Source organism: Cavia porcellus, unplaced genomic scaffold, assembly GCF_034190915.1.
Source record: "Cavia porcellus strain 051 isolate PalLab524CR breed Dunkin Hartley unplaced genomic scaffold, mCavPor4.1 scaffold_30, whole genome shotgun sequence".
NCBI classification, from domain to species: domain Eukaryota; kingdom Metazoa; phylum Chordata; class Mammalia; order Rodentia; family Caviidae; genus Cavia; species Cavia porcellus.
The window spans coordinates 25,390,144-25,534,322 of record NW_026947513.1 but is presented as its reverse complement, the minus strand read 5'-3'; the positions used below and the strand labels follow the sequence as shown (position 1 = coordinate 25,534,322).

The following is a 144,179-nucleotide window of genomic DNA, read 5'->3' as shown; positions in this document are numbered from 1 at the left end:
TTAGGAAAAACCTTTTCTAGTAGAGTAAGTTTATAGAAAAGCAATGTATTTGTATTCGTGTGTACATTATCATTTGCATATATTTTAAATATATTTCTCAGTTCTCAGCCTAAATGTTTAATTACAGGTGTTTTATTTCATGGATCAGTCCCAGACTTTCACTTCACCTGAATGTTTCCCAACACCTAGATTGCCATTATCATGTTACCTTCCATTGCACTGAGTGCTTTTGCATATACAGGCTTAGCTGTTCTCATTTAATCTCAGGTCAGTTTTTCACTTGTTATGTTTATAGTTTTGCCATATTGGTATTATCTAGAAAAAGAAAGTTATTTTCTCTTGTAGTTTAGTGATACTACCATTTTTTCCCTTGAACTGCATTAACTACTCAGAATATTTCCTTGTTTTAAGAAATTTTTCTATGTTAAAAATGCTATCAAATGTATTGCTGTCCACATTTAACTTCTTTCTATGTGTGTTGAATATTGTCTGCGTCCATAAGTCGAAGCCCCTCCCCCCAACATTTCTCCGATCCGTGCATGCGTGCTATATTTGACATTCTTTCTGTTATGTTAGCTGATTTCTCACTATTAGCATAGCTTGGGATTTAATTACCTGTAATTTCCTTCCTGAAGTCTCCTTTCCTTTTTGTGACTTCACTTGCAAAGAATATTAGTAAACCTGAAATTATTTTTGGCTGCTATAAATTGTAAAAAGAAAAAAACAAACAAACAAAAAAAAACAAGCTGAGTGTCATTTAAATTCACAGGTGCATCTTTTATTTCCTTTGAGAGCACTGTATATAAAGTTATTTATTTGGTGCATTTTTATTTTCCAAGCCAATATTGTTTAAAAATTCTTTAGCTTCTTAAATATTCTGCTACTGATGCATTTGAGATTAAGGTTTAATGTTTAAAATTAATTTGAAAAGAACTTACATCTTATAAAGACGTCCAACTCAGAACATACAGTAGTCTAAATGTATTTTTATTTCCTATGTACTTTTATTTAAAGTGCCAGAATTTTTATATACATTATATAATTATAAGTTTTATTTCTAGGTTTTCTTAAGGTTTGTTTTCATAAATTTGCTATTTTAATTCTTTAATTTTATCTATGTCATGTAGAAGTTATTGATTTTGTATCATTTTGTCTGGTCACTTTTTTTTTTTTTTTTCCTTTTTCTCTTTTTATCGGTACTGGGGATTGAACTCATGACTGCCTGCTTGCAAGGCAGGTGCTTATGCTACTGAGCTAAATCCCCAGCCCCCCCTTTTTTATTTCAATTTTTTTCTTGTCTGGTCACTTTTTATATATATATACTCTATGTAATACATTGCCCAATCTCTGAAAATATATCAGCAACTCTTGTTTTTAGAGTATACATATAAGAGTGCTTTTAATAAGCATTGCAATTATTTCCTTTCATGAGTTGTAGTATGTATATGTATGTGTATGCATTCACATATAGGTGTTTATCAAAGTATTTCTAAGAAAGTACTGAATGAAAAGATCAATCTTATCCACATTTTGATGCTAATTAAAGTGAATGTAACATATCACCACTAAGACTGAAATTTTTCATAAGGTTTTGATTGATATTTTTAACTAGACAAATTTTAAATATCTAAGTTCACTATTCACTGTAATCAAAATACGTGTTAGATTTTGCTGAATGATTGTCCAATTTCTAGACTAAGCATGTATCTTTTTTAAACTTTATTTATAAAGATAATTAAATGGTCACTATAGTCCAGCTACAAACTATATTTACATAATATATTAGTTATCAATTTCAAATTTTATTATGTAGTCATCTCTTCTACAATGCATTGTAATTGATAGTTTAATGTCTACCACTATACATATAAATAATTCCAATATTGATATTGTTTTATTTTAAAGCTATCAATTCTTATAATTCATACCCATCATTATTTAATATTATAAAATTTTGCCTTTCGTTCTCAAAGAATTCTTTCAAAGCTCTCTAAACTATGAACTAAGAAATAAAAACTGATATTTGATTATATTTCTTAATGAAAATATCTATATTTTTTGTCTCATATTTAAAGTAATAATATAAATGCAGTTCTGGATTGAAAGTAAATGCCATTCAAAAATGAAAAGGTATAATTTTATTTCAAATATTTGTTGTTGCAAGATAAAGAATTTTAGTAGAAAAACTTTATTTATTTAAGTTCCTGCTTTCTTGATCTTTTGAAGCTTCCAAGCTTCTTTTTATCTTAAAATCTCTATAATTTTATCAGTCAGTAAATGAAAGTTAAAGGAAAGAATGAAGCAATTTCCTTAGAATTTGGTAGGTTCTTTCAACCTGAGAACTATTTCCAGGAAAATTATAACTTTGAAGCAAAAACAAAACAGCAATAGAAAATAGCAATAACAGTGGCATGTTCTGCATTTATTTTTATTTTTTTTCTGGATAGCCCATCAGATATCCAAAATCTCCTTTAGATACAACCTTTCTAATTTTGGTCACATTATACATTTAAATTTAAGTTAAAATCAGTCTAGTGAGTATATGTACTTTATATTTTAAAATATGAACATATTGTACTGCTTAATATACTGTTGTTTCACAAAATTTCATTCTTTTTATGAATTAAAATCTCGGAAACTTTTGTGAGACTAAAATTGTTTCTTTTCCTTTTCTTTCCCTTCCTTTCCTTTTTTTTTTTTTTTTTTTTTTTTGCCATTTTTCTTTCTTCCAGATTTAGTTGTTACCTCATTTTGATCCTCATTAAGTCTATTAATTATCCTCGAAAATCACCTAAATTAATTATATTAATGAATGAACTTCAGGTTGATTGGAATAGATATCTAAAGTAGTTTTTCATGACAGTATTGTCAGTTGATTTCTCAAATGAGCCCGCATCCTGCTGTTGAGGTGATGGAGAGGGGAAAATAATTCATACCATTGTTTTGGTGTAAGCAAAGTGTTATTTGACAGATCTCTTTTAGAAAGGAGTTCTGGAAGCCTAGATAAGTGTCCCAGAGTTTCCAAAATAAATCAGCTTTTTATCTTAGAATACTTACTATCTGGAAAATTCCAAATTTCTGAAAGCTCTATTCTCCATACCATTTAATGCCAGCACACCCCACCACACTTTAGAAAGCTATGCTGTTGTAATAAATTTAAGTTCATGCTAATTTGCATAATTAAATAAATTATTCTGCTGATTGGTCATAGGTCTTTTGTCTGACATTCATTTTTGTTTTCCTCTGATTATGGAAGTTCATGAAATTATAGCAAATATTGTAGTAATTCAATTTATTTTTGTTTATATTTTGCATTGTTGTGAGTTTCTTTAACCTTGTTTATTTATGTCCTGATTCTAAAGATCGCATATTCCTGAGAACTTTTCCAAATATCTGCCCTACTTATGATTTATATTTTTCCCCCAGGGCTATCAAATATTCCTTTAACCAGAATAGCATTTGTTCCCATTTATGAACAGGCGTGGAGAAAAGATACAGGTTTCTTCAGCCTTCTTTTTAACCCAATCTTTAAAATATCCATTTTCAAAGAAGAATTGTACCCAACTGTGTACAAATATCACATTTTTTTTATCCATTCAGCAATTGTAAGATTCAGGTATCTTGAAATTTACTGCTAGAAGAAGGTACACACATATCACTGTGTTATGATGTCACTTTCAGAAAGATACGTAGAAGAGGAATCACTGAGTGAAATGAAGATTTTCTAGGAATTTAGTAATAGATAAATAAATAAATTTTGTCTCACTCTACTGTGATAAAACTACATTTCCAAGCTATCTTTGGACCTAGGATCCTGGATTAATCTTATCAACTGGTGAATAAAGGTGAAATTTAAAATCAGAAATAATCTAATTGAAGTAAGACTTGTATGAATTATTTCTTTCATAATTTTTGTTCAGTAATTAGTAGTGTGGCTCTGAGTCTCACATTTGGGAGGAGGTCTGTTGGTTCCTAGAATCCCTAAAAGGCAGTCGACCAAGAACTGTGGTGCTGCCTTTGTGATCCTACATTTTTGACTGTGACAAAAGTTAGGATGTCATTGTCAGTAGCTTCATCTTAAGTCTATTTCTATACTACTTCCTGTTTAATACCCTTAAAAATATAAGAACAATGTCTGACTCAAATGAAGCATTTAGAAGATTTAAGATACATTCCTTAATCAAATTTTTGGTTTCTGCTTATACAGCCTCTAGCAAAGGAAGAACTACATCTGGTTTTATATTACACAGAAATGATTTTAGTGAATTTATATGCACAGAAGAAATATATAAAATTTTCTCTATCAAACTAGTTAGATTTATTCACAAATACGTATGACAATATTTGTGTTAAGGTTGAATTACTAACTAAGAAAAGAAACAAATGTTTTATTCTATTTTTTGTTAGTGTTTAACTTTGGAAGATTGGTCATTTTATATTTTCACAAAAATAAACAATAGTCATTGTTTATTATATAGTCATTAAGCCATACGGTTAATGTAAAGTGTATGAGAAAAACAATATATGTTTGACTATTTTCGTGCAGAAATAACAACACAAGTATGAAGCAAAACAATCACATTTTTAGTTATGAAAACCCTATTGCAGAAAATTTTAAATTATTCATTAATATTTTAAAGATTTTTCACAAGAAATATTTATGTACAATTTTTCCTTGCCCTCATTAATTCATTACTTTTGGTATGAGTGTGGTCATATTATATTAGATTAAGAAAGTTGTCTTTTCAAAACAACTGATGAGTAAAATACAGAATTCAGAATAAAACACACAAGACAGATTCCTTCACCTTTAATTAACTTTCTCCTTTCATATACTTTATTCATAATTACAATTACATTAGTCATTAAAAGGAAGGCACTTTAAAAGAAGTAGGACAGGATTGTAGTAAGAGAAAATTTTCTTTAAAAGTTCTGAGACTTTCCCAAATAAGACTTTTTTCAATATTTTATTGAGTACTTTATTTGTTTTAAATATACACAGACCCATATGAAAAAGCCTGTCAATAGCTCAATCATAACAGAAGGGGCAGGCCAGGAGCAAGGCGCTGTGAAGGCACGTTAATTATAAAGTATCTGGTAATTTACGCATGTAGTATATGTGTGTGTGTGCGCATAGTTATTTACAAGTCATTGCTTGTGTTAGTTTCTCTCACTGAAGCATGTTATCTGACATGCACAATTTACATTTATTTTCAGTCACAGTATTCAAACGATTTAGTTTGTGGCAGGTTGGCTCCAAGGCAGAAACTGCATGACAGAAGAGGTCGGCAGAGGTGGGATGTTCACTCCACAGCATCAAGGAGGCAAAGAGAGAAGGGAAGAATTAAGGACACATCTTTCCAGCTCACACCCTGAGGAACCAGGTCCAACCAGGAGCCAGGTCCAACCTCCTAGCAACACATTCAGCTATGAACAGGTAAGTATAGTATCCCATGATCTAATCACCTTATAAAATCCTCACCTTTCAAACATAGACATTTTAGGTCATTCTAGATCTAAACCACACTGTTCTGCCCATGGTTACTAAAGCATTCAGATCCATCTGATTATGAAAATGCATGTGTGATGCATCTTATACTGCAATAATGCCTAAGCGTCACCAAAGTCTTAATAATCCAGTTCCAGTGATATTAAAAAGTATAAGTCCAATGCCCTGTCTGAGACACAGACAAACTCTTAGCTGTGATTGAACCTCAGTAAAAACAAAAAAGTAAATTGTGTACTTCCAACATACAATGCTACAAGATAAATACTCCAATTCCAAAATGGAGGAATATGGGTCAGAAAAGAATTGGACCAAATCAAAATATAAACCCACCAGGGAAATCATTAAATTTGAAAGCATCATGTGAAATTCCTGGGATACATGACAGTGACATGCTAGCTCCCAACCCTGGCTTTGTGGCAGTGTGGTTGCAGCCCTCATTGCTCCCCCTTAGGCAGGTCCTCTTAGTGCCTGCAGCCTTCCTTAGCCCACATTGCGTATTTTGGAATCTCTAACTTTGTGAGCTCAGAATACCACTTTCAACTTCACTCTTTCTACACTGACCTCTCAGGAACATGTTTTCTGACCTTCCAGGTCTTCCTCTGATATCTGATTGGAGGCGTTCATTACCCTATAATATTTCCATCCTACATGCTGGAATACCAGCACCAAGAGTACGGGGCCAAGGTCTGTTGCAAATTGACCGGTAGTTTCTCCTCTTTGTAGCATGGCAATGGCTGCCTCTGAGTGTCTGCTTGCCTGGCCTTGTGGAAACAGTTAATTAGGAGACTACAAATGAACCAGGTGCCCTGGGCCTTTTTTCCCATAGCAATGTTTTTGAGAGGAATTTAGCCATTTGCACCTTTGAACCTGTGAAATGTGGAGTCAGGTCAGTTCTTCTGATACCTTCGAACCATCTTTCCCATTATTTTGATTCAAAATACTTAGCTTCTATTTAGCACTCATGTTTCTGTCAGCTGTGTTCTCATGGCAGCTGTCTAGGTGCTTGTTTTCCAGTCAAGGTGTAAGTTTCCCAAATTGTTCAGCTGTGTTTTTTCTTCTGATTCTTACTGCAAGTCTGGCAAAAAGCAGCCAGTAGTACCCATGCCACACCCTGAACACAGGCTGCCTTGACATTTTCTGCAGATCAGTTAGTCCTCCACTTTTAAATTTAGCCCCATATCAACTCTTAGGTCATGGTTAAAATATAAGGAAGTTCTTCACCAATTAAAACTGCATGGCGCCCAGTCCAGTTTCCAATACAGTCTCCATTCCTATATGAAGCCTGATGAGCCTGGCCTTTACTGTCTGACTTTCTCTCAGCATTCTGATCGTCTGAGCTCTAATTAGAATCACACATCAAGATGGTCTGAGGTTTCTCTAACTGGTGTGTCCACGTCTTACTAAACTTTTCCTCAAACCAAATCTAAAGTCTTGTAAACCACATGATCAGGTGCAGTTAAAGACGCCCACTTGTGATTCTAAAACCTGTAGTAGTCACCTTCATATTACTGAGACACAATACTTAACAAATGTAATTTAAAAGTTTATGTAGAGATTTATTTTGGCTCAAATTTCTCAGAGATTCACTGTATAATTCGTTAGCCCCAAGGCAGAAATGGCACATGGAAACCAGGAAGCAGAGAGAAAAGGGAGGATCCAGAGAAAAGAATAAATCCACTAATAAGTGTAGTGTTCTCATTGTCTAATCAATTTTTTTTTTTTTTGTCTTTTTGAGACATGTCTCACTATGCAGTTCAGACTGGCCTTAAGCTCACTTTGTAGCCCTGGCTGGTCTTGAACTCGCAAGGATTCTCCTGCCTCAGCCTTGCAATCAACTTTTTTTTTTTTTTTTTTGTACTGGAGATTGAACTCATAGCCTTGTGCTTGCCAGGCAGGCACTTAGGCCACTGAGCTAAATCCACAGCTTCCAATTAAATTTTAAAAGCTCTACTTTGGACAGGAGATTTTTGGGAAGCATTTTATTTATTTTATTTTAAAGAGGGTAAAACTAAACATAACAAGGCTGATCAGAAGAAAACAGTGTAAATGACACAGATTTCAAAGCAAGACAACAGGAGATCATCACTGGCTATCATAATGTCTCTTGTTTTCTTCTAAATAGTTGTGTATATCTTCATACACAATGAATTCATACAGAACAAAGTAGTATTAAACTGATCAGAATAGCATGATGCAGGCATTATAGGCCTTCAAACCAGACAATAGGGAAATCAACAATGGCTGCCATAATGTATCTTGTTCTCTTCAAAATAGCTGCCCATACCTTCATGTATGTTGAAATTAACAATAAAAAAAGAAACTTAAAATCATTCTGAATGAACAAAGAATAATGGCATTACTGAATTTCACAACATGATGATATGGAATCAGTAATGGATACCCTAATATCTATTTTTCTTAAAAGTAGCTATTCATTTCACCATGCGTTATATCATCAATTCTCATAAACTGTTTAGGAGAAGTTCTACGCATGTGTAAGTCTCCATATGTGTACCTATCGTTTCTGTATTAGAGGGAAAAACAAAACAAAACAAATTACTATAAAAACCTGAAACAAAAAAGACAAATAACAATAGCAAAGAGCCAAAACACTGACAATATAGGCCTTCAAAACAAGGTGCTAGGATCATAACTAGGGTTGTTGTTTTACATAATGATCTTCAAGAGTTCCTCAGATCACCAGATATTAACATGCACAATTGTTGCAATCCTATGAACGTTAACTGTTTTGTTCCAAGACCTTATAGAATTTCTAGCACAATCATATTAGCCATCTTAAGTGTGTTGATATTTTTCTTTTTCTCTTCCTTTTTCATTTTCCTCCTTCACCTTGAGATATTATTTTTCCCCTTTGAGCAGATTTTTATCCTTTCACTATATTTACTGAGGTTATTGTATCTTGTGAGCTTTTACCATTTCTTACACCAGGGAGACTATAAGGTATTTATATATGTGAGTTTGATTTATTTCACTTATAAGTATGGTCTCAAGTTGCATTAATTTCTTTATAAATATTTCAATGTGATCATCATAATAGCTGAGTAGTACTCCACTGTATAAAAATACCTCATCTTTTTTATTCATACCTCAGTTGATGGGCATTTAAGTTATTCCCAAGATCTGGCTATCACAAATTGTGGTGCTATAAACATGGGTGTACTAAACTAAAGTCTAATGGATCAAAGAGCTAAATATTAAAATAGAAATACTAAATCTGTTGAAAGACAAAGTAGATAAAGTCTTGAAGACATAGGAGTAGGTAGAGAATTAATGAACAAGAATTAAACTGTGTGGGAAATACTTCATAGAATCAATAAGTGGGATCACATCTAATTAAAGAGTTTCTACATGTTGAAAGTAAATCTCCAGCATAGTGAAAAGAAAACCCAAATTTGGGAAAAAATCTTAATAAACTGTCCCCTCAAACAAAGGACTTCTGTCTAGATCATATAAAGAATTAAAAAAAAAAATATGATCTCCAAAACTCAAAGACCCAATCCAAAAATGGCCATCTCTGATGAATACACAGTTCTCAGATGAAGAAATACAAATGGAAAATAAATACATGAAAAAATGTTCAGCATCTAATGAGCTCTAATGAGCACTGGCTCATTAGAGAAATGCAAATTGAAACAACACTAAGGTTCCATTTCACTCCAGAAAGAATGGCCATGATCAAGAAAACTACCAACAACAAATGCTGGAGAGGCTGCTGGGAAAAAGGAACTCTCCTGCACTGTTGGTGGGAGTGTAGACTTGTGCAACCACTATGAAAGTCAGTTTGGAGCTTCCTCAAAAAGTTGGTATTGAAGGTCCCATTTGACTCAGCTAATCCACTTCTGGGCATATTCCCAGAAGAATTGTGAAGCATTGTAGAAGTAAATTATAACATTGCTTGGTGATCATATGTTAGAATGGTAGTTCTCAGAAAACTATGCTTTTTGGAAATCTCTTGGAAGATTCACTAAGAATTGTTTTTGCTAAATGGTGTGGGATAACAAAATTAAAGTGTATGGGACAAGTTGGGCTTTATAACATGCCTTTGATTCAGCCAAGTCAGATTTAATTCTATTATTTTGTATATTGAGATTCACGGTAAGTTTCTTTGGATAAAAGTCTCTATACTAAAGAAAAACAGCAAAAAATTCTTTAATAAACCAAACATATAAAAATTACTTGGTTCAAGCTCTGCATTTTGAAATTAGGTAAGTCAGTCCTAAAACATTTTTTAATATCAAAGTCAAAATTTAATATCAATCTTCTTTCTTGATTTACTCCTCTGAATGAAATCCATGTTGTCTTCCTTTGTTTTTGTCTTTATTTCATCATACTATCCTCAATTTATTTTAGCAAATACGTTGAGTTCCTCCTGTATTCTAGGCTTAATGGTAAGCACTGGGGATAGGAAAATGAATAAAACAGATATTCTAAATTCTCAGCATAATTAGCAGACAAGTAGTAAATGTGAATTCCAGAATACATAAGCAGATGCCAAGATGATGTTCAGAATGTCCCAAAAAAATAAGGCTTTTAAAGACAGGAAATTTCTGAGGAAGGTTTGCCATTCATGGTTTTGATCACTGTGAACATTAGAATCTTGATTATACTTTCAGAAATTTCCACACGGTTTGTATCCTCATATGAAACAGTACTTGAGTGGTTTGTTTTAATTCAGAAATTTCCCAACTTGAAAAAGTGTTTGAACATTAAAAATATATATTAATTAATGAAAACTGTAAGGAATTTATTATACAAATATAATAAACTGAAGAGTTGTCACTTTTGTCATCAGTTTCTAGTTCATCTTGGTTTATTAACAAACTATAATACATCCTTTTTTAAAAAAAGAAGTATGGCCCACACTATTATTCTTTTTCTTGATGATAAATAAAATATTGTTCTTTTCTACTTTTTTCTGGAAGATTCTAGAATGTTCATGTTTCATTTCAAGGTCCCTATTATTTTATGTTTGTATTCATTTGTTTCTTACTATAGTAGTTGATCTGTTTCAATGCAAACAATTATGTGTTTGGTATCTTTATCAGAGCCATGTGTTCCCCCAAGAACCAATTTCAGACAAGTATCTGGACATGGATATTTCAAGTGTCTTTCGCTAAAAGATTTTCTATTTAATTTAGAATGAAGTTTCCTCGTTGGCAAATGATATGTCTGGAAATTGTCACCAACAATAGCACAGGACCTAACCATTTAATAATATACTACTAAATATCATGTGAATCATGTACTAGAGGAAGTTGAATGCATATTTAAATTATCAGAATTCATAGCAAGTTCCCATGGAAACAGTGTCCCACCACAATATCTTACAACTTGACAGAATTTCTCTATTTTATGTTATATAATGGTAGTTTGAAATAACTTTGACATATTACCAACCATTTATTTTACTACTAGAAATTGACTTACAGCTTCAGTGATCCTGGCTTAATATTTGCTTATATGATGGATTTTTTTCTTTAGAGTGTTTCTCTGTGGAAGTCTTTGCTACCAGTACTTCTATGCCTGATAAATTGCATTCATGTCTAAAACCGAGTAATCATTTAATCTTGTCTTTGAGTAAGCCTACAGCTTTTTAAATTAAAGGTTGTAATAAAACACTTGGTCTGGTGGCTTTTTTTATTTTAAAGGGGGCAAAATCAAACACGACAAAATAGAATAAAATATGACATAAGAAAGCAATGTAAGAGATATAAATTTCAAAGCTAGACAACCTGAGATCTTCACTATATATCATATTATCTCTTGCTTTCTTCCAAACAGCTGTCCATGTCTTCACATACTGAGAATTCATACAATACAACATAGTATAAACTGATCCAAACCAAACAAGGAAGGCATTTTAGATCTTCCCTACTCCAGGCAATAGGGAAGTCACTAATGGGTGTTGTAGACTCTCTCATTCTTTTCAAAATAGCTGTCCATACTTTCATGTATATTGAAGTTCATCAAAACAAAACTGACTAAAATAACACCATTAATTAGAACAAAGCAAAACAGTGATAAAAGTATTTGCCTTCAAAGACATGGTAGAAGGAACTCCCCCCTATTTGCTACATTGCCTATGGTCAACCTCTCAAGAGATGTCCAGATCACTGGCTCCCATTTGCTAACAGGGGTAGGGGGGTGGTGTATGGGTGAAGTTTGATTGTCAGCCCAAGCACACCAGGGCGGGAGGAGTTGCTTGGTTTTCAGGCACTCCAGATCCCAGCATGGGGCGGGTCCCAGTAAACACTTGGTAGTTTCTGCCATGGGCTGCTTACTGTAGCCTGCCATGCTCACGCCTGCTCAGTTCTGGTGATTTTGGACTAGGGCTTTTTTAAAGTAAGTTCTGTTACATTGAATTTAAGTAATAATCATAAAGTTCTGTCAATGAACTTATACAACTAATAAAATAATTAGAACAAAAAATACTGAGATGATATAATTAAATGTAGATGGGGAAAGTTATTCAGTTATTTGGCTATTCTAGTTCCAATTTTCTTTTATAATTCAAGAAATCAGTGCTTTCTAGCCATGATATGCAGTGTGCAGTGTCCTTTGATGTTTAGCAGGATCATGTTACCTAAATGCAGCAAACGAGCTCTTAGCATTAAGCAAATCTTGAAACTTTTGAAGGGTAGTAGAAATCAGTGGGCATTAGAACTAAGATGGTATTTAAATATCACCTCTACCATTTAATCTTGTGTAACTTTGAACATTATTCAGCTTCTCTAAATCTCCATCACTACATGTATAGAAGAGGAATAACAATACTTAATGCAACACTTTTTAAGGAATTAAATAATAATCAGCAAAAAGTCAAAATAGTTCCTATTAAAAATAAATTGTTCATTTAATGGAGGCTATAACTGATTTACTGAAATATTTACAATTTTTACAGTTTATTTTTGTACTCAAATATTTTAGAATATTATATTTAACATTAAATATTATCTAATCTAGTATAAAATATTTCAAAGATTCTTTTAGATATAATTGCTTTGCTATGTCTCAATCTTTTTTTCACTTGTGAAGTCTAGTCCTTCATCTGCCCATGAAAAGATACTGTGATAAAAAGTCAAAACATGGATGCTGAATCAGCATCCCCAAACTACAATGTAGTTGCAAAGAAGATACTGTAAAATAGCCACTACTTATTTTAATAAATATATATTTCCCGATATATATTCCACAAAATTTTAAGTTGTACAGTAATGTGAGGAAGCAAAATAAATGAAACATAACAAAATGAAGATATTGATTCAGTAATTAACACTGAGTATTAACTCACTTCATAATTCACTGACCAAATAAGGCTTTGTGAATTCCTACAGAACAAGAAAACTAACTCTTCTTGGCCCAGAATTTTTACATTTTTAAAAAACATAATGATTATTTTTAGGAAAAAAAAAAGCATTCAAAGAGCTAGTGGAATTAGCAGGCCTTTGTTTAAATAAATGAAAATTGATGCTTATGTCACCAAGAATCTATACATTCATTTTCTATGGTCTTTATTAAATGCATGATTTTTTGGCTCCTTTTTCATGGATTCACAGTTTTTATTTTAATTTTCCTGATCTTACTATCAAGAAGAATAAGATAATGATAAACTTTACAAAGGAGACTGGTATCAAAAGTTTTTGATCTGGGAATTAAACAATAAATTTATATTTATGTAGATGGAGCAACTGAATGGAGAAAAATGGCTGGGCTCTAATTTTGTAGGGAGGTAGAGATGGGAAATTTAAGAAAATAAATACCAGAAATTGTTAAAACAGACATTTTATAAAATTATCATAAGTGACTTTAGTCTTCTTGAAATAAATAATTGCCAAAGAGGCCAACATTACACTGGAGAAAATAGCCTCTTTAACAAATAATACTAATAATGCTGGATAACTTTTGTAGGAGATTGAAAATAAATCTTATCACTCATTCTTTACAAAAATCAATCCAGGGTGCACCAAAGTCCTAAGCATAGGAATTGAAACTTTGAATCTCCTAGTAGAAAATATAAACAGTAAAAATCACTAACATAGACAAAGACTTCTTGAATAGGGTTCCAATAGAAAGTATATTATAGACTAATGAGTTATGAGCAAATGGGACATCAAATTCAGAAGTTCCTATTCAGCAAAGAAAACAGTGACAAGATAGCCTACAGAACGGGGGAGAAATCTTTGCTAACTATTCTTGCAATGACTAATATTCAGAATATGTAAATAATTTACACACCAAAAAGCCAACCAACCAAGCAACAAAACAAGAAATTGACTAAATTGGAAAATTAAATAAATAGACACATCTCAAAGAAGTCTGAATGGCCAAAAATGTAGGAAAAAATGTTTAACGTCTTCATCTACCAGGGGATGTCAATAAAAGCTACAGCGAGATTCCATCTCACTTCAATAAAAATGGCTATAATCAAGAATACAAATAATAAATTGACCCCGCTATTCCCCTTCCAGATATGTTCCTAAAAGAGTTAAAGACCTCATATTACAGAGATGCATATATGCCCATACATATAGCAACAATCTTCATAGTATTTAAATCTTATAAGTGACCTATATGTTCATCAGCAGGTGAATAGAGAAAATATTTTATTTACACACTATAGAGTACTTGTTTACCATGAAGAAAGATAAACTTTGTAGAAAAATAGATGCACCTTAAGAACATAATTTTAAGTGAAATAAATCAACACACAAGCTTAATTTTCACATTTTTCTCTTATATGAGATGCCTAGAATGAAAATTTAAAAAATACAATGAAAGGCAGATAATAGGAAGTAGGGAGATAGACTATTATCAGAGGTACGGGGGATCAAGAATCAAGTGAGGGAAGGAGAGAATAAAGCATGAAAAAAGGAATTTGGATATCTTCTGTATCTATATCAACTCCATACAAGAAACGTAAAGTTTATACAATGCAAGCTTGTACAGAGAGTTGGGGGGAGGGGTAATCAAGGGATGGGTCAAAGAACAAGGGAGCAGAAGGAAAGGGGATGAAAAAAGAATTAAGATGTGTTATGTACAGGTACCAACTTCACACAAGAAATGTAAACATTATGTACTACACAGACGCACTAATAAACTAAAATATTGAAAAAAATGATAAAATAACAATTCTGGTAAGATGCAGAGAAAAAAGAAATGTTCTACCCCATTGGTGGGACTATGAGTTCACAAAGCTATATGAAATATCAATATGGAGACTCCTCAAAAAAACTTAAAAATAGCCATTGTTTGATCTATCTTGAACACTCGTGTAGTCACAAAATAATTAAGTCAGCCTACTACAGAGATAATTGGTTACCCACATTTATTGCAGCACAATTTACAAAAGCTTAGTTATGGAAATAGCCTAGGTGCCTATCAACAGTGTAGTATATTTTTAAAATCTGAGCACATATACGATCAAAGTGTATTCTGTACATGTATGATCATGCCAAAATGAAAAAAAGTCCAAAGTTTCTTACAAAAAATAAAGCATATTACATGTTGCAAATATTTACATGTCATTTGAACTGTATATAATATTATTTTGGTCTTCATTTTACAAATTTTGGTACTGAATACAAATGGCTTCCTGAAGTTATATAAATGATTTATACTCATATGTCTAAACAGGGACAAGAACAGAGAATCTAAAACATGTTTCCAGGAACATTTTTTTCTTTTTATTAATTCTTTTAAAAGAACAAAATTTATTTTTCTAACTATTAGTCCCAGTTTTTCTCTCCATAGGGAGATTTGTAGAGATAGATACAATATTGTATGGGTTAATTTCATTGCTCAATTGCTCAATGAAGCTATTTGTCTCAATAACTTTAGTTTCCTAAATGGATTTACCTAGTATTGTAGATGGTTCTCCACCATCATAGATTTTCATTTGTCAATGGCTCTTTGTAAAGTAGAATTTATAGAATTAAAATAGTCTAATATAATTTTTATCTCAGCATGGAGTATAGACTTTGCTTGTAGTCAGATTTAGAAAATGATTTTATTAATTGTAATTTATTAAATTTAAAATAAATGGATGCTCTTTGATTTCAGATTACTCCATTAGATAATGTCAACACACGCTGAATGTGTAATTGTATAAAACCTGTAGTGTTTTAACATGGATTTTGGTCCTTTCAATTCCTACCTTTCTACAATTTTTGAATCATTTTTTTTTTGAAGTGTAGTTTTTTTTTCTACCTAAGATTTAGAAAGTTGCACAGAATATCACTCCCTGCTTATTAACAAAGAAAAGGTGAAGAATTTGCAAAATCAGTGATTTTCTTGAGCTCATCACAGAGTTAAAGTTACAAGATTAATGAGTAATGTTTAACTTTTAAAGAGGACAAATAAGGCACAAGGATCACTTTACTTTTACCACAGAACAGAAGAGGAAGAAAATCACCATAAAACTGCATAAGAAAAATTCAATTAGAAGTTTAAGAAATAATTGCCAGCTAAATTCAGGTTAGTGTGTCAGTAACCTGCAGACCAAATGGGAGTTCACATTATTCGTCTGTGTTGTATGAAAGTAAAGAACACACATCTAATTTACTGGGAAGTTCTGCCCAACTGAGATTCAGATTGTTCTCACAGGAAAGATGAATTGCAGGGCCAAACTTGGATCAAAACTGCATTTGGTAGTGCATGCAAACAGGAGGTATTCGATGGAGGAGGAATCGTAAGTTCTGTGTTCTTCCTGCTTCCTTGGGGTCATCTCTCATAAAGAGAACACTTAAACAGGGAAGAAGTAACAGATATTCACACTGAGATAAAAGGAAAGATTCATTGCTGCCAGGAGTTATTCCAAAATTCTACATATACATCAGGCAGATGTCTCCTGTCACTGTGAGTCAGGGAATTCTTAACCACAGCCAACCCATAATCTGAGGGAAGTTTGTCATCCATAAGGAGGCAGAGCAGGGAGGGCTCTTCTCCAAAGTGCAGTCACCTAAACGGGGTCTGAAGACAGAGGCTGTTGTGGACGACAGCAACCCCTTGTCACCACGCCCCATTCACAAAGTACAAATCATAAAAGATAAGCAAACTGATAGCAAACTTCATCAACATCAAAACATTTTGGTCTTTAAAAGGCACTTTGAAAGAAAATTTTAAAAATGAGACACAGCCCTGGAGAAAACATTTGGCTTATCTATTAAAAGAGTTGTTTCCAGAGTATATAAAGAACTCAATTCAGTAATAATGATACTATTAAAAAAGGAAAAGCTTTGATGAGATTGCTTACCATTAAATATGAATGAAAAATGAGTACGCCTAAGAAATTTAATAGCATTACTAGCATTACAATGCAAATAAAAGTGAAATAAGGATTTTATTACATACACATGAGCATGGTTAAGAAATGGGAATGCCAAGTGTTAGTGAGGATTTAGAAACTATTTTACATTGCTGTCAGGATGCACAGTAGAACAATAGCTTTGGAAAGCAGTTTAATTGTTCATACATATTATGTAATGTATATCTGTATGTAATATTATATGAAAACCAGCCATGGTCCTTCTTGGAATCTACTTAGAAGAAATAATGAAGATGTCCTCAAGAAGAACTGTAAACACACAGTTACACGAGCAACGGAAAAGAGGGTAAGGGTGGATCCTCTTTTGAACCCTAAGTAAATTAGGAACATTCGTCCAATAGAATGCTGTTTAATTGCACTTAAAAACTTATAAATACTTAATAATTATAAATATATAATGAAATAGAGGCTCACATCTAAAGTTAGAGACTTATAAGATGACACACTTCTATTTAAATGACAAAAGGCAAGATTATAGGGACCAAAATTAGACCACTAATTTCTAGAAATGTAATCATTTCAAATCTCAAAGTTGCAGTGGTTATGCAACTGTATACATTTGTCAAAACCAACAGAATTGCAAACCAGAATAAGTTTTACCATTTGTAGACCATGCCTCAATAGTTACAAATTAATCCAATTTAATGATATGAAATGATGTTCTTTACACCCATCCCCATCAAATTTTAACTACAATAAGATATATTCTCCCTGTTCTCTACACTCATCAACCTAAATGATGTTCTTTGCACTCATTCTTATCGTATGTCAACCACAAGATTTTCAAAATGTGAATCTTGTAGAAGTCTCAGGCTCATGCTTTTGACTTGAAAAGAATATCTTTTAATCAATTCAAACTGTATTCTAATTATTTTTACCATATTTAAATCCATGCAGACAATAGCTGCCGTAAAGGGTGAGGCAATGTGAAACACATCAAAAGCACCACTCTGTGCTCTGCCAGCCAGCAATAAGTGGTCAGGATTTTACCATGTCAGCAATGTTACTGACTCAGAGAAACAGCTGATAGAATTATATAAAGTTAATAATCTCTTCTTAAATTCCATCATGAAAACTAAGGAAACCTTTGAGGCTATTTCATATGTAAATTAATATGGAAAACTAGAACATTTGGCCTTGTTGCATTACCACACGGCATCTTTTTTATTTTAGGGTCATATAATTTTACATTAACCGCTTGGATTTGTATTTAAGTGATGTTTACGGTGGATTTAGAGTAAAAGCCAGTAAATATGCAAATCAACGACTATGTGCATACTTAGAATGTTGATTCTTAGCCTATGAGGGAACTGCTTATATATAATCAAATATTTTCTGAATTAATGAGAAATATATGGAAGCTATTCTTTGAACACTAAAATGCATGTGTGTGTATGTGTGTGTATGTATCTTGTATAAAAATTAAAAGGCTATGTATCATATCTATCTTTAAGAGGTCAAGGAATTCTATCAGGAAGCTCACCGATGTATGAATAATTGTACTGTCATATTAATACTTGCTAAAATCTAGAAAATATCTTCCCTAAAAATGTGACTATTTAAAGGAATAATAATTAATTCACTCATGTATTCTTTGATAAAATATATATTCACTGAATTTCACCATCACATTTGATATTAGTGGTTTCAAATTCAAGTCTAAAGAAACTTCATATAAGAATTTCCTAAGATCCTTTAACATACATTTCAGAATTTCAGCTACTGAAACTCTAAATCAGATTGTAGAGTGTAGTGCAATTTATATACTTAAAGGCTTCGTTATGTTTTTCTGTTAAAAATTCATGTTTGGAAATATTTCTCAAAAGCAAATAATATTTAGGCTCTCAAAGTTTATAAAGACATATAGACATATAAAATATTCTTAAAGTTAAACTTCTTTTAAATGAGGAAATTGATAACAGTAAATTTGTTGTTGAAGACTACAGAAGATGACTCCAGGACTCTACAACCATTCCAAGTGATTTGGGCAGAATAATTCATGGTTACCTTTAGGAAAAATGAAAGAACCTTCTAAATGAACTACTTGCTTCATGGAAATACCAATTTATTCCAAAATAAAATTTCATTCCCAAAGTATAACCCATGCATTTATAATTTCTTTGATGGTTTAGAGTATTTTTTTCTCCATCTATTTTACCTGCAAAATTTTTACATAGAATTTACATCATTTTATTCTGTTATCATGGTTTATGTGCCTCATACTTCAGGGATTGTCTATGCTCCAATTCTTTGTCACTAGCTTACATATACAGACAAATATATCCCATGGTGATTTTTCAAGTCTAGCTTTGGTCAACCCGCCAACAAGCAACCAACCTGAAGATCTTTCTTTGTAGCAAAATTTTTAATCATCTGTTTCTAATGATCAATCTTTCCCAACATTGGTCTTTGCATATCTACCTTTTCCATTTAAATCTGTTTCCAAGTTTCTAATTCTAGATTGTGTCTTCATGAGTTAAATTTTATTATTTATCATAGGTAAGTAGATAAGTATAAATAGTTCAGCAAAAATTACTTTCAATAGTATTAGTTTTCTAACTTTTGCTTTATTAAGAATATTAAGTCAAAAGGGAATGTCTCATCCATAGACTTATTCCCATGTATTACAAGCACCACAATATAAAATGTCAATTGCTATAAATTAACTGCATACGTAGTGCACTCATAGTTCAGAAAAAGAGACGTCTAAATCTAATGTTAATTACTGCATTGATATGGGATGTGTCAAATATTTAATGTAAAATATTCTTATACTACATATACTGAGAATAATTTATTCTCAAATTTTGAAGTGTTAATATTCTTGGAGAAATTGTAATTTGGATTTTTCTCAGAGAACCTTTCACTTTTTGCTCAAAAGAAGTCACCCTTATTAGGAAGTCCAAAATGACCATGGTCATCAAGAAAAAGAGTTGGAAGTGAAGAAATAGAGAAAAAGGAATCTCGGGTGTTTCTTATGAACTGCTCTTGAGAAGTCAAGTAGCTTGCACAATAAAGTTACATCCTTGGAAGTGGTCACATTAATCATCCTTCTACCATTGGCCAGTTGATAGCCTTCAGTAGTGGTGCTATTTTGTGGGTTAAATATTAGATTCTGGGACAGACATGTTAGACACCATGTCACTTCATATTTTGAGAATCTGAATCTTTGTTATTGAATTAATGTGTAACATTTGTCTCTGCTGTCACGTCTGATTTGTCAGCTACCCAAGAGTGCATGATGTAAGAACAGGGGTGGGTAAGTAAAGAAACTGGTTGATACCATGATAGCAGAGTATTGTTTGGAAGATCTACATTATATATATGTTTGATTCTATGAATCAAACTCAGGACCTTGTGCTTGACAGGTGCTGTGTCACGGAACTACATCTTCTGCCCGAGATTCTATTATGGTAACTCAAACTATACCTTTATCATACCTATATCTTTTGTTCCTGTAAACATCAATGAAACTAAATATTGATCATCTACTTCAGTTCTAAGGACATATGACCAACTAGAAAATAGTCTCATTTTTGATCACAGAATACAATAGACCTGATCAATACTTTCAAGTTCCAAAGATATTTCAACTTTATCATTATAGGTTACTTTTAACAAAGGTTTAGTCAACCAGAAAAGCAAAACTGCTAGAGACACACTTTTATCTCCATGACTGAGCAAATCATACTCAGAATAGCTTAGTGCTTTGACTCACATCAAGTGTTTTGACAGTGGAATATTATAACCTGATAAAACACACTTAGAAGACTGTCTCAGACAGGTTCTGCAGATTTCTGTCGGTAAGGAGAGAAGTGAGTCTTCTGGTGACTCTTTTGGCTAAGAGGAGCGCTGAGAAATGTAAATGGCTTCCTGGTATGTATACATACTTGCTATGTTATTTGGTGGATCAAAAGCTGCAGTGAGACAAGTGAAGGAAGAAATATGTAAACAGAAGAAAATTTGCTGTCTCTCTGTGTCTCTGTCTCTTGCTGTTTTTTTCAACTGGAATTAATAAAGGAAACTGTATTATTCTTTAGCAGTTAGTCAAAACAACATAAGTAGAAATTTTACAGCCTATAGACTGGATGGGTAGGGAGTTAGATACCAGACAGTACCCACTGAAAGAAGCCCTGGGGGCTACTATTTCAATGCCAGTCTGACTAGCAAGGCATTTTAAAAATAAAATGTATTAGGCTATACATGAAGTGAGTGAGTAATTTACATAATAAACCTCCATCAAAACCTTGAGGGTTTTCATTAAATGTCAGGCTACAATAAATTTTTAAGTACTGGACCTCTTTTGTGTAAGTATCTCATATTTTAAACAGAACTATATACCTTTGAAGTAGTCATTCTTCAAAAATTCTTTCCCATTTTTGACATTTTAATGGGACGGACATTTAATGTGAAATATGGAAGGTTTTCAGGAGAGTGATGTCCTGGTAGATACTCTGTGAAATAACTCTGTTGGTTAAGCTGAGAGGGACCATAGCAGCCTTGGGAGAAATATAAACAATATCCTTCAGAGAAAATGCCATACTTCATCTGCCGTACTAAGGATACTGTTATGCAACAGTTCCAAGCACAGGCACTGAAACTGACTAAGTTCAAATACTGCTCTGCCCCTTATTTACTGTGTGTCCTGAGAAAGCTACTAAGTCTGACTCTTCATTTTCATCACTTGAAAAGTAATTATAATAACCACTGTCAATCAAGGCCATTGAATGATTTAAAATGCTAAGCTATCCACATCAATGAAGATAGCCAATGTTTAACAAGTAATGAGAAGTATATAATGGCTACCACTTAATTTATCATGAGTTCTTTGTTAGCTGTCATTTTGCACAGATAATCAATAGTAATAACAATAATAACTAATATTGCTGTCAATAATTTAAAAATATGCTAACTAATTAATATGCTGAGCACTTAATATGAAAAATGTATTTTGTTTATTTTTTACACTAATTCTGTTGATAAGCATAATTTTGATAAGCATAACACAATGTAATGTGTCTCCACTTTACAACTGAGAATTTGAGGTGCCAGAGAGATGTTATGGTTTGTTAAAGATCACAGAAATGATTAATGTAGGCAAAATTTAAACTTATGTTAACTGTCTCTACATGCTTTTTTAAATCTAAGTTTAAATTAAGTATATAACTCATGATGCTTATACGGGTTTACTCTCCTGAATTCAGATCCTCACCAGTTATAAAGGTAAACTATATGGTAGGCATTTTGATTACGTTTTCTAATAATGCTATCTCAGTCTTCCTGTTGCAGTTTCCATTTGGATGTCCACCCAAAGCCACATACACTCAGAGTGGGGCCTTTTGGGAGATGAGATGTGGGGTCTTTTAGGGTTGTGGCAATCATCAGCAGATGAGCGCACTAAGATTTGTTTGAGGAAGTGAGTCCCTGGGGACATAGCCGGAAAGAACACCTCTTCTTCCTGCTTCTCCATTGGCTCACTCTCTGCTTCTGCTTCATCACTACACATAATATTAGCAACTTCTCCTCTGCTGTTGCCCTCCTTGGCTTGGAGTAAGCGGGCTACGACTGAAACTCCATAAACTGTGAAAAAGCATAAATATTTTCTTCTTTAAAATGTGGGTGTCAAGTTCTGTGTCTAGGACGGAGGAAAATGACTAATACACCTGCAAATTTCATCTCAATGTCTTATTTTTGTAAAGACAATATTTAAGCAAAAATAAATGTAGTATAGCAGGGCACAGAGGCACATGTATATAATGCCAGCACTTGGGAGGCTGAGGCAGGAGGATTGCCATGAGTATGAGGCCAGCCTGGGCTACATAATGAACTCAAGTCTAGCCTGAACTACATAGGGAGACACTGACAAAAAAGGAGTATAATACTTAGAATTATAGAAATAATAATATGGAAATATTGAAGATAATTCATCCTTTATCAGCAATGGTAACAAAGCTTGTGTAAATAAGGGGGTACAGAAAGGTAGAGTTCAGGGAGGCCTGGGGAATGAGGAACACAAAGAATCACAATATAGACTGTATAAGTTCAAATTTCCTAATGATGAATGTAATCATTATGTATACCTAAAATGTACCAATAAACTTAATTAATTAAAGAATAATGATCATCATTTAAAAAAAGTAAAAAGCAGTATGATGATCTTATGGTAGATACTGAGAAAATAGTGACATTCCATAGAAGAGGCAGATATTGTGGTTGCGGATGCCTGTGATTCCAGCACTCAGGAGGCTGAAGCAGGAGGATCAACATGAGTTTGAAGCCAGCCTGAGCTACATACTGAGTTTAATTCCAGTCTGAACTGCATAGCAAGATCCTGTCTCAAATAGGAAACAAACAAACACAAAAAACAAGAGATAGATATCAAACTAATGATTATACAACTTTTCTAAGAATGAAAATATAACTTATTTTCTAAAAAGTTTGATAGAATATAATAACATGTCTGTTTTGCTTATTTTGGTATTTTTAATTTATAGAAGAGTGCTTGAAATCCAGGTGTTCTGTAATTAGTTCTTAAATTAATGGAATTGGTGCATTAAAAATAGAGCAAGTGTCAGGAAGGAAATGTACTGAGTGCTAATTGAGAAGTTAACTTTTAACCAAGGAACCAGGGGTTCTCTGAAGATGTATAAATTAAGCTGAGACTGAAAATGACAAAGAAATAATGCAATAAAGGGAGAAGTAGAATGTGGTACAGTCCCTGCCTGGCAAGCACAAGGTCCTGAGTTTGATTCCTGGTACAGAAAAAAAAAAAAAAAATCATCTCCAAAACTACAGGGTAAAGATAAGGCATGACAAAATGAAATCAAAGGAAGCTCATTCTTCCTCAATGATTCTGGCAGTTATAAAGTGAATAAATATGAGAGACAAAATTTGCAAATGGAAAGTGATTCCAGCAATCTAAAATATGATGGCCAGTTGGATTGACATGTGGATATAGAAAAGTTTTGCACAACAATAATTACAATAATTCTTATGGTTAAAATTATCCCAGCACTTAGTGTGTGCTGAGCACTATACCAAGTATTTTATAAAAACTAAATCATGTCACTTTCACACAAGCCATACAGAAACTATTAAGGTTTGAATACAAAATGCCCCCCAAAATCTAACTGATGGACTTTGAGGAAGTGTCTGGATCATGAAGACATTAACCTCATCCACGGATTAACACTTGAATGAGTTGGAAGATGAATCAACGCTTATGAGGTGGGGTGTAGATGAAGGGGTGGAAATAGGATGAGGGGGTGGGGCTTGGGTGAAGGGGGTGGGGCTTGAGTGAGGAGGTGGGGCTTGAGTGAGGGGGTGGGGCGTGGGAATGTGACCTCAGAACCTACATTTTGTCTCAGCCCCTCCTTCCTGCGCTTCCTCTTCTTGCCCACCGTGAGATGAGCAGTTCTGCTCCACCACACACTCTCCTCCGAGGTCTTTGTGCCTCATCACACATACAAAAAATAAACCAGCTGATCATGGACAGAAACCTTTCAAAGTTTTTCAAAATGAAACTCTTTTAAGTTGTGCTGAGACATTTTGTCACAGTGGTGGAATGCTCACACAAGAAGAAAGCCACTAAAAGCAAAGTGAGCTTTCTACCTACAGATGGTTAGTGAATAGTATAGAGGATCTTGGATTTGATCACACTGTCTTACACATGAGTCCACGGTTGTTCCAGCCTATTTAAACTGTATAGACCGAAAAGAAGACTTGAAGATAATGAAAGTGCTCAGTGATAGATTAAAAAGTATATATCTGAGAGAAAAATTGAGCTCTCTTGTTTCATTATCTGGCTGGGATGAGTTCTATAAATATGTTTAAAACTTGATAGACGTTTTTCGACTTCCAATATTATCTGAGGTGATAGACTTAAATTTTTACAACAGTATATACGAATTTGTGAATAGATGAGGTTGCCAAAGGGACAGTATGGAACTTGGGTTGAGGGTAAGATAGGAATATTTTAATATTTAGGAAGTTTTGAAGGACAGGAAATGGTCATCCAGATAAGATGAAGATTAGATCATACAAAGTGAAGCTGGAAACTACTAATGGATGTAGCACATGGCATCATTAATGTCACAAATGCAAAAATCACATGGAAGAGCTTAGTGAGTGGATGGGAGTTGAAGAAGCAAAGCATGACTATCAATGGTAGTGAAATTGTGGGCATAGAAGACACAGTCAGGAAACTAACATACTTTATATATACATATATTTACATATATACATATAACTATACACATGTAATTACATATATATATATATATATATATATATATATATATATATATATTAGACATGAAGTCATATTTTCACATGAGTGCAGAAATAAAGGAAGAAAACTTACGGAAATAAAGAAAGAGAGGAAAAACCTAGTTACAGATGTTCACTTTCAGAAATCACATGATAATTATAAATATTGTGCTTGTCATCCAGATTGTAGCCATGAGAAATCTAGAAACTGGTATTTTAAGTTAGGGATCAAGGGGCCCGTAGCTTCTGTTTCTTAGATCACTTTTACTAGGACCAAAAGATCAAAAGCTACAGATTTCTCCTTTTCTGCCTACGATCAAGACTTTCTTCTGCATGCATCTTGGTTATTTTCTGGAGTCCAGGAGCAAGATTAAGAAGGTTGAACACATTAACAAAGAAAATGTGCTTAACTTCAGTTATTTGTAATCCCTATGAACCTCAGCTCTGTTTTAAATAAACTGTTTGCATAAAATAAATTAGTAAATTTGTTAATTTTGATTCTGTGTAACCTATACACCATAAAATAGTTAAAATACGGTCTGATGAGTAGGATTAAGTTAAACAACAAAGTCTGGAATTTGCAAATGGACACCTGATATATGGGATAAGAAACAGAGATCAGGATCAGGGATTTAGCTAATCAGCAAAAGCACCCATCTTGCAAGCACGCGATTGTGAGTTTTGTCCCTGGTACCAAAAACCAAAAACCAAAAACCAAAACAAAAACAAAAAAAAAAAAAAAAAAAGAGAGGAAAAAAATAGAGATCCATTAAGGGCTCCAAATTATATGAAAGAATTAAAGGTATTCATTTGTTTATTATGTGGAGATTGAACCCAGGACCTTATCACTGAGTAATGCATACAGCCCCCCCTTTTTTTTTTTACATGTTGAAACAAGGTCTCAACAAATTTCTAAATTGCCCAAGGTGGACTTGAACTTATGATCATTCTACCACAGAATTCAAGAGTGCTGGGATTATAGGTATAAGCACCAAGCCAAGCTCATTTATTCATCCGTACAGTTGTTACACTGAATTCTTATACAGGTATGTACTGAATGTTTATTACTGACCATCCATTGTTTTGGACAACAGAGATAAAAAACATGAATTAAAAAAAAGGTCCCAACCTTCATGAAGTTTCATTCTAGGAGAATAAGTTATTAGTTAAATATGAACATAAAATAAACATATCAAATAATTTACTAATAATGACTTAATCATTAGTATATAAAATTTAAAAAGAGAATTGACAATTTGGATAATTGGCAAACAGATAATTTCTGAAAATGTGATGCATAGTGTATTATGCATAGTGAATTATCTGTTTCAGATAGGTAGATAACTGTATTCACTCACAGTATGAAACTATTAAGAACCATAGCTGGTGATACACAGCACTCAAAAAAAGTAGTAAGTCTTTCACTAGAATAGCCTTGTAGTTTGGACTAGGATGCAATGAACAATCAATAAAATCTTCTTGATAAAAAACAACACCTCTTAAACTTAATCAGAAAGGATAAGGAGAGATTAGAAATGGGAAAGCTTCCTAGGCTAATTCAGTTGCATGTGATGAGTTAGGAGATATGATTGAAAAGCAAGTTATGATCCTGAAGATGAGAGAGAGAACATGAGGGGAAGAAGAATGTAATGCAAAATGTCCTCTTTAGAGAAACCAGATATCAGGACAATGTCCACATTTGGATGAAAACATCAGGGTAGCAATCCTTTCTGTCCTTTTTATCTAAATTCATATTCTGGAAATGTTCTGTAGTAGGGCCTGGAGTGAATTAATTAGACTGAGATCTTCCCTCTGTGAGATAGTAACAATAATCAGCATTTTTGGTAATGCGTATTATCTATGCACTATATTAATGGACTTCCATTTGTTCATTTATTTAATCTTTATAACAACTTTATAAGCTAAGTAGAATTCTTATACTTTATTTTATAAAACAAGGAATCAGATCACAAAGAAATAAGCCACATTCATCATTGTATTCCTAATGCCAGCAATAGTGCCAAATGCCACAGTTTCATAATGGATATTTTTGAATGAATGGACAGTAAAGGATGAATCAGGCTGAATCTCCATTTTGCTGGCTACAGTTGTATATACATGATTATCTCACAGTCTTGTTATTTGTTTGGTGAAATGATGTCAGAACAACCAATCTCAAATCTCTGAGATATGAAAACCTGCAGGAGTTCTTGCTAAAATAATTCTAATTAATTCAATCTAGAATAAAGCCCATGAATCTGCATTTTTAAGTATCCCAAGTGTCTTATTCTAAAATGATTCATGAATAATTTGGGGGGATAATAGGAAAGCTGGTGTGCTCTATGAGTTGATAGTTATTACCACTAGGTATAAGAATCCTGGATAATGGTAGTGGCCCAGTCAGTAGAAAGAAAGAGGAAGGGAAGGGTTGTTTGAATAAGAGTGCAAGCAAATAATCACGTGAGATTGAGTCTGCTTACCTATCCTCTTTACTCTTATGGAAACACTTTCTGCTCTTGGAATTATTAACAGTTTGAATACCATAGTTCTTTGTGCATTTTTAGGTTATATTGCAATAAATCTAATGTGTATTCACTAAATACCAGTAGCTCATGCTCTAATACACATACATAAGTTGTGACTAATGAAAACTCAAATTCTCATGGAGTTGATTTGTCTTTAACTAAAAACCACAGTCACGATGGAAGTCAGAGAGCTTTCTACAGTTACTTATCAAACTTCTGGTCTTAAAATGTAGAACAAGACACTTGACCTACTTCCCCTTGAGTGTTCTTCAATGAGACATTGCAGTTTGCCTACTGAGTTCAGCATACTTAATTTGTTTATACTTAGATTTTACAGTACATAGATCCCAAAATGCATACTTACACACACACACACACACACACACACACACACACACACACACACACACTCACACACACACACACACTCACACACACAGCTCCTTTGTGAAATCAAATGGGAAAGAATGTTAGGGCCAAGATATTGCCAATATACAAAGTCATCACCCATTTTTTGAGGTTCCAGAGGGTTTAAGTACCTTTTATGTAGCTTCTAGTTGTAACAGGAGATTAAAATCATGTTCTGAGAAGACATACATTACAAAATGAAAAAAAAAAAGAGATACAGATAGACAACTAAAGAATCAGATAACATTTCATGAAAAAAAAGAAGAAAACAAGTTGAAAAATCAGAACAAAATTGGCATAAAAACAGATTTAGGGAAATATGAGAATGTTCTCCTTTTTCTAATCCTTTATTATTTATAAGAATTATTAGGCACTGTATTACGACCTAAGGATATATACTTCACCTTTCCTCTCCATTAATTTCTCTTTAAGTGCTCTCAGCGTGTTTCAATTTCATTTTCAGAAGAGTACGATTAAAACTTTGTTGAGAATTCCTGATGAGAAGATTATTAAGTATGTGATGTGACATTAGGCAATATCATATTCCCACTGATATTGTGAAACTATTGCCTAATCTTGGCAAAATGCAAGGGGTAACTGGACAAGTATTTGTTATTCACCACATACTTCCAGTAAATTAATTCCTGCTTCCATGGCTAATCAGATCAGTGAATTAACTTGTGCATCCAATGAAACTGTTAAATAACTATCCAAAGTACGTTCTTAATTGAAATGGGTGGAGGGGAGAAAAAGAAATCCTAGAACAATCTGAATTTATATTATCTCTTTTTATTTAAATTTAGTGAGTTCAAAATGTTTTATGAAAAGCCTTAACTGTTTATAATCTTTTTGGCATAAACTACTCTGATTAACATGCTTTCTAAAAGAGAAAAATACTGTCTAATTAATATTGAGTGGAAGAAGACAAAGAGGGTCAATGCCTGTTTTCACTAGTGATTAAAAGGGTGGAAAATCACATAAACGAGAGAAACGTCCAGCACTCCAATCTCCACCACCAAGAAATGGAAAAAAAAAAAAAAAAATCAGTGACCTTGTTACCCCCATTCGGTTCCTCTAAGTGATTTCAGCGGGCAGCATAGCAACAGTTTCCTTACCGCCATGCGCAGACACTTACTTCTGGCTCGAAATGTTTGCTGGGAAACAAATATTCTCAAGTAAGTAGGGGGTACATTTCACGTCAGCCCTGGGGCTTAGCAATTCCAGGTGGTTGGGAGTGATTAATGGGACAGCCAAGATCCCCAAGCACAGGTGACTTCCGTGGGAAACAGGGATTTAGCGAGACGTAAAGGCAGAAGATGGCTGGGCACGGAGCCTGTCTCTCCACCGCCGCCTTCATGCTAGTGCAGTTGTTCCAGCTGCCAGAGGCTTTCTGGTTGCTATGACAACTGTGGGGATTCGGTAGGAACTCAAAGCAGAGCCTCTGAAGTTAGGTACCAAACACTGGAGCTCCACAAACCCAAAGGCAATCAGGGAGGGCGAAGAGAGCAAAGATTACTCATGTAGTATCCCCACAATGCCTAAGGGTAAAACAGACTTTCCAAAATCAGATTTTTCTTATGTTTGTAAAATGAGATCGTTTCTCGCCTGCTATTCTTCCCTAGCGACGTGTTTCAGTTCTTGATGGGAAAAGTGTCCTGCAAATCCTGCTGCTGTAGAGGCGACGGTGGGGCGGGGCAGGTAGAGTGGGTGGACAGAACGCTGGAACCCTCTCATTCATTCATTCATTCATTCATTCATTCATTCCCTCGTTTATTCAAATATATGTTAAACATCTTCTGAGCTCCTTTGTGCGGGGCACTATGTCAGCTACTAGGTCTGCCTACAGAAAAGAGATCCCGCCCTATCTTTAAAGTTAACAGACAATAATTAACCCAGATTAACAGAATCCTCAGGAGCCTGGGGAAAACCAATCAGGCACGGCTTGCTTTCCCTGGGTCTCCACAGAGAAACAGAATCCAAGCACAGGACAGGAATGGGGCAGTGCCTGGAAACAAGAGCGAAGGCTGGCGGGAAGAGAGAGACAGCCTCCCCGCCCTCCCGCTCCCCGGAGGGACTCTGTCAAAGCCACTCAAATGTTTCTCTGTGGATGAAAGGGAGAAGTGGTTTATTTTTCTAGTAGAAAAACGGAGCCCTTTTCCCCACTGGGCTCGATTTCTAGTAGGGGAAGCCCCGCCTCTTCGGGTCACTGATTGGCCCAGCTCTTTTCGGGATAATTAATGCCATCATCCTCTCGCTCTGATTGGCTCCCGTTCAGTTCCGCTGGGAGTCGCATCCTACCTGGAGAGGAGGTGTACAGCTTTCCACACTTGCCCGGCTCCTACTCTGCTGCTTCTGAGGTGGGAGGAAAAGTGCTGGTTTGGATTCTCAGCTAGTGCAGCTTCAACAGAAAAAGAGACCAGATGGGTTCTTGGGAAGCTCTTCTCTTCTCCTCCTTTCTTCTGTGGAGTCAAAGTAAAGGGGTGAGATTGATGTTCTTGTTATTGATCCTGCATTTAGGAAATTGGTAAGTAAATTCAAGGGCTTAAACTACGTTTTGCTTATATACCTCTTTCCCTCTGTCTTCAGGAAAAGAAAATCATCATAAGTAATTGGCATTCTTGAGAGACATTTGCCATCATTTTATTTTCTGATTAGATCTGTTCATTGTCAGTATGAAATTAGTTGCTTTCTGAAATATAGAGGGCCATTCAATTGCTTTATGACTTCAAACAGAGTGTAAAGTAGTGAAGGTCTGTACTGGGAGAGAATCTAGGAGACTATAAATGACTGGTACTCGATTGCTTAAAAGAACGCTTCGATGAACTTTCTAGATGATTCTGCATTTCAAAGACGAAGTTATTTCCCAAACTTCTTATTATATGGCATGCCTGGTTTGCATATTGCTTTTCTATAAATGAATCTTGGCTTTCTCTTTTTCTTTGATAACTTGCTGGAATAAACGAGTTTTACAAGAAAGAGTATACATTTGGCTAAAATCTCATTCAGGGTGAAAATGTGCTATGCTTAAATCGGAAATAATTCTTTGTATTTTATTTGAACTAGCTTTGAATATTTTATTTTAATTGGTTGCCCAATAATAATTTATAAAACGTATGTTTATGTGACTGTGTTGGCCGAATATGTGTGATATATCCAATCACAAGCCTTCAGTCTGACAGGAACAAGGCTGGGCTGTAATACCTTTCAATAAAACTTTGGAAGCATTCTGTTAGGAAAATGAAATGCTCAAGTATCACACCTGGACAATGTCAAAAAAATAAAGAAAGGAAGGGTTTAAATGTATATTGATTAACACCTGGTTATTGTAAGTAGGAGGGATATACTACTCAAGAAAATATAACTTATTTTACATAAGTACACATTTACAATTATATTATTGAATATAATTCTGCTTATAAGCTGAGGGAAGTACAATCAATATGTTGCTGGAAGTCTGCATTTCATGATAGTATTACTGTTTGAATCACTATTATAATTTCAGTATCTATCCCAAGTGAGTAATTTTGGCATTACCAGCAGCTGGAGTAACTGTTTTGAGTTAAAGTCTAGTTGTCTTGCTAGCAACATTTTGACTCTTTTTTTTCAAATACTGCAGTTTATTTATCCCTTTTCCCTTAGCAGTCTAAACACACACAATCTCATGTGTCAAGTATCATTAACCTCATTGGACAGAGTTGCTTCATCTACCAAGTGATTGCTTCTGGTTTTCACATTCACTACATTTAAGCTTTGAGCTGAAACATAAAATGACTCAAGGATTGCTTCATTAGATTTTCTTTGTATTTATGAAAAATTATAAATATGAATTCCATGTATGTTTTTACCATACATACCAGTGAGGCAGTGAGAGCATAGTATAGTTAAATTGATAAGTAATTCATTTTAGTATAATAATAGGTATTCTGGATCATTCCAGGCAAGAAATATATACATACCGAAATAAATCTGTGTGTTACTGTTAGAATTATCTCTTTCTTCCTCAGTTATGAAAGTTTATCTTGACTTTTTAAAGTAGCTAAAGTCATGCTGAACTTACTCTTTTAATATTTAATTGTAGAAAACTGAGCTCAACATGTAGAAATCACGTACACTCATATTTTCCCTTTCTCTTTGTCCTTGTTTTAGAGAAGCATTTTAAAACTAGCCACAGATAGTTCTGTTTGTAACAATAGTGCTCTTAAACTGGTTTCTAAAATACATCTTTAAAGTCATCTATGCTGTGGCTTCCTAAACTGGAAACTATTATGTCTTAAACCTACTCACAGGTAAAAATCTTGTTCCTGTGTTTGTTTCCATCAAGAGCATAAAGGAGAGACATTATGTTGATCTTTGTAATGCTGAATTATGAAAATTGATCTTGTAACTAAAAGCTGTACATGGATCCTATGTTTCATTCTCAGGGGGCTCCGTGGTAGCTTGTCAGCTTGGTCTATATTTCTTCAACTTGTTTTGACTTTTTTATAGGGTTGAAAAATGTCTTAACTATAATCAACTCTTCAAAAACAGTTGAAAAATTACCTTGAAATTTTAGTTGTCATAAAGACTAACCTTGAATAAACTTTGATTTGCAAAGTTGTATTTTTTTTGCAAAGTTGTATTTTGAGAAACAAATTATTTTTTTATTTTTAAAACTTCTAAGAAACAATAATAATATAAAGATTTAGTTTCCCAAATTAAAATATTCTATTATATATATATTTAATAAGATATTTTAACTAACTTTAGTAATATATTTTGACTGCGGGGATAGTAGATGAATGATTTCTTCTTAGATGTTGAAATTTGTGGTTTAATTTTCTAATAATATCCCATATAAACATGAGAAAAATATTAATATGTTTTGATGCTCCAGATAATTACATATCAAAAGACTCAGACAAAAAATGATTTAAAAGCTAAAATACAAACCTTCTGTGTATAATTGATAAGCCTCATGTGTATAGAGTCTTTTAGGATATAAAAACAAGGAATATTCTCTTTTAATTTCATTCCATTCTGTACTACAAAGCACAGATTTGACTAAGCAAGAAAAGGAATGTTAGTTATTTTATTTGAACATTAAATAACATAATTCTCATTACATATATATATATATATATATATATATATATATATAATTTGCTTAGTAACATAAATATATAAGTGGGGGTCCAAACGAGGGGAGACAAAGGATAATTGAAAAATGTCTGCTGAGATCCTGACAAATTGATGATCGCATGTGATAAATGCCTGCCTTGGGGCACAGAGGGAGAAATGAGCACAGGTGGAATACGTGAGCTTCAGGAAAGCAACTCACATTTGGACAGGAACCAAGTGAGAATCTTGTACTTTACCATCAGCTTTAAGTTCTAATTTCAGCTCAACCATTCCTCGCTGGAATGATTTCAGGCATATCTTTGAGGCAAAACATCCTTATTTATCACCTGCATTTCCAGATTGTCTCAGGACCAAGAAAGAAAACTTGTGTAGTGAACCAGACCTTAACATTTTGTCTGCAAGGAAAGACACAATAACAGATATTCTGTTAAATCAAAGTAGATCACAGTATATTTTTATCCTTGTAAAAGTCAGTCATTTTAAATACATTTGAATGTACGTCATTAATATTTGTGTTGTTAAATATGTTTTCAACTTTGGACCTACCATGTATTTAACAAGTTTTTATCAAATGTCCATTGCATGTTAAATGCATGCAGTGAGCTAAGTTTTAGGTGATAAATGAAGTAGACCCAAGCATTACCCCCAGGGAGCCTATCCATCTAAATCTAGGGTATTGATGAAAGGAAAACATCTTTTACTTAACAGAAGTAAGCATACCATCAGCTTTCCAAAGATAAACAGAGTTTAAGCTTTTGAGAACAGAAGATGCTTGTAATGGCTTGTGCTAGATGTTCCTCCAAAGCCTCATGCAGTTGTAAGTGAGCCTTTTTTTAGAGGTGGCTGAACCTAAAGTGTGTGATGCCGGTATTAGGGGTGTATGATTGCTAAATTTGTCCACTTATTGATTTGGCATAATTCTAGATGTGGATAATGGGAAAGCCCAACTTGGATATAAGTTCTACCTGCCCTAAGTGTATGCATTTTGGATAGACTTACAAAGGACCGAAAAAGAGCTACTGCTTTGGCTTACTGCTTCTTGCCTTTACTGTTTCCTGCCTTCTGCCTTTCATGCTATGAACTATTTTTTTCTCCTCCATAATGCTTCTATGTCATCTCACTCTGTTTTGGTGCCAGTTGATTAGGGGCTGAAACCTCTACAAACTGTCAGCCAAAATAAACTTTTCCTTCTTTAACCTTAGGTGTTGACTATTTTACCTCAGCATCAAGAAAAGTAGCTAAGACAGTGCTGATACAGCCGATCATAATCAAGAAAAGAGAAGTAAAGAGCCAGGTGATTTCTTATAAGCAATACCAGAAGACTGAAATAAGTACTTTCAAAATACCTAGAAAGTTATCCTCATCAAATTTCCAACTAAACATAAGGTGGAATAAACCTAGATATTATTATTCCCTCCATTTTACAAATGGAAAAACTGGGGCACAGAGACATTAGGAATTTATTAATCACTTTCTTGCTGATAAATGGTGGATCCAAAACTTAAATTCATGTTTCTGTATTTATAACCTGCTTTGAAAAACATCAAAACACTAAAAATTCAAGATACAGAGGTTCTTAGGTGGAGGTGCTTAATTTGTTTCAGAATTCGGGGGAAGAAGGCTGAGCTTGTGTTCATGCGAGGAAGATGACTATTCTGGGATTCTGGTTGTGCTCCTTACTTGATGTGGAGTTCTCCAAAGTAAAAATTTATCCAAATGCTTCCTGTTAACAAAAAGAAGTGTTGGTGAACAAAGTTATTACTGTAAATCAGATGCAACTACTAAAGCGAAACAAAAAAAAGAAGAGAAGGAAGGAGGAAATAATAATGAGGGAAGGAGAAAGAAAAGAAAGGAGGAGCTAGAAGAGGAATGCAGGAAGGGAGGGAGAAAAGAGATGGAACATAAAGGAAAAGGAAGGAAGGGTGTTATGGTTTAGATCTAGATGTCCTCCCAAGCCCTCATGTGCTCAGGGTCTTTGGGCATGAGTCACTCATCAGTGTGTGGAATCTTTCAGTTAATTTAGCCAGTGATGAGTTTATTGCTAAGTGTGATGTTGGGAGATGAAAGCTGATTGGCGGAGGTGATCCCAGGGAATGTGGCTTGGAAGGACCTCCCTCCCTCCCTCCTCCATCTCTCTCTGCTTCCTGCTTGTCTTACCATGAACTCTTTCTCTTCTCTCATGCTGCACTGCCTTGGAACCAGCTGAATATGGACTGAAACTTATACAAACTATGAGCTAAAATAAGCTTTTCCTCTTTAGAGTTTTGTCTAAGCAGCAAGAAAGTAACTAAGATAGAAGAGTGAAAAGGGGAGAGGAGGGAAGTGAATATAATTCTTGTTTCATTGATAGAAGCATAGTAAGTAGCAAAGATCTTCTTTACCCATAACTTACATGTTGGAATATAAAGTTTGTATTACAATAATGATTTTAGGGGAAAGTTTGACATCTTGAAATACTTGATCTAGAAAAGAAGACCAAAAAATTGCAAAATAAAGGAAGGGATTTTTTTGTATAGATAAATTCCATAGAGAAGTGACTATTTTTCTTTTCTTTCTTTCTTTCTTTCTTTCTTTCTTTTTTTTTTTTTTTTTTGTCAGCACGGGGGATCAAACTCACTACCATGTGCTTGCAAGGTAGGCGCTTATGCCACTGAGCTAAATCCCCAGCTGGAGGAGTAAGGATACTATGTAAAATTCTGTTTGAATTTATAACGTAAAGATACACCTAACACACTATAACCTTGTAGTGACCATTAGTTAAAGGTAGATTTTTCTTTCAGGAAAAAAAAGCCCTCTAACAAGATAATGGATGACTTATGACTAGGTCTCTTCAACAGGAAGTGGTCATTGTGTTTTTGTACTCTATTTTGTACTTTTATTAAGATGAATAAAACATTTTTTTCCTATTTTTACATGTATCCAAATCTAAGTCTCTCAGTGCTAAAATGATTTAACCAACTGAAGTTCCATTTTTCAGGAAATAGTCTTAGATATTCATTCATTCAATCAAAATTTATTGCATTTCATTCAGAAATGTGTTCGGTGTTCACTATGTGTTATCTGAGGTCCTGGAATCTGGAGATCAAGTATAAGTAAGCCAAAGTCCTGGCCCATGTGTAGTAAAAACAGACCTTATATATAATAGGTATGCTGGATGCACATCACATAGCGAGCTGAGGGCTTGCTCCTGGTGAGTTGGTAGTTTGTATTCAGACAATTTATTAACAGAAAGACAATATCATGCTTTAACTGCTACTCAGAATTGTAGAAGAGGTACAGGGAAGTACAAAGGAGGCCACCTTATGTAGTTGTTCCAGTGTGAATCTGGAGATGATTATATGCTTTCAGCTGTCTTAGGCTGTTTTAGTCAAAGTGTGTGAAAGACACAGAAAGAGACAAATAACCTGATTGTGACCAGAGATTTGTTTCATAGTTTGGTAGTTATTTAGTTATAAATATTTGAAGTACATAATGTTTCGCTTCTTTCTGCGAAGTTGACACTTGTAGATGACACATCTTAATTTCTTTCTCATTTCTTTTCTCTTTGCCTCTGACTCCAGCTCTTGGTCCCCTTCCCATTTGAGAAAGATCTAGCTCTCTGTTGCCTGTTATCTATCTTTGATTTTTCTCCTTATTGAAGCTTATGTGTGTGATTCATTTTACCCTGCATTATGGTCTCAAGGTGTATCCATTTTCCTACAAAAGACTCATTTGTCTTTCTGGCAGAGTAGGGCTGAATTGTGTGTAAATTCCCTGTTCTTCCTCTTGTCATTTCTTTTATTCTTGTCATGTAACAGGTAGTATTTAAAAAAACACATCCTATTAAAATGTGCATAATTTAATACTGAAATTCTGAGTTATATTAAGTATTTTCTTTCAAAGAAAATGTGTTCTGAAATTTAATATGGCTTCTAGTTTTTGACCAAAGAGAATAATGAAGTAATAGAAATTTGCTAAAAGTAAACACATGGGAAGTAAAAATAATCTCTGCTCTCCAAACTCTAACTGGACTGTGTAGATCAGAAAATCTATGATTTGCATATTGAGTTTAATATAAATATTTTAATATAGTCTGATAGAAATGTGATTTGATTCCCTGGATAGCTTTAAGACTGCTACAGTGACAGGGCCTGGCCACAGGGCTAATTTGGTGAGGCGGGGCTCAGAGGGGAGATTTCTAAGACCATCACCTGCAATTTTCCAAAATGTGTGTTGCTTCAGTACAGGAACAGAATCATCTCTCAGTCCTCCTAGGAGTGAAATATTATGAGAGTAATTTTCCAGCATGTCATAGTGTCTTGAGTACAAAGTGTCTTTTTCACTTAATAGCCAGGTTAACTAGCACAAAATAACCTTGTTGGCTAGATTGAAGATAAGTGCCTCTCAGACATCTGTATTCTCTAAATTAATTCTTTGCTTTGATGCATTAGCATATGTCTAAGATTTCTTTAATAAAAATTTTATTTAAAAAACCTCAATTTGTCATATCTAGGGTATATTACAAACACTGGTTGTAATCTTTGTAATAATTATTTTTATTATGTCCCTTTTGAAATGAATAATTTAAAATGATCTCGTGTTAATGAAAATATTTCTCTTACATTAAGATTCCCAATTCTAAAATAAAAGAATACAATTTTGCATTCAGTGGTACTAATTCCCATTTCTGTCATTTTTAAGGATTATCAGTATACTTTATAATTTAATAAGCCTCAATATGACATCTTCACTTTGCAAAATTTTAGCAGAATTGAAGCACTTATCTGATGTATAAAGCCATTAAAGATTTAGAAAATATGAGTGTCATGAAGGGTTGTATCATTTATAAATGTAGTTTATGTCCTGGCAGGTTCTATAAAGTGGGAAAACAGTAAATGTGGTGTTCATTTTAAGGTACTTTGTACTCAGTGATCTTTTAAAAAATAAAACAATAACAACAATTTTCCTTTCTCTTCAGTTAACAAATAAAGTGATCTCAAAAGACATATACAGTCTCTGACTCTTCTCCTTATCCATGGAGATCCATATTGCATATACATTTCATAACTCTCTAAATTGTGTTTTAAATAATACAGTGGAAACTTTGCAGCAAATTAATTCAAACCTAAATGAATCCAAACATTGGAAAACTATTGTTTTATTAGTAGTTTGTAGTTCAAATCTATAATCAAAGAAAATAAAGTGTTTTATAATTTTTTTGTCCTTTTACTAGTTATATGCTACTGTGTTAGTTTAAAAAATTCTATGGCATAGCTCTGTTCCTTTCTTATTAGCTAATAGAGTTTTACATTCTTGATTGTAATCTAATTCGATAAACAAGGTCTGGTATGCTTAAGAGTTATCCACAAATCTTCTTTGTGAACAATAATGAAACACTACTGAAAGCCCAGATATCTTCTATATTAATGTTCTTAATCAAGGTAAGGCATCTGTATTGGGGAAGTCTTGTAAGTTATGGAATTATTCCACAACAGTTAGTCTCTAACTTCAGTGTGGGCCTTTTATTTTTGGGCATAGATGTTACACAAATGTGCATGTCTTTTATTTCAAGGTTTTAAAAGAATATACAGGCATATTTCATGTTCTACTAATGATAATAAAGATGTAATTTGTCAATATTGTCACCATTATTGGATATGATGGATCTTTTAATAAGTTGCAATGTGATAGCTGATATTTTTGTCACAATTTAAATTGCAGCACATATTTTGTTTGTCTCCTACCCTTGAATTCTGTATATCAGTTATGCTGTAAATTTCTTTCAGTGAATCTTTTATCTCTGGTGTTATTTAAAGTGACCTATTGTGATCCATAAATGATTTTAAATTTTTTGTTACTTATTTCTGTCCCTAATTAGGTTACATGTTGTCTATACTAGGTTCCTCACTCCAAAAGTCAAATATATTTTCAGTATCTTCTTCAATAATTTTATACTTTGGCTACTATATTTTGATGTTTATTGTTTTTGAAGTTTTTGTTTTGTCTGTAAAAGAATTTGATAGTGATTTCTTGTAACTTAATGGACATTTTACATCAATTAATTGTATAATTCATCCTTTCATTTTTAAAAGAATAAATCACCTTCATCATACTCAAAATTTCTTTACAATTAGAATCTGTTTTTCTAAGCTTTATCTTGTTCTCTCTGATTTCTTAATGCCTTGCTACAATAGGCTTAGATGATAGCAACTTTTAGTTTGACAGGACAAATTCCAGCTAAAAATTCTTTCTCAGTAATTTCTTATAAATTGTCATACTGATTGTTAAATAGAATTGTTTTAAGAGGTTGCATATAAAATTTAAGATTCTGATTAAAGCTGATCTAATTTAAAGTTTATTAATGAGTTAACAATAATTGTTTCATGGTAAAATATTTATTTTATCTTTATATTTATCTACCCTTATAGTCTTCAATTCATTCTTTTGGTTTTGTTCACATTAGACTTACAGTTTTCTGTTACATTTTCTCTTAATCATATTACATGTTGTTTTGCAACTATGAAAGAAAGCAGTTTTTTGTCTTCTGTTTTATTTATGTTGTTAATATTAATATATTAAAGCAAAGAAACTACAATTTGAATTTAAATTTATGTAGGTTAGTGATCATAATTCTTTCATTCTGTACAGTAATTTTAGTTATTTTCTAAGTTCACTGTAATTTTATTCAAAATTAACATAATACACTTTAAACTCTTTTCAACTCATTCACTTACTCAGTAATTTTTCGATCTTTATGCTTTTACTATGTGTCAGACTTTGGACTAGTTTATAACAGTATTACATTGAGCAATTTAGCAGTATGAACACTCTATGGTAGACTAACTCTGCAGTGTGATCAATCTATGGGAAGCACTGAAAAAATTGAAAGTACACAGTAGGCCACACTCACCAAAGAGTCTAAATTTCATCCCTTTTGTTCAAATTTCTAAATATTTGTTTCTGTATTCAGAGCAAGTGGGTCCCATTTTCCATCAAACAAATAAAATAATTACTTAATCAATGGACATTCGTTTTAAATCCTCTTTAAAGTTCATTCAGATTTTAGATTGTTACTGTTTTATTTATATCACTTCTCAACAAGGTTTTATGAGCAATAATATTCAGAGCTTCAACTCTAGAAAGGAGCTTTATACAAATGAATTTAGCAACTATAATATGAAGGTAAAATATGATATCTGATCAAAATATATGGTGAGATTTGAAATTAAAAAAATTTACAGCAATGGCACGTTGTCACTAATTTGCCTCAAAAAACACACTTATGGCATCATTCTTGTCATTTTCTGAAGCAATTGTGAAGTCTTTTTCCAGGGTATCTTTAGTTGTAAAATAGTGGCTTATTGGATATTCTTAATCAGTTCAAAATGTGTATCTTTCATCATCATTTTGCCTTTGGAGAAAGGCAGAAGTCACAGGTGTCAGATCTAGTGAATAAAGCTGACAAAGGCACACTGTAACCTATTTTATGTGCTGCCTTTCTATAGGATGGCACTCATCAACACCATTCACCATAATGGTTTTTAATCATACCTTGTAAAGCCACGCAGGAAAACTGCTTCAGAAAATGCAAATAAGAATGGAATAGCTACTTTCACAAGCAAGGGGGCCCACTTTTAGGAGTCTTAAAGATGATATAGCTTATATTCCAACTTTTAAGAGCTTAAACATCCACTGTCTTGGAGAACTGTAGAGTTCGAAGCAAGCAGGTGGGCACCCACTTTCCCTGCTGGCACCTTCTGGGTGCACTGGCACAGCTAAGCAGGTCTAGGGTGCCTGCATCCACCTCCCCATGTGCTTGGAGGACTGTGGAGTTCTAAGCAAGCAGGCGAGTGATGCCAGTTCCAGAGGCCGGGCAGCCTGGAGGAACTTGGTGCCAGAGTCCCAGGAGCCGAGGGCATGGAAGTGGATTTCCAATGGACCCTGAGGAAACTTTCGAATAACCCTTGAAACACTTGAAACGCAGAAATATAGGAAAATGACAAAAAAAAAAAAAAAAAAAAAGAAGACCAAATTACAATCTCAAACCTCCATCCAAAGAAACCTTAGGAGCAATGTATATAGAAGAAATTACATGCCTTATACCCCAAATATTGGACATAATAGCAACTGATATAAACAACCAACTCTGGGAAGCTTTAAAGGAATTCCCCAGGTAAAAGAAGGAATGATAAAAGAAATGAAAGAGATGCTGAATATATCTAAAGAAAACACAGTTAAAAACTTAGAGGAACTAAAGAAAAAAATAGAATCCCTAGATGAGCAATATAAATAGCAAACAAACACATAAAGCAGATGCATAGAATATACAGGAAATCAAAAATTCCACTGAAAGCTGTAGAAGATGCCTCAATAAAATTGAAGACAGAATTTCAGACCTTGAAGACAAGACTGCAGCTATTGAATAGAAAAGGAAAGATCTTTTAAAAATAACAAAGAATTGGGAAATAACAATTCAACAACTGCAAGATGATGCAAAGAAAAACAACATAATATTGATAGGGATTAATGAAAAAGAAGGGGATGACATAAAGGAATCAAGAGGATATTTAGAGAAATAATAGCTGAAAATTTCCCAAGCATGAGATCAGAAACTGACATCAGGTTCAGTGAAGCATATAGAACTCCAAATAGTCATAACCAAAATAAAACTACACCCAGACATATAATAATCACCATCTCAGAAATCCAATCCAAAAATAAAGTATTAAAAGCTGTCAGAGAGAAAAGACAGATCACTTATAAAGGAAAACCTCTCAGAATCAGAGCAGACTTCTCAGCACAAACAATAAAGTCAAGAAGAGCATGGAGTGAAGTATTCCAGATCCTAAAGGAAAAGATTTCCAACCTAGACTGATGTACCCTGAAAAACTAACCTTCAAAATGGATTGTGATATAAGATACTTCCATGACAAAGAACAGCTGAAGAACTTCATGATCACCAAGCCAACCCTGCAAAAAATATTGAAAGACAGTTTAGATACACAAATTAAAAAATCACTAAGCAAAGCAGATAATTAAACAGAACAGAAAGATAAAGATGCAACAACAGAAAGATAACGTGTCAGCAATAAACCAACATATAACAGTTATAACCATTAATGCAAATGGTCTCAATGCACAAATTAAAAGAAACAGACTGGCAGAATGGATCAAGAAACAAAATCCAACCATGTGCTGTTTACAAGAAACCCATCTAACCCAGAAGTATACTCACAGACTGAAAGTCAAAGGAGGGAAAACAATACTTCATGGAACAGGAACCCCAAGAAAGCAAGAGTAGCCATTCTGTTTGCAGACAATGTGAACTTTAAACCAATACTGATAAGAAGAGGCAAAGAAGGTCACTAAATACTCGTTAGAGGAAAACTTCAAGATGAAGAGATAACTATCTTAAATATATATGCACCAAATTCCAGAGCACCCAGTTATATAAAATAAGTATTAACAGAAATGAAAAAAATCAAATTATGAGTAACACAATTGTAACAGGAGACCTCAACACACCACTGACACCAAAGGACAGATCAACCAGATAGAAAATCAACAAAGAAATAACAGAACTGAATCACACCTGTGCACAAATGGACTTGATAGACATTTACAGAGTAAATGTACATATACAACAACATCAGAATACCCAGTCTTCTCAACAGTACACGGGTCATTCTCTAAAACAGACCATATATTAGCTCACAGAACATATTTAATTAAATGCAAAATAGTTGAAATTATCCCTTGCATGTTATCAGATCATAGCACTTTGAAATGAGAAATTAATGATAAAAGAAATTGCAAAAATCCCACAAACATATGGAAAATGAATAACACACTCTTGAGTAATGAGTGGGTCAGGGGAAATTAAAGAAGAAATTAAACAATACTTACTAGAAAATGAAAATACAACTACAACTTACCGGAATCTGTGCGATGCAATGAAAGCCGTCCTCAGAGGAAAATTCATGGCACTGAGTTCCCACATCAGGAAAACAGAATGAATACAAATAAATAATCTGATGCTACACCTCAAACAGCAAGAAAAAGAAGAGCAAGTTAAGCCCAAAGCCAAAAGAAGTGAGGAAATTATAAAAATCAGAGCAGAAATCAATGCAATATAGACTAAGAAAACAATCCAAAGAATAAATGAATCAAAGAGTTGGTTCTTTGAAAGAATAAATAAAATTGATAAGCCCGTAGCCAGCCTTATTTTAAAAAGGGAAGTAAAAGCTCAAATTCATGCAATAAGAAATGAAAAAAGTGAAATCACTACAGACTCTATAGAAATACAAAAGATCATCAACACCTATTTCGAAAACCTCTACTCTCAAAGGTTTGATAACACAGAGCAAATAGACAGATTCCTAGAAACATGTGAAGTACCAAAGGTAGGTCAAGAAGATATAAAACTGCTGAATAACCCAATTTCTACTAATGAAATTGAAAATGTAATTAAGTCCTTACACCCCAAAATAGGTCCTTAAACCTACAAACAAGAGGCCGGGCCCAGACGGATTCACTGCAGAATTCTACAAGAAATACAAAGAAGACCTAATGCTGACACTCCTCAAACTCTTCAGTGAAATTGAAAGGAAAGCAATCCTTCCTAAGTCATTCCTGGAAGGGAATATTACTCTAGTACCAAAACCTGCGAAAGACCCAACTAAAAAAGAGAACTATAGACCAATCTCCCTAATGAACACAGATGCAAAAATCTTCAATAAAATATTGGCAAGTAGGATGCAACAAATCATCAAGAAGATTATACACCATGACCAAGTGGGATTCATCCCAGGCATGCAGGGATGGCTCAACATATGTAAATCAATAAATGTAATCCACCACATCAATAAAGCCAAAAGTAAGAATCACATGATCATTTCTATAGATGCAGAAAAACCCTTTGATAAGGTCCAACATTCATTCATGATAAGAACTTTACAGAAAATTGGAATAGAGTGTCTTTACCTCAATATAATAAAGGCCATCTATGACAAACCACCAGCCAGTATCATACTAAATGGCCAAAAATTGAAGGCCTTTACTTTAAAATCAGGAAAAAGACAGGATATCCTTTATCACCACTCCTATTTAATATAGTACTAGAAGTACTAGCCAGAGCAATAAGACAAGAGAGAGAAATAAAAGGGGTAAAGATAGAAAAAGAAGAAGTTAAATTATCATTGTTTGCAGATGACATGATACTCTACATAGAAGACCCCCTAAACTCCATTGAAAGACTCTTAGAAATAATAAGTGGGCTAAAGATAGAAAAGAAGTTAAATTATTATTTGCAGATGACATGCTACTTTACATAGAACATCCCAAAAACTTCATTGAAAGTCTCCTAGATATAATAAATAAATTCAGTAATGTAGCTGGAAACAAAATCAATACTCAAAAATCAATAGCATCCCTATACACTAACAACAAAAATCACAGAGAGAGAAGAGAAGACACACTCTTCACACTAGCAACCAAAAAAATGAAATATTTAGGAATTACTCTTACAAAAGAAATGAAAGACCCATACAGGGAAAATTATAATACACTGAAAAAAGAAATTGAAGATCATCTCAGAAAATGGAAAGACCTTGCTCATGGATAGGAAGAATAAATATTGTGAAAATGGCCATTCTCCCAAAACTCTTATGCAGATTCAATGCAATCCCAATAAAAATACCATCATTATACCTCATAGATCTAGAGAAATCACTCCTAAAATTCATCTGGAGTGAGAAGAGACCTAGAATAGCAAAGACATTTCTAAGCAACAAAGGCAAGGCAGGAGGCATCACAATCCCTGACTTGAAGTTATACTACAAGCAACCGTAATAAAATCAACATGGTACTGGAATCAAAACAGAGCCGAAGATCAATGGAATAGATTAGAAGATACAACCACAACTACAAAAACACTCAAACACATTATATTTGATAAAGGAGCCAAACAGGCTCACTGGAAGAATGACAGTCTCTTTAATAAATGGTGTTGGAAAAACTGGCTCTCCGTATGCCAAAAACTAAAACTATACCTATCCCCATGTAATAAATTAAAATCTAAATGGATCAAAGATGTGAATATTAAAACTGAAACACTAAATCTATTGGAAGACCAATTGGATAGAAACCTTGAAGACATAGGGATAGGTAGAGAATTCATAGACAGGACTCAAACCACATGGGAAATACTTCCCAGAATCAATAACTGAAACCACCTCTTATTAAAAAGTTTCTACACATCAAAAGAAATCTCCAGCATAGTGAAAAGAAAACCCACAAACTGGGAAAAAAATCTTAGTGAACACTCCCTCAGACAAAGGACTTCTGTCTAAAACATATAAAGAATTAAAAAAAAAATCAGATCCCCAAAATTCAAAGATTCAATCCAAAAATGGGCATCTGAGATGAATACACACTTCTCAGATTAAGAAATACAAATGGCAAATAAATACATTTAAAAAACGTTCATCATCATTAGTCACTAGAGAAATGCAAATTAAAACCACACTGAGATTCCATCTCACTCCTGAAAGAATGGTCAGGATCAAAGAACTATGAACAGCAAATACTGGAGAGGCTGTGGGGAAAAAGGAACTCTCCTGCAGTGCTGCTGGGAGTGTAGACTGGTGCAACCATTGTGGAGGTCAGTTTGCAGATTTCTCAAAAAGCTGGGATTGGAAGTCCCATTTGTTCCAGCTATTCCACTTCTAGGCATATTCCCAGAAGAACTGAAAGCATCCTACTATAGTGATATATGTGCACCTATGTTTATAGCAGCACAATTTGTAATCACTAGATCTTGGAAACAACCCAAGTGTTCATCCACTGAGGAATGGATAAAAAAGTTGTGGTATTTTTATACAATGGAGTACTACTCAGCTATAAAGAAGGATCACATTGAGATAATTATAAATAAATGGATGTGGCTTGAGACCATACTCATAAGTGAAATAAATCAAACTCACATGTATGAATACCAAATAGTTTCCCTATTGTAAGAAATAATTCAAATATATAAAAATGTGTGGTAATCATGATTCCCCATTATGTGGCTTTGAAGCCTTAATAAAGTTTTCACTCATTAATTGGAATGGCTTTATTCTTGGCTGTTTGATACTATTGCCTGTGATGAAATGAACAGCGATTTTGAGGAAATTCATAAAAGCTAGTGCTGACTTAGTATCATCTTGTTTTGAAGTCCCACCAAACTCTTGTTCTTCGGTCTCCATTGGTTTTATCATGTATATATTTCTGGATTTTATTGTATGTGATAGTATAAACAAAAATTTTTATAGACAAACAAATAATATAGAAACCATTGTTTGTTTTCTATTAGCTGGTTCTAAATATCCTGTAATACTTTTCATCTTCTTGAATGGTTTCACACTGTGTTCATATGTTTGATGCTATAGTATATGAAGTTATATTCAAATATTTCAAGGAAAGAGACAGTATGGTAACTACTATTAAGTCGGGTTATTTGGTGGTAAAGCTCTAGGTTGCTGAAATTGTCATGCTTTGACCTGTGTTGTTATGTTGTTGTGTCTTCTTTGATCTCAATCTCCCCCTTTTCATAAAAAAAAATTATTTATTTTTTATTATTTTTTTAATTAAGGGAAAAATTAAAAATTAGCAGGATATATTATAGTAACTTTTCTGATTTCCTATTAACTTGATTTGAAGCCCTGTATTATTCCCACTGTCTTGTTTTGACTGATTATACTCTTTTCTGTTTTGTTTGATAATATCAATTTGAGGTTATAGGCAACTACTTTGAAGGCAATAAGATTCACTATGATGCCCATTCTGGCTTGACTATTGTCTTCTTTTGAAGTCCTGTAATGTTTCCAACGTTTAGGTTTTATTGGTCTTGTTCTGTTCAGTTTTATTATACCTAATGATATAGGCAATTCTTTTTAATGAAGCAAGAGGCACTATGGTAACCATTGTTGATAACCTTGTATTCTGTTTTTACATCATGTGCTATGTCTATCCTTTGTTTTGACTGAGTGCTTTGTTTTGTCATATTTGGTTTTATTATCTTCCAAAAAAAGTAATAAGAACTATGGGAGTAACAAAACCCAAAGTGTGTAAATTTTGTTGTAAAAAAGAAAGGAAAAAAAAAGTTTTCTAAAGGATACAAATGCAAGTGTGTTTAGGTGTGTTAAGATAGATGACTATACTACTAAGTTTTTGTTGGATCATTGAACACAACTTTTTGCAGTCTCACTGTTTGAATGTCCACTTTGTATGCTTTAATTCTGTAACTTGAGCAACTATTTCTAAGATGACAATATGGAATCTATTTACTAGTGATTTCTTACCTTTTTTTTTTTTTTGTAATTCTGTACTACTTGTACTCATACTGTTTGGGTTTTTTTTCCTTTAAATAAAAAAAAAATCCACTGTCTTTTTGTCCCTCAAAAATCTTTTGACTTTCATGTATAAATAATATCATGATTCATAGTTACTCTTGGAAAGGTAATTCTTATGGACTTTGACATTATAATATTTTGCACTCTGAAATTTAAAAATAGATATACATTTCTTTCCTGAATTTGTTGCTTGACTATTATGCGTATAGAAATGTATAGGAGGTCTGTAAGTAAATACTACCAGGCTTACTACTTAACCTCAGCAATAGCTCACAGATCGGGCCATATTTTTAAAATTTATTTAACCCATATGCATTGAACTTGTGAATGACAGATAATGTTTTAAACATTTGGGGTAAATTAATAAACTAGTGAGAGAAAACACTTCTGCCCTTTGCCATTGACACTCAGAAGAGTAAATAGTCAACAGTAAGCAAAAAGTATGATATTGTGTTTTTCTTCATAAAGTTTTCTTGTTCTGCAGGCCTAACTAGTCAGCTATAATTTAATGAGACTAAAAGTATTTCTGCAGTTACATGTAATATTTTAGAATATGATTAAGACTACAGAAAAAGCTAACTGGGTAAGGAATTATGGAATTTTGTGCCATAAGGAATTGTAATATTAAATAGTCCCTTATTTAATATTATCAGAAAGTTCTGGGAAAAAAATACTAGAAATAGGTGAAGTATTAACCATGCTAAGGGGCAGTTTAAGGGCAGAGGAGTTGGTGATGGGAGACCGGACTGTGAGTACATGGTAGGCATTGCTTATCTCAGTGAAATAAGAATGATCTAACAAGTCTTTTGGGGATGAAAATATATAACTTTATCTGTATATTTAAAGTATTTGTCCAATTTTTATATTGGTAATAACTATAGAGATTCTCCAGGTGGTGATAGAGAGACTCAGGAGGAAATTTTTCAGTAAGTAAAGACATTGTAATGAAATCTACCTGTGTCAGCTACCAAAAGTGACTATTAGGAAAGTTATTTAAACCTGTTATCACATCAGTTATCTGCACTTCTAGAAGTCCATCAGCACGCCTAGCTATAAGACACATGCTCTTCGTGCATTCTTGAAACAAGTAATAGTAGAATGCCCATTCTGGGCCAAGCACTCTCCTAGGCCCTGTGATTTTATTAGAAAAGAAAAATGGGTAATTTCCACACTGTGGATATCACTAAGAAACCAAAATGTGTTCGGAACTTTAGCATAATGTCTGTTACTAAGGTTGTTGTGGGAGAATAAATTCTTTTCATTTTTACTAAATTTATGATACATCACATCAGAAGTTTCTCCTTTAGTGGCTACTTGAAGATTACATGCCTGGACTGTATTAAGCAATCCTGAATTGAAGGAAATTGTTTTCTAGTTCAAGAGACTGAGCAAAACATTAGTCCCGACAAGACTTGGTGACATACTTAAACTGTACCAAAAACTTAGTATAATTATCATCAGTTTTTTAAAAAAAAATTCACTTAATAGTTGTAGACTATACTATTTGCTTCCTTGTGGGAGCTACTACATTAGAAACTTTCACATATATAATAATCACTGAATTTAAAATATTGTCCATCTTGAACTTAATGTTGAGCAAAGGAGGGTCACATTGTTTCTTAGGAATGAAATTTCTTATAATGAAATTACTCTTGCCATCTAAAGTTTTCGCAGTACTACATATTTTAAGCTTTTATTTTATTAGTGCCTGTTTTCAGTACATAATAATTATATGCATCATGGGGAGCTGGTGCATCTACATGATGTGTCTTTTCATTCCAAACCTACTATCATATATTCCCCAAACATTCCCAAATGAATGATAAAGAACTTTTCGCTAATCCTACTTGTCCTTCTTCTTCTTCTTCTTCTTCTTCTTCTTCTTATTATTATTATTATTATTTGTCTTTTTGAGTCAGGGTCTCTCTATGCAGTTCAGACTGGCCTTGAGATCACTTTGTAGCCCAGGCTGGTCTCGAACGCTCAGTGATCCTCCTGCCTCAGCCTCCAGAGTGCTGGTATTACAGTCCTGAGCCACCACGCCCAGTTCTCTAATTCTACTTCTTATAGTGTTAAAATATTTAATGAGTGCTTAGAATGTCCTTGGAAACCTACTGAGTTTTATCCATCATACTTTTAGAATCATGTCTCTTTCTAGTATTGATATTTACCTGTCATACATTAACATTTATCAAAGGTAAAATTAAATATTTACTATTGATTTTACCTATTAAAATTGAGTTATGTCACCAAGTGTAGAGCCCTTTGAAGAAAAAAAGTAATAATTTAAAATTGTAATAATTTATGATTGTAATTTAAAAATATTTTAAAGGTCAAAACCTTTGGTAAAAGATATTATTTAGTCAGGAATAGAAGATTTTTTGTTGTTGAAAATAAATTAACTTTTATTGTGGAGAATATAAATTCAGTTGTGGCAGGATTACTGATCTGCCCAAAATAATGTCAAAGGAGTAATCAAATATACCCATGGATCCAAAACTGTCTAATTTTTATATCATAACCATAATTACATATATGAGTCTGAGTAGGAGATAGTGGAAGAAAAGAGAAAAGGAAGATAGATAAAAGAGGGAAGGGAAAGAGGGATAAATAAAGGCAGCAAGAATGAAACTGAATGGAAATGAGTATTTATGTAATCATTTGTATATGCGTATGTATTTGTAAAATTTAGAATGACTGCATTGCAAGACTAAATGGTAATATTTATGTAAAGTACTTAAAGTGTATGTACTTTTATGATATTATCATGTAAACATATAAAAATCAATTTATTCATAAGTTTCCACAAAGAATATTGAAACAACTGAGAGATGACAAACTACATTAATTTACTAATTACTGACCAGTGAAAAAGAAATGATATTCAATAGTGCAAGGGGGACTTGTAGGCAACTGTGACAATCGTGTGCAAAATAGTGATATAGAAGAAGCTACATTGGGAGCCTAAAGGAGGACAAAGTGATATCCAGTATTGTATTTCCCTAATGATTGTTTTCATATCCAGCTTAATGACATCCCTGGAAAATTATTATATCTAATCATCTCCTATTATTACAAAAATATTACTTAAAATATTTCTGAGGGCCAGAGTAGGTAATAAGAAAAGAAAATAAGAAGAGAAGATATTAGGTAAAAGAAAAGAAATTAATATATGCAGTAATTATTGAACTTAAAATATTGAACATCTTATAATCCATTCAAACACAGTAAGGCCAACTGTTCTTTGTTTAAGTCATGAGCTCAATAAGCTTTTATGTAAATTAGAGTTAAGTAATAGTGTTCTCACCAGACTATATTTTCAGCTCACAAAGCCTGCACATTTGAAATGTTAGCTGGTAGACAAGACTATTCACTCTGATGAAGAGCTCTGAATATAACATTAGCTCTGCCATTAGCTACGTTTGCAAGATGCTGGTCTGAGACAATTAATGGTGAATTAGGGCACTGGCTTTTCTCTGGTTTTCTTGTCAATATAAAATAAAACAAGGAACATATGTCTTCCCTTATCTAACCATACTTATCTAAGGAGTTCTATAGGATAATATTGTTTTTATACTAAACAGCAAAACCACATTTAAGCAAACTAAATAAAATGAACAAATATATAAATGACTACCTGTAGAGTATCCCCTGGGATCCAAAGAAAAATTGAACAACAAAGTATCTGAGGTGACTGGGGATGGGAAGACCTGGCATCTTGACAGCAGAAATCATTGCATGTTCCTTCTTAAACTAAGACATTAACTGGAGTCCACAAAAACTAACAATTTTTTACTTTCAGAAATGAAGGGCTGTCTTGACCTGGGGATCATGGTTCTACATCGTCTAAAGCTATTTAACCTAAGAGATGGGTTCTGGGGCTACAAGCAGATAAGTTTAGAGCACATGCCTAAGGATTGTCTTTAGACAAAGACAAATTAGACACACATATCATATAAAGGGCCATAAAACTAGGTATCTGTTACAGGAAGGCAAAAAGCTGTTGCCACCTTGAGAAGAAAATAATTTTGACCAATTTCTTGCTTTTTTTTTTGACCATATACACATTAGCTTGTAAGCATTTTCAGAAAATTGGAGCAGTATGTGTCTAAAAATAGTATGATATTGATTAAATGTATATTTGACAGTTAGATTAATTTTGAATAAATCAATATAGTCACAGGTGAGTCATGCTTATGAAGTATAAGTTAATGTTTTTCTTTTTTCAAATCTTCCTCATAACCCTCGTTAAAAAATATTCTTCTTTTTGCTGGTTATTCAGTGTTTTCCAGACTCTCCAAATCACCTAAATGTCCAGGTAGGCAAGATAGAGCCACTCACAGTGCAGAGAGACTCCAACTCCATAAAAACAAACAAACAAATATGCAAAACAATAACAGCCACAAAAAAACAGCTCTGTGTGTACATAGCTGCATTATCCTATCTTCTTTCTGCTTCAGCAAATTGGCTTTCACTTCATTTTGTTTTGTTTTTAGAAAGCTTGTTTTAAAAAAGAAACAACGGTGCTTCTATATTTTTAATTGGTTTTACTTTGCCTCAAGTGTCTAACCTCAGAAACACCCATTCTGCCAGCTCTCTCAGACATCTCTAAGCCCCCGCATGCATTCTGAATTTTCCAAAATTTGTTTATCAAAGTGTTTGGGAGTTTATTTTTTCTCTCTTTATTGTTTTTTTATGTAGTTTAATAAAATATTATTAGTTTTTAAAATTAGTCTTTAAATACAAACTGGAGTGCATTTCACACAATGACTAATAGATATCAATAAGTGTCACTCATAGAGCATTGTTCTAGTTAACAAAGAGCTTATTACAAATCTCTAGTTACAAATCTTCTAGTTAACAAAGAGATATTTACAATAGAAGGTGATGGAGTGACAAATACCATTCTTATTCATTAGATTGGCAAATGAATTATATGACTGTTAATAAATTTTTTAGTTACAAATATCTTTGTATCAATTATGGATACATATGTATCTAGAAAAATGTAATAATTCTCAGTATCACATCTACTATAACACTGTGTCATGTTCATTATGATCATCAAACATTGGAAAAGGAGAGAAATGTTGATGATTTTGTCTTCACTGGTTACTTTGTTAACAGACAGTTGATAGTTACACTACCATGTATTGTTTTAGGGTCCCTAAAACATTTCATAATAACATTTTTCCACCCCAACCTCTCAGCATTTTTTAACTACAAGATGGTCTCTGTACATGTGGTAAGTTTGATCATTGCTACACCTGGATTTTTTACATGTGATATTAAAATTTTGTTAATAACATTTTCAGAATTCCAGTCTCCTTATTTATGTAATGTGACAGATTTTAATATGATCATGCTTCAAATGTCTTGTCTCTAGAGATATCCAGATTGAAGAACAGCAATATAAAGTTTGTAGGCTCTTTGTAGTCACTACATACACCTAATTATGGAAATCCAATCAGAAAGTTTAGTTTAAATGTCTTTTTGATCATGATGTAAAACATTTAAAATTTCAATTTAAGACTGTTTTTCTCACACTAATTACCTATGCTTTTTCTCAAGTAAGTGAAAAAATGTTAATAATACATAAACAATCCACTAATTGTATTTATTAATATTAAAATAGTAGGAGTAGCAAAATGACCCAGTTAATTAATTGCATTCAGTGACCTTAAAATTATAATAGTGGTAAACAAGATTTCTGAAGATATTTAGTTATTCTCTCAACATACAAGGCAAGAATTCAGATTGTTTTTACTAAGTATATTTAACTATCATCTGATTTTTTGAATTAGTTTACCAACATTAATAACATTTTGTCATATCTAATTGTAGAATATCAAATTCTGGTAATCTCAAATAAAATGATAAATACATTTGATGATAACTTTTTAAGAAGTCTGTTTGAATTTTTCCCCCATGTGGATAACTAATTCACAAGTATCAAAGTGGTAACAGTGCTCACACAATATTTATTGTATCTGTTTCCCGGTGACTTTTCCCCATATATATTTAGTGCAAGAAACAGTACCTCTCTTTTTTCTTCTAAACAGGTATAAACTATGATCTCATCAGTGTATTTCCTTTGCACTTTATAACATTTTTTTTTCAAACTATGGGGCAAACAATCTTCCAATATGCTTTCAGGGTTTAGTCAAAACTTCAGGCAGCTCATTACATTAAGCTGCTCTGGGTTTCATCTCTGCTTCCTTTGCAGATTAATGGAAGAGGCTCCCTCATGTGTCAGAATCAGAGCACTTGCCTCGTTTTACGTGAACTATCTACAGGGTGACTATATAATTTATCATCCAAAGTAGGCCATTTTATGAATGAGAAGGTGCCATTAAAAATTATTCAAGGGCGACGAGTATGAAGCAGAAATGTCTGGGGCAAACTTTAGTAAATATCATGAAAAACGGTTTGTGATAATTGACTTGCTATAGGCATGCATTTTTTCTTTAGCAATAAGGATGGCTTTCCTTCATAACTGTATGGAATAGTATTTAAATGATCTATTAATTATTAGTTATTAGTTCACAATTCTTATTTGTTATATCACAGCAGTGCAGTCATTAAAATGTTTCTTTTGAAATGCCTCCTATAGTCTGAGAAGTTTGTATGTATAATGTCGTTAATAAAGGGTTAGTAAGATGAAAAGAAATAATATTAATTATATTGACTCGACTTTCTTTAAGGTTTGAGAGTTGTAATTGTGGAAGGAAAGCAGAAGCCTTTGAGAAGCTGATGCCAGGATGAGATTAGACATGTGGGGATTTTTGAAAGCCATGTCTGGGAAAGGTGGAAGGGGAGAAGAAGGATTAGGGTTACAATGAAAACAGCTTTATGTAAGACTGAATGACTGACACCTGCGAAAGCAGAGAAGAGGAAATTTGGATCACGAGAGGCTCAGAGTGCCAGCACCTTCCAAGAAACATTGGGCAGGGCCAGGGGAAGTCCTTAAGGAAGGTGCCCTTTTGAGGTTGCCCTCCCCAGGTGACAATGGAGTGAGTTTACACTGATGTAACCTACAGGTTCAGTTACTACCTTTTTGGGGCAGCAGGCGTCTATGCAGACTCAGTGTGGAACTGCGGTACTGGCGGCGTGCTCAGACAGCTAATGTCCCTAGGCCAGAGGACCAAGTGGCAAATATTCAGAGATGCTATGCAAATTTACTTGACAGCTTATACTGTTCTGCCTCTCTCCGGAGAAGATTGTATTTAATTATTTATCTTCTATGATTAGATATTAATTGCCAAGCAGTTTCTGGCATATAAGAAGAGGCAGTTCACTGGCAGGCGTTCTTGTCAAATGAATTTCTTTTCGTATCTTAATATAGTATTATAAAATGCATACAGGAAATTGTAGGATTCTATTAAAATGCGAGAGAAAGGAAACTTTCTATATGTCACATCTTATCGCACATAGAGTAAAAACTTTATTTTGTTTTCTAAAGGTTATACATAAATGATCGAAACCAATTGTTTTATGCTATTTTCATGCAATATGAATTTGTGAACATAATTTCATGGTCTAACAGACTTCACTATTATTAGTTGAAAAGAATCTTTATATTCTATTTTGTAATTAGGTTATTTTTTATTGTGACACACGTTAATTGTTTAACGTTGTCCCGTCATATAATTCTGTGATAAGCAATCTTGTCTATATGTTTCTACATCATTTAAATGGTATAGTCTTTATTTGAAACATGGCCATCGAGAATCAGAATACAACGTGACTTGTCTTCGCATCCCTGTCACTTCACGTTTTTCATATGTGGCAATCTTCCATAAATGAGTCAAAATATTGTACTGGCGACTGAGTACAATAGAAACTCATTGTTTCATCAGACGAGGCGTGACTTGAGGTTTTTAGTTCATAGACTCAGAACTCAAGCTAGAGACTAAACATTCTAGCTACACACAATCTAGATGTAATGTAATGTTGTTATGTTGCTTTGATTTGTAAAACACAAAATCCAACTACCTGGATTGTTCAGTAAAGGTCGTGGGAAAACTTCAAAGGAAACAGAAAACATTTTCAAAGTAAGTCCACAATGCTTAAATCCTGGTTATGTTATTTAATAGCATTAGCAACATATAGTGGAATTTTTTGTTCTCAGTTGTAAAATAAGTATATAATTGTTTATTCATGAAATTAATGTGGATGGATTAAAATGAAAAAAATTGTATGGGGTAGAAACCAAACACATACATTCTGAAACACAGTGTATTGTAGGTGCAAAATGACTAGTAATAACATTGAAGACATCAATCATTATAACAAACAATTAGTAAAATTGCATAATCAATAATCTAAAAGTATTTCTACTGAGGTAAAAATTATACTAATGTAAGTTACTTTTAAAATGTGCTGAGAACAGTTATGATTTATATCTGGATGTTCCTTAGAAGCCTTACGTGCTCAAGGCAAGACTTTTGAAAGGTGAGTGGGTTGTGGGGGTGTATAGCTCACTTGCTGTTGGGAGGTGGGATCTACTTCGCAGACAGGTCACTGGAGCATGTGTCACTGCAGGTGTGACTTTGGTAGTTTGAATTTCCCTCTGGGCTCCCTGTATTGCTCTCTGCTCTGCCTGTTTTCCACGAGGTGCTCAGCTTTTCTCCATCCACAGCCCTCAGCCATGCCACTGACCATGCAAAGACCGAATCTGTTACAATATGAACTGAGCCAAAATACACTGTTTTGTCCCCATAGTGAGGAAAGTGACTACAACAATATAAATCCAGAAAAATCTCAACATTTTAAAATAATCATAGCTATGTTTCCCCCAAATAAATATCTATAAAAACACATAAAAGTTACAAGTATTTCCCCATCCCTACTAAAGAAACCTCAATTTCAGAAATATTATAATAGTTATGCTTTTTAATTAAGCCCTTTCTAATCACCCAATAACAATATAATATTAGAAGTAACTGATAAATATTTTGATGATAATTACATAGCATAAAGAGAAATTATACACAAATTAACTATAGTGAAATTTCCTTCCTGTTACAGGCAAAAATGAGAAAAGATGACTTTTGTAAAATTACTGAGGTCAGTTTTGATATTATCTCTGTGAATTGAGCAGAATAAAATAGAAAATACTATGAACCTGTGTTTTCTGGTTACTAAGATATTTTTATTGTACAAAGTAATGAAAGCTTTTTCTGGGAACTTCCATTTGAGTACAATCATATTTCAAGAACAAAACAATTGCTTTATATGTGTAGTAACCTGCTACCAAACCACCTTGCAGATATTTCACTCTTTAAAGCTGGGAAATATACATTTTGATTGCTACCTATGTCTCAAAAGCTTAACTAGGTAAGAAAACTTTCCACGATGGTACACCCACAGAGATTCTTAATACTTCAGCATTTTTTATATTTAGTTTATATATAATTGTACTTATTTACTTTATTTAGAGAAAAATAATAAAAAATTGAATGGAGTTATGCTATTTCAGTAGTATACAATTTACACGGTTAAATTCAGCACATCAATTACTACAATCAAATACTCAAGTGAAAATATATTAACTACATGTGTGGTCATAGTTGATCTTTATACATTTTGTAACATCTAATTCATCCATAGAAGTTGGGCCTTAAAGCTTTTATGCTCATTTGTAAACTTCATTCACATGGAAAACGATAGGTTTTCATTGTGAAGTGTAGGCGTTGGAACCCTCAGTCTACCCTATTACCAATGTCACCTTGGTCAAGTTAACTTCTCAGATTGGTTCCTCATCTGTAAAGCACTGGGATATAATAGAATGGAAGAAGCATAGGTATTGGAATATGATAGTTAACTTCTGACTACAGGCCTTGAGATTTTGTAACAAACACAATCTATTTATTTGCATATTTTTCATTTAATGGGGGCTAACTTTGTTTTGGCTGAGATTTTAAGGTTATTTAACAGAGATGGCATTAATGGGAGAAACTGATATTTTTAGTAGAAAAATGGAGGCACATATTATTTAACAAAATAATCAGTAAATAAATGAAACACAATAAAGGGAAGCAAAATGAACTGCACAGGTGCTGTTCCCTGACATATAACAGGCTATGCTTTGATAATGAACTACTCTCAAACCTCAGTGGCTTCCAATCATTGCAGTTTGTTTTCTCTTGGATTTCTTGCCATTGTGGTCCTGTTTTGGCTCAGTGCATGTCACTTTGATGAGGAAAGTGCAATAACTCATTAGCATCTGAATATGGATGCTTGTCTTGCAAGTGGAAAATAGATCTGGTAAACTTCAGTGGCACAAAGTCTTCTGCTTTGTGTCATTGTGAACTCAGGGCCTCACCTGAGTTCAACTGGAGAGAGAACTATGTAACCCTCCTGTAAGAACGAGTACTACCAAGTTAGAAGTCAGAGTAAATTATAATCCCTTGACTGGAAGGAGAAGATAGACACTGGAAAAAAAAATGCATCCCATTACCTGTTAATAATTACTATTCATGGAATTATGGACATGCAGGGAGATATTCTTTAAGATGAAATTTCAATCTGTTATATTTGTGCTAGTCAGCTTTCTGTGACTACAAAAATTTAAACTTATTAGCAGAAAATACTTATTTTGCCTCCAGGTTTGGAGGCTTCTGCCTGTCATTAAGCTGGCCCTGTACCTCTTAGAATAGCGGCCAGGAAGATCATCATGGTGGGGAGCACATGGCTGTATAGGCTGTGTCAGGGCAGATTAGAAACAAAGGGAGAAGAAGAAACAGAGCCTCAGTCCCATTTATGGCATTCTCAAGTGATCTAACTTCCTCCCACTAGATGTCCCAAGAGTGCCCGGGGTGGGGATTAAGTCTCAGACACAGAGGCCTTGGGGTGCCATTTAAGATTCAAACTATAGAAATATTCATAAAGGAGAGAGGTCTGCATTTACTAAGATGCTTAGGTCCAAAGCAAAAGAATTTTGAATGGAAGTATACAAAGATCAACTAAAGATTTTGGGACATTGTTGGGGTTAGTGCTGGAAAGAAGCATGTTTCTAAAATATACTAATTATATACATAATTAACTGTGTTAGAGATTTACCAGTGTTAGTGTTTTGTCTTTTAGATTCTTTTCCACTGGAGCATTAAACATTTACTAAAATTGTCTATGTTGGTAAGTCTGGAATTACTTTCCTCAATTTAGGATTGGTTTATTTATATGTGATATAGAAAATGTTGCTTTTGATGTGTTGTAGGTAAATGGCTATTTTCTGCATGTTTCTATCACAGTTTAGGATGAAAGTGAATCCTACCCTTGTTCAATGATGAGGTGTGGCCAGAAACGTTATCTGGGGAGTCGGGATGTGTGCATACAGTGCTTTTCTTTCCTTTAGATGCCTTTTTATGTATCTTTTTAAAATTCCTTTATACATACATACATTTACGTAATATTTTTTGTAGGCTATCGTAACTCTTTCTCTAATTCTTTACCTTGTGATTTTTATTATTTTGGGTCAGCATGTATGGTTGTGCAGATGATGCAGCATTTACGTGGTTAGTCCAAGATTTGTATGAATTTTAATGGTAGCTGTGGGAATAGTAAAAATTTATTATTTTAGTATTGTGCATTATGTTTATTGTACTAAATTACTAATTTCTGAGCATTATTATATCAGGATAGTTCACAGGATAAAAGCACGGTCTTAATGACGGTAACATTTCTGAAGTTTTTCCATCCCTTATACTGCTTTATACAATTATACTAATCTTAAAGTATTCTGTATACACAGCTTGATTAACTTTATGCCATTCAAAATTTTCTTTGAATTATTTAGTGTTGATAAAGTTGATGATGAAGATGATGAAGATTTAACAGTGAACAAAACATGGGTCTTGGCACCAAAAATTCATGAAGGAGATATTACACAAATTCTCAACTCGTTGCTTCAAGGTTATGACAATAAACTTCGCCCAGACATTGGAGGTAAGATAGAATTTCTGTTCTAAGATATTGCTGACTAAGGAAAATACCTTCTCTCATATTATTTAATCATTTATCTCATGTTTTTCTGAGTATTTGACGTATGTCAGAGACCCTGTTGGGTTTGAGGATTATTAGCTGGAATCATTGTCTGAAAAGTTTAGTCTAAAGTGAAATTATGCATATAAACAATTCTAATGCAATCATCTTATCATATTGCTATCATAAGAGGTGCTACAGCAAAATTTTGAGCAACTTTTCTGAAGGACTAAGAGATACAACATAAGAAAGCTAAAACTTAAAAGTAACTGAGACATCTTGTTTGGCACCAGGGCCATGTTGTTTTAATGGACACAGAATTTAAAATATTGATGATATATTTACTCAAAGGAAATCAACTTTGTTCAAGATTGTTACGCTTGGTCCTTTGAAATTACATATAACTTCTATCACCAAAATAAACTGGAACTTTCCCATTGAGATTTTTTAAGTGTTTAGGCAATAAGTATATACACCTGCAAACACAACATTCTATACGTGTACACATACACACAGATGATACTGTGCACATTTCTGTGTCTTTCCCTTCCCTCTCCCTCTTCATCTTTCCTTTGTGCTCTTTCTTCAATTCTAAAATGTGTGCTTCCCTAGTTTCTGCCATTTTCCCTTCATTTTACAGTATATTTTTCCCGTGGGTTACTCCTATAAGGGAAATCATGCAATATTCAACTTTCTTGTCTAACTTAAACCACTGTAACTCTTTAAAACAAATTAATGTATGTAAACAAAAACTTTCCTTGAGTTTGCATTAAGTTGATAGACAACACAGAGAAACTAAACTCTTTACCATGTTGATCTTTTAACACATCAAACATATAAACATTATGTGTTTCTCTATATAATTTTAAAATTTACTTTTCCTTGAAGAGTTATTATTAGCTTGATTAAAATTCATGTGTTTAGGAGTTTCTATCAAGAGTAAATGGATTTTTTAAAAATTAGAAAATTTGGTGCTTTGAATATATATAAATATAATAGATATTTTGCATATTTACTGTGTTCTCAGTACCCTTGCATAATTCATTAATTTAATAATGTATTGATATATTTCTCTGAGATTATGTAAGACAGAAAATGATGAATATTTTTGCTTTTTATTGCCATATTATCACTTTGTTTCCCTTATACATTTTCTCATATGAAATTGCTGTGGTTAAGACTAAAACACAATGTTGAATAGTCTTGGCTTGTTTCTGATAACAGAGAAAAGAATCTATATTTTCCTAGTAGGTATGATGTTTATTGTGAACTTCTTTTGTAAAGATACTTTGTTATATTTTCCTTTTTTACTGAGGAGCTACCTCAGGCATGATTTATCAAATATTTTCTGTGCATGTATTGACATATTCACATGGATTATATTTTGTTCTTTATTCAAATTGCTATTTATTCTATAAATATCTTAGAACAATTAAATTTTAAACTATCCTTTCATTCCTTTAAAAATTTCACTTTATTCTGATCTACCACTGCATAAAAATATCACTGGAATAAATTTGATATCTTGTTTTAGAGCACTGTATCCACGCTTATGGAAGATATTGACTGGTTATTTTATTCTCTGTAAAGTCTTCTGTAATCTTGAAGTTAAGATTTTGCCAGCACCTACAAACCAGTTATTTTCTCTTTCTGCTTATGAGTATCTCTAAGATAGACATTATTATTTCTTAAATATTTGGAAATATATTTTGGCAAAGACTTTACTTTTAGGGACTTCAAAAAATTAAATATGTTTATGAAAACTTTGGACTTTTCAATTTTGAGAAATAACTTTATGAGAAATTTGTTCTAAATTTGTCAAAGAAAGTTTTGAATTGTTTTATAATATTTGTGATATTTTTAAAATCTGAGATTTTCTTTTATTAGTAACCTGCTGCTTCATTTATGAAATGATCTTGAAGTACTTTTACCACTTTATTTTTGTTGTCATAGAAGCCAAATTTGGCTTTATCAAATGTTAGTGTTATCTGAAATTTCATTGTCTTTCAAAGTTTGTTTAATTTTATTAATCTGTTTGCCTTCTGTTTAATTTTATGTTTTTGTGGATCGCTAAAATCATTTCATTTCAAAATAAGTTGCAGACTTAGTAAAATAAAGAGTATATATAGCAAAATTTTAGAAGTAACAGATACAATCTCGTAATCCTTTAATGTAAACCTTAAGGTTAGCATGATATATAACTACAGAATATTTACAGGAGCCAGAAAATAAATTTGATGCAATACTATTAACTGATTGACAGATCTTTATCTTATTTTGTGTCTAATGTTCTTTGTTTTCTGTTAAGTATTCTACCAAAGATACAATGTGTTGCCATGTTTCTTTACTTCTTTTTATCTGGTATAGTTTCTCAGTTTTTCTTTTATGTCCTTACTGATTGTAAAGAGTATACCAAGCTGAGTGACTCGGAATTTGAGGTTATATGTTATTCTTATCATTAGGGTAAAGTTTTGCATTTGTACAGCGTCACCACAGAGTGATATTGTATCCTTTCAGCGTATTGTAACAGGTGGTAGATGATGTTAGTGTATGTTACATTTACTGATTGCATACAGTAATTACATACAATGATTACAGTGATCACATATAGTGATCCACCTGCCTTAGTGTCTTGAGTGCTGGGATTCCAGGCGTGAGTTACCAAGCCTGGCTCATAATATTTAATCTCAATTCAATCTTTTAATTAATACTAATTTTATAAAGGATAGCATGAATTTTTTTGTTTCTTTTACCAAGTTTTGATAGTTGCTTACTTTGTTTTCATTTTGAAAAATTTTAATTATTTCATTGTATTTCTTCTTTACAGATCATTTTTAATAATTAACTTATAAATATTTCAAAACTATTTATTATCAATTTTAATCACATCGTGATCGATAAACACACTTTTATTATTTTAACCTCATATAATCATTGTGTAACCATCAAAACTAGGAAAATAAGCTTGATATGTTACTACTGTACTATTGAACACAAAGGCCTAATTTCTAATTGTCTCAATAATTATTTACAGATTGAGCATCCAATTAGGAAATAATTATTATTTTTGTTCTTCGATGATAATACTACAAAAAAAGAAAAATAAGTAATTTAACTATTACATAATATTTTTCATATAATGGAGGAAGAGAGATTGTAGCACATTTCACTGAGCAAGCATAGTCCTGATAAATATACTGGAATGAGATATTTGGAGGATAAAATACTTGACTATTATTTCTCCTAGTGTGTCAGTTAAATGAAACATTGGTACAATCCTTTGAAGAAATTTGATAGCTTCCTCCTCAAAGGAATTTTTGGAAAAACTTCCTAGCCTAGTACAAATAAATCTGTATTTGGATACAGACTAGAAGAGAGTACAAAATCAATCTGTGTGTAAAAGCACTTGAATTAGTGGGCTGTTCTCCTTCTGGGAATTCTACCCAGGCCTCTTGCAAACTGTAATATATTTAGTTTCATAAAATTATTTTTTAATTGAAATGTAGTTTTAAAACATAAAGCAAACATTTCTGTGCACTGACAGTAATTTTTGGGCCAGTGGGACTGTTTGCTTATTTAAATGATATTCTGAAAATGATATTAAGAAATATCTGTAAACATTACTTTTTCCAGAAATGGAGTTTATAATTGACCTAAAGTGATTTTTTTTAAATGACCAAAACACTATTTGCTCATACATCATAGAAAGATTGGAATGAGAAGTTCAAGAAAAAAATATTTAGTATCAATTTGAAGAAAATATTTTAAAACATATTTTAATTTATGTTTTCTAACAAACTAATTATCCACTTATGGAACTGAGTTTTCTCAGTGTTCCCTTGGCCACTTGGAGCGGAATATGAACTTTGTATTGGTTTTACTGCTTCTGCTATTTAACTTTTTTTTTTTTCTTTTCTTATTTTGTGGTTGCTCAAATTGCTCTAAATCTGTTTTTTTTTTTTTTTTTTTTAATATATGCTCACTGTCTCTGGAAGTTTATCTACTTATGTTCTATATTGTACTTAAAGAAAGTGCTTAGAATCATGGCACAGAAAAGGCCCTTTGAAATATGCCCCAGTGTCATCTCTACCTGCCTTCTATATATAAAAACTGTAATTTGCTTTGGCAGGACATGGGTTTCTCACTCAAGGCTACACTGCTGCAAAGAAAGTCTTTGATCTTTGTTTGTACTGATGAATTAAACATCATCTGTTCTTACTTTCAAGACATCATTTGGTAAAGCTGGAGTCTCATTTCTCTTTTGGGGTGTTTTTCTAGTTTTGAACTGAAGGATGATGTTCTTCTGTTTGAACATCATGGAAGTCTCACTGTGAAACAAATAGTCTAAGCAAATCATTGGGCTGAAAAAGGGTGTTTCTCACCTTCCAAAAAATCCTGAGTAATTCTATCCACAAGTGTTATTCCCACTATAAGTCAATCAAAGTGGCAGTGAGTCACTGTTCAGTACCGAGCAGTTAGCGATTTCTGTTGTTTTTCACTTACACATATATTTTGAGGCATATAATTACCACCTATAGTCTCAAAATTAACCTTAAGTATTTCCTTACTTTCATATTTAATCTTTCTCCTCTTTTGCATCTGCAAATTAAAGGATTGGATCAAATGCCAGCAGCCTAAAGTTACAAAATGGGTACAGGGCTGGGGATATAATTCAGCCACACAGCTCCTGCCTGTCAGGCACAAGGTCACGAGTTCCATCTGCATGCCCAAAAATAAAATAAAATGGGTACATAATAAGTGAAAAAAAATCAATTTTGTAAATAAATATTTAATTTTTGCAAATTGTCTTTTTATTAATAGCAATTTTCTACCTTGAACTTTCTGACGAGATTCTCCTTAACTCCCATCCCTAGGCACTGTGTGCTACTCATAAAGTACCTCGGAGCCCATGGTGATGAAGAGCTCATGCTCTAAGACTGAAGTTAATTTGTCTAACAACTTTTACTGCATTTTATGATTGGATAAAAAGTTTGGATGTTAGCAAAGCAGGCTAACTGACTTATAACTGTTTCCACCTTGTAAATGGACAAGCCTGTCCTGAAAATAGAATGTCCCTAGGAATCACTTACTTCTCTCAGTAAAAATACTATTTAGCCAACAGTTGCCATAGTAAATACAGGAAGTCAGTATTTGTTGATTTATCACCATAATTGAAAAGAAATCTAATTATGTAAGTGTGCTACATTGCTTGTAACTGGCAATAAATATACTTAAATTGAAAAGAAAAAAACTTATTGCATTGTTGTTAATTGACTTTCCAAAAAATCATTCTGCAAATCTAGCCATAATTAGCGTAATTATGTGGTATTCATGGCTACAATTTATAGCTAGTCAGAAATAAATGGCAAATAATTAAAGCAACTTGTCTCAGAGGTCATCAATCTAAGTTAAATTATAAAAATCTTCTGTAGGTCACATGACCTACTTCTAATTACAAAACCCAGTTGTTGACTAGGAGGATGCATTACTTTTCTGTAATATATAGGTTTAGAAACATTTAATTCCAAATACTGCTACTACTTTTTAACATATTTTATTCATTTTGCTTTTTAAGAAAATATGTATAACATATATTAAAAACAACCTAAAAAACCTAGCTAAATAATACTTGTTTTTGTAAAAACGTAGATAACTTTTTCCACTGCAAAGGGTAAAAACAAGTACTATTTTAAATCTGTATGAGTAGGATTTTGCAAAGTAATGAAATTTCTGATTGAGGTTTGGTAGGTGGAAGATTTTGCCATACAGGGACATGCCAGGAAAGTTAGGCAGAGACACAGGGGCTGGGGAGATACTCAGATCCCTGGATTCCGAAGTCAGAGGAAGAAGTACATCCTATCAGGTCAGTCATTGCTTCTGAACTAAGAGTGATAAGTGCTAGGGCAGAAAAGAAAAAAAGACAAATTTTAGAAAGATGTACACAGAAAAATGAACAAAATATTGCTACAGTAGCAGAGAAACTTTCAATCTACAAAGTGCTGCTTTTCTAATTTATCTACTTTGCTTTTTCTTTATAAATTCTCTGAGGTAGTATTTTTTTTTCTTGAGATTTTTGTCATCATGTTTGCTTGTTAGCACTTTACACCCAACCCTCTAGCAAATATTTGCTGAAGCAAAGCAAAACAAAACAAAACAAAACAAAAAACCCTTGAGTTCTAGGTCTTTCTTCATAGTGATGATGAGGGGAGTAAAACGAAAATGTTTACATAACAATCAACAAAACATGGGCATGAACTGTCCTTAGTCTTGACAATGTCCTTAAACAAAGCCAAAAATCTTATTGAAGAAAAGACTAAAATATTTTGTTTTCAGTAAGACGGATCTATCTAGATCACCATGTTGGGCTCAGACAGACTTAGAAGAGCAAATATCCCGCGGTTGCCTAATCTGTGAATCTAAAAAGAATGTTGAGAAAGTGGAAGGAAGAATATTATTTAATAAGAAAATGGGATAAGAGGGAGCGAGAGGGTGTGTAAGAGCAGATAATAAGGGGGATGGATGTGATCAAAACACATACTTGAACCTCACCCTGAAATGTGGAACTAACGTGGGGGTGAGGGAGCACTCGGAGGGGATGATCACAGTATCTTATGTGCATGTGTGATTCTGCCAAAGTAGAATCCATTAGTTGACATAGTCAATAAAACATGTGGGAAAATAAAGGGAGAAGCAAGTCTAAGTCACCATCAGGTATGATACTGTTGTAGGTAAATCTTAATTATGTTATTTGGTGAATATTTGAAAGACTGATTAATGTTATATATTTTGATAGAATTAAAAATACAGTGTATGTACCACTGAGACACTTTTTTTTTCAGCTAGAGAGCAAACAGTGGTTGCACAAGAACAATTACCCAATCCATAGGGATGCTTATACAATATAGTCTGTAAAAATAAAGGTTGTTTGACATTGGAGCCAACCGTCAACAATCTAAAATAATATTATTAATAGGGGAGGAAGGAAGGAGGTTTACACAGATATGCACTGAACTTCTGGTATGAGTCAGATTTGGATAATTTTGTAACATACATTATGTTCTTTAATCTTAATAGCTGCAGTGTAAATTCTAGTGGTGCTTAAACTATCTTATAATAAATACTTCTTTTACATTTTTCAAATGTGCATTTAGTGATTTAAAGACATTGTTGTCTTTAAACAAGGCTTCATGAGAGAATTCACAACTTAGAAATCAGTAAAAAACTACAAATCAGATGTTTCTCCTTCTATTCAAGTGAAGCTGAGCATTGAGTAGTAACTGAAAAGCATTCAGTAGAATTATGTACTGTTAGTCTCTAAGAATTACAATTCTAATTCTAGAATTCTATAGTAAATTTAGAAAGAATTAGCAAATATTTTGTGTAATTTACTTCCTTATGTTGGGTGGGTGATTTAGATATTTTAATATGTTCAGCATAAACATTAATTAAAATATGCTTTAAGTATATGATTGATTTGCATATTGAAAGTTTTGTGTTTTTATGAGTTTATGTTTCTGCATTTTATAATGAGGGAACTTCTATTGTTAAAACACTGAACTATTCCTGTTATGATTTACCTAAAGCTAAGATTTCTTTAAGATGGCTTTTGATGATAACCTTGCCATTTTCTGCTTTGTTATTTTGCAGTGAGGCCTACAGTAATAGAAACGGATGTTTATGTAAATAGTATTGGACCAGTCGATCCCATAAATATGGTGAGTGATACAAATCCAGAGATTCAGAAATTTGGCTTCATAATACAGTGAATACTTTAGTCATTTCTGATAGCTGATTCTGAATGAATTTAAGTTGCTATGTGTAATGTTCTGTGCTAGATGAGCAATCAGAGCTAAAATATCACTTACCTAATAGCTGAACTAGTAGCCTTTTTTCTAGTGCAGTGTATTTGATATGACTGTGATAGGCATAAATAAATATCACCTGCTCAGTCAAAAGGAGGGGGCTGAAGAAATTTAGAAAAAAGAAGATCAGTAGACCTAGGGGGAAAGACAAGTCTGTGATGGAAAGGGACATATATGTAGAAAAGGCAGAATGCCCAGAGCTGCAGAGAAATCAAATGGCCTGAAAATATCCAGGAAATTTATTGCCTAGAAAATGTAAACAGCAAGATGAGGAACTGAATATGAAGGAATTATAAAAATCATATTTAGGATGGTATTGCAACATATTATAATAGGAAACGTGAATATTTTGTGATGTACGAATTTTATATTTCTTGGGATAACAGAAATAATCAGAAGATTTTCATCAGCTATTATATGCTTTTTTTAGTACATCACTTTGGTAATAATGTAGGAGATAGATATAAGTGCCAAGATTGAGATTAGAGAGACCAGTTCAGAGGTTGCATTATTCCAGGCAATAGATCTTAGAGGTTTTCCTTACTAGGGTGACAGCTGAACTGGAGACAATCAGACTGTTACTTTCCTGTACTATGTAAAATGACAACTGAGTCAGAAAAGATAGATGCACATTAAGAAATATCAAGCGACTTTTTCAGAATCTGGTGACTCCTGTGTTAGACCTAGGCTGACTCCAAGGTAAGGACTTGAAGAAATCTTGCAGAGAGTAGTGACATTATGTGGGATATGTAATGCAGGTGGGTGTGCTCAGATACTTAATGGTTTGCATCAGGAATGTTCCCCTGAGATCTCATGTGTTCTTGGATAGTGCTTTCTGAAGGTGATTGCATTTCAAAGGCCCTATATACATGAGTGAATCAATTCATCTGTGAGGTCAGGAATAAATGTGCTCTCAGATTCTGTGGCCTAGAGTGGAGACCTGGGGGACATGATTTGGAAAGACCTGTCTTATTTCTAGGGTCTCTGCTTTCTGATCACCATGAGCAGCTTTGCTCCTTCCATACCCTTCCACCATGGCAGTTCTGAGTTTAAGGTTGCCAGACCTGCGCCCAAATAGGCCTCTCCTTTACGCTGCAGTCATCTGGTATTTTATCATGATGACAAGCAAAGTGACTAAGAAAGGGCACATTCAGTAGGTGCTACCCAGCAGTGATTCATCTGTTAGCCTTGTTGTTCAAGGAAGTATTGGGACTGAGTATAGGAGGAAAAGAAGAAAATGGTGTATAATGTACCTTAAAACTTTAAGAATCTCTGAGATGACCCAAGAGGATATTCAGCTTAAGAACAGTGCAGACATGAGGACCAGATGGTAGGTAAAATACGGGTGGAAGAAGAATAATACAGGAAAGAAGCACGTCGGAAAGTCAGAGAGGTTGGAGAAAAAGCAGAAGGAGGCATTTTATAATTTTAGACATTAGAGAGAATAAAGAAGGAATAATAATGAATTACAAATGTACATAGAGTTCAGCAAAAAATAGACTAAATTGGGCCCATAACCATTAGCAATCAGATGGTGTTGGTTTTCTCCGACTGGTAAGTTTAGTGGAGTGGTAAATGTAGGAAAAGCATAATAGTTCAGTGAACATCGTCTCCATCTTCAAAATTGTTCCCATGCCCAAGCTGCATTCTGCATAGCCCAGAATAGACCCGTGCGTCATGCAGTGATGCAAGCCACTCAGTCAGACACTGGTTTGAGAGTGCTGGGGAGTATGGAGAAATGCAGGTTTAATTCTTGAACCACTAATTTTGGAGACTGTGTGTAGATGAGAAAGAGGATGAGATAAGCTTATAAGGGCAAAAAATATATAGTTAAATAAGATGAATAAATTCTATTGTTTTATAACATTGCAGGATGACTCTACAACAGTTTATTATATAGTTCATGAAGAACTTGAGAAGATACATATGCTAAATAGCATGATTCAGTTATTCCAAATTGTATGTACGGAGTGAGAATATGAATGTGAACAATTACGTCATACAAATTCAAAAAATGTAGATTGATAACATAAGGATGAGAGAGAGAGAGAGAGAGAGAGAGAGAGAGAGAGAGAGAGAGAAAGAGAGAGAGAGAGAGAGAAAGAGAGAGAGAGAGAAATGAGAAGCAGCAAGATTATGCAATAATGTCAAGGGAGGTCCATATAGGATACAAAATGATTAAGTGTAGCATTCATGCCTTACTTTTACACATAGTGTTTTATTACTATTTGAAGGATATTAATTGATGACACTAACATAACCAGAACATATTATTTAACAAATAGATCATGATGATCTGACTCAAACCTTAACAATCTCATTTCTGTGAGTCAAACTATTAGGTGTCATTTAATGAGCTCAATAATGTGTTACTCTATGAATCTCCTGTGATTCGGTCATTGATGCTATTACTGGACTCTGATTACTGTAACAAATTACCAGTAACTTTGAGACGCAAGAACTGGATATTTATTTTGCACAATTATAGAGACAATCAGTCCAAGCTCAGAGTGTTGGCTGGTTTGGTTTTTTCCTGGGCCTTTCACTGACTTGAAGAGGGCACATCCTCACTATGTTCTCGCATTCTGTTGCCTTTTTCTCACTCATTGGTTTTGTCACTTGGCCTATCTAGACTTTCTCTTCTCATCAAAAGTCAGAATAGATTAGGATCCATCTTGAACACCTCAATTAAAATTAATCTTTTCTTTTTAAGCCCTATCTTCAAACACAGTCATATCTGAGATACTGATCATTAGCAGCTGAACCTATGAAGTTTTGTGTGTAACACAATTCATCGTCTAAGACATTAAAGGGAATTATCTACAACTTTTCTTACTCAATTTATGCAGTATAACAAGAATCAAATCATTTCTGTATTTTTCACCTTTATCACTTTAGACTTGAAGAACCATTACACTATGCCTATTGCCTATGTCAGCTTCCTTATATGACGGTCACATTCCATCTGTTTTTCTCTTCCTTAGCCGGATCTTTCTGTGACTGACCTTAACTTTCACAGCTGTCTTCACTGATTGCTCCAGTGTCAGCATTTGGCCATACCATAACTGATGTCTTTGTCACTATAAAGGAAACGAATGTGAATCGGCCATGAATAAATTGCTTTTTGAGAGGATGGTGGGATGTCTGCATACAGTGACCTGGAAGTTAGTCTTAAATTAGGGACTGATATTCAAAGAAGAATCAGGAGCCAAATCCCTCTCAAGAGTTTGCAAAATCTCTGTAAGATTGGCTAGGAAAGGGATGGAGCCTTGATGTAAGAGAGAAAAAAATGTATATCAGACTTTACTAACACATACACTTAAGGAACAGAAAACAGAGGTAATAAGTAAAATTGCAAGATTAACCAGAAAATGAAGAAAAAACAGTACCAAGGGAAACAAAGAGAAAAAAAAGTAATAAATGTTTTAGTATCGGCTCTGCATAAAATAAGTTTCTATACAAGCAGTTGAGTTTTTTAAAACGAGAAAACATTTTATATAAATGTGGGTATAATGCTGAATTTTGAACATTATGTAAATATGAAATTTCCTAAGGTAGTACATTAAAAAATGTTAATTTTTCTCTTTTGGATAATTTTATATTGTTTAGTATTTTAAGTAACCAACGCCTAGAGAAAGTAAACCAATTGAACATAGAGAAAAGTCTACATTTTTCTAAATTGCATGATTTTTATGAAGGAAGTTTGCTTTTAATTGTTCTTAATTTTTTAAATATAAAAGGTCATCATTAAAGTAAAGAGAAACAGGATTCAAAGCTGTATTAATATTCTGGAAATACACTGACATGTAGACTACCAGGAGGACTCAACAATGATTTTCTATAAAAGATTCATGGTAGTAAAGATTTAGTTTTCCCAGTGGGGTGAATTACACATTTATAACCTTGGGCAGTGATAGTTTTGCAAATGTTAATTAAATGAAATTGCTATTGAAACTAGTAATGCTAAAACTTATGCAAAAATCCACTGGAATGATTGATAGTGTTTATTAAAGAAATGCATTATCATACTAGGGGTTGATAAGAAGTTTATACAGAAGACTATTTTAACTAAACAATACAAGAAAATTAGAATTTGCTTTTTAAAAAATGAACAAAACTGCTTTGAATGGAAGTGTAATCAAGTAAATAATGAGTAATTAAGTAAGCTTGGAGTTGTTTTTTATTCCCCATTAACTAGGAACACATTTTAAGTTATTTGTCTAGAAGGAAGAAAATTAACATACCAGTTTAAATGTGTGTGGTTTTTTTTTTTTTTTTTTTTTTTTTTTTTTTTTGGAAGTACAGAGGATTGGACCCGGAGTTTTCATATGGAGCTATATTCCCAGCTAAATTTTGTTTTGTATTTTTGGAGAGACTTTCACTAACTTGCCTCGGTGGAATTCAAACTTATTATTCTCCAGCCTCAGTCTTTCAAAGCTCTGGAGTTACAGATGCAAACCACTGAGCCTTGTTGTCTTTTTGTTAAGTGAGCCCGAATTTGATTTGTTATAAAATGATTGTTCTTCATATTTGACTACATAAAATGGCATTTCAGTACAATACTGGTGGCACCAAAAACATCATTCTTCAATAGGAAATGATTTTCATTTCTTTGTTCCAGAGCTATAAGCTCTGATCTTTATGTCCCTCTCAAAAGTAGAGTACATTGTGTATTAAATGGAAAAAATGACTCAGTCAATAAATTACTGAAAAAATCAGAGTAATTTGAACAAGTAGTCCAATTCTGTGTGTGCCCTGATCAAATATAAGTGGAAAAATTTTCAATCAAAATAAAGACAGTAAATGTTGGTTGAGGTTATTAGACTGGACGGGTATATTTTTAAGCTCTTAACTTTGCAGGTTGTGGGAGAAGACATGTTTTAACTTAGTATATTGAGGACATACATCCCCATAGCAACTTACATTCTGCTAGTCAGTGCAGACATTCAAGGGTTCTAACAAATCTTCAAGATCAGTGAGAACTCTAGAAAGTTCACGATGTATTTAAGAGGAGGTTAAATTGCAAAGTAGTATGTACAAACATAGCTAGAGTTGAACATTTAAGGTATGATTTGAACATGACCTTATTGTAGTAACTATTAACTGGTATATAGTCCAAGATGAAACCATTATCAGTACAGGAACTTTGAGCATGAAGGGAAAAGATAAGCAATTCATAAAACTGATCAAGAATGAAAAATCCAATCACATTTATAGAATTTAATTCACATCATTTAAATCACAAAAGTGGCATATCGTGCATCCCTAGAATATAATTCTGAAGCTTCATATATTCTAATTGCGGCAATCTCTGATTCATTTTGGTAACAGATACAAATTTAAAAAAAACAGGGGATTGAACTACGAGGAGGGTAATTCAAACAGACCTGGGAAACCAGCTGGTGCTATAAGAGGCCAGCAGTACTAACAGCTCTGAGTCATTTTAGTAACAAATAAATTTATGCTGGTCAGTATAGAAATACTTTTTTAAAAATAACATTTTTCAGATTAGTTTTAAAGGAAGAAGAAAATCTAGTTTAAAATAAATCTTTTATGTATTTTTAATTTTTATTTTTATGATTGATTGAAGCCAAGGCTTCAATGTGTTATATCCCCAGACTTCTTATCATTTTTATTTTGATACAGGACTCCTTAATTCCTAAACTTCCCAGATGGGCTCAAATTTACAGTCCACCTACAACAGCTGGAACTTAAATCATGCGCACTGTGCCTACCTCAAAAACTCTTTAAAACAAAAGTATATGTAGAAGTGCAAAAGTCATAATCATTATTAAATACTAAATGCAAATAAAGTTTTCTTCAGGAATAGTTTATTGGTTTTCATTCACTTAAGTGGAATGGTCAAATACCAATGGTTAAACCTGGGAGATAGTAACAGTTAAACAATCTATCTGAAAATGTTTACAACTTATTTCAAGGTTGTTTTTTCTTGTCTTACCAGTCTCAATTTTATCAAAACTGTCAAGACACTTAACACTAATTTAAAGGATCTGAAACATATTGAGAAAGTGACTGTTCAGAGAATTTTTCTTCTACATGTTTCTTGCATTGCAATGAACTCATTTTTCCACCATGGGTGATGCATTTGTTTCTGATATTCTATAGGTTGTCCCCACACACACCACACAAACAAATCCTTCCCTTCCTCCCTTTCCCTTTCTTCCTTCTCCTCTTGTTGTTTGCTCCCGACGTTTCTATGCTGAGGTGACAAAGTGTGCTGCAGAGCTTCTACCTGTCAAAGGACGTTTTTATTCACCTGATCCTATTACCAGGAGACAGTCACACCTTGCCAAATGCAGTAACTTCAGGCACTTAGCATTTTGCCATAGGACACTGGAAACTAAAATTACATACAATTTCATGGAGTCATTGAATATTATGAAGCAGTCTTCCTTTACATGTAATGCATACACACATATTCGTATATGATGTTTACTATGGAGTGCTAGTATTGGGAGATGGTAGCCTACAGGATTTAACTTTAAGAATAGTAGTGAATTTTTTTTGCATTGATGGATATTAAATGTCCTAAAATTTTCCAATTAGGTTTCAGTTACTTTGTATGCAGACTTTCTTTTTTCCTTGCTTCTTTCTTCCCTTCCCCAGTTCAACTTTCTCCTCCTCTGTTTTTCCTCTCCTCTTCCTTCTTCCTCCTGTCTCTTTCTGTCTCTGTCTCTGTCCCTCTATCCGCCTCTCCCACCCCACTTTGTTTTTATAATTCTTAATTCTGGGAATAGAACTCAATGTCTTTACCCTGAGCTACCCCCCCTATCCCATGTTAAATTTAAAATTTTTATTTTGAGACAGGATTTCTATAAGTCATTAAATTGTCCAAGTTGGACTCTTTTTACTTTCCTGCCTTAGCCTTCCATATTCTAAGGTTATAGTTATATTCCATAATGCCTAGCTTTGTTATTTGTCTATTTGATTTTAGTCTAAAACCTAGAGGTATAAAAATCATAGGGAAGGTACGGAGTCTTAAATCAAAGTTTACTAAGCATTCATAACCTCAAAATATATATAAGAAAGCTACTATATTTTTCTTTAAAAAAATCCAACTTCTCAGAAATCACTCCAGTAGTTTCTGATTTGGGAACCCTTATCAGGGCCCTCAATTAGAATTTTGAAAACGTTTATCCATGAATTCTAAATTAATTAGTTTTCACAACCATTAAGTTAAATCATATCACTGTAAACTTGGAAGGCATTGTGTAGGATTAAAGAATACAATAATGATATTATAGAAGTAGTTTTATGAGAAAGCATCTCTGGAAGACAATTTATGTTCTCTGTTCAGAGTTACAGCACTGGTTAATTTCCAAAACTGTATGATGTTCTGATGATCACAGAGTCACAGGATTGGGGAAGATTATAATGGTGATCTTGCCTTGTGCCTATATTTAGCCAGTAAGAGCACTTTTAAGCAACATGGTCAGCATCATAGTCTGGTAAGTTGCAGTGAAAAATTTCATATGGTTTCCTTACTCTATCCAATCCATGTGCTTTGCACTATATATAGTTTAGTACTATACTATATGCTTTACATTTACTCTATGATAGTCTCATTATCTAAAGCTTATTTAAAATTATGTAAATAATTATAAGATGCTACCTTATCCCTTATTCAGTGTGTAATTCTTATGTCTACAAATGCAAAATCTGTGAACATCTTATGCAAATTTAAAGTCTTAGACTAGCAATATATTTGAATTATCATCAGTTGCTCTGTAGTTTAGTTAAAATGTGAAAGAAATTTTCTTTAAATTATTTACTTATGACATTGTAATGGAAATTCTAAAAAAGTACAGTAATATGAACTGTGTGAATTATGTCAAGCCTTGAAAAATCTAGAATTACCTAGCTTTGTGATACACAATAGAAACTGAACTATGGTACTCAAATAAATGGGAGAAGCAGAGGCCTCCAACAGCAGCCCAATGGTCTCCTAGTGATATGCTGACCTACAGCTTTGGAAAGTACTTCATCTTCTTCACTGATAATGTTAATAATGATAAGAATTTCAGAAATTAGTAATTATATGTAATACATAATGTGAGCTATATGGACTCTTTCTAATATATCATTTCAAATAATATAACGGTCTGCTCTGATAACCTAGGTCAGGGAGCAAGATATGTTTTGAATATGTGGTATCTAGGGATGAGAAATGCTTTTCCCACCGAGAATATAGAATAACTATCTAACTATCTCAGACTGAACAAAACTATAGCAAACATTGCTTATGTGAATGGAAAACAGTTGTTTTTAGTCATAGTCTGATAGCAACTGCCCAATTTGAAGAATTCCTTACCAGTAAAGAAGTGTAGTTTGGATATATTTGCTGCCATATTCATTTTACACAAGAAAGCATATTCTATGCAGATTGTATTTTCATTCATATGCTCGTTTATTCCAGAGTGATAGTAAGAACACAAATACCATTAAAATGATAGTATCTCACTACATTTAAAATTTGTCAAATTAGTATTAATACTTTTAGAAAAAAAGTTTCACTATAATATAAACTCAATATTGAATTTCAACCAGTATACAGTGTGCTTAAAGAAGGTTTAAAATATCTGTTGAATACACTTATGTTAGTTTAATTACTTCTTACACCCCTAAAGCTAGTACTTGATGAGTTTGTATTTTCTTGGAATTCCTCTGAACAGTTCTTATGTATTCAATGTAGGAACTTTTTTTCTAGATTTTATATATATCTTGCTAAAATTCAAAGTACAAAGAAAAAATTAAAGTTTATAAAATACATTATTAATATATTACTTCAACTCAATTAGGCAATATGAAGCAAACTTACTGGGAATTATGTTAAGATATGGGACAAGATGACAAGAGTATAGATTTACATAGAAAATATAAGAGTGGGTATATTTTTCCTATCACAAAATTTGCTCATTTTCTCATTTCTAAAAATGATTCACATTTTTCTGAATCAGTGAATGATCTTTCCTTTTGTTATAGCCTTGCAATGGTGTTTATGTGTCACCTTGGCTAGACTATGATACGCATACATTTGGTCAATCACAAATCTAGATGTTTCTGTAAATGTAGTGTTTTTAAATGTGATTTACACATAAGTTTAGTTTTTGACTGAAGCAAATTGCTCTCCATAATGTGGGTGGGCCTCATTTAGTTACATGCAAGATTAAGACAAAACTGAGCCCCTGAAGGAAGAAAGGCTCTGCTTGCAGAATGCCTGTGCTCAAGGCAGAAGCCTCACCTCTTCCTGGGCTCCCCAGCCACCTGCCTGCTCTGCGCTTATCAGCACACACAACAGCACATCAACCAATCCCCCAAAATAGACCTGTCTGCTTTCTTATGTATCTTTCCGTCTGTCTTATTGGTTGGCTGACACAAAGCTGGAAAGGTAGCTCCTTTGCAGATCTCCTAAGACTGCACCCTCTTCATGCTGTGATTGCCACCTTAGGGAATTAGAGCTCATCTTTTGTTTCTTTGTCATTTTCAGAGTTTAGCTGTTGTGTGGTTATACTAAATTTAATGTTTCGCCTTTTGAAATTATAGAATGCTGATAGAAATCCACTAGAAAATGTGTCTTAAGCAGGATTTGGAATATTAACAAGTAAAGGATTAGGACTTTCTGATCGTACTTCTCAATTCAACAGTGCAGTGGTTTAGCACGGTCTCATGTTCCAGAGTCAGCTATTGGAAACTGGTGATTTTAGATAAATCTGAAAAAATTTCCAGAGGTAGAATATCCCGTTGGATGGAAGAACACGCATTTTATGACATAACAAAAACTGGGCTACTTTTTCAATATATATAGTTTATATAATTTAATTTTCCTCTTATGTCCTACATTTTACTCTCTCCCTCTCCCGTCCATTTATCAGTTAATCCCTGTATCGATGTGAATGCTCCTTATCCTTTAAGATTCTAGTTATAGATAATGCTCACCAGAGAGCCATTTTTAATTTCCTCTAGATGAAAATAATAACTATTATTCCTATTCATCTTTAACTTTTTTTTGTTTTATTAATATTCAATCTTATTTGTATATCAATACAGAAGTGAAGTAACTATAATACTGAAAAAATTCTTGCTGACAAATTTTACTGATAAGTACACATGACATTATGTGTTTTTCAGTTCACATTCAGACATATAGAGACATAAATATAGATGTGTCTTTTGCAATTTATATTCATACATAAGTATAAATATGTGTTAGGAGCTGAATCCAGGATTCATGGACATTTTTTTCTTTCTTTGTAAAATTTTACACCTTTTTTATTAGTACATATTTGTAGTACACAATGTTTGCATTCCGTGTGTGGAGTTGGTACATATAAATAATGCATCTTAATTTCTGTTTTCTTTTTCTTATCCACCCTTCTCCCCTCCTTCCATCTCTTCATCTCCATCCAAAATTGATAAGATCTATCTATTTCCTAATACTTTTCTTTTACGTTGCTCTTTATTTATACTCTAGGTTTCTCATACTAGAGAAACCATACAAATTTTAAGGTTAGAGGTCTAATTTATTTCACTAAAACTTGTAGTCTCTATGTGCATCTATTTTCCCACAAATGACTCATTTATCTTTCTTTATGGCAGTGTAGTCCTGCTTGTGTGTAAATATCCCATTCCTTCTATTCATTCATTTTTGGTGGTTATACAGGCCTATACCTATATGTTCTATAGCTAAATATATTTATTAAGAATTGTGCTGCTAGATAGTTATGCATGTATCAGAACATGATGTCTTTAACTCATTGGGAAAATACCTTTAAAGTTAATAGATGGGTTAAAGGCAACTTCTAATTTTAAATCACTGAGGAATTTCCATACTTATTTCCATAGTGGTTGTACTAATTTAAATTTCCACCAAAAATGTAAAAAGGCTCTTTTATTCCCCATAGTCTTAACACCATTGTTATTCATTGATTTCTTGATAATTTTTAGCCTTTTTCTGAGGTAAAATGGAGTCTCTGTTTTAATTTGCATTTCTCCAGTTTTCCCCATTTACTATACTATTATGTAGTAGATTTTTCATAAATAACTTTTATAAGATTTAGTTAAGGTCCTACTATACATATTTTCTGCAAAATTTCCAGCTTAAAATGATGCTGGAATTTGGTCAAAGGCATTTGGTCCTGTATCTATTAAGATGCTCATGTGATATTTTTTGTCTTTCCTTCTGCTTATGCAATGTATTACATTTATTGATTTGCACATACTGAGCCACCCTTCCACTCTAGGATGAAGTCTAGTTAGTTGACTTTGTGATGGTTTGTTGAAGTCTGTGTGCACATATCTGTGTGCAGTATTCTTTGCAATCTATACTTGGATTGGTCTATAGTTCTGGTATGGTCTTTATCAAACAGATTGGTATATAGTTCTCTCTCTTTGTCTCTCTTGCGCTCTGTCTCTGTCTCTGTCTCTCTCTCTCTCTCTCTCTCTCTCTCTCTCTCTCTCTCTCTCTCTCCTGATTTTGGAAACAGGGTAATGGTAAATTCCAGGTCTCCAAGGAGACATTCTTTTTCTTTCCATTTATTAAACAGCTCGAAAAGTATTGCTATTTGATCTTCTCTGAAGTTTTTGCAGAATTCAGCATGAATTCATTCAGACTTGGCTTTTATTAATTGTTAGTTTAGTGTACTTTTGTTTTATTTTTGTTTTGCTTTATTTTTATTTATTTCTGCCTCAATTTCATTTTACTAGTTTATTTAGTTTTTTTTTCCCAAAATCATCTTGGTTCAGCTTTCATAATTCATATATATCTAGGAATTTACCCATGTCTTCTGAATTTTCCAATTTATTGGTCTACAGGTTTTAAAAGTAGTTGTTAATAATCTTTTTAATTTTGAGCATCTATTATGATTTCACTATTAATTGCAATAATTTAGGTCTTTATTCTCCTTTTTTATTTTTGGTTAGATTGGTTAAAAGTTTGCTTATTTTGTTTATTCTCTCAAAGAGCCAACTCTTTGATTCTGTGTTTTTTTAAAATCTCAATTTCATTGATTTTTGTTCTGATCTTTATAATTTCCTTCCTTATACTAGCTTTGAATTTGGATATCTTTGAATCTCTTTCTAAATGTTGCTAGTACTTCACTGATTTAAGCAGCTGATATAACTTTTATTTCTTAATTTTTACTGTTTTAAAAATACAATAACTAAAATTTTTATTTATCCTAATTATCATGTGAAGCTAATGCTTTTTAGGACAACTGAGCAAATAAAACTGATATCTATGAACTTCCACAATCAAACTCTTTGTTCTGTGAATGACCTACATTTGACCCTAGAGTTGTGTTATTTAATTTAGTCCTAAACATGAGTGAGCCTATCATTCAGTCTTTATATATGTGATTATATATTTTGGGGAGAGACTAATGCCAAGGTAGGATTAGCAAGTCATAACCAAATAAAATTTAATGAGAAAGTATATTAATTGCTAGATTAATCTTGCATTTTGTCTGAAGTTTTCTCCCAATACTAGAAAGTCTATAATACTGAATAAGCTAATACTTTAAATGTGAAATATAGGACAAAGTTGCAAAATAGACAGTGTAATTAAAGGATGGCAACGCATACTTTCAGCAGTCATGGTTCCATTTCATTAAACTAGAAGTCAAGATGGCATACTTTGCATATTTATTCATTAACACTATTTTTCTTGTTATCTTGCAAGAAAATAGCTAAGCTTATAAAGTACATTGAATCACAGTTCATAGGGTTGCTCTTTTTTATCTCAAAATGTTTATCTTAGAAGCTTTTGTGTTTGTCCTTCTGAGCGAATAAAAGCCTGAAAACATAGTTTGATAATTTTCTAGGTATTATAATAATATGAAACAGTAAACAAAATGGGATTTTAAAAATTACTTATCAAATGACAGAGCCTTAATGACCTTCTTATCGAAGTGAAGCTTTTATTAAGGATTAGCTATTCACAAGGCTTTGGAATATTAACCACTACAAGACTTCAGGAAAGATGAAGTATCTAAGAACGTACTCTGCATATTTATCTTTAATTTTAAATTAAGAGGATACTTCTTACTAGAAAACTTTTCATCTTTTTTTCTCAGTTCTTTTAAGTACATGTCTGCAGTATGGACTGATGATGTTCTGCATGGGGTGGTATATGTGCATAAACATCTTAGTAACATTTTTATCCTCTTTCCCTCCTTTTTCCCTCCTTCTATCTTATGGTCTCCTTCCAATTTGCAAAGATTTGTCTCCATAATTCCTTGTCTTTTATTTTGGTCCTTGTATTTTAGTTTTCTTATATAAAAGAAACCATGTGATCTTTAATCTTGTATGTCTGATTTATTTCATTTAATATTATGATCTCAAGGTAGATCTATTTTGCTATGAGACTCAAGTTTATCCTTGCTTTTGTCAGTATCGCATTCCATTGTGCACAAATGCCATGTTTTCTTTATTCATTTATCTTTTGATGGACATGTATATGGTATTTCTAAGATTTCACTAAGATAAACTATGCGGCTATAAATATGAGTATGCATGTATAATTGTAATATGATGTGTTTAACTCTTTGAGCAGACACATACAAGAGGCATAATTGAGACAAATAAAATTTCTAGTTTTAGCTTTTTGACAAATTGCTATACATATTTTCATAATGGTTGGAGTGGTTTACATTCTACTAAAAATACAGAATGGTCCCTGTATTCCTGAAAACTCGTCAGCATATGTTACTCATTTTTTCTGGAGTAAAATGGACTCTTAGTGTGTTTCACTTTCCATTTCTCTAATCCCAGTGCTATCAATATTTTTCTATTATTTATTGGCTATTTGCATTTATTTGTTTGAAAAGTATCTGTTCAATTAAGTTGCTCATTTTTTATCGGGCATTTTATTTTGTAGGCATTTAACATTTGTCTTCGGTTTAAAGAATAGCTGGTGCAAATTTATTTCCATTCTGTAACTTTTCACTCTGTTGTTTCCTTTGCTATACAGAAACTTTTAAATTTAAGGGTATACATTTGATGAACCTTGCTATTATTTCTTGTACAACTGGGATTCTGTGCAGAAAGTCTGAATCTATATCCATGTTATCAAGAGTTTTACATAGTGTACCATCAAGCAGATAAAGTGTTTCTCTTTTAGTATTTAGATGTTTGATCCACTTTGATGTTAGCTTAGAACACAGAGATAATATGTGTCTATGGGCAGCCTTTCTCATGTGGATAGCGTTTCCCCAGCACTACTTGTTAAAGATACAGCCTTTCCTCCAGTGTGTGTTTTTGGCCTCTTTTTTGAAGGTCACATAGCTGAATGTACCTGACCCTACTTCTGCACGCTCTGCTCAGTCCCATTGACTCACATGTCTCTTTACTGCCAACCTGCCATGCTGTTTTCATCAAGGTGGCCGGTAGTATGAACTGAAGTCTGGGATTCTGATGCCTTCTGATTTGTTCTTATCACCCAGAATTGCTTTTGCTCTTTTGCTTCTCTCCTGGATCCATATGAATTACAAGAGGATTTTCTCTAGTTCTGTGAGAAATGTTTTTGGCATTTTTTGGAATTGCATTAAATTTGTATATTAGTTTTGCACTGTGACTGTTTTGACAACGATGGTTCTGCCTCCTCAGAAACAAGGAATAATATAGTTTTTGTTATTGAAGTCTTTACTCCTTTTGTTAGGTTAAGTTCTAAGTATTTAATTTTTGCATGCTATTGCATATGTCATTGTTTTCCTAATGTCTTTCTCAATTAATTATTTGTGTATGGAAACTATTTATTTTTGTATCTTGATTTTTTATCATTTTAAGCTACTGAACTTAAGAATTTTAGGAGTTTGTTGATAAATTTTTAGAGGCCTTCTACATAGAGGATCGTGCCATTTGCAAAAATCATAACATGAATTCTTACTTTCATATATATGTGTGTGTGTGTGTGTGTGTGTGTGTGTGTATGCATTATATATTTGTATCATTTTTCTTTCTTATCCCTGATTACTATGGCTGTTTTCAGAACTATACTGAACATGAGTGGTAATAATGGACATCCTTATATTGCTCTTGATTTTAAAGGGAAACCTTCCATTTTTTTTCCCAGTGTAATATGGGGTTGCTCCTTATTTTTTTTATAAATAGCTTTTATCAGATTGAGATAAGGTCCTTCTACACCTACTTTATTCAGGTTTTTTTAAGATCATAAATTGGTGTTAGATTTAGTCTATGTCTTTTTCTGTGGTCCTTCCTATGATTTTTGTCTTTTTTCTGTTTATGTGATGTATTACATTTAATACATCATCCCTGTATCTCTGTACTAAATCCTATTTTGTCACAGTGTATAGTCTTTTTGAATATTTATTTCATTCATTTTGCCAACATCTTGCTGACGATTTCTGCATCTATGTTTATTAAAGAGATACTTTTTTGTAGTTGGCCCCTTTTTTGTCTTTGAAATCAGGGTAATTCTAGCTTCTAAGAATGACAGAGATTACCCATTCCCTTTCAATTTCATTAAAGAGGTTGAGGAGTATTTGCATTATTTCTACTTCAGTAAAATGCTTATAGAATTAAGCAGTCTAAATCAGGACCTGATATTTTCTTAATCTGTTTTTTAAAATTACAGCACAGTATCATTGTTATTATATTATTCAGGATTTTTATACTTTGTTTGATTTTGGAAATGCATATGTATCAAAGAATGTGACTATTCTGAGTTTTTCAATTTATTAGAGTATAGTCACTCATAGTTTACAAAGATCTGGATTTCAGCAATGTCCATTGGGAAATCATTCTTTTATTTCTTTTTTTTTTTTTTTTTTTTTTTTTTTTTTTTTTTTTTTTTTTGTCTTTTTCGTTTTTACTGGTACCAGGGATCGAACTCACGACTGCCTGCTTGCAAGGCAGGCACTTATGCCGCTGAGCTAAATCCCAAGCCCCTCATTCTTTTATTTCTAATTGGATTATTTGCTGGCTTGATCTTTTTTTCAAATCAGCTGGGGTTTTATTTTATTTAGTTTTTCAAAGAAGCAACTTTTTGAATCATTGATTCTCTTCATTTTCTTTTTTTGTTTGTTTGACTTAATTTCATTAATTTTTGCTCCAAATTGAATAATTTCCTGTTGTGTATTAAGTTTCCCTCTATATTGTTCTTATTTTGGTAGGACTTTAAAGTACATCATTAGTTCAATTCTTTGGGCTCTCTCTGTTTTTCTTTTTAAAATTTTTTCTAAAATTTTATTTCAGCCGCGTGTGGTGGCTCATGCCTGTAATCCCAGCACTTGGGAGGCTGAGGCAGAGGGATCATTGTGAGTTTGAGACCAGCCTGGGCTATGAAGTGAGCTCAAGGCCAGCCTGAACTGCATAGCAAGACCCCATCTCTGGAAGACAAAAAAAAAGAAAAAAAAAAAAATCAAAGAGAATAAAATCAAGCAAAATAAAACAGTAAATCCAATTAAAACAAAACAGTGTAAGTGACACAGGAGTCCAAAACAAGATAACAGAAAATCAACAATGGTCACCATAATGCCTCTTGTTGTCTTCAAAACAGCTGCCCATACCCTCAGACATAGTAAAACCAGCAAACCAGAGCAGAATAGAACCAATAAAAACAAACAGTGAATGCAATATAGGACTTCAAACCAAGGTAATAGTAAATCCAAAATGGTTACCGTAATATATGTTACCATCAAAACATCTGCACATGCCATCAGCTATAAAATCCAACAACATAAAACAGAATAAAACCCAATCAAACAAAACAATGAGAATGATACAGGATTTCAAAACAAGATAATAGGGGATGAGTAATGACTACCACCTTGAGAAGGAGATCCCCCATATGTGCTACACTGTGTATTGCTATTCTTTCAATAAATGATCAGACCAGCTTCAGGGCTAACAAGTCAGTGAACACTAAAAACTACAAGCATTGCATTGTATTTTACCCCACAAGCTCTCATCACAGCCTGTGTTTCTCTGGATCAACTGGTTGCATAATGGGGCTGGGTTGGTGGGGTGGGGGTGGGGATTGGCTCTTACCACACTGCTTGAGTGCCAGAAGAGGCTGGCATCTGGCTTTCCCCCAGTAAGCCCAGATAGGGCATTGACTCACAGGAGGTCTTAGATTTTCATAAATATCTTGTTCTCCTCCCCAGCCTCACTATGTTTTTCTGACATGGGTATTTGCAATATAAACTTCCCTCTTAGGACTCTTTGATTGTGTCCTGTAAGTTCTGTTACGTTGCACCAGCATGACCGTTTGAGCATTACTCTATCAGCTGTCTAGTTTCTTTTTTTATTTGTTCTATGACTCTATTTCAGAGGATTTGCTTAATTCCCTTGTGTTTGCAAGGCTTATGTCACTTCTTTTGCCTTTGCATTCTAATTTCATTGCATGGTGTTCTGATACTATGCACAAGAAAATCTTCATATTTTGGCATTTTCTTAAGCTTTATGGGATATCATGTGGTATGTTTTGGAGAAAGTCTGCTGTTCTTCTGGGAAAAATATGTATTATTTTGTTCTTAGGTGTAACATTCCATAGATATCTAGTACATCCATTTCTTCAAAGGTCTTATTCAAGTTTGATATTTCTTTTTGAATTTTGTCAGATTGATCTGTATATTTGAGAGCGCTCCCATTATTGTGTTAGTGTTATCTGTGTAGTATTGTTTGTTTTATGAAGTTGTGTGTACTAGTGTTTTTTGCAAATTTATAATTGTTACCACTTTCTGTTTGTTATTTTATCCAGTAGGTGCGGGCCTATTTTGCTCTTATGATTAGTTTTAGCATGAAATCAATTTTGTATGAAATTAGGATAGTTGTTCCTGCTTTTTTCAAGTTCTGATTGTGTGGAATACTGTTTTACATCTTTGTATAATTAATTTATGAATTTCTTTTTTAAATTAAATGCATTTTGAATATACAATATATTGTTAGATAGTGTTTCTTGATCTATCAGCTCATGTGTGTCTTTTGATTGTGAAATTGAAACTATTCATGTTGACAAAATGAAGGGAGGAAAGGTGTGTTTAGCTGGCACTTTGTGGCGGTTTCAGTCTGTACTCAGTTGGCTCCGAGACAGGGCGGCATGGCACAGGGGCGACAGCTCAGGGCAGCAGAAGACAGAAAAAGCAGCAAGAGTACAATGAGGAAGCAAACCTCTTCCCTTCACTATGATTGAATGCTACACTCCTAGCTCTAGTGCAGCACTCACCGACCCAACCCCAGCACTGGACAATGATCCAGTCACAAACTCTAGATTCAAGCGCTCCCAAAGCCTATCTCCCATGACCACATGGGCTTTGGGGGCACATCCAGACACAGACCATAATACTACCTAGTTTAATGGTTTTTGTAGTAAAGATAGAAGGGTGTTGTCTCAGTTACTTGTCTCTTGTTGCTGGGACAAAATATCAAACACCAAAAATTAAGGAAAGAAAACTTTATTTAACTTACAGTTTTTAGAGGTTTCAATCCACAGTTGGCTGGCTATAAGGCAGGGTGGCAGGGCATCAGGGCAACACTTCAAGGCAGCAACCAGCAAAAGAGGGAAGAGCAAGCCTCTTTTCCTATCTTATATTGTACATAGGCCATCCCTCCCTTCCAGGACAGGTGCAGCACTCACAAAGTCTCTGCAATCTCCTCCTGCACAGGATGAGGATATCTACAAAGTCAGCATCCTGGTTCCCTGCTAAGTGTCTGGGTTAAACTTCTGAAGTTCTCAAGTTGATACAATGTATCAACCAGAGCAGATAAAGGATGTTAAAATGCAAGACAAAAAGTTTGAATATTAGTCAGTGAAGGATGGAGGGGAGAGAAATGTGAAATAAAGAATCCTAATAAGGATTAGAAGGAAAATAGTAGAAATAATAAATGTAACAGAAAAGTTCAAACAAGAAAAAGAAGAAAAGTGAGAAATTTAAAATAAGATTTAAAATGAATAATTAAAGGGAAAAATCAAAGGAAAAAGGAAAATTCCCCATACTCTAAATAATTTGGGTGGAGGAGTCCAAAAGAAGAAAAAAAAAAAAAAAGGTTTCCCCATATTTTCAAAAGGATCTGCAATCTTAGAATCCACCAAGCCATGGTTTACTGTGCCTACTTTATAGCTGTAGGGACTGTGAGCTGGCCCACTACTGTGGAGGCCACTTTATCTTTTCATACTGGGGTAAGTTTCTCCTGCAACCTGAGGTGTCTCTTGCTCAGAACAGGTAGTGGAGAAGCAATCCGACTTTTGATCTATGCTGGCGGGAGGCAACAAGGCACTTCAGTACTCATGCAGACTACTGTACCTAATTTAGCACTTTCAGATACAGCTGCTTCTGAGGTCCACACAAGTCGCCTAGATTCTCACCGTGATTGGTGGGGCTCTGTGTCCTCCCAGTCTGAGCTACAACTTCTTGAAGGGTTTATGTCTTGCTTCCTTCTTCACCATAGCTCCTATGACTGCCTCTCACACAGTCACTGTGGGAAGGTTCTGCTGGGAGCCCTGAAGTGAAATTGTTTGATAGGTGTTCTGAGTCTCAGTCTTAAATAATCAACCCTTAGGAAACTATAAAAATGCATTATTCTTTGCATCTTTTAGGAATATACAATAGATATAATTTTTGCTCAAACTTGGTTCGACAGTCGACTGAAATTCAACAGTACTATGAAAGTGCTTATGCTTAATAGTAATATGGTTGGAAAAATTTGGATTCCTGACACTTTCTTCAGAAACTCAAGAAAATCTGATGCACACTGGATAACAACTCCTAATCGTCTGCTGAGAATTTGGAATGATGGACGAGTTCTTTATACCTTAAGGTAATACTGTTCTAAAAATTTGCATTTGCTGTAGCTTATTTGTACTAACTTTTGACTAGCTTCTAGAGATTTCTTCTTCAAACTTACAATGTAGGAAACACGATATTCTTTTCTAGTGGTAAAATACAAATGGTGAAATATTCTGGCAATATTTTTTAAAGTTTACAGTTCCTACTGTGAAAAGGTCTACAGCTAAGGAAAAGCAATAACAAAAAGCCCTCCAATTTTTAAAATTCTTTTCTAGCTGCAAAATAGGTTGTTTCACTAATGCTTTTTAACCAATAATGTAAACCATTGAGTTTTCTCTAGGAACATATCATGTTACAAAATTTTATAATGAGATTATTAAAAATGAACTAAGGGCCAGGGATATAGCTCAGTGGCACAGTGCCTGCCTGGCAAGTGCAAAGTCCTGAGTTTAATTCCCTGTACCAAAAAAAAAAAAAAATACTGAATTAAAATTAAAATATCCCAAGAAAAGATTGATGTATAAGATTTGAACTCAATTAATTTCCTCAATGTACTGTACCTGAACATCAAGGATCATTCTTAATAGGAATATGTTCATGATACATTAAGAGAAAATATCAGCACACTTAACTGTGCCAAACATGTTTATCTTCTGCATGTATGCGTATATGAATGTACATGTTAGAGAGACTTTTAGAATCTAGAAGAATATTTTAGATGTAAATTTTAAAATTGTAAGTCCAGAGATAAGTTTGAAATGTATACAAAGATAGCTGAATTTTTTGGACAGAAAAATGTTAGAATTTTCATGTTCATATTCATATAATATTGTGGGATCCTAATTGTCATATTACTACTGTATTCTCATATGTCATACTTTGTTATTGTAGGCCAAAATCATATTTTAAAAATAAGCAAGAGATTTTTAATGATTGAAATTGTTTATCTATTCAATATTTTTCCATCTATATAGATTGACAATTAACGCAGAATGTTACCTTCAACTTCATAATTTTCCTATGGATGAACATTCTTGTCCACTGGAATTTTCAAGCTGTAAGTGATAAAATACTTTATTTCGTGGAGTTTTATCCTTAAAACTTGTTTCTTTAAAAATACAAATAAATGAGACTCAACACAATTTTTAAAGAACATAGATTGTGCTCTAATTTGTTGTGTATAATAATTACAAATAGCGCATTTGCTTCTTGATTTTAGATTAAAGTACAAGTGAGAATAGATTTTAATTTAAATGTTTTTACAAATCAAGAATAAAAAGATGGTTCAAATTATACTCAGTTTTGAGGAAGCAATTTAAATTTATTACATTGAAATTAAAATTTGTTTTAAAATGATTGGGTGCAGAGTATTTACTTTAATAGCAAATATTTGAGAAGAGTATTGAGTTGTAAAATTTATGTTAGAAATCTAAAATTAAAATCCTTTATATTTAATAAGAGGAAAATAGGAAACACAAGAAAGCGATTAAAGCAAAATAACTTGAATATAAAAATCCAGTTTTTTGCCATAGTGAACTCTGTAATATGTAGACTAACCATTTTGTTGAAATAATTTAAAACTTCATGCTATTAAAATATTTCCAAAACTGTAGGTGATCACAAATTTAAAAAGTAGTTTTAGCCTCCAAATCCACATAAAATTTGAAGCCTGAAAATTTAGTTCACACTCAGTTATAATCTGAGGACAGTTCAAAAACATGGTAAATTTATGCTTTGATTTTGACAGCATTGTGGTGTGGAAGTCTAACAGAATACAATCTCTGTAAAGCCAAGATACATAGATACACATGAAAATAATGACATAACCCAAACCTCTAGTTGCTTCAAGAAAAGTTACATCTGAAATCAGCATATCAGCGTAAAATAATCAAAACAGTATTACTGTTTAAATTATATATACATATTTCATGAAACAGTTTTAATGTTTATCATATTTTATAATAACAGATAAGGGAAGAATTTCCAAGAGTTTGTCTTTATGAAATGTTATTATAACAGTACTTGTTTTTGATCTTGTGACTCTGCATATTTTCTTTTAAATTTTTCCTACAGATGGATACCCTAAAAATGAAATTGAATATAAATGGAAAAAGCCTTCTGTAGAAGTAGCTGATCCTAAATACTGGCGATTATATCAATTTGCATTTGTAGGTTTAAGAAACTCAACTGAAATCGCTCACACAATCTCAGGTAAGGATAAAATATGTAGAAGTGAATTGTGCTAGCACTCGATAGCATTGATATTTAAATGTATGAGTTGTAATATATATTTCATATATTTTCTAACCAAAATGAAACATATTATTTTTCTTTCAGGGGATTATGTAATCATGACAATTTTTTTTGACCTGAGTAGACGAATGGGATACTTCACTATTCAGACCTACATTCCATGTATTCTAACAGTCGTTCTTTCCTGGGTGTCTTTTTGGATCAATAAAGATGCAGTACCTGCAAGAACGTCACTGGGTATGACATGCAGCGTTTTCCTATAATAGCATAGGACTTAAAATATTTTATTGCAATAAAAGTTTATAAATACATATATTAGAAATAGTCCAGCAAATTTGGACAGAAATTAGCGCAAAACTAAATTGAAAGGATTATGCATCTGCATATATATACACACACACACACACACACACACACAATGGTGTGACAAAGAACTTAAAACTTCAGAAAATTCCTTATATTGATCAGTATTTTCGATTGCTTTTTCATCAACATTTAATTTAGGTTTTAGCTGAATAACTAATAATTACATTCATTTACTGGTGTGTGTTTGGATGACTTTCAAATCCTCTGCTCTTACAATGTTACTAATGAACAAACAACGGTTCCAAAGAGCAGGTCCCTGAAAAGAACAAGACGCTCCTTGGCTCTTGTAATATACAAAGTGTGTAATTAATCTGTGGGTATCAGAGTTGTCTGCAAAATAACACTGATTAAATGAATAAACTGTAATTCACCCTCAGTAAAATGAATTTCTCCTCCTGTAGCAATTTATTTCAATAATAAAATCCTAAATGAAAGTAAGTAGCTAATAGCTACATATATATTTGAAAGCAATGATAACCTACATTTGCATATAGATACTCAGAAAACTTGTTAATCATCTGATTGATTTCCAAGATCAATGTAGGACATGAATTTGTGCCTTTAGAAATCAAAGTTCAGAACTTTTCTATTTTTAATATTGAGGAGTTTTCCATGTGGTTCCTAAGATATCTGATAACTGAATCGAATCAGGTAAATTTTAAAACACGTAAAGGTGTCAGCAGTAAATCCGAAGTATCTTACGGTACCCTTGGAGATGCATTTTTCTTGAGAGTTTAAAATCATCTTAAACAAGGGAAACCATAAATGTAATAAGAATGATAACAGAAAAGTGTCTTATGTTATCCTTTAAACATCATAAGTGTTTTTTCATTATCATAGTTACAGAGATATCTTAATAGGAAATTCATCACATGATAATAGTCATTAAATTTTAGCAGAAAAGTCTGAAAGCTAAACTCTACTGCCGTTTTTCTTGCCTTATAAAACAGTTATGTAATAGTGCTCTAAATGCAACCGTTGCTAACAAAATTAAAACACACAGTAATTTCATGAATTTTGATGTAAGGACAGGACATAATTGAGAAGCCAAAAATAGTTCTATAAATCTTGTTTTGTCTTATGAAAATGTTGTAGTTTATTTCTTTCCCTCAAAATGTGTGAAAGTTGAGAGACACGGGAGCCTTGCATTCATTAGTATTCTTTAAGATTTGCTACATATAAAATTTTAAGATGTAGCCTTGTTTGTGAAATAATAAAGGAAAAAATTGTCAAAAATAATGGAAATAAACAGATAAATCTGTAACCATAGCTGGACATTTTACATTCTTGTTCCATTACAACTACAAGAATAAAAGATTAATTAAGATGTAGAAAATCTGAATGAAATTATCAACTAGTTGAACGATTAACATTTATTGAACACACACATAATTTCAGTGTATACGTTCTCAAGCGCATGTTGAATATTAATCAAGATTTTAATAAAATTTGAATGACTAGAATATTAGATATATTTTCTATTGAAAACAGAAGTAGTAAGTTAAAAGTTGATAGAAATAACTGATAATGGTCTCAAATATTTTGAATTCAAAAAATGATCTCATATAACTCTTGAGTGAAACAAACAGGAATTTAGAAAACATTACAAAATGAAGTTCCATAAAAATTTAACATATAAATACAACTAACACACTGCTTAGAAAATTATATCTTTAACTTACTAATATTAGAGAGGGAGATTTAAATTCATTAACTAAGTAAGAGCAAAAAAAGTAAATTAAATCATTTCTGTGTACTTATTATAAGTAAATGTGACTGTCAGTTTTTCAATGAGAGAAGTTAAGAACTTTAAGATCAAAAAGGAAATAAGTGGCGAATTTAGGGATTAAATACAGGTTTGCTTCTGATTTCAACTGCATTGCATTGTTGTTGGGTTTTTTTGTTTTGTTTTTATTTTAATAACTGTTGAAACTAAAAAAAAAAATGAGTATGGAAGAGAAACTGTTAGGCCATATTTCAATGGAGTCGTGAGATAGAGTCATGGATTTTGTCTTCACCATACCAAAGTCACTGATGCTGTATGTCTTCCTATTTTTTATTTCATTATGGAAGCCACCATTCTATATATACTGGCCCAATTGAGAATCATTAAGCACTTCATTTAATACTTTTAAGAGTGTAGGTAATTCTGTTTATTGGGCAATATTTTTTGAGATAAAGAAAGAAAACTATGGTAATTTAATAAGAAGAAATACCAAATGCATCTGTGATTTTGGAGACTTGAGATGAATAATGATAAGGATGCAAGAAGGCCAGTAGTTGAAGACAACCACACATTTCCAAAAACAAGTATACACAGGGGTGGGGCTCCTGGGCATATCTAAATTGCATGTGCTGAAGTCTTATTCATAAAAAATATTTACATACTGTTTTTGAAATATTCTTTTGCCATGATTTTATTCCTCACTTAAATTTGAGATAAAATAGATTCACGTTATCATATAGGAAAACCTTATGCTATAACTGTATACAGCAGAAGATCTCCAATCACTTTTGCTTCATTTTGATCAAAGGTACTTACTTCCTTCTTGCAAGTTCAGAAGTAATTACCAAAGTGATAAGGTGCCTTAGGATATCAGGGATTCAGGTTCCTGTAGCTTTGTGCTGAGTCATTGGTGATTTGAACATCTAAAATACCAGAGCATTCTGGTGCTCTGATCATTTTATTCCAGCAGCGAATGAGGAGGAGAGGAAGAAGGATTCTCCACCTCCTTAAGGCCATCTTTTAGACATAGCTTCCAATCCGTAACTCCGCTTCACCACATCTTAGCCTGTGGTCACACTGCACTGCACAAAAGGTGACAAACTTGTTTTTTTCAGGCAAGCGCAGATCAGGTTAAAAAGTTGATAATTTCATTGGTATAGAGGAAGGACAGGAAGGGTATTGGGAATCACTGTGCTCCATAGTAATTTAAATGATTAAAATTCAGACACAAAGAAGGCATTTCAGGTTGGGTAGCCATGGTTACCAGTGATTCTTTCTGTAAATGACTAGCAATTATATCCTTTTGTTTCCAGTATTTATTTCAGCTCCCAATGTTGCCAAATCATATAGAAGAATAAAATCGGCCTGTTAAATTATTCTTAATCTTTTTTTCTCCCCTTCTCTCTACAGGTATCACTACAGTTTTGACTATGACAACCCTAAGTACAATTGCCAGGAAGTCGTTACCTAAGGTTTCTTATGTGACTGCGATGGATCTCTTTGTTTCCGTTTGTTTCATTTTTGTTTTTGCTGCCTTAATGGAATATGGAACCTTGCATTATTTTACTAGCAACAAAAAAGGGAAAACTACTAAAGACAGGAAGATAAAAAACAAGACCTCGGTATGTTACGAAACTTCTATTGCATAAGATTCAATTTACCTAAAACTTCTGTTTTTGAATATTCATGTTGTATTTGCTTAGGATAAAAATGGTGGCTGAGGGCTTATGCCAAATGAAAATAAAATTTCAGTGCAACTGGAGAATTTAATATTGTCAGGAAAAATATATTTGTATTTCTCCAGCACTCTTATTAGGTGTACCTTGTAAAGAAAGATTTCTTATACTATGACATTTTCCATAAGTCATATAATCTTTGTGCTTAAAATATCATCAAAGATCTTTTTAATAATCAGTGGCTCACAAAGTTAACTCACTCCTAGAGATGAATATCCTTCTTTAATTTTAGAGTATCACAGCCATACAATTATTTTTTTATTTGTACTACTTTACTTCCCCTTCCTAATTATATAATATCTACCTTAATTTTTATCACAGTTCTTTATATATTAAAATAGATTTTATTGATTCTAATACACTTAAGTAGCAGCTGATTTATTTTTAATTTCTTTTTATAATAGCAATTGTGATAACCGGAAAGTAATATCTAACACGTACTGAGTCCTCCAGGTAGCACTCTGAGCATGTGACATGCATGATTTCATTTGTGTCTGAGTATAAATGATAAAAATCAGCTTTGGAATTTGCCCAAGGACAATTTAATAAATGAAAGATTCAGGACTCAGAGCCTCATCATTTTTGGTGCCAGAAATCAGGCTGTAAGCGTTTCTCTATATTCATCCTTTGAATTTCAAAAAACAGGCATTTATTTTTTTAAAATTAGAAAAAATATGCTTTACCACTAATTATAGTAAATGTTTCAAAAGGATTTGATACAAAATACTCAAATAAATGAAAATTGTATAAAACAGCTGTACATGAAAGGCAAGCTTAAAAACCTGCCTAGCGCACATAAAACGAGGTGTGAAGTTTTACATTTTACTACTTAGTAAGCTTTAGAATTCAGTGGATTTTTCCCTCTTTCTCTTATAAAACTTTCCTTACATATAAACATATCTCATTTTTTCAGAGAAATTGTACTCCAAATATATGCTTTGAAGTATTTTGCTTTGAGATTATCACTGCAGCTAAGAAATCAGAGCCATGTCTCATCATTTCACTTTAATTGTAGAATTGGGATGATTCCCAAGGGAACACATTAGAGAACAAATTGATCAACTTTAATATCCATTATTAAATTTTAAGTTTTTTTAAGTAAAGGTTTTGTACTGTTTTCCTTTAATTAGACTCAAGCACGCTATCAGGATTTTTCCATTGTATCATTTACCCAGCTGTAGTTTGTCCTCAAGTCTGTACTCCTGGAAACTGTGACTGGAAATACTCAGAATAAAAACAGCTAACGGGAAAAGGGAGACAATAGCCATTGTCAGATGGCTTTTCTACTTTCATTCGAATAGTATATAATGTAGGACCCACTGCTACGTAACAGAGATACAGAAAACTAATACATAGCTACTGTCAGGACATGGGTGGATCAGTTTGGCCCCAGATCACATCCTCTAAACCACAGTCCTGAATGGCACACCTACAAGATCTAAGACACTGCAGTGCAAAACTTAAAATTATGTCAGTCAGTACTTTTTAATTAAATGCATACAAAAAGAATGCCAAAATTGTCGTTCTATTATAGAATAATTACTTAAGAAAAAAGTATATATTTAGAAGCTTCAAAATTTGGCATCAAGCCCAGAAAGAATAAAAACCTAAAGACGTAAGATTACAGAATAAAAGTTAAGTGACAGCCAGGCATGTGGCACGTGCCCATGATCCTACCCTTCCTGGAGACTGAGGCAGGAGAATCACGAATTTGAGCCCAGCCTGGACAGTTTAGTAATTTTATTGCACTTGATCTCAAAGTAAAATAATAAAAAGAAATAGAGATAAAAGAAACAAAAAAGTCAGGGTTAGGAATTTAGCTCAGCAACACAAAATGCCTGCCTGGCAAGTGTGAGGTTGTGAGTTCGATCTCCAGTACAAAGAAAGAAAGAAAGAAAGAAAGAAAGAAAGAAAGAAAGAAAGAAAGAAAGAAAGAAAGAAAAATGTGGGAAAATAGCTCAGTGTGAAGGTTCTGAATTTAGTGCAACCTCAGTGCAGTGAAAAAAAATGTTCGAGGGGGGGCAAATTACAGCAGTCCACTTAAAGTACTATAATTGACTATGGGGGTGTCAAACATACATATACAGCTATCCGAAGCCAAGTTCTCTAGCCTTCTTTTGTCCTGTTGTACAGTGACATAATTTATGAGAGCTTTCATCACCAATTAATGGTGAAAAAAACAAAACCAGAATCAGTTATCAAACCTGAATTTCTGCTTGGTTCAGTGTTTAACTGTTTGCTTTTGCTAATCAGGTAAATCCGAATGTACTTTAAAATTTTTTTTAAATTTATCTTTTAAATTTTATTTAAAGAAAAAAGCGAAAGAGAAAATGGATATAAATAATATGTAATTTCAAAAAATAAACAGTAAAAAATCACTAATTGATATATTACATATTGTCCTCTTAGAAATAGTTGTTCAAGTTACAAAAGTAAATCATACAAAGTGGCTGTTCAAACAGTCAGACTACAAATAGTTCTGTTCGACTATACAACAAAAACAGTAATATGATTATCAATCCTATACACTTAAACATACAAGCAGTTTTATCCTTTAGAGCACTTTCTTTTCCTCTCTTTTTAACAATAGCAATTACACACTTTAGGTTTTATTATGCCTACCTTTCTTATTATTTTTTATATTAAAGACAATATGTGATATTTATAAATATGATTCTTATTTCACTAATGAGGATAGCCTCGTTTGTCTCCATTTACCTATGAAGGCCTCAAATTCATCCTTTTTATAGCTGAGTAATATTCCATTGTATAAAAATACCACATCTTTTTCATCCACTCTGCAGTTGATGGGCATCTGGTTTCCAAGATTTAGCTATTACAAATTGTGCTGCTATGAACAGGGGTGCACATATATCACTGTGACATGACCTTCTCAGTTTTTCTAGGAAAACACCCAGTAGAAGAATAGCTGGATTGAAAGGAACTTCCAAACCTAGTCTTCTGAGAATCCTCCATAGTGATTTCCATAGTGGCTGCGCCAGTCTGCACTCCCACCAACGGTGGAACAGTGTTCCTTTTTCCCTGCAGCCTCGCCTTGTTATCTGTTGATTTCTTGATGGAAACTGTTCTTTCCAGAGTGAGATGAAATCTCAATGCTGTTTTAATTTACATTTCTCAAATGACCAGTGATGGTGAACATTTCATCATATATTTATTTTCCATTTGTATATCTTCATCTGAGAACTGTGTGTTCAGATGCCCATTTTTGGAGAGGGTCTTTGAATATGGGGGACTTGATGATACTCAGTTCTTTAAATGTTCTGGATGTAAGGGTCTTGTCTGAGGAGTTCCTGGCTACAATTCTTTCCCATTCTTTGGAAAGAAAATTTCCATTTTCTTTTCACTGTATTGGTGATGTATTTTGAAGTGCAGAAACTTCAATAATGTGAGGTCCAATTTGTTGATTCTTTGAGGTTTTTCCTGGGTAGTTTGCATTTTGTTCATGAATTCTCTGCCTACTCCTATGTCTCCAAAACTTCTACATACCTTGTCTTCCAGTAGATTTAGTGTTTCTGTTTTAATATTTAGGTCTTTGATCTATCTAGACTTTATTTGTATGCATGGTGATAGGCATGGTCTAGATTAAGTGTTTGGCATGTGGGAAGCCAGTTTTTCCAACATCATCTATTAAAGAGGCTATCCTTCTTCCAGAAAACATATTTAGCCCCCTTGTCAAATATCAGGTGGCTGAGTGTCTTTTTAGTTGTGCTTATATCTTCTAATCTATTCCATTGATTCTCAGGTCTATTTCTTTTCCAGTACTATGCTGATTTTATCACTGTGGCTTTGTAGTATAGTTTCAAGTCAGGAATTGAGATGCTGCCTTTTTTGTTTATTCTCTCAAAAAAAAAACAACAAACAAACAAACAAAAAACCAGCTTTTTGATTCATTTGTTGCCCAGAATTGCTTTTGCTATTCTAGGTTTCTTCTGTTTTCAAATGAATTTTAGGAGTGTTTTCTTTAGATCTGTGAGGTATGTTAATGGCGTTTTGATTGGGATTGTGTTAAATTTGTATAATAGTTTTGGGTGTATGGCCTTTTTCAAAATGTTGGTTCCTCCTATCCAAGAGCAAGGAATATCCTTCCATTTTCTGATATTCTCTTCAATCACCTTTCTTGGTGTAATATAATTTTTAGCATACAGATCTTTTTCACTGTTAGCTGGGTTGATTCCTAAGTATTTCATTGTTTTAGATGCTATTGTGAAGGTTGGTATTTCCATAATTTCTCTCTGTTAGTTTTTTCTTGTGTATACGAATGCTATTGACTTTTGAGCATTTACTTGGTATCCAGCTACACTGCTGAATTTGCTTACTACCTCAAGATGTCTTTTAATGCAGTTTTTTGGGTCTTCTATATAGAGTATTATGTCATCTGCAAATAGTGATAATTTAACTTCTTCCTTTCCTATCTTTATTCCTTTTATTTCTCTCTCTTGTCTGATTGCTCTTGTCTTTCCAGAACTATATTGAATAGGAGTGGTGATAGTGGACATACTTGTCTTGTTCCTGATTTTGAAGTGAAAGCTTTCAATTTTTGTCCATTCAGTATAATGCTGGCTGTTAGTTTGTCATAGGTGGCCTTTATAATATTGAGTTAGACACTGTGTATTCCAAGTTTCTGAAGGGTCTATATCATGAACTGGTGGTGGACTTTATCAAAAGCTTTTTCTGTATCTATTGAGATGACCATGTGGTTTTTGTTTTTGGCTCTATTGATGTGGTGTATTACATTTACTTGCATACATTTAACCACCCCTGCATTCCTGAAAAGAATACCACTTGGTTGTGATGTATAATCTTCATGATGATTTGCTGCATTCTATTTGCCAGCATTTTATTGAGAACCTTTGCATCAATGTCATTAGTGAGATTGGCATATAGTTCTCCTTTTTGGCTGAGTCTTTCTCTGGTTTTGATTTAGGGAGGATTGCTGCCTTTTCGATTTTATTGAAGAGTTTAAGGAGCATTGGCAACAAATCTCCTCTAAATTTCTTGTAAAATTCAGCCATAAATCCATCAGGACCTGGGCTTTCCTTTGCTGGTAATTTTTTAAATTATGTTTTCAATTTCAATAGCTGATACTGGGTTATTCAAAATTGCTGTATCTTTTTGGTTGAGCTTTGGTCGTTGATATGTTTCAGATAGAAATCTGTCCATTCCCTCTGTGTTTTCCACTCTGTGAGTAGAGATTTTCAAAGTAGGTATTAGTGATCTTTTGAATTTCCATGGCATCTGTAGTAATTTCCCTCTTTTTAGTCCTTATTGCGTGGATTTGGGTTTTTCTCGGTAAGGTAGCTAGAGGTTTACCAATTTTGTTTAGTCTCTCAAAAAAACAGCTTTTTGATTCATTAATTATTATTATTATTTTTTTTTAGTTTCAACTGCATTGATTTCTGCTCTAATCTTTACAATTTCTCTCTTTTATGACCTTTGGACTTAACTTGCTCTTCTTTTTTCAGAAGTTTGAGGTAAAGCATTAGGTTGTTTATTTGTGTTCATTCTGTTTTCTTGATATGACAATTTATTGCTGTATATTTCCCTCTTAAGACCACTTTCATTGCATGCCACAGATTACATTACATTGTTTTCACATTTTCATTGAATTTTGGGTATTGCCTTATTTCTTCTTTAATTTCATCTGTGGCCAACTGGTTGTTCAGAAGGTTGTTATTTAATTTCCATGTATTTATGAAGGTTTTGCAATTTCTTTTGCCATTAAGTTCCAATTTCAGTGCTCTCTGATCACTTAAATTTGTTTTATGGGATAAAATATGGTCTATTTTGGAGAATGCCCCATGTGCAGCTGAGAAGAATGTGTATTCTGATGTGGTTTGGTGGAACACTCTATAAACATCTGCTAAGTCCAATTGCTCACAGGTGTGATTCAGTTTTATTATTTCTGTGCTGACTTTTTTGTCTAGTTGATCTTTCTCTTTGTAAAAATGGGGTTCTAAGGTCCCCTGTTATAATTATGTTCTTGTGTATTTGGTTTTTCATGTCCATTTGTATTTGCCTTATATAGTTGGGTGCTCTTGTATTTGGTGCATATATATTTATAATTGTTAGTTCTTCCTGTTGGATTTTTCCACTAATGAGTATGTAGTGATCTTCTTTATCTCTTTTAGTCATTTTAGTTTGAAGTTCATGTTGTCTGCAAATAGCATAGTCATCTCTGCTTTTTTCTAGGTTCCTGTTGCATGGAATACTGTTTTTCATCCTCTGACTCTTAATCTATGTATTTCCCTTTGGGTCAGATGTGTTTCTTGTATACAGCATATTATGAGATCAAGTTTCATGACTCATTCTGTCAACCTATTTCTTTTGATAGGTGAATTGAGGCCATTTACACCTAAGGATATCATTGATATGTACTGGCTCAACTTTGCCATGCTCTGTTCCTGTTGTTTGCTGTCTGCTTCCCCCCCCCCCTTGTTTAAATGCTTGTCCTACCTGGTGGTTTCTTTCTGTTGTTGTTTTGGAGATTGTGGTCATTTTTATCTAGTATGTATGTCTTTTGATACTCTTTCAAGGATTGGTTTGGTGGACCTGAATTTCTTTAGTTGTTCTTTGTCATGGAAGTATCTTGTTTCTCCATTAAATCTGAAAGAAAGTTTTTCTGGGTACATCAGTCTGGGTTGAAAGCTGTTTTCTTTCAGGGCTTGAAATACCCAAATATCCACTCCACACTCTTCTTGACTTGAGGATTTGTGCTGAAAAGTCTGCTGTGATTCTAATGGGCTTTTCGTGATAGGTGAGTTGTGTCTTTTCTCTAACAGCTTTTAGTATTCTGTTTTTATGCTGTATGTCTGAAATCTTAATTACTATATGTCTGGGTGTAGAGTTATTTTGGTTGTGTCTACTGGGCATCTATATGCCTCACTTATCTGCATATCAGATTTTTTCCCTATGTTTGGGGAATTTTCTGCTATTTCTTCTGTGAATATTTTAGGTATGTCATTTGCATTGACTCCTGCATCTTCACTGATGTCTATTAATCTTTTTTTTTTCTCTTGGCATCATTTTGAAGCTGCTGGATTGTCATTTCATGCTTCTTTGTTATGTTTAAAAGTTCTATCCTTTCGTGATTGCTAATTGTGATTCTGTCCTCAAGGTCCATAATCCTACCTCAGCTTCATTTAAACTGTTTTGCATGCTTTTAATAGAGTTTTTTGTTTCTTGGCTGTCTCTTTGAGTTTTTTTGATGAATTCTGCTTGTTTTCTGTATTCATCCAAGATTTCAATCAGTTCCCCATGCTCCTCTACTTTTTCTGTTTATTTCTTCTTTAGCTGCACTGAACAACTCCTTTACTAAGGTTGTTATTTCTGTCTTTATATGGGAGAGTACTTCTAATTTGATGTCCTCTATAGCCTTATGGAGTTTTTTTTTTTTTTTTATTTCACTTGTTATCTTTTCAGAGATTTCTGGTGTGTTACTTTTGAAGTCCTCTATGTTAAGGTCTTCTCTACTTGCTTCTGGTGGACTACATGTTTGAGACATTTTGCTTTTTCGTTTTGCCATTTTTGCCAAATGAGTTAGCATTTGTTTCTTCAATCAAACTAGTGTCAACTGTTGGTAGTGTGCATCTTGGGTCCTACTGTAAGGTTTATGTTTGTCCGATTTCTGGATCCCACAATGTAGAGGTGGGTCAGTCATCTGACTTTCCCTTGCAGTGCCTATTGGGTGAGTCCTATATTCTTCCTAGGATGACAAGCATAACAGTATTGATATAGGTTAACTTTTAGTTCCTGTTGTTACTTTATCTTCAGGTTGGTCCAGGTCACCAAATCTCCCTGTCTGTAGTGTTTGTGTCTGCTGAGGCCATACTGTGTCCCTATTGTGTGCCTGTGTGTCTCATAAGCCCTGGTGATTTTCTTCAAGTCGGGGGAGTCCTTGTTGGCACACTCCTCACCCTGCCTGATGTTTTCTGTGTGTAGGAAGGAGCCACCCACACTCTTGCCAGACTCCCCAAGGTCTTTCAGTTAGTTGGAGGGCGCTAACTGGCCCTGTGTACTCACTTTACACCTCTATTTTAGGGGCATACTCACCCCAGGACTGGAGCTGCTGAGATCTTTGGATTAGGCAGTTAATCCACTGTAGTCCATGGTTGTGGGCGAAAGGTGGGAACTGAAAATCAACAGCTGTATTAGGTACAGGAGGTAGGGAGTGTCCCGAGGGGCCAGCAGTAGTCCTGGGTCCATGTGCCTGCTGGGCAAGTGGGAAGCATGGTGCAGAGTCATATAGGGTCCTGGGCTACATCAGCTAGGACGTCCACGTGGCACGCAGGTAGCACAGTGCAGGCCAATGTCTGAAGGCAGTGCATGCTTCTCAGGGCCGGCGTCGTGCAGAAAGCACGCAGTGGTGTAGGCCAGGATCTGAGTGTGGCGTGATGCTCCTCAGTGCCCACAGGAGTCATGCAGGAAGCGTGAAGAGATGCAGGCCAAGGCCCGAGGGTGGTGTGCATTCCCCAGAGCCCGTGGGAGTCATGCAGGAAGTATGCAGAGGCGCTGTCCAAGGTCTGAGCCCAAAGGTACTTTTGTGAAGAACAGACCACTCATCTCCCTTTGCTGTTGGCTTAAGTGTTCTATTTTGGGCTTTTTGAAATCCACATTGCCTCCGTTTCCAATCAGGAGTATAAATGTGCAGCCTAAACATCTGTCAGCACCCTGTCCTTGTTCTTGGTTGTCTTTGATTTCATTCCCTCTTCAGCTGTCTGCCTCTTTCTTTTTCCTTCCATGTTCCCCTTTTCTTTTCTGACCAGGTACAAAATTACTAACTTAAAATCTAGCATGCATTCACTTTCCTTTCTTGTGATTATTTATGGTAGTAGTGAGACCATGACAGATTACCATGGCTAGAGTCAATAAAAGATCATCATGTTGGCTATTAAGCAAAACTAAAATTCTCTTCTTGATTTCTCTAACTGCTTACTAAGATTCCTAGAATGCCCTGGTTTGTTTCCTTTAGTAGAGATGAGATTTGAATGCAATAGATCTTTAGCTTTAATGAACCCTTTAAGAAAAAAATCATTAACTAATATAGACATTTTCTTTCTTCCTCTTCACATTAAATATTTGGCTCTTTCTCACCTTTTGCTTTATCCTTTTCCCCTCTTTGTTTATTTATTTTTCTTTTTTATTGTGGATATCAATGGCTTTTGAATTGGTCCTCATTCCTATATAACATGGTTTTTATTACCATTAATTAAATATGATTTGAATGTAATTGTGTCTACTTTCGTTTCTGAGAAAACTTAAGAAGTTACTATATTGCCATGTCATCAACTGGTATAGATAATGATCACAGAAAGGCAATAGTAGTAACAAACCATTGTCACCTAAGAGTAGGTCATGTTAAAACTTAATTATTGAGCCCACTGGAGATCAGAAACCTCAGAAAACCATGGTATTCTTACATGGGAAGCCTGCTCTTCCCATTGTGAATAGGTGTTTCAGTGTTTCTTACTTCTAGTCTCTTAGTTTGATGAAAACATAAGATGACAGAATATATCTCACTGATCAAGGTACTTTGCAGACATAAAGAAATGGAATGCATTTTCCACATTCCTGGGTCTTTAAATCTAGTTTTTAAAAAACAGATTAAAAATGCAAATATAAGAGAATAAAGTAGAATATGAATGGCATGAAATTAATAAAAATGTTATAAGAAAGTTGGCAATGAGGTGGATGCTTTATCATACTTTTTTGGAGCAGAATATTTTATACAGTAAATATAAGTAAGATTCATGACATTTTACATTTTCTGAGGACACAAAATATCTTTACTGAAGAACCGTTCTTACTGGAAAACACCTGAGGCCATATGGCTAACGTCCAGCATGGCAGAACTTCTCGATACCCCGCGTAATAAAGTCTGTGAAGCTCTCATCTAAGGGGCTCACAAGTTGAAAAGCAGCACATGGCTGTGTGGGTTGCAGTGGAGGGGAAGGTTTCCTTTCATTTCAAGCATAAATAATTTGTTCAAAGCAAGTAAACGGATGGTTCCAGAGGAAGTTTGGCAGAGAAAATTTTAGAGAACATTTGTCAGTGTTGAAAAGTTCTTTGAAAACTGACAAATTCAAAAGCATAAGTTAGGGATAACATTGAAGACAGAGAACTGTTTGAGTGAAGTTGAGCTTGCAAATAAGAATAAAGAAACTGATGCATGGCCTCACCTGTGATGTCTGTGCAGTACACACTAGTTGCACATGGCTAGATTATTTAAATTAATAAAAACTGAACTAAATTTAAAATTTAAATCTTCCTACAACTAGACATATTTCAAGTGTTTACTAGTCACATGTGACAAGAGACTAGTGTACTGAAATATACAAATAAGTACAATTCTATCATGGGAGAAAGCTACTTCGGACATAGCTATTTTAGAAGAAAACAAGAAAAAAAAATAATCCACGTTGAGGATAGAAAAGTAGACTACTTTTCTATGGCCAGATTGCGCCAAGTCCGTAGTAACCTGATAAGAATTTAAACGTTGTCATATGTAGACTGGTAAGTCATACTTGTAAGTAAGATGGAATGTTTGCAATAGTCTCCATACATAAGTAAAAACAATAGAGTGTGCATTTAAATGATAAAGAGAGAAGGATATAAAATTTTCAAATATTGCAACAGCACAAAAAGAAGCAAATATGAGAGCAAATACTAGATACTAAATTGGAGATACTGTGGAAGGTTTGTGTTTTTTTTTCCCCAGCTACCCAACCATAGGCTCTTCTCTACAAAAACTTATATTCTTTTCAGTCAGTGTATTACCTGCATGAATAAACATTCATCTATCTTTCAGAGTACATATTAAAATAATGAAAATCTAGTGTTGCACAAATTATAAAAAATATTCTCTGAAGTTATATTTGGCAATGCTCTGAGCAAGAATCAAATTGATGAAATGTAAAATTCAGCAAAAGATTGCATAAGTAATTGCAAATCATCAGTGCATGGGGGCAGTGTTTTCAACAGATAGAGTGATCATTTAATATCAGTTGTCACAATGGTCCTATGAGAATCCTTTGGATATAATCAAGAATTCTTTTTTTCATTTTGACTTATAAGTAACGCCTTTTAATTGTCTTCCCACTGAAAGTACCACAGACCATTACAGCTGAAACAAAGCCAAATTAATGAGAGTAAAACTCTCATTAAAAAACAAATTTTAACATAGTATTACTATATATGTGAAGTAGAAATAAACAGTAATAATGTACAAATCTAAAATGAGCTTACCTTTCTAGCCATGTTGGTCTCAACTCAGAGAATTAATCACATTTTAACCATTTATGCTTTTACTTTCTTCTAATGATTACTTTATTGTTCTTCTAATTCTCATTGTAGCAAATTTCAAAAAGTATGAAACAGAAAAACAGAAAGATTCATGGGTAGAAAAGAAAAAGTAGTTTGCCTATGGTCTCATTCTCTCTCAATATTTCATAACAATTAAGCTATTAAATATTAAACTGTATCTTAAATTATTGAGTTTCTATATTAGTTAAATTTAAAACTTTAAAATCTGAACTTATTATTGTGCCTAATTTTAACGTAGCCTGATTATTATTTTAAACTATTTTAATTTTTTGCTGAAAATTTTTTTCATATTTGTCATGATATAAAAATTTCTGAAGTATTTTTAAATTATATTTTACATTATTATTTAATAATCCTGTTTTAATTTTTAGAAGTTTTATAGATTTTGTCTCATATATTTCTATCTTCTCTAAGATTACTATTAAAGAGTTTTAATACTTTTTAAAATGAAGCATACATTCTGGGTTTTCACATCATCTTTTAAATTTATATGATTTTTCTCTCTATATCATGGGTAAATTCCTGAAATTTTTCTTTTAAAACTTGCTGAGCTTTTTCAAATTTACAATAACCTTTTCAATTTCTGAATTGTATATTTTCCAACTGTTCTGTCTTTGTTCTCCTCTTCACTGAATGCATTAGCTCCTCAAGTATTTCTAAGTAGACGAATTATCAGAATTAATTTTCTCTTATTTCTTGAACTATTAGAGTCAGGAATTCTAGCTGTTAATCATCACATTTTTCATTTGCTGGTTCTCAGATGTTGTTTCTGATTATTTTACTGTAGGCCCTGCAGGAGGTCTATCAAATTTTCACTGGTCAGGTGCTATTCTCATATCATTGGGGAACAAACTATTCATGGTTTCTAAACGTACACACACAGAGTCTCTAAATGATAAATGTTGGAACAATGAGGGCATTTCTGGCATTCCAGTATCAGTTTCAGGAAGGAGTCTTAATCTTCCTTGAGCTATTGCTAAGATCTTATTATTGTTTCTTTAGAAATTATGGAGTTTTGGCAATAAGAAAAGACTAAAACAAACAAATAATAGTAACAACATTAAAAATAAAAACTTATAGTAACAACATTAAAAATAAAAACTTATCCAACTTATCTGCTTGGACCGTAGTTATTTCTAATTCAAAGAGTGTTCCTGTTAATTCAGAAATGATCATTTAACTAATGCTATACCTTCCACTTCAATTGACTTATAGTACATTCTTCTTGCCTTTGTTTGACGTGTCTGAAGTTTTTGAGAGGAAAGACTTCTTTCCAGCCTCACATTTCCATTTCCTCAGCTTTCTGAAATGTGTTTTCTTTGGATATACTTTATCCAGTAGGCTATTTCAAACTTTGATGTTTCAGAAGTTCATCACAATTTTTTTTTTTTTTAGCTTTTTATCGGTACCGGGGATCGAACTCACAACCGCCTGCTTACTAGGCAGGTGCTTATGCCGCTGAGCTAAATCTCCAGCCCTGCTCATCACAAATTTTAATTTGCAAATTGAGAACTCATCACCAATACCCACTTTTGATCTGTTTTTTTTTTTAATCCCTGATATGTGTTTTATAATTTTTGGTCATTTTAATAGCCCTTATAGGATATGCAGTTAAGTTGTTATTTTTTATGTTACTTTAACTGATTTATTTTTACTTTTCCAATATTTGCTGTTTTGGAAGGCAGCCTATGTAGTGGAGCTGCAATTCAAGTAAATGTAGCCCATATCTATATATTCTTTCCATTAATCATTCAGAGATTTGTCTGTGTGTTGCCATTATTTTGTTTTATTGATATTGTATAGATCTTTGGAAATTTTCCTCAGCATGTATACAGTCTATTTCTATTCACTTTCATGATTCATTGAAGTGTAGTTTCTTCAAATTTATGAATTCATTTTTCTGGAGGAGAAAAAAGGGGCAGAAATGAAGTGGAAATTTTTCAAAGTGTCATTGCAATAAAATCATCAGGATATTGACCACCAGAGATTAGTCTGTTTTTAAAATCAACTACTTGCAGTATTTCTCCATTTTTTGTGCATGTTAGTGTTTAATCATCCCTTTTATAGACAACTGATAAGCACAAGGTATTTTACTTTTGACAGTGTTGCATGATATATGAAATGTGTTTTCTATCAAATAACTTTAAAATTGTCAAATGACAAACTTCCATATTAATTACTTTTCTTTCTCATTAGCATATGAAGATGTTATTTAAGTAGTAAACAACAAGGAAAAGCATATCAATCTGTTTTTTTTTTTTACATAACTTTGGTGCTTCACTAAAAGTTTAGAGTCTAATCAAGTATTCGTAGTGTATCTTCAAAATATTTGGGCTTAACGTCTGATAATAAACTGTCTTTGCTTTTTACTTATATCTAGGCAAGAGCTATAATGAATTTCGTTGTGTTTAGGGCAGTTATCCTTATCTCAAGGCATATATTTTGGTTCAGAGATGACTAATATCACTCCTCTGATGCTTTTGCTTTTTTCCAATATTACTACATGTTATTATTTGCTTCTTTTTTTAAAATCAATTTAATTTTCATTACTTATTGGCCCGAGTTTTTAATTTTTTTTCATGAAATGTTTGTCATCATTCTTAGATTTTTTTTTTCAAAATCTAGAACCTACAAATTAGATAAATATTGACCTTAAAAAGAATTCAGGACAAGTAAAAACAATTTTTATAGACTTGACATTACGTGCAAAGTTAAGCTAATCAAAGCACTGATTTTAATAATTGTAAGATGTATAACTTTGATGACCTTAGAAATGTGAAGAACTTATAAATGATGATAAATCACCAAAAGTGCAGACTTCATGCATATTTTACTTGCAATTTTATCCCAAGATTTGATCATTTTTTTAGAGATTTTTTTTCCATGAATCTCAATTTTTTTCTGTTAGCATTGTCTGTTAGGTTGGTCATACATTTTATACTTTGTTGTGTCTTGTTGTCAGGCATCACAATAAAAATAATACTAACAGTAACAATAAGGAGGAGCTACTGGAAACTGAATTGTTTCTTTATTTGTTGCTGATGTTTCATGTGCATTATTGAGATAATGCACATCAACAAATCTGTGTTATTGCCTCTGAGACTTTGTACTACACAATATCAGTTGCAAAGAGCCATCAAATTTTCCACTCAAGTTTCAATAACTCTAGTAATCAAAGCTAGAAGTTCAGACTACATTTGTCTGACTCTAAAGTGTTTTCCTTAATGTTCTTAAATAAGCTTAATAATAGTAGCTATTATTACCAGGCAAGAAGGAAAAGTGATTATTCCCCCATAACTTAGGAAATTACTCTTTATAGCTATCACAAAAAATTAGGTGCTAATATAATTCCAACTATGACGATAGCTACCTTAGTAGAATGAGCAGAATTTTGAACACCACTTCTTCCCTAAATGGCATTTTAAACATCTGCACAACATATCTCCAAAATATGCTAATTCTGACCTATTCACTACTCTAAACTCATATTTTTCTGTTACCCATAGTTTCTTAAACCATTTGTATTATTGATGTCTTCACTAAAGTAAGTAACATTCAGAAAAAAAAGTATATTCATAGTACTGTAAATATTTTAGTGCAAAAATAATAGAAATATTTTTCTGCTTTTAGAATAAGATTCATAGTTGACAGTAGTTTAACACACCAGTTTTCTAAAGATATAAAATATATTTTATTTTCCGGGGCGTTTTCCACATGATCTTTGGGAATGTTACATGCTGCTAAGTAAATTGTTATCTGAAACTACATTAGAATTGAAAAGACTTCCTTTTTGAAAATCAGGATTGAGTATACGCTTCCTAGAGCTTGTCTTGATGGCGAGGTAGTAGCCTTCCTTTATTCTGCTCTGTGCCTGAAAAATTCACTTATTACCTCACTTAGGTGTCGCCCGGTCTCCATGCTGGATCCACTCTGATTCCGATGAATAGCATGTCTCTGCCACAAGGGGAGGACGATTACGGCTATCAGTGTTTGGAGGGCAAAGATTGTGCCAGCTTCTTCTGCTGCTTCGAAGACTGCAGAGCTGGGTCCTGGAGGGAAGGGAGGATACACATACGCATTGCCAAAATTGACTCCTATTCGCGAATATTTTTCCCAACAGCGTTTGCTCTGTTCAATCTGGTTTATTGGGTTGGCTATCTTTACTTATAAATTTACTTCTAGCCCAAATCTATAATTCTAATTATATCTAGTTTAATCAGTTGTACTTCAGTAACATGAGGTTAAAACTTAAAATGCAGAGATACAATGGTAAAAATACAAACAGTATTGTAATTATTTTTAGGCTTCCAGAGGTAAATAAAATACCAGATAGTAGATTCGCTTACCTAAATTTACATGAAATTTTTGAATTGTTAAATCCAGTATATTTAAATACTATTACATGCTTTACTTTTACTTTATGTTACTTACACCCTATTAGGATTTGGGATTTATAATGATGCATAATTTAAAATTGAAGTAATTGAGTATATATTTTATTTAAATATAATCTGATTTCTAAAATATATCTAATTTTTTACCTAAAATGTTTTTAATTTCAGTTTCTTGTTCCTTTTTATTTTTCTACCTGGTTTAGCATATATCTTGTTAAAAAGATAAAGTCATTATTTCCTTGCATTTATTTCCAAGATGCTTTAGTCCCAAGAAGAAAGTAATTTATTTCTGTCTTAATTTAATTTTTATTTTGAGTTGATAACATATAATTGTATAGATTTATAAGGGAAAACACGATGTCATGATTTATGAATACAGTATGGAATAACTGAACACAGTAGTTGGGAAGAGCACATGATTTATGAATTGACGAATTTTTGTTTGTCATTTAATACAGTCGATTGCCTTATGCAATATGAAAGAAAACTCCAGCTACATTTAGTTTGAGGATTTGCACACTTGGATAGAGACGATTTCAGACAGATTTTTAAAATGCAATTTGGAAAATGATAAAGAAAATGCTGCATTTATCCATTTTGTTTTCTTCCTTTTGGCATTTATGAAGTATGGATAGTAACATGTATCAACACTAAGATTAAAAGTAGAAAGAATGATCATTCTTTTCATGTGCTACAAAGTTGTAGCAGTGCTTCAGTTAATAATTAGGGGACATTTACTCTTGTGGTTAAAGAAATATCTGGCAAATTAAATCGTAAGCTCATTGAGAATGTAGTCTTATTTTTTTATCAGACTTACTTAGCAAATTATTTTATGCTTATGTCAAATATATGTCTCTTCTATCTCTTGAGTTTGAGCCTGTTCTACAACATTATTACATTATCTTTTATAGGAAATGAGAAAAGCCACAGAATCATGTTAAGGTTAGATTTTGCTACAGTCACCTTTAAAGAACATGAGTGTGAGAGCATTCTAGTTTTCAACAGACAGCAGAAAAAGGCCAAAGGAAGTTTCGGTAAGAAAAGCTGGTGTGTTAATAGCTGCAACATATCTCTTGTGAAGAGAAGAATTAACATTAAGTTTCAATGCCATGGCCCTGTAAATCAGTTGGCATATCAGTTGTTCATAAGCATTCCGTTTTCATCCACCATAATTTAATCTTCCAAAGATTCAGCAGTGTCAGGTTGGAGATCAACTTCAAAAACTGTTTCTATTGCCAAGAATGATTATCTGGATTAAGAGATTTATGATCAAGGACAAATTTATGATCAAGGACTAAGGCTTGAAAAAATGCTATCACATACATATGTGATGCTAGAGTTTTAGTGCTGTATTTCCTCCACACAGTTAGTGCATGCCTGGTAATGTCCAGGTATAGTTATAATTTTTAAACATTTAGTTCTTTTTAATTTTAATCTAAATATATTTTACTGTGTTCCTCAGATAAATCTTAGTCATTTTTCCAATTTGTTTACAAACCTTTAGGCAGAAAAAGCAAATGAACAATTGAACTTTAATGAAAAATATTAAGAGTGCTCTATTCTTTGTGGAGAGTCAAATAAAATTTGGCCATGTATATATTCATTTTGAGATTACTCATACATTGTTGCTTTTAACATTGAGTATTGGTGGCTATTTTAAATACTAGCATCCATTTAGAAATAAATGGAAAATATTCATAAAAAGTAAAATACTTCACTAAATTATTTTGTGACTAGTTTCATGTTTTAAGCTCTAAACTGCTCATTATTAAGGAGTACTTTAGATTTGGGAACTTTTTCAATTTTATCTGAGCATGACTAAATTTTAAAGCTCTCAAAGACGCTTGATATAAGCAGCCTTGATTTTTTTCATTGATGTCTTATTAACTTGATTTTAAACGTTGACAATATTTACATGTGGAAATATAATTGATTAAAATATGATAGATACTTTCCTATATGTTTCTTGTATATACCATCAAAATAAGCATTTAATTTTCAAAGTCACTGGTATTTTCAACAGCTTTATCTGAATTTATGGATCAGAAAGAGAAGCATACAAATCTTACTATAAAGCAAAAGTAAAAATACATTTTTTTCCAAGGAATCAAAAGAACTTATTCTCAGAGGGGATCCATGCTAATTCTTGTTCTTGTTTCAGGTAATAGTTTTTCCTTGTTGGCAAAGATTTTTTAATCCTCTTCTTTTCAAGTGAGGTGTGTTTTGTTTTATTGGTTTTAGTGGGACTTTTGCTGAATGCAAAAAACAAACCTTTAGAATAAATCACAAAGTAATAAAAGTGAAAAGGATCAGAGAAACAGACATTTAGAATCATTGGAAAAACGTTAATTCACATAAATCCATTTATTACAACTATGACTAGGATATGAAAGCACTGAGATAGAGAAGTGTGAATGATGTGACTTTATTTTGACTTACAGCGACAGATTAGTAGTTTATGTATCCTTGAATTACACAAACAAGATTATGTATACTTGAAGCGAAAGCCTAGAGTGTTAACTTGTTTTAGGAGTAAGAAGTACTTAGACTATTCGAGATTTCAGGAAAAGAATAAAAATTCCCCCAATAAAGCCAATTAAATATAAAGTTTCTATGTCAGGCTAAGAATTATACAATTCATGGAATGTATCTCATTTTAAGTGAAGGAGAGACTTCATTAAGTTTTAAGTCCTGATAAACTCTATTTTAAGTATACTATTGTAAATATGAAAGCAATTATCAGGGTTTTTACATCTAGTGTGTTCACATAGTTGGATATCCACATATACTGTAATGATAAGAAGTCTGTACTTTTCCTTAAGAAGAAGGATAAAATGGAGTGTTGCATTCTTAATGATAATTCAGCATCAAAAAGAACATCAGATAGAACTCTCACACTCATACTTGTACATATTAAATAGTATTTCAATTCGGTACATTGTGACTAAATAATTCTAATGACTGGTCTGAGTAAAGTCGGAACAGACAAGCATTATTTGAATAAACACAAAACAAATGAAGAATGTATACATAAAATTGGCAAATGTCTGTATCACTGTTTTCTCCAATCCTGAAACATTTGCTGTAGCAAAAAAAAAAAAACTGCATTCATGATTATTTCATTAGTGTTATCACTAGGGTTCAAGTAATGTACCAGCCACTTAATGATTTGTCATTAGTCCACTGGAAGCATTGTGCAAATAATTCCTGAGCAAACTGTAATTCTTTATATTATCACATTTATCCAAATATCACTGTTACGTCATATGAAGGCCACACATAGTGGCGTTACGCTACTGTCAACAATCCTTTCTTTCTTAAGGTTAGAGAGTAGTCTGACAGGCCACTGTAAAGTCACAAAACAATTAACGAATGTTTATTAAAGACACTCCAGTTGGAATTCCAAACAATATTGACATTTTTTCCAGTAGATATAAAGTTGGCTTTTCTTACCCTATGTTTGCAGTTTAGAACTGAGGTACCCCAACTCAAATATTTATGGAGTATTTTTTATGCACAAAATGTACCAGAGAGAATAGATAACATAAAGATGAATTCTGAAGGAATACATGCAGAGAGAAGAGGATTAGTTGTACAGTTTAAGAGCAGAAGAATAATTCTGCAAAGCAGTCCCGAAGAATATGTATTTAAAAATATGAATTTGAGGATTCAATATGTCTGTGGGTGAGAGAAATAGATATCACAGTTTCTAGTTGAAAAATTAGGTTTGAGTAAAGGCACAAGAATATGAACAAAAATGAAAATTGCATTTTAACTCAAAGTAATTATTCATATTGAGATAATAACTGAATCTGAAAAGACCTACACTTATAGTTAAGAGGTGAGAACACAGATGTCAGGTAGCCCAATGATACTATAAATTCAGAAGAGTCAATAATTAAGTATAAAGAGCAGTTATTAAATCTTCAAAAGTTTCATCTATTTGGTGTACAATATTGGGTATAAGAAATTTAAAGACATGATATAGAAAATGAGGAGAAATGGAAATAGATATATCAGTGATAAAAGTTTTCAGTGGAGGGGAGGAGATAACTTGGAATAAAAAAGAAAATTGGCAGACACTAAAATTATGATCAGCAAACAGTGTTAACCAAGAGACGTGGTGTGCACATGGAAGCCAACGTCCTGTGGTAAATTACACTTGTCTGCATTTGAACAAACACAAACCATAAAAGGAAATTTTGTGTGTATTACAGTCTTGCTTGCTGTTGTATTTAAATCAAATGACCACTTTTGAATAATGACTTATGTACTAAGAATGAAAAAAGAACAATATTTCAAAGTATACACCCAAGGTGGTTCTTGTGACTTATTACTATTTAGTAAAATGAGGTCATAAAATCCACTACTTATCCAAAAGTTTTCTCTTCAAATAGCCTCCTTCATCCTTCTAATCTAGAATACTTAGGGACCAAGGGAAGGGGAGAGAGAACTGTGAAAAGAAAGAGTTATTGTGAGACCAGAAGAATACAGGAATTTTCAGGAATATTTGTCTTAATAAGTAAAGTTTTATTGGTGAACAATGAAATGTACCTGTAACTTTTGAGTCATGAATTGTCATGACTGTAATAACTGAAATACCAATAATCAGCAATGGATTTTGAACTCAATATTTGGAACATGATTTACTTAAAATGCAAAAAGTTGGGATTTCAATAAATTGGTGTAATATAAATTATTTCCATCAATTAACTGTAGTCAGTAAAGTTTTAAAGCTTGTAATGATTTTTTTTAATTTTTGCTTTATCTTCTTGAGAAGCATTTGTGTATGACAAAGATACTCTAATTTTTCAGTGTGCTCTGTACATTCATGATCCTGTGTACAAAGTAAACTCTGTAACTTATCATGAAATAAAGCTTCATGTTACATTCTCTTAAAATGTGTCCTTTCTGATATTTTTCATATAGGTAACTCCATTATTGGAGCATATGTGATGATGACTTCAGCATAGAAGTTAATTCCTGATTAGTATTTCACATTTTTCAAATTAAGAAATATGTTTAAAAGTTTATTCTTGACAGTTTTGAGAAGTAAACTAAATGATTAATGGTCAACTGAAGAAAAATAAGATTTATATATGATTTTTGCTGCTAATGCTGTGAATATCTGGATAATTCTAATAATTTGTGATTTAAACCTAATTTAAACTCCCAGATACTCTTCCTTAGGTAAATTGAGAATAATGTATATTAGTTAGGGCTTTCACTCAGAACATTTCAAATTCTCCTTAGGCTAAAACTGAATTTTTATACCTTTCCCTGTGAATACTCTTATTTTTCAATTACACAAAATCAGGGAACCTAAAGTGAATACCCACATTCCAACAGCAGAAGATGTTTCTTTCTCAAAAGAGAACTGGGGAACCTGAAAAACAAAAACTTCGCTTTTTATTTTTTAAGAGCAGAGCATACTTATTGAGAGAAATAAAGCTTCTGTCTGACAGAGAGAAAAAAGGGATCTCAAGTGGGTTGCTAAAGACTCTGGTTTTCGTAGGGACTTTTAAAGAGCAAAACCCTCTTGAAATGAATCAGGTCCAGAGTATGGGAAAATGGGAACTCACAGGTGGGTAGGAGATGGCCCAGCACTATGGTCAACCATAAAGTTTAACAGTTTGGTAAAACTAAGAGACAGTGCTGATGCAAGTCACATGGTAAACGGGCATGCTTAAAGACCAGTGACTCTTCCTACAGGGTTTTGAGATGGTGACTCCTGGCTTCCTCAAAGTGATTCATACCTACTTAGAATATCAATTTCTGATGTTTATACTTAGGGTGCGATTGCATTTGTCTTGCCTTTTGTCTCAAAGTCTGGCTCACAGAGGAAGGTGACTGTATCCAAGTTCACAAGATACCTAGTCTGCACTGGCTCCTTCAAGGATCTAGCCCTACCCACCTGCCTAAAATATTTCTGTCTAACTCAGAATCACTCTAACATGTTATTCAGTAATAGCATAATAGTATCATCTATGTATCCCTTACTTGTTAGGTCCAAAGTGGATTTTTTCCCCCAGTGGAACACTGTTGAATATATGCTAAAAGTGCCTTTAAAAAGTGCTCTTTACATCCAAATAAAATATGGAGTGCTACTTTTTTGAAAAGGGGTTGACAAACTAAATTCACAGCAATGGGTATGGCCACATTCATCATTTGTATCAGGTCTGTGACTGCCAGACTCCAGAAGGCACAACAGAATCAAACAGCACATAATTCCTAAGCATTTACTCTCTGATGCTCTCTGGGAAGAAGTTGCTGAAGTTACCTCACAATAGCTTCCATGTGTTAGTGAAAATTCACTGCATTTAAATACAATTTTATTTTTTAACTTAAAAGAAAAAGGTAAAAAGGTTTCGCTTGAAGTAATGTAATTAATTTCTCTCCACTGTACATCCTCCTCTCAAAATCTTTCACAGATTTAGTAATCGAAGGTATGCCCTCTTTTTAAAATAGGTAAAAAATTATTATAATTGTTTCATTAATAAAAATACATGTTTATTTATAATTATTTCAATGTTATTTGAAATAGATAAAGTAGACTAATCCAGAAACTAAGGTAGTACTCTCTACCACCAACATTGCCAAAAGATTTTTATCAAAGAGTATTATTATTACTATAATAATGATTTCTCTCCTTGAGACAATATAAAACATGCTTCCTCACTAAATCTGTTTTTGTCAATATAAAGTCTTGCATTTAACAACATCTTTCATAGCACTAAGACCCAAGCAGCTCTTTATGAATAATTTCATTAGAATAAATATTTAATTCTCCTTTCACATTCCTCTTGTGTTTTTCTCTGTATTTCAACAGGTGCATTTCGGTTATTAAAAATTGCATGTCAAATATTCACAAAAAACAGCTTGTTAAACATTGTATACTCTGAGTAAGATAGCAGATGTTATTGAATGTTATAGAGTAGATATGTTTATTCCCTACATTTTAACCTAAATATCCACATAATGATTCAAATCACTACTGAAATTGACTTATACTCACACTAAGGCTTGAGTTTTTAATATTTTAAAAACTATTTTCATAAACTTTCAATTTTTCTTCCAGGCTCATCATTTGAAAACGTTAGCACCATAAATATGTGAATGTTGAAGACCTAGCTTAGATTAGTGATAATTACCAGTATTAGTGTATTATTTTATTATACCTATATTTTAATATGAATGATTTCCCATGACCATTCATGAGGCTTATGAAATGCGAAAGATTAATATTAGGCTTTTCATAGGTGAAGAAAATAGAGAGCCAGTGAACTTGATTACTTAACATAACACTACATTTATCAAACTTAAGACATTTCTTATAAATTTTGCATTTATAATCTGAACTCCAGGTTTAGAGCATATAAGAAGGGAATTCAAAATCAGTTGTACCTCAGAAATAATCCTTCTTTCCTTCCTTGATTTTGACTCCTCAAGCATGAGTGAGGAATATTAGAAAACTCACTCTTGCCTCAAGATTATATTTTATTTTAAAGAAAAAAATAAAACAAAATTTTAAGACAACAGGAGAGTAACAATGGTCAATCATTGCATATTTCTATCTTTAAATAAGTTACTCAGAGTACAAGATACAGGTATTTAATTGTCCAAACAGTATTAAGTATTGCTTATTTTATACGATTTAAACATTCATCATTATTTTCTAGACCCAAGACTGAAAACAATTTTTTGAAGTTTTTTTTAAACTCATGCTTAAAAAGTGAACACTACAGAAGCATAGAAAACTGTAAGAAAAATCCCCAAAGAGTTTTCAGAATCTTGAAACTACTTACAGAAAAAGGAGGTGAGATTAAAAACAAAAGAAAGGAAGCAGTTGAGCAAAGCTATAAGGAACTACTATTATCACAAGGACCCAGAGCGGATATGTCTTCCTGATCAGTTGAAGAACACATCATTGAGGGTGCTGAAGGACCCCGGAGGGGAGAATCTGTGAGACAGACCTACCAGTGGCATCACCTCCCTCATCTGCTCTCTCCTACCCCAGACCATCCTCACTGCAGACCAGAACACAAGGGAGTAGTACTCATATCCACAGAAGTCATTTTTCTGGGACATAGAGCAGAAGATCAAACAAAGCATGGAACTTGCGGACATAAAAACGGAAATACACAGATAGTATTTGAGGACATTACTTTATGGTCACCTATTTATTTTTTACTGCATGAAAAATCAAGCACTAAAAGCATCTCCTGATAATTCTGATCTCTCTACCTCATGCTTCAGTGTACATAGCCATGACTGGGCCAGGGCCAATTGACCAGCTCAACCTGTGCATCAAAGTAGCTTGAACTCTGTCTCTCTTGCTCGATTTTCTCTGACACTGGTAAGCAAAATGCTAAGCATATTGGTACAATTAGTTTCTAGACATATTTCTTCTAAGGTAAAAGATTCTGTCTGTGTGTCTGTGTCAATCTGTCTGTCTGACTGTCTGTCTCTCTCTCTCTCTCTCTCTCTCTCTCTCTCTCTCTCTCTCACACACACACACACACACACACACACACACACAAGAACATACACACTATGACAAGTGGAAGAAAGACTGAGTGAAGACAAGAGCTTGGATCTGTTTGTTACTCTCTTTTTTAGTACGGCAGCAATGATGACTACGATGTATGTCTGACTTTGAATAAATTGTGAGAAAACAAACAATAAAGGAAAATTATGAAAATAAAGGGAACATAGGGAACCTTATCCTGGGCTTGACTGACAAGCAACTACATTGCAACAAAAATTACTACAAGTTAACCATAAGGAATTGTTGGTGAAAACCAAGACACTATTCTATAGTACAAAAAATTTGTGACAATGTTTACTTTTATATTCCTTTCTCTCTGTTTTGAGACTATGAGAAGTAATATTAATTATCCTTTAATGGGTATTTGAGAACTCAATTATTTTACACAAAAATACTCCCTTAAGATTATATTTTTACTAGGAAAAAAAACCTCACTACACAAACACCATATTTTTCTTAACTCATTGGCAGTATATACTACACATAATCACTACAAATGTTTTGAACACCTGTGATCAATGGTGCATCAGGTACCACTTGGAAAACTATATATTGTGATTATATAGGTATAAAGAGCATGTTTATAGCAGCACAGATGTAATACTTAAATCTTGGAAACAATTCAAACACATATTTACTGAGGAATGGATAAAAAAGTTATATATAATATATATATATATATATATATATATATATATATAGTACTACTCTGCCATAAGACAGGAAAAACTTGAGATATTTATTGCTAAATGAATAGACCTTAAGATCATGCTCTTAAATAAAACAGGCACACTTGTAAATATAGCATTGTCTCACTGGCATAAGAAACTGAAAGTGTAAATAAGAACCAAATTTTACACGAGATATGGTGAAACGGGAAGAAATTATTCAAAAGGAAAGAAGAATTAGGCAGGCAGAGGGAGAAAGGAAGAAAGAAAAAGACCAGAGATCTACTCAGCTGAGGATTCTTCAAAACTGCTTCTCTTTGTATCAAAGCTCATCATACCAGACCTCTGGTTTAAAGCATTATTATGAGTGTTATTATAGTCAATGACATTAGATTATAAGGTGAAGAAAATATTCTTACCCAATATATCATTAAAAATGTAAGATTTGGTTAAAATTTTGATTGATTGTTTAATTCATATAGCTGAAAAATAAACATCATAGGTTCAGTGTTCTAGCACAAGATTTCAGATAGGAAAGGGGAAGAATAGATATCTTCAAATAAAGGCTGCTGTTCAAATGTTTTAAATTATTTGAATTCCAATTATTTCTGCAATGATCCAGTAATCCACATATAACTAAAATAATTGAAAAGAGAATCTCAATAAGGTATTTTCTCATCCATGTTCCTGACAGAATTATACAGATGGAAACAACTCAAATGTCCATTAAAGAATGAAAGAATAAAGAAAAGTAGGAGTTACATACAACTGTAATACTACTCAACCTTAAAAAGAAAGAATGCTAGTACAATTCTAAAACATGAATAGACTCTGAAGACCTAGTGCTAAGTAAAATAAATCAGTCACAAAAAGACAAATGCGTAATGTCATGTGTATGTTGAATCTGACTCATAGAAAAAAAGGTTTGATGAGTCAAACACATAAAAACAGTGTGGAGCTTGAAAGAGCAGAAAATGGGGCAATTTTCAGTGGATATAGTTTCAGTTTTGCAAATGTAAAAGTTCTAGAGATATGTTGTTGAACAATACGACTATATTTACCAGTACAAAATGTATATTTTAAAATATTAAAATGATAGATGCATTATGTGTGTTCTAACTACTGTGTACACACTGTATATAACATATGTAATATATAGATATAGATATATAATTGTCCTTTGCAGGCTGAATTACGGATGTGTGGGATCAGAAACAGTCATAGAATTACAGGCATTGTAGTATAGCAAGAAAGAGAAGCAACTGTGAAATTACACAGAATGGAAATCATAACTGTTTCTACATATATGACCATTAAGAACCAATTGTAGTTGTACCAATGCTAGTATACTTTGATAATTAGTTGAACAGTTAAAAAAAAGCATACATTCAAGAATGCATGAAAATGTGTTGCAACAACTTCTAGAGTTTGACAAAAAACATTTCTAGTGTGGGTTTTAGTCTTGCATGAAAAAACTGAATGCGCATCTGTTTTGGACAATTTTGATGAAGCTTAAAATATCTTGGGAGAGGAGAGTGTATTTACCATATGCTCAGGCCTTAGTTCATTGATTAGTTTATTGAGCCATGCTGACTTCCCAGTATAAAACTGATTCACTTTGTGATTCATCGCAGGAAAAGCTAATAAGAAGCTGAAATGCATTTTCTATAATTCTAGAATATATGTTTCCTAATGGCTTTTAAATGGCATAGTTTTCAACCATGACCTAATTTCTTAAAGTATCAAGATGAAAATTAAAATAACATTTGAACTAAAATGCTATATTCAGTGAAGTAAAGATGCTTTTGGCTCATTGAAAGATATGTGTATGAATTCTATCATATTTTCAGAGCTCATTATTTACTGAACTAGAGGTACGATGGACCATTATTTCCAGAAATGGTTATAGCAGTACTTTCCAATCTAAATATTCTTATAATGAGTCATTGACTTTCCTCCCATTAACAAATAAGACATATGCTATTTCTTCATAATCTGGTTAGCCTTGTTACTTTGATGGAAATTCAAACTTTCCAAGGTTAGATTATAAAATGTAGCATAACTTTTCCATGATTCTTTTGTGGTGCTTGGCCTTGAAATCTAACCAGTATGCTACAGGGAAGCCCCAAATACCACACATAGGGAGGCTACTTGGAAGGGTTATGCTGATATATTTTGCTATTACGCCAGCTAAGTTCCCAGTTGATAGCAATAACCAACATCTGAACAAATTTGCTAGCAGAAAAATCCTTTATGTAGGTATTGAGGTACCTTTTGCCATGTCCACTCTTGGTCCAGACGTGGTGGACTCACCTTTATGAGAATATACAACTGTACAACAATTTTGTTTCCTACAACTACTACAATATTAATTACATTTCTTAAAAGATTCAACATATTTTAAAATAGACTTTATGCTAAGTGATTTTGTCTGTGTGTGGGCCTATAATTGTTCTGCACATGTTTAAGATAGGTCTGTGTGCCTCTTTATTTGGTTGTCCATCTGTTACCTTTATTAGGGTCTTTATTAATAAACTGATATGTTTAGATCGTTTCCCTTTAGGTTTGTTAAGCGATTGTATCAATTTTAAGAGAATAGTAGGATATGCAAATCATATCTTGTAGATTAGAAGTATAGGCAAAAGCCTATAGCTCATAACTGACATCAAAATGGGTAGGAAGGAGACATTGGGAGAGGAAGGCTTCAGGTAGACACGTTGAAACTGAAGCAGAGGACACACAAGTGATTATCTGCTGAAAAATTGCTTGATGTGGGGGAACTCTCCCCACGCATCCTCTCAGAAGTGTAGTGCTTATGAACTGTGGAAAAAAGTTGAGCAGCTCTTTGGTGTTTTCATTTCTATTAACAGACAAGCAATGAAAAGCAATATACTCATGGTAAAACAAATAAAAATAGAAAATAACTGGTATAAACACATTTGTAAACTTAAGAAAACTCAAACTTCAAATAAAGACCGAAGGCATTTGGTAATGCCTTTAAAATTACAAGATAATAACAACCAGTGATGTGGAATATCCAAGATTGACATGACAGGATTAGCTGTGAGAACAACAGTGACGCGCATCCAGAGAAAAAGGCTTTGGAGGCAGAGAATTTCACAGTGAGTTGTTTCAACATTTCAAATAACACAGGAAAAAACTTGAAACCACTCAATTTGATTTGTATGAAAACTTTGTTTCAAAATATGAAAAATGCACAGCTTTAGCTCTGTAACATTAATTTGTATAAACAATACATTTTGTGGAAAATTCTAGCAAATGAAGTTCAGCAAATATACTTTCATAGTTGACATAGACTATCAGGAGCTACACATTACAATAATTTTCTGGAATGACAATCCAAGAGTTTTGAGATTAGTAGTCTTCCACAGAGATAATGGAAATATATCTTTAGAGAGCTTTTATTTGTTGACACATTTCCACTCATAGACTGAATATTTAATATGAGGTTTTACAACTGGAACAATTTAAAAAATATTTTAGCTTGAGGACTAAGAAAAGCATTATAGTAATAAATGCACTAATATATGTTTGTATATTATAGTAATAAATGCACTAATATAAGTATATACTTTTAATACTTCAACTAGTAATAGTAAAAAACAGTTTTTAGGCATTTTTACCACTATTGAGCAAATTTTAAATTAAATAATATAATAAAAACATTGTAGGACTTTCAACAAATGTAATGTTTTCAATTCATAAAAGTTAAAGCTTATATATTTAACTTTACTCAATCTGTTTTAATTTTATTTACCATATGAAAAGCACATTTCTGAGAGCTATTTAGAAATGCATATGAACTCATATTTTAAGAGTGATTTCATTCTAGTAGTTGAACAATCTCTGGCTCATGATGGGAGTAACAACAGAAAAACAGAATCACATCAAGGGAAAAAATTGTTTTCAATCTGTACTTAAATAATGTTTTAGCTAAAACATTATTTCATCTAATTCCAGAAGCCAATTGTGAAGTAGTTCAATATGTTAAAATAAGATACTGAAGGTTTTAGTTTTAAAAATACCTGGTTAGGTCATGCTGATAAATAGTATGGTAGGATTTAAACTTGGATTAGTCTGATAGAAAAATCCACACTCATATTCTGTTCTATACTGAATAATCTTTCAATTGACATTCTCTTTAAATTAAATACAGTGTATATGGCCTGTGTGCACATGTGTATGAATATATGTATGTAGTGTTTGTGCTTTCCTAGTGTGATATAGAGAATGATATGGGAAATGTGGTTAACTAAAATAAAGCCAACTAAATTGAAAAGCATTCACAAAAAAACGTTAGAAATAATGATGGTTCAATATACAAGGGTAATATGAATTTAATAAGTCATTTTTTAAATGATATTGTTTTGAAGCAATATTTCATTTCCAAATTACTAAGCTATCAGAAACACAAAGATACTATCATTTCAGAAGTCCATTAAGAAGCTAAGAAATTGTAGCTAAAGTGCTCTCATGACTGATGAGAACAACTATTAATGAACCAATGCTTTAAAAATTCATAAAAGTAACAAGTTAAGGAAACCAAAAGGTTTTACTAAGCTGAGAAAATGAAAATAGCATGCCTTTGATAACCACAAAGGACATAGAAATTCATTCTTGTTTTAATTACAGAAACTTTTACTAAACTGAGAAAATGAAATTTTTAAACCAGAGAAAATGGAAATAGGATGTCTGTAATAACCGCAAAGAGCATAAAGAAATTCACTATCATTTTTATAACTTATCAAAGTGATCAAAATTTAAATATAATTTAGCAATGAATTTTTACTGGTCATAAACTATTAAAAAGAAACAAAAAAATGTTCAGTTTAACTTTGGTCTTTTTGCCTCTATCATCTTTTTCAGAAATTACTACCAATATTTAATTATTCTAAAAATGAAATAGCTTTACCAAATATTTAGTACTAAATATCAATGGATATATCCATATCCAAGGATATACTTACTTTCAAATCTAAAAGAATAATTGTCCATATTTGTGAAATCCTAACTACTAACAGCATTTCTATTTCTTTTTTTTTTAATTTTTTAAATTTATTTAAAGAAAAGGAAACAAAAATATCATGGAGATAAAAAAGGGTAAAAATAATACAAAATTACAGAAAAACAAATGGTAAGAAATCGCTTGTTGATAAGTTACATATTGTCATCTCAGAAATAGCTGTTCAGGTTACAAAATTAAAGTATTTCAAATGACATTCAAAAAGTGACACTGCAAACAGTTCTGCTCAATGATCGAACAAGAACTCATAATACGGTTATCAGTCCTACACATTGTTTTACATCTCAAAAAGGGTAAGATTAAACATATCAAAACAGAACAAAACAGTTAAAAAAACAATTTAAAGAAATATAGATTTCAAAGCAAGTCCACTTGAGATCTTCACTGTCTATCTAACTGTTTCTAGTGTCTTACAAATAGTTGTCCCCATCTTCACCCACTTCACATACTTATTGCATATTATAGAACTAATCAAATCATTACAGGATGATGAAAGCTTTTTAGGTCTTCAAGATCCAACATTAGGGAAGACAATAATAACTACCATCACATCTCTCATTCTCTTCGTGGTAGCCGTCCCCATCTCTGCATATGCTGAAATTGAACTCAAGAGACCAGGCCAATGTCATTCTAATCAACAAACAATAGTATTGCTAGAATTTATATCATGCTGCTACAAAATTAGCATTGGGTTTGTTAGCGTCTCTTCTTCAGAGTATCTGTTCATTACATCTTGCCTTATATAACCTGTTCCCGTAAATAATTAAAAAAAAAATAACTCGTGTGAATTTCTGCATATATATCTATGCTCTCTGTATTATAGGGAAAAACACGTTGTAACAAGACAGCAAAACAAATTCCTAGAAAAACATGCAATGGATAAGACATATAAGACCACAATATAGGTGATCTTCCATAGTTACTATGTTTTCTCTTGTTATTTTCAATAGATTTGTCCACATCATCGCCTTAATATAATTAAACATAGTATTACCTATTTTTATAAAAACACAACTTTGAAAGCATTGTAGGATTTGAGAGCTGTTAATAATTAATACCAGTATGGATATCCTTTACATCTTGTCATCTTCAGAGTAGTTGCCTCTACTTTTAGGGTTGATACTAACAAGCATACCAAATTCAAATAAAATCAGCCAAGGCAAACCCATGGTCTTATGAATCAGATTCAGTTAAGATCAGTCATAGTAAGGCAATGTAAGTAATACAGGATTTCAGTTTAAGTTCATAGGAAAGTAAGGATAGTTACTATAGTATAACCTGCTATTTTTGGGTCAGAGGTCTGTGCCCTCAAATCTGACGAGTGCACAGACCAGAACAAATTAAATTCAAACTAAATATGGTGATAAGACTATTGCATCTTTTAAATCCTGATACACTATTAACAATGACCTCTGCCTTTTTTTATAGTGTTTCAGAGCTATCTATACTAAAGACTATAGCTAGCCGTCTCTGCCTCATGTCTGCTACTCCACTTTTCTGCTATAATTTGTCCACCTTATTCCCTCATTCCACTATCTGCCCTGTTCATTGAGGCCTTTCTGCCACTGTTGCTAGAATCCTGGTATCCCTTCCTCTCTTTCTCTGGAATGTCCTTCAGCACTCTCTATAGGGTTGGATTGGTGACCACGAACTCCCACAGTTCCTTCTTGTCTTGGAAGCATCTTATTTCTCCATTAATTTTGAGAGAGAGTTTTGATGGGTATATGAGTCTTGGTTGCATATTATTTTCTTTCAGGACTTGGAATATTTCTCCCCATTCCCTTCTTGACTTAAGAGGTTGTGTTGATAAGTCTGTTGTTATTTTGATAATTTTCCCATTGTAGGTAATCTGCTTCTTTTCTCTGGCTGCTTTTAATATTCTGGTTTTTTTTTTTTTGGTGGATTTCTGGAATCTTGATTATTATATGTCTAGGCATAGATCCGTTTTGGTTGTAGGTAGCTGGTGTTCTGTATGCCTCTTTTATCTGGATATCATTTCTTTTTGCTATACATGGGAAATTTTGCTTTAATATATCTGTGAATGTTCTTTGTATTTCATTTTTGGTTGCTCCTGCTTACTCACTCACATTTTTTATTCTTAAGTTATGTATCTTTTTGTCATCTTCTAGCCTTTGAATTGTTTCTTTCTGGTTCCTTGTTATTTTTCAGAGGATTTTTCTTTCACGATCATATGTCATAAATCTCTCTTCAAGTTTCAGAAGGCTGGCTTTAGTTTCTGTCAGGATATTTTGCCAATATTCAATGGAGTTTTTAGTTTCCTGGTAATCTCTTTGGATCTGTTTCATGTATTCTAAGTTATGTTTAAATTCTTCTTCAGAAGTTGCTCTTTCTTTTCTGATTTCCTCAGTTCTTCCATCTGTGTTCTCTTGGGCGGGGCTTGTCATTTCTTTAATTAATCTCTTTATATCTTGCCTCATTGGATCAGGAGTACAGCTTTAAATTCATCTATGAGGTCTTGGAGGTATTTTTTTTTAATTTTGGCTGATGCTGTGTCCAGTATTGGATGGTTACTGTGCTTGTTCTCTTCAGTGTTTACTTCTTCTGGGATTATTTTCTCATGTTAGGCAGCTGGAGATTTTTTTTTTTTTAATCTCTTGTCATGTTTCTGGTTTCTTTCAGACTGGAGTGTCCTGGGGGTCTCTGGCCCTCTCTGCATTGCTTAGGGCCTTTCAGAAGCATGCTGACTTGAGTTTTTGCTGTCCTTCCCAATTTGCTGTTATCTGGGGTAGGCTGGGATGCAGGGATGGTGCAGGCTAGCCTCCAGCCTCTGTACCAGTCAATCTGTAAATTAGGCTGTACTTTCTCGATGTCACAGAGTTGCGACTATTTTGTATCTGCTTATTGGGCCCCAAGCAGAGGCTTGGTTCAGCCCCAGCAGATCCTGCCAGTTCTCTCTGTGCCAGAAGCAGCTGACTAATGTCACCGTGGCACAGGGTTCTGCCCAAATCCCAGCTGTTCTCTTCCAGACCTCTCTGTGCCTGAAGCACCAGGACAGTGGGTCTGCCCAATTCCAAGATGTCTTCCACTAGTTCTCTGTATGACGCTGAAGCCAACATGGCATCAGGCTCTGCCCAATTTCAAGATATCCTCCACCAGACCTCTCTACATGGGTGACTCGGTGTTGTCACCAACCCACAGGTTCTGCTCAACTCTAAGATGTCTTCCGCCAGACTCTCTGTGTTACTGAAGTCCCCGTGGTGGTGGGCTCTGCCCAGTTCCAAGATGTTCTCTGGCCAACCCCAGCAGCCACGGGACCCAGTCCCCAGTACTCACCAGGGCTCGGTGCAGGTCTTCCTCTTGAGTCTACTGCACACCACACCACTTGCCCTCACAGTGCTCCCGGCACAGCATGGAATGGTCAGAAAACTGCACAGCGTTTGGCTTCGGAGCTCCAAATAATTTCACAATCTCCTCTGATGCAGCGGGGCAGTCCTGGATGCTTCTTGGGGTCCTGGTTCTCAATTTCCAGCAGTCATCAAAAGCCAGCACAGCTTTTCCTGTTGGGTCCATGGGTCAGTTTGCCGCATTAAAGGCACGGGATTTGCAGCCTTCCATTATCAGCCTTCGCGGTCTCAGCACTACTTTAAATCCTCCAGCCGCGCTATCTTGGTTAATAAGAATCGTTATCCATTCATCTGGCCCTCTCCATGTTGTTATATTCTAGCATCTAATATGATATCTCCAGAGCGACTCTCCACCCAATCCCCTAGCAAGCCACCATTTTAGGATCTCTGTCAGCATTTCTATTTCTATCAAAAGTGATTATATGACATACGATATACCTAGGATTTTCATAGATAATCAGAAAAAAGTTTGCATAGAGTCAAACAGAGCACTTCTGTCTATGATATTCCACCACATTAACTATATCAGTCTAGTTCTCCTTTGCCAGTTTCACACTATAGTCCATCTCACTTTGAAAATCCTAATTTCTTCCAATGTCTCCAAAACCATCTGAAGTTACTTCAGAAACTTCTCCCAGACACAGATCATATCTATTATTTTAAGAAGTAGTGTACAAATACTTGGACTGCAAAGATACATTCAAAATTCAGAACATTTAAGAATCTCCAAGCAGTTGGTGTTATTGACAGGAGAAAAAAAATCTGACCTGAAGGCCAATATTTTTATTTCAGTTATTTCATCCCAAACTAGAGGAGTATTTTGCCCATTCTTTTAATGTAAACTCTTTGAGGCAAATACTGGAAGCCCATTCTTCACAGTAATTCCTTCCTTCATGAAATGTCTGCCTTGATCCGGGGCAGACGTTGTGTGACAGTTGGTTTCTACAGGAAGAACGTGAGAACACACATGCAAGAAATTCACTTGGTGCAATGCCAGAGGAGGGTAAAGAAACATAACCCCAGATGACCAGGATATCCTCAAACTATGAGAATTTTAACACCAAGGAATGGAGAAAACGTGAGTAGGAAGGTTCAGGACTAAGGCTTAGCTTCAAAACAGATTTGGTCAATATTATAGTTATCTATCTTGCTATAATAATCAAAAGTTAGGTCAGATCAATGATGAGTCCTCGAGTTAATTCAGATGTTAGAGTAGTGCTTGATCTTATAAGAAGAATCTTAAGGAATGCCCCTAGTGAGGATGTCTCCTATCACCCTGTATCCGGACGCCGTCTTCCTCTTACGTCAGGAGCTGAAGCGCCTCATTCTGCAAACCGCTGATGGAACTTTGAGTTCATTGTGGGGCCTAAAACAGGGTGCGTGATTTATGTATCTGACTCCATCACTCGTGCTTTGAACCAGCCCTCATCAGAGTGTCCTCGGAGCAGCCTCAATGAATGAGTGTATTCTGTTGGGGTGCAGAAGCTGAGAGAACAGACGCGCACCTTCAAATATCCAACGACCGCATCAGGGAATCCCACTGTGAGGACGGGAGCCCACAGTAGGAGCAGAAACCTGGAAGTCAGATCCGATGATAAGCAGGTGTTCAGAAACAGTAAGTGAAGAAAACCAGGCATGGGAGGACAGCCTGGATGAGAAACAAACCGAATCCATCATCAAGGGGGTGAAGACAAGGACGTGGAGCCATCCCTGGACAGGACCTGTACACCCCAGATCGCGGGAGGAGCTAAAGGGCCGAGGAAGAAGTCAGCACGGCACAGGTGGTCAGTCAGGCTGAGGGACAGACTCCTAACCTTCCACGCTTCTCACCGGGAAAAGAAACCCAGGAGCAGCTATTCCCTGAAAGCCCTGGATCCCTGGCTGGGAAAGCACTCGTAGGCCCAAAAGAAAGCTGAAAACAAGGGAATGGACCTGATTAGGGACCTGGATTTGAGCCCTGAGAGAGCCACAGCTCAGGGGTTACTGGAGTCTTCAGCACACCTGACTGCTGAGATTCCGCCTGGTACCCCTGAATCGCGGAGGAGACCCCCAGCCGGCCTCCAGCGGAAACACTGCTGAGTGATGCGAGCCCTAAGGCACCTCATGGGCAAAGAATTGAGGATTTGTGCAGATCAGAGAGGGAGACTCCCTGAGAGCAGCCATAGAGCTAGAATGAGCCCGAGGGCATGCCGCTTACTGCCTGTGCACCGAAACCCGACAGCAAGCGCAGAAGTAACTGCAAAAGAGTTTGTGGTGCAGGGAAAGGAAGGAAAGTCAGCAGGATTCATGGAAATCAGTGTGAGACTGCTGCTAACCCAACGATGCTGCTCTGTCCACCTCTTTCGATTATTAAAATAAAGGCAAAACCCTGAGGCTAGCCACGCCTACAAACGTGAAGCCAAAATTAAGCAGCACAGAGCCTACAGAGAAAACAGACTCAAGGATCCTCCAAAGTCCCCCTTCTCACAGGCAGGCCTTGAGCGGAGCCTGGGAGGAGGAGGGGGCTCGGAGCTCTGCAGGACTGAGCTATGCAACCCACTGAGAAGCCGAGGACCAAGGGCACCGCGCTGACTCAGTGATGCTCTGTGGGGAAGGAGGTGACAGGAAAGAGCCAGAACCAGAAAGCAGTCCAGATCCGCCTACCTGGGACCCGCTCACTGGCTGATTGAGCCCGCTGTGTAAATAGGACCTTGAGGGTGCTGAAGTTTTTTGGCGCTCTGCTCTGCTTTAGGTTTTTCTTGCCTGCCTGCATTTTACTTTTATCTTTCTTTTTTGTCCTTTTCCTTCATCCAGCGTACATATGAAAAATAGTATGTACATTAAAAAATTGAATAAAAATTAACCTTTGCTGTAGCCCCTGGGGCATCTCAGCAAGTTTTTTGGAAAGCACACTATGGTTAGTGTATAATGCCCACGTTTATTTTTTAGCAGTATTTCTATTGATGAATTATTAATTTTATGAGTTTTATTATGTTAAACAATGTACACTTAACAGGAAAATTGGATAACAATAAATATTACATTTTTAATATGTAATAAGTGTTTAGAATAAACATTTTTAATGTCTACTGTTTATCTGGTTACAAGATCTGAAACACAACAGCAGAAATAACTTCCTGTGTGAACCACAATGAAACTTTAAACAAAACTCTATCACAGAAATAGTCTCTGCTTCAAGTATTACATCTGTGGCAGTTTTCACACAGGACAGCAGCATGTTCCATACACAAGTGTTGCTTCCAATAATAGCACCTGCGATTAACTTTACTCTCCTGTTTGGCATATTTGTCACCTCTACTGCATTGCTTTTTTGTTAGGAGCTTGCTATTATATCGTGCAATACACACTTAACAAGAAAATGGAATATTAAAACAATAAAAGATCAGCTAGATACTGAGTCTTTACAATAAACATCAACAAAACAAAACTGAAAAAAAAAGGGATGGGGCGGGGATTTAGTTCAGCAGCTCAAGTGCCTGCTTGGCAAGCGCAAGGTCCTGAACTTGATCCCTGGCACATTAAAAAAAAAAAAAAAAATCAATATTTCCTACCTGAACTGTTTGTTTCCTTACTAAAAATAAACAAAAATAAACAAACTTACTAAAAATAAACAAAGTTACTAACAAACTTACTAAAAATAAACAAACAACCAGCCGAAATAGATCCCTATGTTAATTACAGTGAAAATACAAATAAAAAGAAAAACTATGGCAAAATAAAACTATGGCAAAAATTCTCATAATTCAGGTAGATTTCACAAACGAGAACGATATGTTTTATACACAAATATTGCTTAACTGATAGTATGCATTCTATTTTCCTGGTTTATTTGGTAGGCCATACTTGACATCTTATTGATCTTCCTGCTTTCTGAGGAGGTTCTTGGGATGTTTCATGTTCACCTATCTGCTCCATAATTCTTTTAAGTTTTTTTTTTCTTTTTTCTTTTCAAGTTCATACTTTACTTTCTCTGCTGTAACATCATTTTTCAGTTCCAGTCCCAGTCCTCTAAAGAAATTTTACATGACATTTCATGCTTGTTATTTTCCTTGTAAACTATGAAACTATTGTATACTTTATATGTTTAGGGTTGAGAAACCCAGCCATTGTTTTGTGATTTGAGTGACATCACAGTTGTGGCATAAATTGTCAACAACATCTAGTTCACATTTTTTTGTTGTAAAATGTGACCATTTTTGGATTTATTTATGTTGAGGCATCGAGGTCAACATTTTTTTTTTTTTTTCAGTTTAACTTGGAAACAGGGTCTTGCTGTTTGGATCAGACTAACTCATTGTGTAGCACAGACTGACCTTGACTCACAGGATCCTCTTGCTCCAACTCCCAAAATGCTGGACTTACAAACATGCAGTACCACATTCAGCTTTATTATCAATCTTACTATCATCATGGCATAATTTTGAAAGTCTCAAAACATGCTACTTTGTTTTACTTTGTCATATGAGAAGTGAATGTTTTGACTCTCTGAAATCTAAAGGTTTTACTGTGTGTTTCTCTATTGTGAACTTGCAACAGTTTTTCAGAAATCTTGGCTTTGTTCTTATAAACAGTTCCTGTACTGATCAATTGGTGTTCTTGCTGCAAATGTAACATAAATGGATAATGAATGAACCAATGTGACTTTGGGTTACTTTTTGAGACATGTGCAACAAGTTTGTTCACAAAATCATATGGTTTAACACTGCATGAAAAAGACATCATGGCTGACTTACAGGAAGTTTCTAAATTCAAGGTATAAAATGTCTTTGTATACAACAGGAGACAGATTTTTATACCATATTTTGATGTTTTACTTGTCATATATTGTCAGAAGCTTCAACCACCATGAAATGATGCCAGTTTTTTTTATCAATTGAGATGTGTTTGTATAATGTATAAGTTGCTTGACAGTTCAAAACAATGTTTTCAAAATATAAATGAATAGCGGCCAAATTTTCAGATTTTTTTTTTCTTTTTTGGTGGGCCTTTTTGTAGAAACCAAAATTCTTGAATGTTACTATCATTCTGTAAATCTCCATGCTGCCTCTGTCGCTTCTCCAATACTCTTTTAGATTCTGGTGACTGGAATGATAAATCCACCTATGAAGGCTTTTATTTTAAATAGGTGACATTACAAATATATTTTTGAGTATTACTATTGATGCCTATAGAATACTTGCATTCCATTTTAGGTGTAATTGTTGATACACTGTGTTAACTTGAGAAATTTAGAAGCTTCACAATAACTCAACAGTGCTACAGCCTAGGGCGTAGAGAACATGGCCTAGAGTGGCTGTTTCTGCATTAGGCTGTTGTAATGCTTGATTCACTGTGTCAATTTGAGAAGTTTTGAAGTTTAAGGGTCTCAGCTGGGAATCATGGTCCTCACTTTGTAAATATCCTCAACTTGTTCAAGAGGAGGGCACAGAGATGGTGTGAGTGATTCATGCACCATAAGTCTTGTATGCTACATTCAATTTAAGGGAGAAAAAGAAGCTTACTCCTACCTGCTTCTTGCTCTTGCTGATTTTGCTGTCATCTGCTACCATGAACTGTTGCCCCTCTGCTTTGGAGCCAGCTTATTATGGACTGACATATCTACAAACTGTGAGCTAAATAAACCTTTTCTTTTTTAATTTTGGGCATCAGCTCTTTTCATCTCAGCAACAAAAGAAAAGTGACATAGCCACTAGTGTATTTCAAAATTTCTTATAGCATATCATCTATTACAGTTTCTAACACTGAATCACAGTGTTGGCATGCTGCCCTCTAGTTTTCATCCCTGTAAGAACCTGATAACATTTTCTGACCTAGTTCTGACATTAGATATTTCAGGCACACATTAGTATTTTATAGCATATTGACTAATCAAATACTCATTTCCATTACTGTGTTCTTCCTCATCTGAATTAACGTTTTCACTGTGTACTTCTCTATCTGCCATATCTTGCTAATTTCTTTGGCTAACATGATCCATATGATATCTGTAGCCAAACCACCTGTTGACTCACTTTCAATATCTTCCCAAAGTTGCAAAAGTGAACTTTCATGCTACTTTGTACTGAGTTGGGATAATTCTACAAAAAAAAAAAAAAAAAAAAAATCAAAAGAAATCCTTTTCTTCAACAGTACCACCAGCACTTGTTATTGGATGGTTTTTTGATGAGAGTCATTCTTTCTGGTGTGTGACAATATCTCAGTTTTGTTTTAACTTGCATTTTTCAAACGACCAATGATGAACATTTTTTTCATGTATTTGCTTACCATTTGTATTTCTTCTTCATAGTGTGTGTATTCAGATCGTATGCTTATTTTTAGATTGAGTCTTTGAATTTTGGGGGCCTGGTTTTTTTCAATTCTTTTTATGTTCTAAATAGAAGTCCCTTGTCTGAGGGACAATTGACCTAAAATTTTCCCCAATTTATAGGATTTCTTTTCACTCTGTTGGTGATCTCTTTTGATGTGAAAAACTTTTAATAAAATGAGATTCCAATTGTTGATCCTTTGAAGTACTTCCTGTGCAACTTGGCTTTTGTTCATGAACACTTTGCTTACCTTTAAGTCTTTAATATTTCTACTACTTTGCTTTCCGTAGATTGAGTTTTCTGTTTTAATATTTAGATCCTTGATTCATTTTGACTTTGGTTTAGTGCATGATGATAGAAATGAGTATAGTTTTAATCTTCAGCATGTGGAAATCCAGTTTTTGCAGCACCATTTATTAACAAGGCTATCTTTCTCCCAGTGAACATGTCTGACTTCTTTGTTAAAGATAAGGTAGCTGACTTTTTTGTAGTTGTGTCTGCATTTTGTATTTTGTTCCACTGATCCTCACATCTGTATTTTTGTCAGTCCCATGTTGATTTAATTATAGTAGTTTTAGGGCCAGGAATTTTGAAACCTTCTGCTTTGCCTTTATTGTTCACAATTGTCTTTGCTATTCTAGTTTTCTTTTGTGGAAGTGTAAATTGGTGCAACCATTGTGGCAATCAGTTTCAAGATTACTCAAAAAGCTAAGATTAGTCCTTCTATTTGACCCAGCTATTTCCATTCTGGGTATTTTTCCAGAAAAACTGAATGTATCATAACACAACAATATATGTGCAACCATGTTTATAATAGCAGTTTGTAACAGCTAAATTTTGGAAACAATCCAAGAGCCCATAAACCTAGAAATAAATAAAAAAGATATGGTATTTTTACATAATGCAGTACTATGCATCTATACAGAAAGAAACTCAATGCTTTTATATGAATGCAGCTAGAGACATATTCGTAAGTGAAATAAGTGAGGCTCACATGCGTAAACATTGTATTGTCTCCCCAGTATAAGAAACTGAGAGCGTAGAAAAGATCCAAAAAGTATAATCGATATGGTGAAATGGAAACTAACTGCTCAAAAGGGGAAAAAAAAAGCTGGGAAGGAGAAAAAAAGGAAGGGAGAAAAAAAAATATATATATACACAGATATGATAGCTAAGATAATTTTAGTACTAATTTTATCAGTTCATTGAAAGGAAGTTAGTGCTTCTATTTTTTGATGAATTTTACATGCTTAAATCTGGTAATCTGGGCAACTATTTTGAAGATAACAGTATGCAGTATATTGCTGGGGATTTAGCTCCATGGTGTAAGCGCCTGCTGGCAAGCACACGATTGTGAGTTTAATTCCTGGAACCAAAAACAAACAAACAAAACAACAACAACAAAAAACCAGTATGCAGTATAACAACCATTATTAATTTTCTATCATCTTGTTTTGAATTTCTGTATTTTTTTATTCTTTTAAAAGAAAAAAGAAAAATCAAAAGAAAACATTAAATTAAAAGCTATAAAAACCCAAAAATGCAGCACAGAGCAACCATTTGTATTTAGACACCAAACAATATCTTGTTGTTTGTTATATCTAGTGAATGAATGCAAAGATTGCTTCCTGTATTCTCCAGAGCAGCTACTGAGATGCATAGCCAGCTACTATGATAATAAAGCACATAATTTCATTATAAAAACAAGATATGGGTGTCTGCAACTCAGTATGAGGAACTGAGTTAAGGGCGACCTCACCAAAATTGTTTAAAGAGGAATCAAACACAAGCTATCAGCACATTCACAGGTTCTGACCTCATTCTTTCCCTTATTCTACAATCACATTTACCTTACGCTGTGTCTCCTCTCCTATCTATCGCCACATTCTCTCAAACTTCTTATCCACCAGCCTACTACTCATTATAAAAATAATATTGGTAAAATTCGATTTCCTCTCTTTGTTTCATTTGTTACTGTCATTCTGCTTCCTCTTCTTTCTAATATGGGTCCCCTTCATTTTCACTTCCTTTTCCCTTGACCCACATAGTTCATCCCACCCTAACTGTCATCGGTAGTTTATCAGTCTTTGTGGTTCATTGGAAAATGCGTGGAGTTATTACAACAAACAGTTGGTATAAAAGGATTTACCCTTAAAGTGAGAAAGCCATTTCTGACAAACCCAATGCTGAAATCAACCAAATTGGACAAAATAGTGTTTTCACTGAAGCCAGTAACATCCCAAGGACATTTACTTACACTATATCCACTGAATTAGCAATTGAAACTTTAGCTTCAGGACTTCTGCAAGAGAAAGAAAAACAAAATTTGAATAGGGAAGGAAGAAATCAAAAAAATTCTTATTGCAGATGACATGATTCTTGATACAGAAGATCCAAAAACTCCATCAAATGACTCTCAGACTGATAAATAAACACAGCAAAGTGACAGCCAGACCAAAGTCAACATACAAAATCATTAACTTTCCCATACACCAGGAATGAATGCATTGAGAAATTAAAAAAAAAAATCTCTTCATGATAGCTTCAAAGAAAAAAAAAAATCAAACACTTTGGAATTAACCTAACCAAGGAAATGAAGGATTTCTGTACCAAAATCCATATTGCTCTGGAAAGAGATTGAAGAAAATGTTAGAAAATGAAATGACATTCCCTGTTCATGAATAGGCAGAACTAACATGGTCAAAATGGCAATATTAACAAAAATGACGTGTTGATTTATCACACGTCACACTTAGTTTTGCTTTATAGATCACACTTAGTTTTGCTTTATAGATCACACTTAGTTTTGCTTTATAGATCACACTTAGTTTTGCTTTATAGATCTAGAAAAAATAATTCTAAAATATATATGTAGGCAGAAGAAATTCAAAGTAGCCAACAAATTTCTAGACAATAAAAGTAAGGCAAGAAGCATTATAATCCCAGATTTCAATTTACTACAAAGATATTGTAGCAAAAATAGCATGGGACTGGTATAAAAACAGACATATTGACCAATGGAATAAACCAGAATCTGCAGAAATAATTTAAAGTACCTTCAGCCATGTGATTTTTGACAAAGTTTCTAATAGTATATGCTCAAAAGAAAGATATCCTAACACGATGCTGGCAAATAAACAGATATGAAGATCACTGGAACAGAGAGAAGATACAGAGACAGCCACAACACTATTGGCCACCTTATTTTTGACAAAGGGGCTAAACATTCACTGGAATAAAGGCAACCTCTTAATAAGTGATGCCAGAAAAACTGGCCTTCCACATGCCAAAGACTTAAACTAGACTCATGTCTATCACTATGCAGTAAACCAAAGTCAAAACAGATTAAAGATCTAAATATTAAGAAACACTAAATTTACAACAAGAAAAATTAGGAAGAAATCTCAAGGACACCAGGGTAGGCAGAATTCATGAACAAAAACCAAACTGCTCAGAAAGTATTTCAAAGAATCAATCAACGGGATCTCCTCATGTTAACATGTTTTGTGCATCCAAAGAAATCAGCAAGGGAATGAGAATAAAACTCACGGACAAAGGCTAATGAGATTTTGGGGAAATGGAAACTTTCATATTTTGTTGATGGGAATGTACATTTGTACAACCACTTTAGAAAGCAGTAGAGAGATTTCTCAAATGCTTAAACTTAAATATTTTGCTTCTTTAATGATTTCTTGAGTGAATCAGTATCTCTTGAGGCTCTGCTGCAGTATATACTGGCTATGTATCTCATTTCATTTTTAGATTTAGAGAATGCATGTATGCTTCTAAGTCACGCATTGAGAATTCCAGTTCTTAACATGAAGTTATGATTTGAACCAATAACTTTATGATCTGAGTCTTGTCCCAAATAAGAATAAAGGAAGCAAGGAGATGGACCCGAGGAGCATGAGAGCAGGTGTAACCTCAAAGTGCTGGTATTTAAAAATATCTATGTGAACTTTTAGCCACTGGATCAAAGAAATCATTGGATTGATGATTTTTCTTGTGATATCTGAAATAAAATAACTGAGAGATATTTTACACACATTTTAGGAGAACTTGATGGTTTTACACCCCAGTTGGTCTTAGTACTGATCATTATTTCTCCTTTTAAAAATAACTCCTAGAGAACCATCTTTGGAATCTTTGAGATCATCTCTCAGTCAGTTTTTGAGAGGACCTCAGATTAATGTGACTCAGTAAATCTTAGTTTTGTTTTAATCTTTAGCTTGACAACAATCCCCCCCAAAAAATTCCTAATTTCTTCTTCAAAATTTAAACCAGATTTTCCCATAGGAATTCAATCATGGTAGCCACAGTTGTATCTTACATTCTACTGTTTTTTTTAAATTTTAGAACTATTTGTTAAATAGTGCTATCAATAAGAAGAGAACAAGTTATTTGTACATTATTGTGAAAATGTATAGAATCTTCCATGAAAATACTCTTTAATAAATGTGCACAAAGTAAATCACTGGAATACATGTATAAAACATGACAGAATGGAAATGAAAGCTTAAGTTATGAAAAATACACAGATAAAGAGGAGAGGAGGAAGGATCTAACAAGGGAATACTTAAGCTTTTTAACAATAAAAATCCAAGAACATTTGCTGGGAATATCTCTTGATCTAATTAGATCTCTCAAGATCTTCAAAGTTTCATGTAAACTATTTTATGTACTACTTAATTTTTAAATCTTTCTTAATTTTCTAATAACTCTGTCTCAATACACAGGAATGAGTGTGTATCCCTTGCCATGTGTTTATATGTATCAGATAAGTAATTTACAAAGGGAAAACAAGCCCGTCTCTGCTTTCTTTTACAATAAACTATAAAGTCTACCAGAGGGGGACATTCTCCACAACATTAGGTAATCTATGAAGATAGTAGATTAAGTGGATTGGAGAATTCACATGCTCTTCCCTTGTATTCATATATTAATGATCATGTACCAATTAATTATTCAAATTTTGTGTATATTATCAATATGTAACACAAAGCACAAAATGAGTCTATAAGCCACACAACATGAAATATGTTTTCAAATTGAAAAGTTCAGAGTTACTAGATTAAATAAAGACAAATATAAAACTGAAAGTCACCAAACCGTGGTAATACTGGACAGAAAGTTGAGTTTATAATGAGATGCTAGCACGAGTTGCTAATGTTTGTATTTAATGGAGGCAGAATGAGGCCAAGAAAAGAAATCAAAATCCTCAATATTCAAATTTAAGTTTTCTGGACAATGTATTTATAAGAAGTTGGGAGACTCATGGTTACTTTGTTAGTTTCACATTCAATTTTGAAATGATACATTTAGATAATGTGTCATAAACACAAGAAAAAATGTGGGAGACTTTAACAGTGAAGTCTACCAGTGTGGTAATTGGCTCATGGAAGTCTCTGTACAGAAATATAGTTTAAGGAAAACAATTTTTCAGAATTATTTATAAATAAACTCAGTTAATATGCAATTGGTGATTAATTTATTGTATATATAAATCTAAAAGTTATATTTTAAATATTCTTTGCTACTTAAGATGTAAGGAAGAGAATCAAAACTAATTTTTACAAAGAAATATTCTATTCACTGACAGAAATGTATATTTTTATTATTCATTCAATGTCTATGTTGAACAATAAACTCACTATAATAATTAGTCATAAAATCTAACTCTACTGAATATTGTATCATAAAAATTATGTTTAGATGGTGCAATGGGAAGAGTATAATCATTTGAATAGTTAAATAAATGTCAAAACAAATGCATTTAAGTACCTTGGACAGAACTACTCAAAGTTTTCTGCCTTGTAATAGCTGTGCTGCTATGCAAATAATTATTCTTGTTAAATATCAGTTTTCCAGGGAGAAACCTAAGAAATACTAAGACTTTTTCCACAAAAAGTTTTGTAGGTATTCATTGAAGTGTGGAGTATACAGCAATTAATATTCTTTTCCTTCTAATTACAGTTTCGTTATTCTCCAAGTATTCTTTTAAATAATATTTTCTCTTAAAATATTTTTATAACAACAAAACATCATTCCTTTCTTTGTCATAGTGTATAGTCTATAATATGAAAAGACTCTAATTTTAAGATTTACACTGCAGTCCTATATGGACTCTATCAATTCTAACTCCTGTCAACACTTAGGTTACCTAAGGGCAGGAGGAATATGAATTTGTTATCTTTATTTCTCATAAGAGAATTTCTAGGATGTGTTGGTTCTCATTTACTTCATAAATTAATTCATTTTGACTTTTAGAAAATGTGCTTAACAAGTAATGTTTGCTGTTTTCATTTAACAAGTTATTAGGCAATGACTTTAATATCATCTCTGATATTTCTTTCTCCTTATCCTAGATTGCCTCTTTACCTGAAGGCTTTCCTGGTCAGTGCCTTTATCTTTGTCATGGAGTCTCCCTGAGTAAGTTCTTAGCTGATAAGGACTTTAAATCAGGCATTGACTAAGGTTGACCTCCAAGCTTCAATCACTCAGTTAATCCAGCCTTGCAGTATATGATGATCTATCTTTAGAATTATATATAATTAGGTTTGAAGCAGGCATCTATCACATAAAAGTTTCATACACATTGACAAATAGCATACCTGATCTGTAATCAGTATTCCCCTTTCAAATAAGCAAAAACTTTGCACTATTAAGCATAAACCGTGGTATGTATGGCTGTGAACAACCTGAGTTTTGGGCATGTGCATTGCCCAGAAACCATGTGACTTGCAGTACTGCAGGAGCATGTCCCTGTCAACAGAGTAGACATCATTCACATGTTCCATCTCACTTCACTGTAATAAAACCAGTAGCTCTTTAGAACTGTAAATACAGGATAAAAAGGATTAATGACTACTATTACTATATATGTTTTGCTTGATTTTCAAATGAAAATTGGAGATAATAACGTAGTTGAATAATTTTATTTCTAGACCAATAAATTTTTTCAATAAGCGATAACCAAGGCATCTTCCCAACTAAAGATATCTCCTTCCTCATTCTGTCTTCTTTGTCATTTTTTTTAATTGAGCACCATATGAAAGATCTTATCTCTGGAGGAACTCTGTTAAGCACTCATACACTTCTTCATAATGATGCTAAATTTCCGGGAAACCATTGAATTCCTTCTGTTGACTTAGATGAGTTTACTTGGGCTATAGTACTCTCTTGTTGTCTGTACCTGTTACTGTTTGGAGGCAGTTTTGGAAATGTATTCTTTTTTCACGTGGACTTCATAATGTTAAGAACATAGGCAAAATGTATCACTAGACTCATTACCCAGTTGAGGAAACAGGAGTTAATTCTTTGCTGAAAGTTAAAGAAATAGCACATAAAAACTACAGGTTTGGTCCTTTTCAGGTTTAATTTCAAAGTTGTTCTTGCTACACCATCCTTCTTTGATTAATGAACTTTCATTTTGACCAATCATATAATCTAGACTAGGGTGGCAAACCTATGGCATGCATGCCACACTGGGTTGTTGGCACTGAAAGATTTGCTCACCATCAGTGATCTAAGTTAATTAACAGGAAGAAGGAGTCCGAGAATACTTGCTCAGAGAATGGCCTTAGACCACAAAAACAGTGAATATCTGGTCATTAAGCTTGGTAGGAAGTGAGGACTCTTCTGCAAGGTGAAAATGTAAGGCTACAGTCTTCCCAATGCATGGTTTACTTGTTAGGAAAGGGTGACTTCACTGTTTTCCACTAATACTGTAAAACATTCAACATTATAATAAAATTAGTACTACAGAATAGGGTAAGTTATGATCATATATAATCATTTCATCTTTACCAGTTAAATGACTTGCATAATAATGGTATGTACATTAATTTTATAGCTGAATAAATTAAAATTTAGACACTCTTAGGAACTTTAATAAAAATCAGCAGCTAGAAACTTCAAGAGAATAAAACACAACCTGATTTTGATACCTATTTTCATTTCATTTAATTTCACACAAATATCAGTGAGCTATATTTATCATAACTAAAACATTTTGGTTCTTTGAGCCCTGATGTGAATATTAAAAATATAATTATGAACAACAGCTGAGCAGCAATGAAATAAAGTATAAGATAACGTACTAACTAAAGGGAAGTAATCTTAAATATATTTTTCTTGTCATGAAAACTCATAAAAAATTTTTGTATATCTAAATTCAAAATAGAATTGCAATTTATGGATTTCAGTATTATGTCTCTCAAATCAGGCTTAGGGCATGTACATTAAAACAAAGATTTTAATGTGTATTGAACTTTCTTTAGTCATTTTAATACTGACCAAGCAAAAAAATGTTCAGTGAAATTGCTAATTTGGAGTTACATTCACATACTTTGTAGTTATGACATTAAGTGTTTTAGTTTGTTTATTTTTGCTGCTGTAAAAGAATGCCCAATATTGGGCAGTTTATAGTGAGAAGAAATTTATTGGCTCATTGTTTTGAAAGTTAGGAAGACTAAGATTAAAGGACAAGCTACTAGCATGGCTTTTCTTACTGCATCGCTCATGGAAAGAAGAAGAGAGAGGAAGGTACAGACAGACAGACACGCAGAGGAGGAGGGAAAGAGCCTGAACTCATTCCTTTTAATGTTAGAGATTAAGTTTCTAACACTTGTTTTATGAAGATCCATTTACACCACAACACAGTTTGCTCAGTGAGTGATAATTGTTTGGCAAGGGTGTCAGAGGAGTTACCAGAAAAAAAGAATGCACTGAATGTGATGTGATTTCTTCATTCATACAGTGATCCTTTCATTTATTCATCCATCAAGGAATTAATGGTGGATATCAATTCATTCTTATAAAACCAGGATTGTTTTCTGTACAAATTGTATTAATAAGAGTTTGCATATAAATACCTGAATATCAACAATGTTAAGAAAATTGTAATTAATGTTAAAAGATTAATTGTAATAGATGTCAAAAGGATCATACATTGATAAAAATGAAACTTATATAAGCTGGATGAAGAAGAGACTGACTTTTCTGATGAAATATGTAAAAGGATAATTTAGAAGGCCTAGAGCTTAAGCGAACTAGGAGGAAGAACCGAACTATCAGGTGTTGGAATAGTTGATCAAGGAATCCAAAACTGAAACAGGTAAGCCTTTAAAACTTCCAGTGGAAAAGCCCGAGGTTTGCATAAGAATTTGGAAAGTATTTTCCAGGAATTTCCCCTACTCTCAAAGAGCCTTCTATGGTTTGAATATATTCCACTGTATTTCTTGCTTTGCAAAGTTAATCCTAACATTGATAAGCTCTTGAAATTTGAAGGGAGGCCTTGGAGAAGAAATTAGGGCCATGAGTCCATGAGAATGGAGTCCTATGATGGGATTAATAGCACTGTAAGTAAGGGGGAGAGTGAGGGTTGGGCACCAGCTGCCACTGATACCTCTCACCATGTCCTCACACGGAAGGAAGGCTGTCGCCAGAAGCTGGCACCTTGGTACGTGGAACTTTTCAGCCTCTGGAACAATAAGAAGTGAATCTGTTGATAAATCATTCATTCTTGATATTTTGTTGTAACAGCAAAAAGTAGACCAAGACAGAGTTCCAAGCAGAGATACATAATACACCTCTGTCCAAATTTTAAAGAGCCTAAGAAGGAAGGCTTTGAGTGTGAGAGTGTAACATGAGAAGGATTGTGACTTCCCAGAGATTTTCCTCAGAGGTACAGGTGCGTAGGGTGTGCTCTGCTGTAAGACTGGCCAAATAAAGGTTTAGATATTGCCTATAATTGTGCCTGAAAGAAAAGCATACAGGTCTTTAATCAGTACCCAGAATTTTTATGTATGCTATTCTCTTTGTGAAGCTTAAATATTTTCCATTTCTTTCTACACACTAAAAGAATGGCAGCTTGTAAATAAAGGAAAACAACTTTCCTTTCAAAGCTATGCCTTTATTTTCAGTCATTGCCATCAATTAGAGGACCTGATGGATCTGGTGAAAGTATTTAAATCTGCTATTACATTTGTAGGGCATATGAATTAGGCTCTTTGTCCTTAGATTATTTTATATACTAAGTCACTTTCTTGCTAAGAAATCACTTAGATTTCATCTAGTCCTTGCTACGTCTTATATGAAATCCAGCTCTCAATTTAGCATCTTTTTTTTTTGTGGTCCAATGGGTATCATAAATGTACACTGAAAGCTGGATTTCATTCTCCCTGATAAAATTGTCCTTCAGTTTTCTCCAACTTAATACAAGAAAATTTCAGACTTCAGTAGCTCAGCTTAAAGAACTTCAAATTGTGGTTGATTCCTAACTTGATGCTGACTTCACATTTGATCAATCTTATTTGCTCTACTGAAAAACACTTCAGGATTATGTCTACAACTTGACACTTGAAATTCTCACCATGAAAATCAACCCTCAGTATAATTTGCCAGGATTGAATGAACTCATAGTTGTCTCCTAGATTTCTCATATTACATATATATATATATATATAGATAGATAGATAGATAGATAGATAGATATAGATATAGATATAGATATATAGATATATCAGGTTATTTCATTACTGTCTTGGAATTATTTTCCTAAATCATTTAGGTAAAATTCCAGATTCTCAAAATGATCTATAAGGTTTCATGAAATGACCTCTTATTTCCAAGACAGACCTGTGCGACTTCTCTTTTGTTATTCTTCCCGCTGTGGTTGTGCCAGCTTGTTGGCAGTTATTTCCAGTGCCCCATGCATGCTCCAGGCCAGGCTTTCCACACAGTCCCTCTTCCTGTAAAGATTTTCTTCTGATAGCTTCATGACCAATCTCTTCATCTTCTTCAGATTTTGTTCAAACATTATCTTCAGATGAAGCTTTATCTAGTGTAATTAAAAAGTCAATATATGACATAGAATTTTATCACCATGTTAAAAAGTAATTATTATATATCATTCATTCAAACTTTCATATATGGAAGAGCTTTACTCTCAAATCTTTATATATCAAGTAAGTCATTCTATGTAGAAAGTCAAACTAAAGCAAATATCTTTATAGGACTTAATTGAAATAATATAATAATTGTGAGTTTATCCATAAAGTTAGCTGACATAAGCCATTTTTATACAGTAGCACTATTTAAAGTTACCCCATATTTATTTCTTTCAAAAAGGAAGAAGCTCAAAAGATGGGTGGAGAGGGGAAGGGAAAAAGGGAAGAGGAAGAAGAGAAGAATTATCATGTGTTATGTGTATGTTCCAACTCTCTAAAAGCAAGGTAATCATTTTGCAGTGCAAATATGTATCAGTAAATAGAAAACTTAAAA

General features: G+C 33.5%; 1 protein-coding gene across 3 annotated transcripts; it reads left to right on the top strand.

Moving 5' to 3' along the window:
* The first annotated feature begins 29,138 nt into the window (after positions 1 to 29,138).
* Gabrg1 (gamma-aminobutyric acid type A receptor subunit gamma1) lies at positions 29,139 to 113,867 on the top strand. 3 transcript variants are annotated; one of them, XM_063240748.1, is made up of 9 exons: positions 29,139 to 29,229; positions 59,342 to 59,490; positions 67,174 to 67,241; positions 86,962 to 87,182; positions 88,126 to 88,208; positions 89,225 to 89,362; positions 89,489 to 89,641; positions 92,907 to 93,118; positions 108,473 to 113,867. In XM_063240748.1, exons 1-9 carry the CDS (start codon positions 29,174 to 29,176, stop codon positions 108,740 to 108,742), a joined length of 1,350 nt encoding a protein of 449 aa, XP_063096818.1. In that variant the 5' UTR covers positions 29,139 to 29,173; the 3' UTR covers positions 108,743 to 113,867. The 3 variants fall into 3 exon arrangements, with proteins under 3 accessions (XP_063096818.1, XP_063096817.1, XP_063096820.1); XM_063240747.1 differs by lacking the exon at positions 29,139 to 29,229 and adding an exon at positions 30,326 to 30,578; XM_063240750.1 differs by lacking the exon at positions 29,139 to 29,229 and adding an exon at positions 30,330 to 30,534.
* Positions 113,868 to 144,179: the final 30,312 nt, after the last annotated feature.

Excerpts from the sequence above, each read along its gene's own strand:
- Gabrg1 (XM_063240747.1), top strand. The coding sequence starts at position 30,475 with ATGGGTTCTTGGGAAGCTCTTCTCTTCTCCTCCTTTCTTCTGTGGAGT. Across the intron at positions 88,209-89,224 it reads TCCACTGGAATTTTCAAGCT|ATGGATACCCTAAAAATGAA; the intron begins GTAAGTGATAAA and ends TTTTTCCTACAG. Across the intron at positions 89,363-89,488 it reads AATCGCTCACACAATCTCAG|GGGATTATGTAATCATGACA; the intron begins GTAAGGATAAAA and ends TTTTTCTTTCAG.